The 114,844-nt window shown below is 46.6% G+C and overlaps 2 protein-coding genes across 13 annotated transcripts; both read right to left on the bottom strand.

Annotated features, from left to right (window-relative positions):
* Window positions 1-5,248: 5,248 nt before the first annotated feature.
* LOC105472420 (cell division cycle 6) lies at window positions 5,249-21,336 on the bottom strand. Of its 2 annotated transcripts, none has more exons than XM_071083107.1 (12): window positions 21,022-21,336; window positions 19,497-19,687; window positions 17,781-18,062; window positions 17,453-17,652; window positions 16,106-16,281; window positions 15,681-15,787; window positions 15,234-15,373; window positions 13,987-14,087; window positions 12,663-12,727; window positions 7,128-7,327; window positions 6,551-6,691; window positions 5,249-6,245 (listed from the first exon to the last, which is right to left on the bottom strand). In XM_071083107.1, the coding sequence occupies exons 2-12, from the start codon at window positions 19,672-19,674 to the stop codon at window positions 6,156-6,158; spliced, it is 1,680 nt and encodes a 559-aa protein (XP_070939208.1). In that variant the 5' UTR covers window positions 19,675-19,687; window positions 21,022-21,336; the 3' UTR covers window positions 5,249-6,155. The 2 variants fall into 2 exon arrangements, with proteins under 2 accessions (XP_070939208.1, XP_070939209.1); XM_071083108.1 differs by having other exon boundaries at window positions 21,033-21,336.
* A 3,673-nt stretch (window positions 21,337-25,009) lies between these two features.
* Window positions 25,010-96,161, bottom strand: LOC105472221 (WAS/WASL interacting protein family member 2). Of its 11 annotated transcripts, XM_071083111.1 has the most exons (10): window positions 95,995-96,161; window positions 94,949-95,073; window positions 63,689-63,776; window positions 59,149-59,280; window positions 49,155-49,287; window positions 47,230-47,346; window positions 44,757-45,413; window positions 35,306-35,515; window positions 31,819-31,920; window positions 25,010-30,839 (listed from the first exon to the last, which is right to left on the bottom strand). In XM_071083111.1, exons 4-10 carry the CDS (start codon window positions 59,209-59,211, stop codon window positions 30,799-30,801), a joined length of 1,323 nt encoding a protein of 440 aa, XP_070939212.1. In that variant the 5' UTR covers window positions 59,212-59,280; window positions 63,689-63,776; window positions 94,949-95,073; window positions 95,995-96,161; the 3' UTR covers window positions 25,010-30,798. The 11 variants fall into 11 exon arrangements, with proteins under 11 accessions (XP_070939212.1, XP_070939214.1, XP_070939211.1 ...); XM_071083113.1 differs by lacking the exon at window positions 63,689-63,776 and having other exon boundaries at window positions 95,970-96,161; XM_071083110.1 differs by lacking the exon at window positions 63,689-63,776.
* Window positions 96,162-114,844: the final 18,683 nt, after the last annotated feature.

Genomic DNA, 114,844 nt, shown 5'->3' with positions numbered 1-114,844 from the left:
CACCCCCCACTGTGAACCCACAGCTTCTACAGGCCTAGGCTAGAGGGGGCTGCCCTAGCCCGACCTTGCAGCTGACACTGGGGTGGGGGGCACCGCACCAAAGGCCAAGTTACCAGCTGAAAAGAAAGTCGAAGCAAGAGTCCTTTTTCCCATTGGGAGCAAGAAGAAAGCAGTGTGGGGGTGAGAGGGTGGAGGTGGGGGAATTTAGGGCAAACAGCAGGCAGTGAAGTCAGCTGGATTGAGGCCCAGAAACCCCCACACCCTGGGGCCAAGTCTTACTCTAGCTTTACTTTCAGCTTAAGTCTTGGCGAGGCCCCAAACTAGGGAAGGCCCTGGTTGCCCCTTTCCACCTCCCTACCCCCACACTTATTAAATACACATTTTATCTCTCAGCATCTTCATTATCTTAACTGAAGGAGACAAGCAGTGGATGGCGGCAGCAGAGAGCGTCAGGAGAGGGGGGCGGTGCGGGGAGCAGGCGCACCCTTGTTATAAAGTGCTGATCTAGCTCTTTCAGGCAGTGTGGGAAACAGAGGAGGGATCAAAGGGAGTGAGGCTGATTCAGAACTCAATTAGAGCTTTTTAAAAAACGAAGCTGGCTCTCTCCTTTTGCCAGTCTTCAGCCTTTACCCAAGCCCCTTGCACCCAATTAACTTCCACTGCCAGTGCCTTGGGGTTGAAAATCAAGGGGAGGCCAGAGGGCACACCTTCTCCCCTTACAGAACACACTGCTTCCAAGAGGAAGACCTGCACTGTTTGTAGCTTAAGAGAAGGTATCTTAGAAAGTACCTTATCTTTTCAGGAGGAACCTGAGATCACAACTTTCCCCAAGTTAAAAAGTGGGATATCAGGCAGGGCACAGTGGCTCCCGCCTGTAATCCCAGCACTTTGGGAGGCCAAGACGGGCGGATCACAAGGTCAGGAGATCGAGACCATCCTGGCTAACACGGTGAAACCCCGTCTCTACTAAAAATACAAAAAATTAGCCGGGCGTGGTGGCAGGCACCTGTAGTCCCAGCTACTCGGGAGGCTGAAGCAGGAGAATGGCGTGAACCTGGGAGGCAGAGCTTGCAGTGAGCCGAGATCGCACCAGTGTACTCCAGCCTGGGCGACAGAGCAAGACTTCGTCTCAAAAAAAAAAAAAAAAAAAAAAAAAAGTGGGACATCAAAGATGGGCTTCTCCCTAAACCCTTGCCTAGAGACCCAACTTCTAGCCAATCTAGCCACACTGCGTAACATCCAGACAGGCAGCTCTCTTGCCAGCCTGTAGGTGAGACTCTTCCCCGCACAGCCAAAGCGTCCCACCAGCAACATGGAAGTTGCCTCAAGCAAAATGCCACTACATCAGAGGGAGTGATTGGAATGCATCTGTGAGGCTAATGCTCCAAAACTGTGCCAAGACACATTTTCTAAGACAGAGCACCCTTGTTATGCAGAGGCCTGCTCCACCTTTGTGCAAAAGTACCAACATTTACCTTCACCTTAGAACTGTTCTCAGGCCGGGCGCGGTGGCTCAAGCCTGTAATCCCGGCACTTTGGGAGGCCGAGACGGGTGGATCACGAGGTCAGGAGATCGAGACCATCCTGGCTAACACGGTGAAACCCCGTCTCTACTAAAAAATACAAAAAACTAGCCGGGTGAGGTGGCGGGCGCCTGTAGTCCCAGCTACTCGGGAGGCTGAGGCAGGAGAATGGCGGGAACCCGGGAGGCGGAGCTTGCAGTGAGCCGAGATCGCGCCACTGCACTCCAGCCTGGGCAACAGCGTGAGACTCCGTCTCAAAAAAAAAAAAAAAAAAAAAAAAAAGAACTGTTCTCAACATGGAGGAAAAGGCAGCATCTTATTTGGTTAATTTATCTGTTCAGCAACTATTGAGTACCTACCAGGTATTAGGCACTACGCTAATTGCTAGGGACAGATACAAATGTAAATAAAATTTCAATCTTGGCTCTCTTTTGTTCTCCCTCAGCAGTCAAGGTTAACACCTCTCAAGATATTTAAAAAATATATAACCAGCCAGGCATGGTGGCTCAAGCCTGTAATCCCAGCACTTTGGGAGGCCGAGGCGGGCGGATCACGAGGTCAGGAGATCGAGATCATCCTGGTTAACACAGTGAAGCCCCGTCTCTACTAAAAATACAGAAAAAATTAGCCGGGCATGGTGGTGGGCACCTGTAGTCCCAGCTACTCAGGAGGCTGAGGCAGGAGAATGGCGTGAACCTGGGAGGTGGAGCTTTCAGTGAGCAGAGATCGCGCCACTGCTCCAGCCTGGGTGACAGAGCGAGACTCAGTCTTACCAAAAAAAAAAAAAAAAAAAAAAAAAAAAATATATATATATATATATATATATATATATATAAATAAAACCGAAGTCACAAAGTCACATCTTATTCCCAACTTCTCATTCTTATTGGTGTATCTGCTTTCTGTCTTTTACTTTTAGAGACAGGGTCTCACTCTGTCACCCAGGCTGTAATGCAGTGGTGTGATCACAGCCCATGCCGAGTTGAACTCCTGGGCTCAAAGCATCCTCCCACCTCAGCTTCCCGAGTAGCTAGGACTACAGGTGCATGCCACCATGCCCAGCTAATTTTTTTTTTGGTAGAGAAGGGTAAGGGGGGGGTCTCACTATGTGGCCCAAGCTGGTCTCAAGCTCCTGACTTCAAGTAATCCTCCCGCTGCTGCCTCCTCCCCAAGTGTTGGCATTACAGGCATGAGCCACCACACCTGGCCTGATGTATATTCAAAGGGACACTTAGTAAAGATAGGGAGGAATGCAAACGGGGGGCTCAGAGAGAATAAGGCTCTGCCAACTTTTTGATCCCTGGGTAGATTGGACTTCACACATTATTTTTTGACAGTCTTACTCTGTCACCCAGGCTGGAGTACAGTGGCATGATCTCATCTCACTGCAATCTCCACCTCCCAGGCTCAAGCAATTCTCTTGCCTCAGTCTCCCGAGTAGCTGTGATTATAGGTATGTACCACGGTGCCAGGTGAATTTTTGTACTTCTAGTAAAGACAGGGTTTCGCCATGTTGGCCAGGCTGGTCTTGAACTCCTGACCCTCAAGTGATCCGCCTGCCTTGGCCCCACAAAGTGCTGGGATTACAGGCGTGAGCCACTGCACCCGGCATTTTTTTTTTTTCTGAGACAGTCTCACTCTGTCGCCCAAGCTGGAGTGCAATGGTGCTATCTCGGCTCACTGCAACCTCTGCCTCCCGGGTTGTAGTCATTCTCCTGCCTCAGCCTTCCAGTAGCTGGAATGACAGGAACACGCCACCATGCCTGGCTACTTTATTTTAGTAGAGACAGGGTTTCGCCATGTTGGCCAGATTCGTCTCAAACTCCTGACCTTAGATGATCCACCTGCCTCGGCCTCCCAAAGTACTGGGATTACAGGCGTGAGCCACCACGCCCAGCCTGGACCTCACACATTCTTGCAGAGTTAGCTAGCCACAAGCAAGTCTCCATTGAGCCAGAAATGTCTGTGGCAGCTCTGGGGTTGAAATACACACCAATTTATTTTGTCTATGCTCTTTCCATGGCAATATCCAATACTCTATGGAAGCTTAATCAGCTTCCTTGGGGTGGGGGTGAGAGATAAACCAGGATATAGACAGACACTTCATCACCTTCAAAAGGAAGAATGTAGGTCAGCATCTTTGCCACTGCTCTAAGTGAAGCAGCCTATAATCGTGGCAAAAACTGCTAACCACAAGCCCATCCCATCCCATCCCACTAAAACTCCTACCACCTTCCTGTAGCTCTCAGCTTCAGTGAGAAAAGCCAGCAAGGAAAGGGCTTTCTTCCTCAGCAGTCTGAATTACACTTAAGACTTTACTGACAAACATATATCAGTTTTTGCTCCCACAAGGGCAGCGGAAGCCAAGCAGGGACACTAAGTCTGCTTCACGCATCATTGACAGAACCAACCCTGTTCCAATTGCTAAAGTCTTAAGAGCAGCAATGACCTAGAAATTGACAATGAGGGGAGAAGTAAAGAAAAGGAAACTAACAAATCAGTAGACAGAAAACCCTATTTCCAAAACCAGGGGAAAGAGAAAGGAGATAGAGGGGAAACAAATTTGGCCCCTTCAAATCTACCAATGTGATTTTGGCTGGAAGCCAGGGAGGATACATAGCAGCCCCACTGCGAGTCAAGCCATGTTCCTGACTCAAGCCCTACAGTTAAGACGAAGGCGCCAAGCCTCAAACACAACGAGGTGGGGAGGCTGCTCCTTATTGGGCAGGATCCTATTGTGGACACAGAACAGACAGCAGCTGCCCACAGTGTGGAAACAAACTGTAAAGCAGTCACGTCTCTTAAGGCTGCAGCATCCAATAAAATGTAATTTAAATCAAGCTTCGCATCTGTTCTCAATCCCATTCAGTCTCTGCTCTCCATCAGTCTTTGGACAATCTTTGCAATTATGCCTGTTAACCCTTATACTCCCAGACACTTTCCAACCTTCTAGGTATAGAACTGTGTTTCCATGTTCAAACTGCCTTCAGAGGGAATGAATGCTCTAGTAAAGGAGTGTGAGAACAACATTCAGGCTTATGCCTACAGACTATCTTATGCTACACACACCAGTGGGTAGTGTTCATTTCAGAGGGCTCTCTCTGCTTTCCCTGCCTCTATCCCATACCACCTGTTGTAGTTCAGATCACATTACAAGGATACAGTGGTCAGGATGAATGAAACAGTGGCCAACATATCATTTGTACACATATCAAGTTCCCAAATGGAAGGCCATGTCAGAAAGGTAGAGGCGGCAGCAGGAGAGCTCTGGGAAAAGCAGACTTGGTCACTGGCTCTCAGATCATTCGTATCACACATGGTTTACACTTCAAGCATTTGCTTGAGTTATAAAAGTACAGCAATCTCCCAAACAAATCAAACTAGAACTTCCCCCTTTCCCTCAAAACTACCTCAGCCTCAAGCATCCCCTTTCAAAGCAGTCAATGTTATAATGGTGCCCTCTGGTGTCTCAGTCACAAATTGCCATTTAATGCCACCAAACCAAACCCAGAAGACTCTTGATTAACCAACCATATGGACTAATTTATCTAATAAGACTGGAAAAATGTGTTTAGATGAAAACCCAACCCCAAAGTAAGCATCTTGAAATAAGTGGCTTCATCCAAGGGCAGCGAAGACTGTGGGACAATCTAGGAAGGAATTTTCACATTGACTTCTGAAAGCTTGAGCTCTCTTGAAATCTGATTGCTTAAAAAGACAAAGAATGCAACTCGAAAATAAATATATTCACAATCTGTAGAGTTACAGTCTCCTTATGACCCCAACGCCCTTGGGAGTGCCCAAGAAACTCAACGAGTCTTTAAAATGCCATAATGTCATAGTATCTGCACCATGAACATAGTATACTCCAAAAAGAAAGAAATTCTTTAACCAGTGTCCTACAAATCTCCATGTGGACTTGCTTGCATTTTTCTGGATCATTTTCATTCTTCTTACCCTAACCTCAAAGTTCTTAACAAAATACACTCATGGCTGGGCGTGGTGGCTCATGCCTGTAATCCCAGCACTTTGGAAGGCCAAGGTGGGTGGATCACTTGAGGGTCAGGAGTTCAAGACCAGCCTGGCCAACATGGTAAAACCCTGTCTCTACTAAAAATACAAAAATTAGCTGGGCACAGTGGTGGGCACCTGTAATCCCAGCTATTTGGGAGGCTGAGGCAAGAGAATCGCTTCAACCTGGGAAGCGGATGCTGCAGTGAGCAGAGAACACGCCAATGCACTCTAGCCTGGGCAACAGGGTGAGATGCGGCCTCAAAAACAAAAAACAAACAAAAAAATACCCACTCATGTTTGAGCAAACAAAGAGGTAAATATACACACATTCCACTACACAGATCTGTACACTTGCAAGCACATTGACTAGAGATACACAAGTGGTAGAAGTAGTGAATGTAATTAAAAAGGGTCTACCTGGTCACTTTTATGGGTAAAAATAGTAAGACCCAAAGATATTATTCTGTGCTAATATTAAAGAATCTATAGATTAAAATTCATTGGCTTCAAGTAAAAAAGGTCATATTTGTTTTCAGGCCCGAATGTGTAAAGCACTAAAATGAAGACTGTAGCTCTCTAAATGCCAGCTGAATACTTTCAGGTGGGGTGTAGAAGAATTTAAGGCAATCCAGTAGCTAAGATATTTCCAATTAAAGTTTTATCTTTCAGAGCATGCTCTATTTCCTTCTCTTCAATCTTGAAAAACACCTGTAAAGAAAAGAAAAGGATTTTTTTCACACTGGAGAACTCATAAAAGCAAAGTTGTCAGTACACAAACTTATACCATATTAAACTTTTCTCACAAAAGACAAAAGTCTCTACTACTTTTTTTTTCCAATGGCCTGAAAAAATATTCATATCACACTCCCATCTTTATACACCTTAAACCTTACCTAACAAAAATCGACTTGTTTAACTAATTGTGGTCATCTTGTTTAACAATAAACCTTTACTTTAGCATCACTCTACAAAATAGAACAATTAAAAACACTGTCATAAAAAAGCAGTTGTACCTTTGTCAAACGGGTTTCCTTGTTTCTCTTTAATCCTAAAATGCCCCTGGCTTCCAAGAGCCCTGAAAGTGACAAACACTCTGACTGGTCCACAGCTGCCACCTGCTGTTTGCGACAGACTTTACTGTAGGCTTCATATAACTGGTAGGAAACAAGGGAGAACAAATGCTGCTTAAAAGTCACATTGCTTATAGCCTTTAATCATTTAAGAAACCTGAGTCTAGGTTTGCAAAAACTTATCTGAATACCCTATTTCTTCCTCTTTTCAATAAAATCCTTGAACAGGCTTCTGTAGATATTCCCGAAAACCTATACAGTAATGTAGGAAAGGGGCTTTATGTATTTCATAGAGAGATGCAGAAATGAAGGGGAGTATGGGGAAAAGATTAATGGTAAACTCTCAACCACAACCCAAGGGAAATAGGTGCCTTTTATAGAGTACCAGTATTAATTCTTACTGTTAAAATCCATTTTAAATTCATATCAGCTGAAATATCATAGGCCTTTTGGAAAATACCTGCTCTGCAAAGCAGATTCTGATCTCTACCTCCGCTCTGTCTGCTCCATCCCAACTTACCTTCCCCAGAGTGACCTCTTTGATTTTCAACTGCCTGATCAAGAGCATCAAAGAGCAGACCAAGATCTTCTGCTGAAGAGGGAAGGAATCTTGTGCTCCTTGGCTCAAGGTCATCCTATTACCATCAACTTCTGACATGACTTGGGATATGTGAATAAGACCAACCCTTTTGGGAATCAGAGGCTCAGAAGGTGATTTACCTATAAAGTAAATAAGTCAAGCTTAATTCGTTTTCTAAAATATTGTGTGTGTGTATATGATGAGACGGATGATACTAAGTTTGAGCTAAAGGAAATTCAAGTACGGTCACATGGTGGCAAAGCAGAGGTTCTCTCTAACCAGAGGCCAAAGGATGAGAGATAACGCTATTCTCTTAAAGATGTCAAAATAATGTGGGATGACTTGAAAAGTAGGGTTACCCTTTCTCTGGGCCAAATAGTGAGCTATTTTGTCTTATGGAATGTAATTTAATGTCAGAGGGACAAAACCCACCTCATGAAAGGACCAGAGAACTATTTTCTTTTTTTTTTTTGGCGGGGGGGGGGCGGGGGCGGGGACAGGATCTCTGTCGCTCAGGCTGGAGTGCAGTGGCACTAGCATGGCTCACTGCAGCCTTGGCTTCCTGGGCTCAAGTGATCCTCCCGTCTCAGCCTCCTGTGTAGCTAGGATTACAGGTGCATGCCACCATGCCAGGCTAGTTCCTAGTATCTCAGAGGTACAGAATAACAGAACCTTGAAGCAAATATGGTGACTCTGCTTGGTAATTAAGAAAGGAAAGAAAAAAAAAGGCTGGGTGCAGTGGCTCATGCCTGTAATCCCGGCACTTTGGGAGACCAAGGTGGGCAGATCACCTGAGGTCAGGAGTTTGAGACCAGCCTGCCCAACACAGTGAAACCCCGTCTCTACTAAAAACACAAAAAATTAGCTGGGTGTGGTGGCGGGTGCCTATAATCCCAGCTACTTGAGAGGCTGAGGCAGAAGAATCACTTAAACCCGGGAGGCAGAGGTTGCAGTGAGCCGAGATCGTGCCACTGCACTCCAGCCTGGGCGCGAGAGTGAAACTCCGTCTTGGAAAAAAAAAAAAAAAAAAGGCCGGGCGCGGTGGCTCAAGCCTATAATCCCAGCACTTTGGGAGGCCGAGACGGGTGGATCACGAGGTCAGGAGATCGAGACCATCCTGGCTAACACGGTGAAACCCCGTCTCTACTAAAAAAAATACAAAAAACTAGCTGGGCCTGATGGCGGGCGCCTGTAGTTCCAGCTACTCGGGAGGCTGAGGCAGGAGAATGGCGTAAACCCAGGAGGCGGAGCTTGCAGTGAGCTGAGATCCAGCCACTGCACTCCAGCCTGGGCAACAGAGCCAGACTCCGTCTCAAAAAAAAGGAAAAAAAAAAGTTGGAAAATTCCCTAATATTTTGGATCAAATGAGCGGCTAAATGTGGCGAGTGAAGTCACTGCCATATCAGTCCTTCAGAGGGCTTCCCCAAATGACCTTTGAGGTTTGGTTCACTTGCCCAAGCTGATCAGCAGTAGAGCAACACTTGAGAAAATGTCACTAGATATGCTAGCAGATAGCACCATCTTTTTTTTTTTGGTATTTTTTGTAGAGATGGGGTTTCATCATGTTGCCCTGGCTGGTCTTGAACTCCTTAGCTCAAGCAATCTGCCCTCCTCCACCTCCCAAAGCGCTGAGATTATGGGCGTGAGCCACCATGCCTGGTCAGATATCATCATCTTAATAAAAGCCAGGGGTTGGGAAATTGCCAATAAGCTGCATAAGACTATATCCTTAGCAAACTACTGCAGGAACAGAAAACCACATACCACATGTTCTCACTTCTAAGTGGGAGCTAAATGATGAGAACACATAGACACACAGAGGGGACAACACACACTGGGGCCTATAGGAGGGTGGAGGGAGAGGATCAGGAAAAATAACTAATGGCTTGAGCTCAGGAATTCATGACCAGCCTGGGCAACAAGGTGAAACCCCATCTCTACTAAAAATACAAAAAAACAGCGGGGTGTGGTGGTGTGTGCCTGTGGTCCCAGCTACTCAGGAGGCTGGGGTGGCAGGATGGCTTGAGCCTGGGAGGAGGAGGTTGCAGTGAGCCAAGATCACGCCACTGTACTCCAGCCTGGGTGACAGAGCAAGACCCTGTCTCAAAAAAAAAAAAAAAAAGACTATGGCCTCATCGTTTGGAGATGCATGAATTTCAAGACAGAGAAACGTGCTCTGTAACAACCTTTGCCTGAAGTTACTTCCTGAAATCACTTGCAGTTGTCCCACAACAATTTACTTCTATAATATTATATTACCACAAAGGGATGCTGCAGAGGACTAATGGAGAAACCGGATATCACAGATCAAGTAAAAGAATCTTAAAACTGAAAGGAATTTAGAAGTCTATTTTTACTCCCTACCCAATGGCTGAGTCCTCTCTAAAACAATCTCAACAAGTGGCATCTATCCAGCTTTTGTCTGAATATCTTCAATGCTGGAGAACCCACTATGTTTCAAGGAAGCCCAGTTAGTTCTAGTTATTAGAAATTTTCTTCTTATATTTAGTTGAAGTCATTCTCCCTGTAGCTTTCTGGAGCCATTAAAAGCCAATCTCAACCTGGTATGGTGGCTCATGCCTGTAATTCCAAAGCTGTGGTAGGCTGAGGCAGGAGAATCACTTCATCCCAGGAGTTTGAGACCAGCCCGGGCAACATAAGGAGACTCCTCCACCCATTGACTCTACAAAAATTTTAAAATTAGCAGTAGCTGGAGCTGGGGAGGCTGAGGTGAGAGGGCTGCTTGGGCCTGGGAGGCTGCAGCTGCAGTGAGCCATGATCGCACCAGCCATAATTGCACACTGGACTCCAGCCTGGGAGACAGAGCAAGATCTTGTCTCACACAAAAAGAAAAAAGAAAAAAAAAAAAAAGAAAGAAAAAGAAAAAAGCCAATCCCACACAAACCCGAAGTCAAAAGATAGAACTTACAACCTCTTTACCTCTTTTAATTATGTTTGTGCTAGTGGTGCTCACAGGGGCCAGTGACAAGCCTAAATGTTACTGGTGGGGAAAAAGGAGGAAAAGAGAATAATCTGAAAAGTTGAAATGGAAGAAGAAATCAGTATCTAAGTCTATACATTGGTGTGTGTGTATATATATATATATATTTTTTTTTTTTTTTTTTGGAGACGGAGTCTTGCTCTGTAGCCCGGGCTGGAGTGCAGTGGCCGGATCTCAGCTCACTGCAAGCTCCGCCTCCCGGGTTTACGCCATTCTCCTGCCTCAGCCTCCAGAGTAGCTGGGACTACAGGCGCCCGCCACCTCGCCCGGCTAGTTTTTTGTATTTTTAGTAGAGACGGGGTTTCACCGTGTTAGCCAGGATGGTCTCGATCTCCTGACCTCGTGATCCGCCCGTCTCGGCCTCCCAAAGTGCTGGGATTACAGGCTTGATCCACCGCGCCCGGCCTACATTGGTATATATTGCCTACTATTAGCCTAAGCACTATTTTTGGCCACTTCTGAAATATTTTTATTTCAGCAAATTGATGAAAAAAAGAAAGAATTTCATGCAGAACTATAATGCCAGAAACAATTTTACTAACTCCCAGCCAGTGTAGGAGTGAAAAAGAAACAATCAAATCTTACTATTCTGTTTATAAAGACTAACACTGGATATCAAATACTGTAAGATATGTAGTTCATGGCCATTTTACATTTGCCACAACCGAAACAACAGGGCTGAGGGAATGGAAAATTAGTTTTGTCATTTGTGATAGCGTGTAGCTTACTGTAGCAGTATGATATTTTTACCTCTACCCTCTAGACTTCTTTAAAAGCTTGAGATATCTATCCCAAGTTGAACTTATAATTTTCTTCTTATTATTCTTTTGAGACAGAGTCTCACTTTGTTGCCCAGGCTGGCAGTGCAGTGGCACGATCTCAGCTCACTGCAACCACTGCCTTTCCAGCTCAAGTGATTCTCCTGCCTCACCATCCCAAGTAGCTAGGACTATAGGCACACGCCATGCTTGTCTAATTTTTTTTTTTTAACTTTAAGTTCTGGGATACATGTGCAGAATGTGCAGGTTTGTTACATAGGTATACATGTGCCATGATGGCCTGCTGCACTCATCAACCCCTCATCTAGGTTTTAAGTCCCGCATGCTCTCCCTCCCTTTGGCCCTCACCCCTGACAGGCTCCGGCATGTGATGTTCCCCTCCCTGCATCCATGTGTTCTCATTGTTCAACTCCCACTTATGAGTGAGAACATGTGGTATTTGGTTTTCTGTTCCTGTGTTACTCTGCTGAAGAATGATGGTTTCCAGCTTCATCCATGTCCCTAAAAAGGATATGAACTCATATTTCTAATGGCTGCAAAATTTTTAAAATTTTGTTGTAGAAACAAGGTCTCACTATATTGCCCAGGCTGGTCTCACAATCCTGGGCTCAAGCGATCCTCCCGCCTTGGCCTCCCAAAGTGCTGGGATTACAGGTGTGAACCACCACACCTAGCCTCACAATTCTCTCTTTTTTTTTTTTTTTTTGAGACGGAGTCTCGCTCTGTCGCCCAAGCTGGAGTGCAGTGGCCGGATCTCAGCTCACCGCAAGCTCCGCCTCCCGGGTTTACGCCATTCTCCTGCCTCAGCCTCTCGGGTAGCTGGGACTATAGGCGCCCGCCACCTCACCGGGCTAGTTTTTTGTATTTTTTAAGTAAAGACGGGGTTTCACCGTATTAGCCAGGATGGTCTCGATCTCCTGACCTCATGATCCGCCCGTCTCGGCCTCCCAAAGTGCTGGGATTACAGGCTTAAGCCACCGCGCCGGGCCTCTGGCCTCACAATTCTTTTTTTTTTTTTTTTTTTTTGAGACGGAGTCTCGCGCTGTCACCCAGGCTGGAGTGCAGTGGCCGGATCTCAGCTCACTGCAAGCTCCGCCTCCCGGGTTCACGCCATTCTCCTGCCTCCGCCTCCCGAGTAGCTGGGACTACAGGCGTCCGCCACCTCGGCCGGCTAGTTTTTTGTATTTTTTAGTAGAGACGGGGTTTCACCGTGTTAACCAGGATGGTCTCGATCTCCTGACCTCGTGATCCGCCCGTCTCGGCCTCCCAAAGTGCTGGGATTACAGGCTTGAGCCACCGCGCCCGGCCGGCCTCACAATTCTTTTACCCAATTCTCCCTTATTTATCAGGCTTTGCTTTCACCTATATTGAGACCTAAAGTGAACGCAACATAAGCACCTAGAGAGCTGATCCAACCTCATTGTCTACAAGTTTCATTTTTAGAGCTTGGAAAGAAAACTTACTCTGTCCCAGCCATTTACGCAATACCCTGGGAACTCATTTCCAGTAATGCATGAACTATAGTACTGGCAGGCAAGATTGAAATAAAGTAGATAAAACAGACTAAAAACACAGACACACACAAAAATGGGTGATTTTGGATTTAACTATGTTCATTTCATCTTTTTACCTCTTTCCTCAGAAAAGCTAAGCTTCCAGTTACAAAGGAAGACAAGAAGAAGATAAACTACTTACATTCAGACAGTGGTTTGAGAACAGTCTGGCTTTTGACATCTGACTCTACAATTTCAATAGCTCTCCTATAAAAAAAATTTCTAAAATTAATTTAGTGTGAGCCAAACCAAACACCATACCAAACCACCAGCCTCAAAAGCAGGCACATTAATGACTATTGCAAAGTCTTTAAGCAAAGACTGCAACTATGAACAATGGTCATGTAGGCTAACATGGTTTAGCCTATACATATACTATGTCTAACTTTAAAATTATGATGTTTTGTAATTTTAAAGCCCCCAAACAAAACTGGGTTATTTCTCAGATAAGGGGACTTAATTGCTTTGAAATAATTCATGGACGTCAGATTTGAGAAACTTCAATGGTTTCCTCCTAATAGATGCCAAGTAGGTCATCATACATTAAGCCAATGATAACATCTTGGATGAGGAGAAAATGTCATGGGTAGGAGAGAGGATATGTAGTGTGGGTGACTAACTAAAGGGAGCCAGCACCACCCATACACACCAAACCTAAAAGAGATATCTTCAGTTATAAATACATAGGATATGTGTAGGCTAAACCACCCTAGCCTACATGACTATTGCTCATAGTTGCAGTCTTTACCCAAGTAGTTTGCTGATTAGGGGAAACTTTCAAATTCAGGATCATGCAATCTAGCAATAGGAAGAGCTTACTCTCCCACTGCTCTCTCCAAAGTACTTTGCCCACAGGAAGCCATAAGCCAGACCTGGGTCTTCTGCATGGCAATAGGGGGAGGTTGGACCAGCAGGCCAGCACAGCAAGTATCATTTTAATGGACCCAGCGTCCCTACTGGGAAGGAAGAAATTTCATCAGTCAGCACAGAGGCTTTCCCCAGCAGGAGGGGCAGGGGGATGGGAAGGGAGAAAGAGGTCTGGAGTACAACTATGGGGGACCACCAACTGGAGGGAAGAAGGGGTGCTCACAAAAGGAAAGGAAGGAAAAAAGTCTAAAGGCAAAGATGGTTCAGGTCCATAAATAAACCTGCTTGAGACCAGCTAATGGAAAAGTAAACTGGAGTCTTTTTTAATACAAATGTAATTAACCAATCTATAATCACCACAGGGAGTGCCAGCAACATCTCATTTGTTTCTCCCTCTGTAGGTAATGGACTGATAATGTTTCAGACATTAACACGGTGGAAATCCAGAGCTCCCCACTGAGAAACAAGTCCTCCTTTCTGAGCGTAAAAAAGTAGCAGAACAGAGCCTCTTAAGCCACATTCACTTGAGTTACATGAGACAATTAACAGCATTTCTTTTTCTTTTTTTAATAAAAGGAGGCAACAGTGCCATAACTCACCTGCAAACATCTAGTGCTTTGCGAACATCTCCTGAAACAGCAGAGACTTTGCGGGCACAGAATTGAATTGCAGCATTGTCCAGAACCTGATCTCTAGATACCTTAAGACAAGACATAGAATATGACAGTTTGAACTATAAGATTCTCCCTCGGTAATTTATGTCCCAAGCATAAATATTTTCACATTTAACCCTAAACTTGATTGGCAACTCCTTAGGGTCAAAAAGATGCCTTTTCGGCCGGGCGCGGTGGCTCAAGCCTGTAATCCCAGCACTTTGAGAGGCCGAGACGGGCGGATCACGAGTTCAGGAGATCGAGACCATCCTGGCTAACACGGTGAAACCCCGTCTCTACTAAAATACAAAAAAAAAAAATTAGCCGGGCGAGGTGGCGGGCGCCTGTACTCCCAGCTACTCGGGAGGCTGAGGCAGGAGAATGGTGTGAACCCAGGAGGCGGGGCTTGCAGTGAGCTGAGATCCGGCCATTGCACTCCAGCCTGGGCAACAGAGCTAGACTCCGTCTCAAAAAAAAAAAAAAAAAAAAGATGCCTTTTCTTCTCATAAATAATGGAGATATTTGAGAGTTTTCACACATTTAAGCATTTTGTATGGATGTGGTAGAAGTTCATAAATGGAAAAAAAGCAATCAGAACTGAAATTAGCAAAAATAAAATATCTATTTAGTTACTTTCAACAGAAAAAGTTTTTTCATAGGCCCTATTTTTTAAAAGTCATTAAAGAAAGCACTTGAGGCCGGGTACAGTGGCTCACACCTGTAATCCGAGCACTTTGGAGGCCGAGACAGGCATATCACCTGAGGTTAGGAGTTCGAGACCAGCCTGGCCAACATGGTGAAACCCGAGCTCTACTAAAAATATAACAATTAGCTGGGCGTGGTGGCGGGTGCTGTAACCCCAGTTACTCGGGAGGCTGAGGCAGAAGAATTGCTTGAACCCGGGAGGCAGAGGTTGTAGAGAGCCGAGATCATGCCATTGCATTCCAGCCTGGGCTACAAGAGCAAAACTCCATCTCAAAATTCCTCTAACTCCTGATTTTATTTCAACACTGAGACACCCAGTAAATGAATGAAGCAGAAATTCACATAAAAATGTTCTCACTATGGTCCACAGGAACTTCTTGCTCCATTAATAAAGCAATTAAGGCAAAAATATTTTAAAACTATTGTTAAATTTTCCTAGCACAGGTGATCCAAGAAACACATAATTTGGCAAAATAGTTGGCACTGACCTGAGTAAGTCGATCTTGCAAAATAGCGACTATCTGATTTCTGGTATAAGGTGGGAAGTTCAACAGCTGTGGCTTACAGTTTTCTCTAGCTTGAAGCCTAGGCAGAATTCTATCTGTGAGATCCAGGGTATTAGCAATACCTAAGGAGGAGATCAACAACATTGATCATTGGTCACATTATCCTAAAGGGAAAACTAAATCCTCTGAAAGCTAAATAAATTTCCAGTTATAGAATCTAGCATCTTAATGTTGCTTCACAGCTGTCTCCTACCCCATCCCAATTGATAAGATATATCTATTAGGTAAGATGTACCTAGTCATTTAACTTTCTATTTTGACAAGGCAGAAAGCTGGTTTAAGATAAAATAGTTGATAAATAAGCTGAATATATATTAAAAAAAAAAATACTTTAAAACCACCACGTAACATTAACAATTGAGCACTAACCAATCAGCACCAAGCGAGAATTGCTCAGCCATGGCCATTCAAATAGTGTGTACAATACATCCTGGCCTTTGCTGTCCAGTTGATCCATCTCATCCAATACCAACACACTATAAAAAGAGAAACAGTTAGAATCCATATTCACCTTCCTAACCCTCTAATGTTTGGTATAGGCTGTCTTCAGGTCACTTTCCTAAAGCTCAGACCAGTTTAAAGATCATAATCTATCCTATCTCTAGTTACTGTTACAAGGATACTCCACATCATCTACAAGTAATCCAATTTAAAATTAGGTGTATCTTCCTTCTCTTCTTTCCCTTTAAGCTTATGTAACTATCCTTCAGAGAGCAAATATACAAAATGTACTTTTTATGGGCAACAGACCTTGCAGATTTTCACAGAGCAACATGAAGCAGAACAATACTTACATCATGGGGCCCTTGTCTGCAGTCATATGTTTTTCTAATTTCCTCATCATGTCCTTCCCAGCTGGCTTGGATACCTCTTCCTGACAAATCTCCTGAGCAATAGCTGGGAATACAGCCTGGGCACTCCTCAAAGACATGCAATTCAGCATGATAGTTTTAAAGCCTTTCAGTTCCTTCTGGAAAAAAAATGCAAACATGGTAGTTATTTTGGCCTCAGAAAATAAAGATCTGATAGAGCCTAAAATGTCTTTGAAGAGCTAACAGCGCGTAAGGAAGCTCTACTTTCATTTGGAAAGATTTAAACAATGAAATTACAAATGTCTTGTTTTAAAGAAACCTTCAATCTTCGAAACTTCTACTCTTTCTTTTCTTTTCTTTTGGAGACAGAGTCTCACTCTGTTGCCCAGGCTGAAATGCAATGGCACAATCTCAACTTACTGCAACCTCTGCCTCCCAGGTTCAAGTGATTCTCCTGCCTCAGTCTCCCAAGTAGCTGGGATTACAGGGATACACCACCACACCCAGCTAATTTTTGTATTTTTAGTAGAGATGGGGTTTTGCCCTGTTGGCCAGGCTGGTCTTGAACTCCTGACCTCAGGTGATCCACCCGCATCAGCCTCCCAAAGTGTTGGAATTACAGGCGTGAGCCACCACACCAGGCCTACTCTTTCTTAACTCTTTTTTTTCCTTTTTCTTTTGAAATGGAGTCTTGCTGTGTCACCCAGGCTGGAGTACAGTGGTGCAATCTCAGTTCACTGCAACCTCTGCTTCCCAAGTTCAAGTGATCCTCCTGCCTCAGCCTCCCAAGTAGCTGGGATTATAGGCACCTGCCACCATACCCGGCTAATTTTTTTTTTTCTATTATTGGTAGAGACAGGGTTTCACCATGTTGACCAAGGTGGTCTCGAACTCCTGACCTCTGGTGATCCGCCCACCTCGGCCTCCCAAAGTGCTGGGATTACAGGTGTGAGCCACTGTGCCTAGCCCTCTTTCTTAACTCTTAAAAACTAAGTGCTGGCCAGGCACAGTGGCTTACACCTGTAATCCCAGCACTTTGGAGGCTGAAGCAGGCCGAGTGCTTGAGCTCAGGAGTTCAGGACAAGTCTGGGAAACATGGTGAAACCGTCTCTACAAAAAATTAGCTGGGCGTAGTGGTGAGTGCCAGTAGTCCCAGTTATCCAGGAGGTCGAGGTGGGAGGATCACCTGAGCCCAAGAGGTCATGGCTGCAGTGAGCCGAGATCACACCACTGCACTCCAGCTTGGACAAGAGAGTGAGACCCTGTTTCAAAAACAAAACACCCAAATATCATTTACCAAGAGCATCATAATTCAGACTCTCAATGTACCTTGAGGTCTTGCAGAATCCGGCTTAAGCAGGCAGTTTTTCCAGTTCCAGGAGCACCAGAAAGGTAAAGGCTTCCAGCTTTTTTCCCACAGATGTGTTCCCTCAGGAAATTCCTGATGACATCCATCTCCCTTTCCCTGGCGGGCAGCCGATCTGGGACAGCTGTGTTCAGGACCAGCTTTGCTTGCTGGTAGCAAGTGCCTGTGCCAGACATAAAAGGTCAATTAGACACAACAGAAGGTGACTAAGAAGACCCACTGGGTGGTTCATTTGGAGTCATCAGCCTTGGTTACAATGGCTGCACTAACAGTTGCCATGGAAGAACAAACCTTCTTGCTTGAATAGTCTCACACATGCAGATTCTTTCTCCAATATGCATCTCTGCTCAGAATTTGTTGTGATCTCTTGACTTTTTCTAACTGAAGAAAGTATTTTGTTGTGGTCAACTTTGGCTTGTTCTCTTTTGCTAGGAGACTTAATTGTCAGCTGATTGTCAAATACCAGTCTTCGTCCTTTAAGTGTACGTGAGTGAGGGGGACCATTCTCTTTCTTGCCTTGCTTTGGTGGAGAACAAGGAGGTAAATGGGGAGTGTTGCATAGGTTGTCATCACCTGAAACATAATAAAATCAAAATGTAGTCAGTCATAGCATTGGATAGTAAAAGGATGTGCAAGACCTCTGCCTCTCCCAGAAAGAGGTGAATTTCTACCTTAGAACCACCAACATAAAATGCCTTCTCACTTAGCAGCAAATGTTGGCCACCAGATGGCACCACTGATCTTACTACAGTAGTGCCCTTATCCACCGTTCTAGTTACCCTCAGTCTGAAAATACTAAATGGAAAATTCCAGAAATAAACAATTGACAAGTTTTAAATTGCATGCAGTTTAGTACCATGATGAAATCCCACACCATCCTACCAGAGACATGAATCATCCCTTCAGCCAGCATATCCACACTGTATATGCTATCCACCCACTAGTCACTTAGTAGCTGACTTGGTTATCAGATCAAAAACACAGTATACGTAGGGTTTGGTACTATCCTCAATTGCAGGCATCCACTGGGGGTCTTGGAATGTATCCCCCATAGATAAGTGAGGACTACTGCATTTAGTAGAAACCAAATGGGTTTTACCAGGATGAAATTGTAAGGCTGTTTTGAAACAGGTTTTCTCAATGTTGGCACCACTGACATCTTGAACCAAATGATTCTTCATTGTCAAGGAGCTGTCCTGTGCATTGTAATGTTTAGCAGCATCCCTGGCCTCTACCCACTATGCCAGTAGCAACACCCAGCTGTAACAACCAAACATGTCTCCAGAAACAACCAAATCACCCCTCCATTTAAAAACAAATGTTCCAAAACAAGAAAGAATTACCAACCACTGTTCTAAAGGACGGAAAATATCCAGCATGTCACCTTTTTGTTTTAATTTCACAAATATTGAGGTTAAATTTCATAATACCGTGTAACTACAAGGTAACTTAAAACACTGACAGAACTAAGTTCAGCATTAAGGAATTGAAGATCAGACCTATTAAGTAGTTCAGAAAGTGACCTCAGTAAGTGGCTTAACTCTGGAGTTTGGTAAGCACTTAGCAACCATTCTGAAAATAACTAAAATGAAGAGTAGTCTTAGGGTCAGGAGCGGTAGCTCACGCCTGTAATCCCAGCACTTTGGGAGGCCGAGGCAGGTGGATCACCTGAGATCAGGAGGTCAGAGACCAGATTGGCCAACATAGCGAAACCCTGTCTCTACTAAAAAAAAAAAAATTAGCCAGGCGTGGTGGTGGGCGCCTGTAATCCCAGCTACTTGGGAGGCTGAGGCAGGAGAATCGCTTGAACCTAGGAGGCAGAGGTTGCAGGGAGCTGAGATCGCACCATTGCACTCCAGGATGGGAGATGGAGCAAGACTGTCTCAAAAAAAGAAAAAAAAAAAAGTCTTAACTGAACTTAGAAAGCTCCTTCAAAGGACACACATCTTACTGAGAAAAGAAAGGTCACGAGCTGCTAGTGAAAAAGTGATATAATGGATGGTTTACCCAGACGTTTCCTGGGGCTGAGAGGCAGGGCTTTTACACGAGGAGAACAGGTTACAGCTTGAACATTTGTCGGTTCTGGTTTGGCATCACTTGAGTTTTTAGTTTTGTTCAATGCCCGAGACAGCTTCTTTTTTGGAAAACTGATTGTAGCCTGTGCCTGGGATCGGGTTTGAGGCATGATGGCAGCACAGCTAGATTAAAAAAAAATAACAGGACAACTAGTCAATATGTGAAAGTGAAGAGAATAAATAAATTTATACTGATGATTAACACTTATTTCTTAAGTAAATTATGTTATCACAATATTTTAGCATTCAGTTTTGCTTCACATCCAAATCTATGCAAGAACAACTGACATTTGTTGTCTACCTACTACGTGGAAGCCGCTGTTATAAACACTTTAGGTACCAATTCGTTTAACAACTATCTTAAAGAGGTAGGTACTACTATTAGCCTTTATTTTACACATGAGAAAACTGAGATAAACAGTGGCCCAAAGTCACAGAAAAACAGGTATGTAACCCCAGGCATTCTGGCGCCAGAGCCCAAGTTCTTAACCAACTGAGCGATGCAATAAGAAGTTACCTGAAATAGGCCGGGCGTGGTGGCTCACGCCTGTAATCCCAGCACTTTGGGAGGCCGAGGCGGGCGGATCACCTGAGGTCAGGAGTTCAAGACCAGCCTGGCCAACATGGTGAAACCCCGTCTCTAGTAAAAATACAAAAATTACGGCTGGCCGCGGTGGCTCACGCCTGTAATCCCAGCACTTTGGGAGGCCGAGGCGGGTGGATCACGAGGTCAGGAGATCGAGACCATCCTGGCTAACACGGTGAAATCCCTTCTCTACTAAAAATGCAAAAAATTAGCCGGGCGTGGTGGCGGGCGCCTGTAGTCCCAGCTACTCGGGAGGCTGAGGCAGGAGAATGGCGTGAACCCAGGAGGCGGAGCTTGCAGTGAGCCGAGATCGTGCCACTGCACTCCAGCCTGGGCGACAGAGCGAGACTCCGTCTCAAAAAAAAAAATTAGCCGGGCGTGGTGGCGGGCGCCTCTAGTATCAGCTAGCTATTCGAGAGGCTGAGGCAGGAGTATCGCTTGAACCCGGGAGGCGGAGGTTGCAGTCAGTGAGCGGAGATCGCGCCACTGCATTCCAGCCTGGGCGACGAGAGCGAGACCCCGTCTCAAAAAAACAAAACAAAACAAAACAAAACAAAAAAACAGTTACATGAATTGATTTATATAGAACTTCTAATTCCCTCTCTCCAGGAACGCGGGGTGTCTTTATCACCAGTTCAGCCCAGCATCCGCCACATTTAGTCTCTTCTCTCCCAAGTCCTCACACTACAGTTCAGTCTTCCCTCAGTTCTCTCCGCCTCTGCACTCAGTCCTCATTCTAGGCAGCTCTCAACGCACCCCAGAATATTTCCTTCCTACAACTTTCAGCTCCTTCATACCACGCACAACTGCTATAACTACCCTGACGGCACCTGCCCTGACCTCAGACCGCCAGCGAGCTCAGCTCTTTTACCTTCACTTTACCTCGGGCCTCGCCGGAACCCGCAGCCTTCACGCAACTCCGCTGCCTCACAAACCCCAGGCCTCCTCGAGCAATCCTCTCCTTCCCACCTCCTCAGTGCAGGATCCTTCTCACGTCTCTCACACGCAGGCTCAGGGACTCACCACCACAAGCCCCTGAACAAACTGCACACCGGCAGCAGCAAAATACAGCCTCGCTCGCGCCAAATTCGAATGGCCACAGTGTTCCCACCTCCCGCCAAAGCCCGGCCTCGCTTCTGATTGGCTGTAGTCACAGGCGCCGTTCGCCTTGTGCACCGCCTCTTTTTTTGCTTCCAATCCAGTAGAAGAGTTACAGCCAATGAGAGAGCCCCAAGTCTTAGCGTCACTGTGAGGCCATGACCACTGAACGGGTGGGAGGGACTCTACATCCGGGGCCTCGGTGGAAAGACGCGCGATCGCTGCAGGGCGATTCTGGGCAAGACGGGCCGGCCCCGCCGCAAAGCACGGTGGGAGGCGTAGTCTTTGCTGCCGCGCGACTCTACTTCCGCGCTCTTCCTTCGACTGGATGTGTCAAGATGTGGTTCCCCTTCTCACTGCCGAACGCACCCATTTGCATCATCCTGATGGGCTAGATTTTCAGAACTGCTACATGATACCTACCGTTTTGGGTTCTGTGCACCAGGTATGATGCTAGGCACTTTACTTAATTCTCTAATGCTCAACCTCGCAAGGTACAAAGCAAACCTGTATACAAGGTTAGAGGTCACAGCATCTTGGTGACAGCGAAAAGCCTAGGATCCAGATCTACTGATGGCTGAACTAGTGATTTTTTTGGTAAAGTTCTACACACCTATATAAAGAAAAACTATGCTTCATCATAGTATCTCTTGATTCGTGCTTCAAAGATGAGAAACAGCCAAATCTTTGCTTTTATTTCGTTCAACGTAAGAATATTATGTTCTGTGCACATTCTTACCATTAATCCACACATCGTGGGGAGAGAATCATGACCCCTTAATTTTAAAATCTTTTATGGCGAAACACCAGGGTTTCAGGGCCAGGGAAGACAGCTATATAGAAGAGGCAAACTGAGTTTTTAATGAAAAATATAAATTAGCGCAGTAATTTGGAGGCCAGCTTCCAAAGCCAATAACTCATCTAAGCCTCAGGCTCCTTTCGAGGCCAGAACCCAATTCTAGGTGATGGTAAACATTTATCTTTTACCCCTCAGTAACAAATAAAATAGAGCCATAAAGCCTAGAAAGAGGAAAGCAACAATATTACGATCATCAGTTAATTGGTACCTAGTTCATGAAGAGAGGCAATATTGAGTGCTTAAGTGTATGCCAGGGACTGTGCTCAGTATTTTACCTACATCAGCTTAATAATCTTCACAAGCACCCCCACGAAGCTGGTGTTATTTCATTTTACAAATGAGGGAACTACAGTAGAGGGGAGTTGAGAAAACTTGCCCAAGGTCACACAACTAGTAAGTGGAAAAGCTAGAATTTTAACTCTGAACTCTGACAGAACATCAAACTCTTGACCACGTTATCATAGGGGGATGATTAGACAGATTCAGATTCTAAACAGGAAGAGATGGTGGAGTACATTTTGTGAAGGCTTTTTAGCAGCTGAAAACTCCAAAAGTGAAGAGAATGGGCTGTCAGGAATGGAGAAAGTTACCACACAATGGAAGCTTTTTTTCTTCTTCTTCTGAGACAGAATCTCATTCTGTCACTCATGCTGGAGTGCTCCACCTCCTGGGTTCAAGCCATTCTCCTGCCTCACCCTCCTGAGTAGCCAGGACTATAGGCACGAGCCACCACGCCTGGCTAATTTTTGTATTTTTAGTAGAGGGGGTTTCACTATGGTAGCCAGGTTGATCTCAAACTCCTGACCTCGTGATCCACCCACCTCAGCCTCCTACAGTGCTGGGATTACAGGCGTGAGCCACCGCTCCTGGCCACAATGGAAGATTTTAAAAGGACTAGATGGTATTTCTGATGTCTTAGTAGGACAACAGAACTCAGGAAGCAACCTTCACTGTTCATATTTTTATAACATGGGCATCTAAGAATTGCCCTTAATAACCTGAAATGGTAACGTGTGCCCAGCCAGCTTTAAGGGGTGGTTATGGTAAACAACCTACCTCGGTTACAAGGAGAAAGCAGAGGCAGCTATGAGTACTTAGCATGCATATTGGAGCCTATGAAAACACCAGGAAACAGCTGGGTGCAGTGGCTCACGCCTGTAATCCCCACACTTTGGGAGGCCGAGGCGGGTGGATCATGAGGTCAGGAGATCAAGACCATCCTAACACAGTGAAACCCGTCTCTACTAAAATACAAAATTTTGCCGGGTGTGGTGGTGGCGGGCGCCTGTAGTTCCAGCTACCTGGGAGGCTGTGGCAGGAGAATGGTGTGAACTCGGAAGGTGGAGCTTGCAGTGAGCGCAGATCAGGTCACGCCACTGCACTCCAGCCTGGGGGAGAGAGCAAGACTCTGCCTCAAGAAAAAAAAAAAAAAAGGAAAAGAAAGAAAACACCAGGAAACATAGCAGTGGTCCAAGAAAAGCCTACAGGCGTAAATGACCACCGTGGAAGCAGGCAAATAATCACAGAATGTCAGGACTGAAAAGTTATCTACTTGAAGCTTTTCCTTTGCACTAATAATGATCCTCCAGCAACGTGATGGGTACACATCATATTGTTTCTTGCTTCTTGTTTCTTGTGTTTGTTTTTGCTGTTTCCTGTGTCTGGAATGTCACTCACCTTCCATCTTCCCTGGCTAACTCTCATAAAGCCTTTTAATACCCTGCATAGGCTTCTCCTGGTAGTTATCCTGAAGTCTACTATGAGTTCCTTGGAGTCAAAGACCATGTCTTAGCCTTGCATAGTGGCATGCATCTGTAATTCCAGCTACTCAGGAGGCTGAGGTGGGAGGATCCCTTGAGCCTAGTTTGAGGACAGCCTGAGCAACATAGCGAGACCCCATCTCCAAACTGGAAAAAACAAAAAAAAATACTTTTTTTTTTTGACATGGAGTCTCACTCTGTCACCCAGGCTGGAGTGCAGTGGCCGCAATCTCAGCTCACTGCAACCTCTGCCACCCCCCCCCCCCACCGGGGTTCAAGCAACCCTCCTGCCTCAGCCTCCTGAGTAGCTGGGATTACAGGCGCCCATATTTTTAGTAGAGACAGGGTTTCACCATATTGGTCAGGCTGGTCTCGAACTCCTGACCTCAGGTGATCCACCTGCCTCAGCCTCCCAAAGTGCTAGAATTACAGGTATGAGCCACCATGCCCGGCAAAAAGACTTTTCATCTTCATAGACGCCTGGTACACAGTAAAGTGTACAATAAGTGCTTGCTGAAGGAATGGAAAGGACATTCTTGCCAAGTGGACATCTACCCTTTGCATAAACACTTGTGGCTGGAGAGCATATACTCCTTTAAGTCTCACACCCTTACGCCTAGGAGTGGAGAATGAATTCAATTATGTGTGAAAACGATCCAGACTGGGCTCCAGTGATGTCAGAGGCAAAGCATATCCCCAGTTATCCTCTGGGGCAGTCAGAATCCTGAGGTTAACATATTTCTAGTTCTAGTTCATTTTCCACAGTTCCTTTACCTCTCTTTGCAGAGTACTAGGAAGTTGGAGACAGGCAGCTTCCTTCCAGTGGGTCACTCAGTTCATGGTTAGATTGGGTTGGGAAATACTTAAGAGGCACATTCATGGCAAGCAGCTCTGCCTCAGTAATGGAGGGAGGAAACTAGTGTCCTTATCACCTGCTAACTCATACACAGTATCATGGATAAGGAATCAAATCACACTGGAAGAACCTGTCTGGTATCCTTTTGTGTGTGTGTGTAGACATACACACACACGTACTAGCAATACTATCACAATAAGACAGAATGAATTATAGGGTTAGGAAGTCGAAGGTCATTTAGGCAAACTCCATTCGCAGGCTATTTCAAATCGGAGGAACAATTCAATCAATAAACAAGTAGTTTATTAACCATATTAATAACAATGATGGGTCAAATAATCAGGGATTCAGCCCATCTGGGAAGTACAGATGAAAATGAAAGGAGTCCTTTTTTTCTCTCCTCCCTCCCTCATCCTCATAGGTTTTTATATCTAAATTATGTGAGAGTGATTCATACACACACCCATTATGAATCAGGAAGAGAAATAACTTCAAGACCTTTGCTAGTGATCAAAGTGCAAGTTAAGCTCATTAAGCCTTAGTGGTTATGATGTCAGCTGACCACAGTAAGGAGAGAGTGTCTGGTTGAATTTTTACACCTAAAGGCAAAGTTCAAGAAAACCAGCTAAGATTCAGCTTAAAAAGCAGTGAGGAAAAACAGCCAACACCCATATAAAAACAGATACACACATTCTGTATGCTTTGTCCCCACCCTTCTTTCCTTTAGCCTCAATTTGAGAATCTGCTGTGTAACACAGGTAGAAAGAATTGTAAGAGATTCAAGGAAAAGGTCACAAGGCCAGGAAGCCTCTTAGGTTCCCTGAAATCATGCGCAAAGGGGAGTTAGGTAGAAATATAAAACAAGGACTGGTTGGGTGTGGTGTCTCATGCCTGTAATCCCAGCACTTTGAGAAGCCGAAATGGGACGATCACTTGAGCCCAGGAATTTGAGACCAGATTGAGCAACATAGGGAGACCTCATCTTTACAATAAAATTTTCAAAATTAGCCAGGCAGTTACACACCTGTGGTCCCAGCTACACAGGAGGCTTAGGTGGGAGGATCACTTGAGCTTGGGAGTTGGAGGCTGCAGTGAGCTATGATCACACCACTGCACTCCAGAGCAAGATCCTGTCTCAAAAAAATAATAAAAAATAATAAAAAATAATAAAATAAAGTCTATCAGAATCTCCCAGGAAGGGTAACTAGAACTCTAGAACTGTAATTTTTTTTTTTTTTTTGAGTGCAGTGGCATGATCTCAGCTCAGTGCAACCTCCGCCTCCTGGGTTCAAGCGATTCTCCTGCCTCGGCTTCTCGAGTAGCTGGGACTACAGGCATGCGCTACGACACCGGCTAATTTCTGTATTTGCAGTAGAGATGGGGTTTCACCATGTTGGCCAAGCTGGTCTCGAACTCCTGGCCTTAAGTGATCCACCCACCTTGGCCTCCCGAAGTGCTGGGATTACAGGCGCTGGACCATCACGCCCGGCCAACTAGAACTGTAATTTTCAAAATACAGCTGGAGGGGAGGAGAGAAGACCCTCAGGAAGCTGTAGATGAGTCTGCCCAAGTCAGCAGATCTACCTTTTCAAAAGACCTGGAATCAAACCACTACATTTACCCAAATTATGAGGCAAAGGTTTTCTCCCCTCTCTGTGCCACCACTTGAGGCGGTATTCCACACAAGAGTACACATTTTTCACTTTTTGTTTTTAAGCAAGGTTTAATTACACTGCACGGCATCCAGAAGAAAGAAATGTACCAAAGAATCCAACCTGAGACCAGATTATACATTTTAGAGGGGGGAAACAAATCAATGCTATTTGGGAGAGGGAGCACTGTAATCAGAATATAACTCCAAAATAAATCATACAATAAATTATTTTCCAAAAGAAATTGATCCACATACAGACAGATGCGCGCACACACACACACACACGCACACGTCATTCTAGTCATTTATTCAGTGTTGACTGTGACTTCCATGCAGGGCACCATGAGAAAGGACAAAGATTAGACATGAGAAAAGAAGGCTAGGCCCCCTCTTGCCACCAGTGGAATGAGATTTAAGACAACTAGGGAAGGAACCCACTAAGTTGCCAGAAACAAGAGTAGAAAGAAACAGCAGTTATCAAGGAAGATTTTAATTGCTTCAAAGAGGGAGAGGAAGAAAGCACAGAAATCTAACACAAGTAAAGGCACAATGAATGTGGAGTTGAATGGAACCAAACCCTCCCTTCAGTTAATCTTTTTTTTTTTTTCATGTGGTTTTGATGGTGGTTGTAGTTTTGTTTTGTTTTGAAGAGTTGTAATGGCCCTCCTCTCTCCCCTCCCATTCCCAAAATTAGGATAGCTTAACAGAAAGCCACCTTGACCACATGGCCAGGGACTGAGATTCAATGGGGAAAAAAAAGACCGTAGCTGGAATGTGAAGAATGTGAAGAATGTGAAGAATTTGATTTGCAGTTGATTGCAGGATGGGTTTCCAGAAGGATAGACAGCTCAGTGTAGTGCCATCATAGGGCCTCAGATGCCCACACTCCACCCCCAGAGCTTCGTAAAAGGGAAGGACCCTGGAGTCGCCCTTCTCTCCCACCCCCATAAGCACTCAGCCTACAGATTATTTCAAGTGATCAGGAGAATTAAAACACACCCCAACCCTGAGTTGCTCTGTAGCAAGTCTATTTAAACTTTTTTTCTCACCTCTCCCTGGAGGTAAATCTGGGTTTCAAGTTGGGAAGCCATGGGGTGAGGCAGTTCCCCAGTGCAATGGCCGGTGACGAGTATCCTTGCCGCTGCCAGTTAGCAGGGCTGGGATGAGCTCCTGGAGACAGCAGCCTCACATCCATCAGCTAGGGTAGCCCTAGGTTCTCACTCTGTTGGCCTAGGCTGTGAAAATGATGGGGCTCTGCAGCTGGAGCAAATCCCCATGACAGAGAAAATCACACCTGGAATATCAAAGTGCTTTGGTCCAGGTTCAGTGACCAGAGAAGGGGAAGAGGGACATCTAGCTCATTTAAAAGCCTGGAGGCCACCGCCCTGCTTCCCACACAGGGCAGTAAGAAACAACGATAAAGTTTTTCCCATTAGGGAAGAACATCACAAAACCAAACCCATACAAGGGCTTTTAACACAGCTTCCTGGTGCTTAGCTGGGAAATGTCTCTTCCTTCTGCGGGGGGACAAGGGAGTTAATGGGACTGGGCAACAGCCTCAACATGAGACCACCCAATCTTCCATGGAAGAGACGACATTCCCACAAGCAGATAAAAAGAGCAGTTTAAAAGGTGAGGAGTTTTAGTGCTCTTGTAGCCAGCCCACCTTAAACCCCATATTAGAAGCTTTTTACAACATAGAAAATAGACCGATAACTATGCAGATCACATTCCCATCTTCAATAGTAAATATACATAGTAATAAATCTATTATTAACAGCGGGACCAAATAATGTATAAGGCAAAGACATTGAAACAGGTGTTGTATCATCAACATGCTCTGAAAAAAACCCATCTGACTAGATCTAGACCCAGGCCTTTTTGCATGAGGCGGAGACAACAAGTACACAATCAATATCCATGTGACACAGTCCAAGTGCTGAGGAATTTGAGGGGCAGCGGGCCATGGGGAGGAAGGTATCAGCCCCAGTGAAAAACGGGGGTTTGGCTTTACTCGTGATATTTTGATGCTCTGTGTGAGTAAAGGAGGGAAAAAAAAAAAAAGACACTTTGATAACGTACAAAAGGCATCGACTCCCATTTCAAAAATAAATGGGAAGACTTCACAGTCAAAGTTTAGTCACTTGTCAGTATCTGCCCTGGAACTCTGCTGCAGTATGAATTCTTATACTCTCTCCTTTTCCCTCCACTAGCATCCCCTCTCTCAGTTCTGTTTTTTTGTTTGTTTTTTGAGACGGAGTTTCACTCTGTCACCCAGGCTGGAGCGCAGTGGCACCATCTCTACTCACTGCAACCTCCGCCTCCTGGGTTCAAGCGATTCTCATGCCTCAGCCTCCCCAGTAGCTGGGACTACAGGCACGTGCCATCATGCCCAGCTAATTTTTGTATTTTTAGTAGAAACGGGGTTTCACCATGTTGGACAGGCTGGTCTCGAACTTCTGACCTCAGGTGATCCACCCGCCTTGGCCTCCCAGATTGCTGAGATTACAGGCGTAAGCCACCAGGTCCGGCAGTTCTGTTTACTTCAGGATGCTAGGGATACTTCTGGGAGATAACTGCTAACAGATTAGAAAGAGGAATGATATATAAAAAATTATTGGGAAAAGTTTGGTGACAGACCTAATCATGGTCTGTCCCAGAGTTAATGTGGTCTAGGGGATGGCAAAGGACAGCAGACCCCATACACATTACCCCTGCTGAGCCCTCCCTCACCTAGCACTGGGGAGACTTGGGTTTCACCTGGCACCATGCACAGATCTCTAGCCTGTAATCCAATCAACTGGAAAGGTCCCTAAGACAGTTTAAGCCTGTGATGTGTGTGATTAAATTTTTAAGCTAATTTTCCCCATCCATTTCAAAGAGTAGCCATGGTCTCCTTGCTCTCATGCCACGCTCTGAACAGCCTCTACACGTAGCAACAGTTGTAGAAAACCAAAGCATCTGGTGTGTCGAGCCCAGAAGCCCCATCCTGCTGTTGGAAAAAAAGAAGTCCTCATCCAATCAGCCAACGACAGTTCCTACCTAGACTGGGGACCTCCATTTTTCTCTGTGCTCTTTAGGATCTGGAAGACAAAGAAACAACCTATGGCTGGCTGCCAAGGAAGATCTACTGAACTGAGGCAAAACTCAACAAAGTCTTTGTGCTTCCTGGCATAGAGGAGTATCTGAATATCCTCATAAGCCTCTGCTCACTTCTTCACCCTTCTGTACTCTGCTGTGTTAAATCGTGCAGTCCTGGGAAGGCAAGGGTGGTAGAGAAAGGAACAGGAAGAGTCTGCTCAGTCAGGTGGGCTGTGAACTTCAGTACATGCAGGACTTAAAAGTCCTTTGCAGCGCCACAAAGCCAGTCCCTTCCATGAGGGGCTTCAACCTGCCCTTCTTTGTTATCCTGGAGCACCTTCCAGGGGCTGAAGGACAGAAAGAGCCACTGACAACTTCGGGGCCAGTCAGAAAAGACTGAGGCAGACTCAAGATTGAGGTTAAGGCCTAGGCCCATGCCCTATCTTCCTCTCTCCCACCAGAGGTTTTTGGGGTTTGTGAATCAGGAATGAATGATGCCCTCCACAAAAAGTGACATTTCCTTCGAGGGCATGGGTGGTAAGGGGGAGGAAAAACATCCCTCAGCCTAGCACCGTGAAGCAGTGGGGTGAGGGGTCCCAGAGGGTTCAAATGGCTCCTGGTCCCTTTGCTGCAGAGAACTGACTAGTTCTAAAATGGTCCTCAGTTTATTTCACCCTCTCTTTTTATTAAATGTTAAGTTCAACTGATTAGTATTTAGTGTTTATATCCAATTTATCCCTGGGGTGGTGGGGGCAGGCAGCAGGTAAGAACAAAAACAAAATACCCCTAAAATAAAGCAGACCCAATTCCTTGCCCTTTCTCCAAATATGACCTTTAAAACAGATCACCTCTTGGCAAACTCCTTTCTTGCTTCACTAAAAATGCTCCCCTCCCACCCATAAGTCCTGGTCATGTCAGCCTCCTAAATGATGAAATATAATATACCTGCCAAGCTTCCCCTACCGTGGACAGGAGAAGGAAGGAGTACCATTCCCCACCCTGCCCCAACAGTGAGTTAATTCATCACAACAAGGCACCTTTCCCCAAGAGGAAGGCAGGAGACACGGAAACTTGTTCCTCATGTGGCTTAGCAGGGCTTGCTGGAGGAAGGATGGATGCAGGGTTTGAGATCCTACTGTCAATATAAAGAGTCTGATCACCAAATCCAGAGACGAGATGCATAGATGGAGGTGAGCTGGGAGGACACTTGGAGTCTAGGGGTTGGTTGCATTGGAGAAACATGTTAGGAGCTCTCATGCGGGTTTCAGGGGAATGGAAGGGACCATCTGAGAAGAAGAGAAGGTCCATCCTTTTCCTGAGGAACAGGACCAAGCCAGGCTTCACCTGAGAATGGGTGGCAGAGGTGGGGCTCCACGGGCAGCTGAAAAAAAACAAAACAAAAACCACACACATACAGGTCACCCACCAGAATCGGAACAACCCACACATTTCTAAAATGAAAGACAGGTTCTTTAAGCTAATCTTTAAAATCTGGGGACTAAGTTTTATTGTTGTTTTGCTTAAGAAAATGAAGATGAGAGGCCAGGTACAGTGGCTCATGCCTGTAATACCAGCACTTTGGGAGGCCAAGGCAGGTGGATCACCTGAGGTCAGGAGTTTGAGACCAGCCTGGCCAACAAGGCAAAACCCAGTCTCTACTAAAATTACAAAAATAATCCAGGCATGGTGGCACATGCCTATAATCCTAGCTACTTGGGAGGCTTAGGTAGGAGAATCACTTGAACCTGGGAGGCAGAGGTTGGGTTGAGTCAAGAACTGTACTCCAGCCTGGGCGATGAGAGGGAGACTCCATCTCAAAAAAAAAAAGTCAATGAAGATGACAAGAAGCAATTTTTTTTTTTTTTTTGAGACGGAGTCTCCCTCTGTCGCTCAGGCTAGAGTACAGTAGCGTGATCTTGGCTCACTGCAACCTCCACCTCCTGGGTTTAAACAGTTTTCCTGCCTTGGCCTCCCGAGTAGCTGAGACTACAGGCACCTGCCACCACACCTGGCTAATTTTTTGTATTTTTAGTAGAGATGGGGTTTCACTGTGTTAGCCAGGATGGTCTTGATCTCCTGACCTCATGATCCGCCTGCCTCAGCCTCCCAAAGTGCTGGGATTACAGGGGTGAGCCACCGCGCCCAGACTAATTTTGTATTTTTAGTAGAGACAGGATTTCACTATGTTGGTCAGGTTGGTCTCGAATTCCTGATCTTGTGATCCGTCCACCTCGGCCTCCCAAAGTGCTGGGATTATAGGTGTGAGCCACTGCGTCCAGAGAGAAGCAAATTGTAACTTAAGAAAACACACAAATTCTACATTTTATGCAATTATGGAAAAACTTTTTTATTATTCTCACCTCGGTTTGTTTTGCTGGGATATATCCTCTGAAAGTGTTTATATTCTTCTGGAGCAGGAAAGTCTTCTACTGGATGGAAGGAATACTTTGACTCAAAATCATCTGCAAAAAGAACAGAATATTAATTCCTATCATCCTTGCTTGTGCTCCCAAGGCCTCTGACCACCTCCCCACTTACTAATCTCTCAGGCACTCTGAGGTACCGTGAAGACCTACTGCGCCACCAAACTAACGACCCTGAGAACAGCAGCAGCATCACCCCACGCGCCTTGCATGCACAGAGCATGTATTCGAAACCTCTCTAAGTAGTGCATCTTTGAGCTCATTTTTTTTATATATATATATATTTTTAACACTCTCACTCTGTCACCCAGACTGGAGTGCAGTGGTGCCCACCACCTCGCCCGGCTAGTTTTTTGTATTTTTAGTAGAGACGGGGTTTCGCCATATTGCCCAGGCTAGTCTCGAACTCCTGAGCTCAATCTGCCCACCTGACCTCCCAAAGTGCTGGGATTACAGGTGTGAGCCACCGTGCCTAGCCTGAGCCGATTCTTTAAACCTTTCCATCAAGTCAGACACAGAACAGGACAGGAGCCCAGTTGTTTGCATGGTAGCAGGAAGAAATATAATTCTTTCTGAATAAGCAGAAAGAAATTTTTTTTTTGAGATGGAGTCTCACTCTGTTGCCCAGGCTGAGGTGCGGTGGCGTGATCTTGGCTCACTGCAACCTCCGCCTCCCAGGTTCAAGCAATTCTCCTGCTCAGCATCCCTGGGATTACAGGCGTGCACCACCACACCTGGCTAATTTTTGTAATTTTAGTAGAGACAGGGTTTCACCATATTGGCCAGGCTAGCCTTGAACTCCTGACCCCAGGTGATCCACCTTCCTCGGCCTCCCAAAGTGCTGGGATTACAGGTGTGAGCCACCAGGCCCAGCCGATTCTGTGTTTTAATAACATCTTAGGGACTGTCGCCATGGCAAAACAACTGATCTAAATCCAGAAATCAGTAGAAATTAATTTAAAATGGGAATATTTGTCTATGGCTAGTGAGAGATATGAGCAGATAATTCCCTTTCAGCCCATGTTACCTTCACTTACATAGTTGGGACAGCCAACATGGCTTCTACTCCTATTTTCTATGGCCCCTCGATAAGAAGGCTCAAATTTTCTGTAAGTGTGGCTTGATCACATCCCAAAGGTTTCTACAATAAGGATATATCTTTAAAAGCAAAAACCCTGGCATGCCTAATAGGAATAGAACAGAACATGGAGGACAGGGGGTAAAGACAGCAACCATTAAAGAATCTAGAAGCTGGGCATGGTGGCTCATGCCTGTAATCCCAGCACTTTGGGAGGCCGAGGTGGGCAGGTAGCTTGAGCCCAGGAGTTCGAGACCAGTCTGGGCAACATGGCAAAACCTCATCCCTACAAAAAAAATACAAAATTAGCCAAGCATGGTGATGCACGCCTCTGGTCCCAGCCACTTGGAAGGCTGAGAGATGGGAGGATTGCTTGAGCTTGGGAGGTCGAGGCTGCGGTGAGCCGTGATTGTGCTACTGCACTCCAGCCTGGATGACAAAGCAAGACGCTATCTCAAAGAAAAAGAAAAAAAAAAAAAAGAATCTAGAGTGTTAGGCCTGCAAGGGACCTTACAGAGATTTTTTCCAGGGGTCCTCAACAGAGGGGTCTAACAATAGCCTCTGGACAACCTTTACTTAGGGTTACATCCCAGAACCAAGGAATTGGAATCTCTTAGGTACAGCCCCCCAACATTTATAATCTTGGAAAAGTTAATCTGATACACTTCTCATCTAGTCAACCTAATTTTACAAAATAAGGGAAGTGAGGCCCCAAGGAGTTATGTGACTTCCTCAAAATAACACTGCTAGTTAGTGGCTTTGGATTAATGTGTATGTTTTGGGTTTCGTGTTTTTTTTTTTTTTTTTTTTAAGACAGAGTCTTGCTCTGTCACCAGGTTGGAGTGCAGTGGCACGATCTTGGCTCACTGCAACCTCCACCTCCTGGGTTCAAGCGATTCTCCTACCTCAGCCTTCTGAGTAGCTGGGATTACGGGGGCATGCCACGCTAATTTTTTATATTTTTAGTAGAGATGGGGTTTCACTATGTTGGCCAGGCTGGTCTCAAACTCCTGACCTCAGGTGATCTGCCTGCCTCGGCCTCCCAATGTGCTGGGATTACAGGTATGAGCCACCACACCCAGCTGATTTTTTTTTTTTTTTTTTTTTGAGACAGAGTCTCGCTCTGTTGTCCAGGCTGGGGTGCAGTGGTGCGATCATGGCTTGCTGCAGCCTCAACCTCCCTGGACTTAGGCAATCCTCCTGAGTAGCTCGGACCACAGGCATGTGCCACCACACCCAGCTAATTTTTGTATTTTTCAGAGAGATGAAGTTTCACCATGTTGCCCAGGCTGGTCTTGAGTTCCTGGGCTCAAAGCAATCCTCCCACCTTGGCCTCCCAAAGTGCTGGGATTACAGGCATGAGCCACCGCACCCAATCCTTTTTTCTTTTTTTTTTTTTTTTGGAGACAGAGTCTCGCTCTGCCGCTGGGGCTGGAGTGCAGTGGCCGGATCTCAGCTCACTGCAAGCTCGGCCTCCCGGGTTTACGCCATTCTCCTGCCTCAGCCTCCCGAGTAGCTGGGACTACAGGCGCCCACCACCTCGCCCGGCTAGTTTTTTGTATTTTTAGTAGAGACGGGGTTTCACTGTGTTAGCCAGGATGGTCTCGATCTCTTGACCTTGTGATCCGCCCGTCTCAGCCTCCCAAAGTGCTGGGATTATAGGCTTGAGCCACCGCGCCCGGCCAATCCTTTTTTCTTTAATATTTTTTGTTATTCTTTCTTCTTGTTTCTTTCCAGGCAATGTGACATGGGACTTTTCCCCCCCCCCCCCCCAAGAATTCCAAGGAGGGGCCGTGAGGCTGGGTGTGACGGCTCACATGTGTAATCCCAGCACTTTGGGAGGCGGAGGTTGGAGGACTGCTTGAGCCCAGGAGTTTGACAGCAGCCTGGGCAACAGAGTGAGACCCGGTCTCTATAAAAAATAATTTAAAAAAGTAATTCCAAGAACAATCAAATGTTTTGTTTTTGAAGAGCTAGAAAGGAACACTCCTTCCTAGGAGAATATGTAAGTCCTGTCTGAATAATCCTAAAGAAGATACAGAGTCTCTGACCTAAAAGCGAGCTACAGAAACTGATCTTTGGAGTGGCTTTAGAGTTAAGCTAGCATAATACTTGCTGATCTTACTTCAATCTATTCCAAAGCATCCATGCTTAGAATTCACATCAAGATAAGGAAGTCAATGAACACAGCCCGTAAGTCTGAGGATAAAGTCAGGAGGAGAACTATTGTGAACAAAGGATCCCATGTGGCCATTCCCGCTCTACAGTGGCCATCTGGCAGCCATGGCAGTGGAGTGGGTGAAGTCACCGCAGGAACCATGAGACTACAGATAGCTAGCTACTCACCCAAGAAAGACCGGACAGTGGTGATAGAATCTCTGTGGCCATTCCTCAGGGGTGGCGGAGGAGGAGGGGGTGGCCCAGCTGGCGTCCTTGAGGGTGGAGGTGGGGGCTTTCCTCGGCTCGGGGGTTCTGACCCATGCATTCGGTATGGTGGTGGGGGAGGGGGAGCATCCCGGGCACCATTTCGGATCACGGGTGGTGGGGGTGGAGGAGCTGCAATTAAAATCCAAAGTAGTTAGGTTTGGATGTGGAGATGGCAAGCGGTAGAATGACTTGAAACACATGAGCTAAAAGAATAACACGTCCTGGCCAGGCGCGGTGGCTCAAGCCTGTAATCCCAGCACTTTGGGAGGCCGAGACGGGCGGATCACGAGGTCAGGAGATCGAGACCATCCTGGCTAACCCGGTGAAACCCCGTCTCTACTAAAAAATACAAAAAACTAGCCGGGCGAGGTGGCGGGCGCCTGTAGTCCCAGCTACTCGGGAGGCTGAGGCAGGAGAATGGCGTAAACCCGGGAGGTGGGGCTTGCGGTGAGCTGAGATCTGGCCACTGTACTCCAGCCTGGGCGACACAGCGAGACTCCGTCTCAAAAAAAAAAAAAAAAAAAGAATAACACGTCCCACAGACGCTCACAGTGCCTGGTCCCCCTTTGTCCTTATTACTTGAATAGTATCACCATTCTTCCAGATACCAATATTCAGAATAAATGTATGACCTTTTTACATTTCGTACCAGTCAGTCAAGAACTCTATCTGTTCTTGATTTTTTTTATGCTTTTCCATGCCTTCCTCCACAATTCTAATTCAAGTCTTCCTTATATTTAGCCTGTTCCACTGCAAAAGCCTTCCGAATGTTCTCCTTGCTTCGTCTATTACCCCTCCAAATTTATTTTGCATAACACCAACTCACTAATCTCCCTAAAAACTTGATCCAATTTTTTCAAAGCCTTTGCACTGCCTAAATCATAAAGTCTGAAACCGTGGCTGGCTATGATGGCTCACGTCTATAATCCTAGCACTCTGGGAGGCCAAGGTGGGAGGAATTGCCTGAGCTCAGCAGTTCGAGACCAGCCTGGGCAACATGATGAAACCCCATCTCTACTAAAAATACAAAAAATTAGCCCAGTGCGGTGGCATGTGCCTGTAGTCCCAGCTTCTCAGGAGGCTGAGGCACAAGAATCACTTGAACCTGGGAGGTGGAGGCTGCAGTGAGCCCAGATTGTGCCACTGCACTCCAGCCTGGGCAACAGAGCGAGACTCCATCTCAAATACATAAGTAAATAAATAAATAAAGTCTCAAAGCCTTTGCTTACATAGTAACCTACCGTGCCTATCAGCCTGAGTTTGGCTTCTCCTCTTCCGTTCTTATTGCTAGGCTAGGTCAGGAGCCCTCTTCTGCACTTCCACTGCAGCTTGTGCGTACCTACCACTTGAATAGACTGTTATAATTATTTCTTCTGTGTACTCTTCCCCCAGTATACTGTGTACCCCTTGATGTCAGAGCAGTTCCTCCTTCTGGGTTCTCAAGTACAGCACACAGCAGGTGTTCAATCAATGTCTGCTGAATAAACTGAATTACATGCTTTGCTCTTGTGACTCCCCTCACAATATTCTGATATCCCCCCTTCCCTTACTACCAAATCCTCCCTATCCTTCAAGGTTCAATCCAAGTCCCATCTTCTCAAGGCTTTCCCAAAGCAATCCATTTTCTTCTGAGTCCCTCCACCTCTGCTCTCCCACAGCATATACAGGCTATGTCACTTACTCTAATATCAATGAGCGACTTTCAAAATATATACAGCAGATTCATTGTGGGAAGTTACAAATGTCCAGTAACAGTCTCATTGCTCAAACATTGCAAACACCTCTTTTGGAACTACCTCCAAAGCAAGTTTATCAGAGCTATAAACACTATTATATGATGGTCACATTTCATTTCTGAGGTCGTCCCACCACCAATGAAAATATCCATACCTATGCCGGGCATGGTGGCTCACACCTGTAATCCCAGCACTTTGGGAGGTCGAGGCGGGAGGATCACCTGAGGTTGGGAGTTCAAGACCAGCCTAATCAACATGGAGAAACCCAGTCTCTACTAAAAATACAAAAATTAGCCGGGAGTGGTGGCGCATGCCTGTAATCCCAGCTACTCGGGAGGCTGAGGCAGGAGAACTGCTTGAACCTAGGAGGCGGAGGTTGCAGTGAGCCGAGATTGTGCCAGTGCACTCCAGCCTGGGCAACAAGAGCAAAACTCTGCCTCAAAAAAAAAAAAAAGAAAATATTCATACCTGTGTCTGAATCTGCTTTTTGGTCATTTCCAAAAATCAAATTCACTCTTTTTTTTTTTTTTTTTTTTTTTTGAGACAAGAGTCTCGCTCTGTCGCCCAGGCTGGAGTGCAGTGGCGCGATCTCGGCTCACTGCAAGCTCCGCCTCCCGGGTTCACGCCATTCTCCTGCCTCAGCCTCCCGAGTAGCTGGGACTACAGGCGCCCACAACCGCGCCCGGCTAATTTTTTTTTGTATTTTTAGTAGAGACGGGGTTTCACCGTGGTCTCGATCTCCTGACCTTGTGATCCGCCCGCCTCGGCCTCCCAAAGTGCTGGGATTACAGGCGTGAGCCACCGCGCCGAAAATTTGCCACCAAGTAGAAGGTAACGTCAAAAGCATGTGTGAAGACATGGCAATATGACTGGAATACAATAGATTCTAATGTGTTTAAGTTGTCTTACTCCTGTGCTCTGTATTAACTAACAATAATAGCAGCTACCATTTATTGGGTATCTATTATGTTCCAGGCATTTTAGGTGTATTAAATCTTTAAAAAGTCTTATAGCCACACCTGCAAAGAATGTAGTATTATCCCCATTTCACAAATGAGAAAACTGGGACTCTCATTTGTCATTTTATTTGATCTGATTAAGGTCGCAGATCAAATAAAAACAGGCAAGGCACATGTCTGCTCTTTCTACTCTCCCACACTGCTTTTCATAACTCCCAGTATTCTGCATAGTATCTTTCCAACCAGATTTACAATTCAGTGGTTTGGAAGTGCATCTTTTGGTATCTGGGCCATGTTCAATTTTTTTTTTTTTTTTTTAAAGAGACAGGGTCTCACTGTGTCACCCAGGTTAAAGTGCAGTGGTGGAATCACAGCTCACTGCAGCTTCAAACTCCTGGGCTCAAGTAATGCTCCAGCCTCAGCAAAGGGCTGGGATTATAGGCATGTGCCACAGCACGTGGCCTGATAAATAGTTGTTAACTAAATAGTACATGAAGAGACTACTCAGCTTAACAGACAAAACTGTTTTTAGTAATAAAACGGTATCTTGGCCGGGCACAGTAGCTCACATTTGTAATCCCAGCACTCTGGGAGGCTGAGGCAGGCAGAACGCTTGATGCCAGGAGTTCGAGATCAGCCCGGGCAACATGATGAAACCCCACCTCTAATTTTAAAAAAAGGTACAAAAATTAGCCAAGCGTGGTGGCGCATGCCTGCAATCCCAGATATTCTGGAGCCTGAGGTGGGAGGAGCTTGAACCTGGGAGGTGGAGGTTGCAAGAAGCCAACATCGCACCACTGCACTCCAGCCTGGTGACAGAGCAAGACTGTCTTGAAGAAAAAAGTGTCCTATTATTCCTCCTGCTTACTGTCAGAATTTCTGTAGTGACTATAGCTAAGCATGTAACACGGTAATGGAACGAACACACACACACACACACACACACACACACACACACGCTGGCACAATAAGCCCAATAAATGTTTTTGCTTCCCATAAGACACACTCAGAATGTCAACTCTTCCTCACTGTTTCCAAGCTTTGTTCAAGTAGAAACGGGACACTAGATGCAATAATTAAAGAGAAATCTTATACCTCCCAGCAGATCTCTGAGCCTTTTTTCTTTTTTTTGAGACAGAGTCTCGCTCTGTTGCCCAGCCTGGAGTGTGGTGGCATGATCTTGGCTCACTGCAAGCTCCGCCTCCCGAGTTCATGCCATTCTCCTGCCTCAGCCTCCCGAGTAGCTGGGACTACAGGTACCGCCACCACGCCTGGCTAATTTTTTTGTATTTTTAGTAGAGACGGGGTTTCACCAGTTATCCAGGATGGTCTCGATCTCCTGACCTCACGATCTGCCCGCCTCGGCCTCCCAAAGTGCTGGGATTATAGGCATGAGCCACCGCGCCTGGCCTGAGCCTTGTTTTCATTCCAAACCTACTCAAACCAAAGCTCTTTAAGAGAAGCTTCTTTAAGCCCCGAAAAATATTCCTGAAAACCCAGATTCCTCAAGGCCCTGAGAATTTGTATCTACTCCTGGGCCAGGGCAGCAAGGTAGACAGGGTTAGCCAGGTTCACAAGGACACTGGCACCAGCTAGACACCAGGCAGGTGACACTGATGAGATGACCTGGAATGGCAAAATAGAGCAGGATAAGAGTGATCTGTTTGGCTCCTCCAGCTCCCTCCCTCATCCCAGCCAGGTTCTGCTATCTCCAATAAGCTTCTGGGTTCTTTGTCAGATCCAGTTGTTTTTTTGTTTGTTTGTTTGTTTTTGAGATGGAGTCTCACTCTGTCCCCCAGGCTGGAGTGCAGTGGCACGATCTTGGCTCACTGCAAGCTCCGCCTCCTGGGTTCACGCCATTCTCCTACCTCAGCCTCCCGAGTAGCTGGGACTACAGGCACCCGTTGCCATGCCCGGCTAATTTTTTGTATTTTTAGTAGAGACGGGGTTTCACCGTGTTCGCCAGGATGGTCTCGATCTCCTGACCTTGTGATCCGCCCGTCTCAGCCTCCCAAAGTGCTGGGATTACAGGCTTGAACCACCGCGCCTGGCCCCAGATCCAGTTTTAAGACTGTTTCAAGTGACAGAGCCAGAACTCCAGTCCCTAAAAAAACAATTTGCAAAAGAAGTCGTGGGATGGGAGACAGCCTTTTGTAATCCAAGATTAACCCTAATTTTGAGAAAAGTATGATGGTTTCAATTTTTTTTTTAATTCCCTTAAAAATGGACAGTGTTTTACTCTGCAAAGAAAAAATTCTTGAAACAAACTCTATAAACCAATAATACTAGTTTTTGTGTTTTTAGGATTTTTTTTTGAGACAGGGTCTTGCTCTGCTGCCTAGGCTGGAGTGCAGTGGTGTGATCTCAGCTCTCTGCAGCCTCTGCCTCCTGGGTTCAAGTGATCCTCCCATCCTAGCCTCCCAAGTAGCTGGGACCACAGGCACACGCTGCCACACCTGGCTAGGTTTTTAAAATTTATTTTTATTTATTATTATTTTTTGAGACAGAGTCTCGCTCAGCCACCCATGCTGGAGTGTAGTGGTGCGATCTCAGTTCACTGCAACCACAATCTCCCAGGTTCAAGCGATTCTCCTATCTCAGCCTCTCGAGTAGCTGGGATTACAGGCACCCGCCATCATGCCCGGCTAATTTTTGTATTTTAGTAGACAGACGAGGTTTCACCATGTTGGCCAGGCTGGTCTTGAACTCCCGACCTCAGGTGATCTGCCTGTCTCAGCCTCCCAAAATGCTAAGATTATAGGCGTGAGCCACTGCACCCGGCCTACTTTTTTTATTTTTTGTAGAAATGGGGTTTCACCATGTTGCCCAGGCTGGTCTTGAACTCCAGTCTCAAGCGATCCTCCTGCCTCAGCCTCCCAAAGCACTAGGATTACAGGTGTGAGCCTCTGTGCCTTACCCCCACTGTACTTTTCAAATGTACATTTTACAGATGAGAAAAGAGAGAATCAGCGATCTGTCCAATGTCACACAACAAATTGAGGCAATACTCAAATGATCTCTGACGAAAATACCTCAATTTTTTTCCAGTTTATCACTCTTAAGAACTGCTGCTCTAGCCAGGTACAATTGCTCACATCTGTAATCTCAGGGCTTCGGGAGGCCAAGGTGGGGAGATGGCTTGAGCCCAAGAGTTTGAGTCCAGCCTGGGCAACACAGACCTCATCTTAAAAAAAAAAAAAAATTAATGAGCCAGACATGGTGGCAACAACCCTGTAGCCCTAGCTATCACAGAGAAGGAATGGAAAAGTGGGAAGCAAGAAAGCCTGCAGACATTTAACAGTACTCAGTTCAACCCACGGAAATTGCATTTTTCTCTTCTTCTATTCCTGGATGAGGTCAGAAAGATATGAGCTTTGCTCAGACAAAGAGTCCTTTGTAAAATCCCTAATAAGAGTCTTTTGTAAAATCCCTAAGTTAAAAAAAAAAGTCAAACCTGAACTTTACAGAATCAAGGTCCACCTTAGGACTACCTCCTTATGGCTAAAGCTAGGGAGATATGGGATCAGAAATGCAGCAGGCCACTGTTTGGCTGCCCTATGTTAGATGGCCAGCTGCCAGAGTACAAATCTGTGTGTACCAAATAAAGCAGCTGCACACAGGTTAATAGGCTTTTAATGCCTTGTTACTTAATGATATAACCTTCACCATTTTTTTTTTTTCCTTTGAGGCAAGGTCTTACTGTGTTGCCCAGGCTGAAGTGCAGTGGCACTATCACGGCTCACTGCAACCTCCACCTCCCAGGCTCAAGTGGTCTTCCAACCTCAGCCTCTCGAGTAGCTGGGACTACAGGCATGCACCACCATGCCAGGCTAATTTTTTAAAATTATTTTTTGTAGAGACAGGGTTTTGCTATGTTGCCCAGGCTGGTCTCGAACTCCTGGGCTTAAGTGAACTGCCGGCCTCAACCTCCCCAATCCCAAGTGCTGGGATTACAGGCACGAGCCATCATGCCCAGATTCCATGACATAACTCCTTAATCAATGATCTATACCTACAGAAACTGACTTTAAAATAAAAGCTAAGGGCTGGGCGCAGTGGCTCACTTGAGGTCAGGAGTTTGAGACCAGCCTGGCCAACATGGTGAAAACCCGTCTCTACTAAAAATACAAAAATTAGCCAGGTATGGTGGCACTTGCCTGTAATTCCAGCTACTTGGGAGGCTGAAACATAACAATCACTTGAACCTAGGAGGCGGAGGTTGCAGTGAGCAGAGATCGTACCACTGCACTCCAGCCTGGATGACAGAGCAAGACTCTGTCTCAAAACACAAACAAATAAATAAATAAAGGATAAGCTGTTTGGGGAGGGTATATCTCAAAGTCTAATGATACAAGGATATGGGAGCCAAAATTCCCAGGTCCAATAAGGCCCCAGAGAGCTGTCATGGTCTCCCCTCACTCTAAAATTTCAATTATGCTAATTATAAGGAGATTACACAACCTCTTCTTTTTCCAGGGTTCCTGAATTTCCTCCTTACCCAGCTTAGGCTTCATTATTGCAATCACTCCCTCACATACACCCTTTCCTTCCTGCCTCACTCTCCCTTAGAGTCGCACATGCCTAAAACATGCTAACACTGGTTAAACAGAGCTCTACTCTTATTTTGTACCTGCAAATCACAGTTGAACACACATGAGACTAATTAATCTCACATGAAATGTATGGCCCATAATCTCAAGTGGGCCCTTCGCGTGGTTGCCTATCTGAGCACATTTCCCTAATCCACCCATACTCCCATGCTCCAGATGACCATTTCATGCCACTTCTCTCTCCTCAACTCGCCTTCTCCTTCCCTCGCCTCAATCACAGCTGATGCTCTTGCTTTCCATTTCACTGAGAAAACAGAAGCAAATTAGAATAAACTTTCCACTTGCTTCTACCACTACACCCACCTACCCACTTGCTTCTAAGCCTATATGCTCTGCCTCCCCTCTTGTTACTACGGAAGAACCACATTTCTATCTAAGGCCAACCTTTTATCTGTGGATCACATTCTCTCTCCTCTGGCCTCCTAAGGTCATTATTCAGGCAATCTGTTCCCTCTCCTCTGATTCAATTTTTTCCCTCTCTCCTAAGTTTCATGCTACTCATTCCATCAGCATACAAATAGGTCTCCCATCTTGGGATGGGAAAAAACCAACTCTCAACCCCACATCTTCCTCCAACATTCACTTCACTTCTCTTCACCCCTCTCTCCTGGACTTTACAGCAAACTCTTTAAGATATTTCTATATTGCTATCTCCAATTTCTCTCCTCCTATTCCTGCATTCTTGAACCCACTCCAATTAAGCTTTCACTTTTGCCCTCCACCACTCCACTGAAACTACTCCAAAGGGTCCCATGACCAATGCCAGTTCTTGGCCTTTAACTTACCCGACCCATCTGCAGCACTGGGCACAGCTGACCACTTACTCTACCTTGGAGTTTCTCCATCACATTCTTGGTTTTTCTCCTTCCATCCTCACTAGAAGCTTTTCTGTTTCCTCCACTGGGTATTCTTTATCTCTCTTGCCTCTAATGTAGGAGGGCGAGGGCTTAGCCCTCATCTTTTTTTTTTTTTTTTGAAACAGAGCGTCACTCTGTCACCCAGGCTGGAGTGCAGTGGCGTGATCTTGGCTCACTGCACTCTGCCTCCTGAGTTCAAGCAATTCTCCTGCCTCAGCCTCCTAGGACTCTTCTTATCTATACTCACTCCTTAGGTGACTTCATCTAGCATGTGGTTTTCAATACCATTCAAATGTGTGTCTCTCTAGTCGAGACCTCTCCCCTCAACTTTGGAGTCTGATAGCCAAGTACCAATTCATTATCTCTTCTTGAGTACCTAATAGGCATCTCACACTTGTCTCAAACCAAACACCTATCTTCCCACAAATTCGCAGTACTCCTAACCATCTGGCCATTTACTGCAACAGCCCAGTAACTGGTCTCTTTTTGTCACCTTTGTCCTACTGCAGTCTGTTATCAACATAGGAGCTAGTGATCTTTTTAAAAGGTGAGTCAAATCATACTACTTCTCTGTTTAAAACTCTCCAGCGGCTTCCCATCTCACAAAGTTAAATTCAAGGTCTTTGCAAAGTCCTGCAGTGTTCTCCCCTGCAGCTCCAGCTTTCCAACCTCTAAGTCCTACCACTCTTCCCTCCCTCAGTCTTTCTAGTCTTGCCACAAAGGCCCTCTTGCTATCCCCAAAATGTTTCAAGAATACTTCTACCTTATGTCCTCTACATTTGTTGTTCCCACTGCCTGCAACAGCTGTTCTCCTAGATAACTACTAAGCTTACTCGTCACTTTCTTCAGGTCTTTGTCAAATTTTCACCTTATCAGTAAGGACTGTCTTGACTCTCTCCCTACTGCTCCAATTTATCATCATCCGACCTCCGCCCCAGTACATCTTATTCCTCTCCTCTGCTTTGTAATTCTCTAAAGCATACTACATACTATGTATTTATATATTTTACTAGTTTGACTGTCCAAAACAAGAACTTTTTGTCTTTTCTATTTATTGCTATTTCCCTACCAACAGATCTGACGCATAAAAAGGTACTCAATAAACCCATTGAATGAATAAATGAATTACTGTCTTCAAGCAGTGCTCTGGGGAAAAGATAAAATCAATTCACAGCACGATAGGGAAAAAGGTGCTTCCAAGCACTTACCTGCTCCCCGACTGGGAGGGTCTCGGGCTGGGGGAGGTGGCCTATTACTCAGTAAAGAGGAGGAGGCTGAGGTGGGCGGAGGAGGTGCTAGGCCTCTGACAGGCCCTGGTGTCTTCCTATGCAAAGAATTGTGTCTCTGTGGCAGCTCAGGGGCTGACTCATTAGTGGGGCTAGAGGGTCCATTGGGGACCCCAGGAGGCTGGCGGTAAGGCGGAGGAGGAGGAGCCAGAGACTGGCCACTTGGTCCCGTTCTGATATTCACAGGGGAAGGAGGTGGTTTGACTGGGGGTGGAGCAGGAGGTCCCTCTCGACCAGGGTGAAGCCTCTGTCCAGGCGTCGGCGGCAAGGGTTTCTCTCTGTTGTAGGCGGGGGCTTTGTTGCTGTGCATAGGCAGAGGTGTGGGGGGTGCGTTGGCACGCCGCCCTGGGGGTGGCGGGGGAGGGGCAGAGGAGCTGTGCTTCATGCCCGTACTGCTGGTGGTATTAGGCCGAGAGAGGTCCGGTAAAGAGGGTCTCTGCATCCGGGGCAGTTCTGGGAGTGAGGCCCGGCTGCTGTCTGTATCATCCTGAGGACGCCCGCTGGCTGCAGATACTGGAGGCCTTGGGGCAGCAGCTCGAGAACTGGGGACTTGCAGGGCCGGCTTACCAGCTAGGTTCTCTACAAATACACAAACACGGGGTCAACAGAGCTAGACAGATACTGGTCAGTATCTCTACTTGACTCAGCTCCTTAGTGCAACCTGCATGGTAGCAGGGAAAGGACTTGCATAGTTCTGGGTTTTTGCTTTTTTTTGTGTGTGACAAAGTTTTGCTGTTGTTGCCCAGGCTGGAGTGCAATGGCACGATCTCAGCTCACCGCAACCTCTGCCTCATGGGTTCAAGTGATTCTCCTGCCTCAGACCCCTGAGTAGCTGGGATTACAGGCGCGCACCACCACACCCGGCTAATTTTTGTATTTTTAGTAGAGATGGGGTTTCCCCATGTTGGCCAGGCTGGTCTCAAAATCCTAATCTCAGGTGATCCACCCACCTCGGCCTCCCAAAGTGCTGGGATTACAGGCGTGAGCCACCACGTCCGGCCTAGTTCTAGGTTTTAATATGGTTTCAGGCTCAGGATACATTGTTATTTATTTTTAAATTTTACTTTATTTTTGACAAGTAATGATTTTATGTATTTATGGGATACAATGCCTTGTTATATGTATACATTGTGGAATGATTAAATCAAACTAACATATCCATCACCTATTTTTCTTTTTATGGTGAAAACACTTAAAATCTACTCTACAACAGGCGCAGTGGCTCATGCCTGTAATCCCAGCACTTTGGGAGGCCAAGGCAGATGGATCACTTGAGGTCAGAAGTTTGAGACCAGCCTGGCCAACATGGCGAAACCCCATCTCTACTAAAACTACAAAAATTAGCCAGGTGTGGTGGCCTGTGCCTGTAATCCCACCTACTTGGGAGGCTGAGGCAGGAGAATGGCTTGAACCCAGGAGGGGGAAGTTGCAGTGAGCCAAGATGGCGCCACTGCACTCCAGGCTGGGCCAGAGCAAGACTCCATCTCAGGAGGAAAAAAAAGAAAAGAATAAATAAAACTCTTTTAGCAATTTTCAAATATACATCAAGTATAATCAGGGGTCGTCTGATTATACCCCTGGGGCCACGCACCTGTACAGGTCAGTGACCTGTTAGGAACGGGGCACACAGAAGGTGAGAGAGCAAGCATTACCGCCTGAGCTCCGCCTCCTGTCAGAAGAGCAGCAGCATTAGATTCTCATAGGAGGGCGAACTCCACTGTGAACCGCCCATGTGAGGGATCTAGGTTGCATGCCCCTTATGAGAATCTAACTAACGCCTGATGATCTAAGGTGGAACAGTTTCATCCCGAAACCATCCCCGACCACCATCCATGGAAAAATTGTCTTCCATGAAACCAGTTCCTGGTGCCTAAAAGACTGGGGACTGCTGCAATAGATCACTAAAACTTATCCCTCCTGTCTAACTGAAACTTTGTACCCTTTGACCAACATCTCCCCTTTCTCCATCCCAACACCTACTGCCCCCAGCCTCTAGTAACCAACGTTTCACTCTCTACTTCTATGAATGAGTTCAACTGTTTCAGATCCCACATATAAATGAGATCATGCAGTATTTGTGTTTTTGTACCTGGCTTATTTCACTTAGTATAATTTCCTCCAAGTTCATCCGTATTATCAGAAATGACAGAAGTTTCCTTCTTTTCTAAGGCTAAATAGTATTCTAGTGTATATATACCACATTTTCTTTATCTAAATTGCATCCGCTTTCATTTAATCCCTCAGCTTTTGCTGTATTCTACTGTATAACTCCTCCCCTGCTCCCAAGTCTTTCTGCCCCCGACCTTTACCACACTCCTCAACTTGAGATGGCCCACTTGGGACATCAGAAATTAACACACCAGGGAAATATCCTGCGAAAGTACTCATCAGATACCTGAACCGTCCTTGGCTCCCACAGGTCGAAGCTTCGGCACTCCTCCTTGGAACAGACCTCCCTTGGGCTGCAGGGCAGCTCCTCCAGAGCCATAGCCACCACTGCTTCCTTTGGGCTCTGGAAAGCATACCAGTAGGGTTTTCGTTTCACATGCTCTCAGCTGATGACCAAGTCAATCATGAGGGGAAACCCCTCCTCTGTCTGGGCTATCGCTTGCAAACAAACCAGTCTTGTTTTTGCCCTTCTATTTAAAAAAGCAGGCCTGGTACAGTGGCTCATGTCATTAATCCCAGCATTTTGGGAGGCCAAGATGGGAGGATCACTTAAGTTCAGGAGTTTGAGAGCAGCCTGGGCAACATAGTAGGACCCTGTCTCTACAAAAAATTTCAAAAATTACCCAGGCATGGTGATGCATGCCTATATACTTGGGAGGCTGAGATGGGAGGATTGATTGAGCCTGGGAGGTCGAGGTGGCAGTGAACCATGATCGTACCACTGCACTCCAGCCTGAGCGACAGACAGAGCAAGACCCTGTTTCAGAAAAAAAAAAGAGAGAGAGAGAGAAAAGAAAAGAAGGGAAAGCTACGCGTCTCTGCTCCACAGCTTTGTGTAGGGATGAAACTCTTTGTTGTGATGAAAGAGAAAGAACAAGTGAGGCTGGGCGCAGTGGCTCACACCTGTAATGCCAGTACTGTGGGAGGCCGAGGTGGGCGGATCACGAGGTCAGGAGATAGAGACTACGGTGAAACCCCGTCTCTACTAGAAATACAAAAAATTAGTCGGGCGTGGTGGCAGGTGCCTGTAGTCCCAGCTACTTGGGAGGCTGAGGCAGGAGAATGGTGTGAACCCGGGAGGTGGAGCTTGCAGTGAGCTGAGATTGTGCCACTGCACTCCAGCCTGGGTGACAGAGTGAGACTCCGTCTCAAAAGAAAAAAAAAAAAAGAACAAGTGGCTGATCTTCCTTTATTTAGGGCAAAGGGATAAGGGGGTTAAATAAATGTTTGGGGGGCCAGGCGCAGTGGCTCATGCCTGTAATCCCAGCACTTTGGGAGGCCGAGCAGGTGGACCACCTGAGGTCAGGAGTTCAAGACCAGCCTGGTCAACACGGTGAGACCCCCCGTCTCTACTAAAAATACAAAAAATTAGACAGGCGTGGTGGCACGCACCTGTAATCCCAGCTACTTGGGAGGCTGAGGCACGAGAATCATCTGAACCCAGGAGGCAGACGTTGCAGTGAGCTGAGGCCACGCCACTGCACTCCAGCCTGGGCAACAAGAGCAAAACTCAGGCTAAAAAAAAAAAAAAAAGTGCAACATAGTTATCTGGACTCTCCTCTCCACATCTCAGATGATAGATAGAAGGTTAAGGGATCAGGGACCAATATGTGAGCACTCTCCAGAGGCCTACAGGAACGGACACTTGTAGCAATCATAAAATCAACCTTGGTTTCAGTCAAGAGGTTTATAGGAATGTGGCAGTATCCTCAAAGGACAGTCAAGGATGTGCCCTGATGAGTATTAGTTACAATAAGAGATAGCAGCCTTCTTTTTTTTTTTTCTTTTCCTTTTTGAGAGACAGAGTCTTGCTCTGTTGCCCAGGCTGGAGTGCAGTGGCGCAGTGACGTGATCACAGCTCACTGCAGCCTCGAACTTCTAAGCTCATGCAATCTTTCCACCTTGACCTCCCAAAGTATTTGGCTTACAGGCATGAGCCACCACGCCCAGTGAGATGGTAACCTTAAACCTGAGATGCTCTCCAAGAGTCAAGAAGAAACTTCTAAGGTTCAGAAGAATGAGAAGAGAGCCAAAGCACATCCCAGGACAAAACTCTCCCACTCAAGCCCCAATAAAAATAACAACACAGCCAAGTCTTCAAGTCACTCCTGGGATCCTGCCGGTTCACTAGGAAATGAAGCTCAGACTCACTCTCGAGGATGGGAGCACTCCGATCATTAATGTTGGTCACCTTCTTCAGCTTGGTCCCTTTGCAAATGTCCTGTAAGAGGGCGCCTCGACCCCGCTGCTCATCTCTACTCAGCTTGGGCTGCTCTGTGTTTGCCTGGAGGATAAGAGAAATGTAAGTTCACCCTAAATAGTTCCCTTTATCGGCCAGGTGCAGTGGCTCACACCTGTAATCCCAACACTTTGGGAGGCCAAGGCAGGTGGATCACTTGAGGTCAGGAGTTCGAGACCATCCTGGCCAACATGGTGAAACCCCGTCTCTACTAAAAATACAAAAAATTAGCCAGGCATGGTGGCACATGCTGTAATCCCAGCTACTCGGGAGGCTGAGACAGGAGAATCACTTGAACTCGGGAGTTGGAGGTTGCAGTGAGCCGAGATCACACCACTGCACTCCAGCCTGGGCAACAGGGCGAGAATGCGTCTGCAAGAAAAAAAAAAAAGTTCCCTTTATCACAAGCTTGGGATAAATGACTTAAAGCAAACGGATTCCTTGAAATATCTGTCTAACGTCATTAGATATATATACCAAAGAGCAATATCAATGTGCATCATCCTTTTCAGTTTTTTCCCTCCTGTTCTATCTTCTGTGAAGGAGCTCCATTTCCTTCTTATTCAGAAGCTTCTGATGGGAGGCCTGCAGTAATACTTAGTTATCTTTGTGCTAGTCTGCATGTGAGACACTATGTATGTATGTTAATGTGTATCATCACCATCAAGGCAAAATTTAGTCCCTACTATGACTTAGGCACTGTGGTAAGCACAATATTTGCCTTAGCTGATTTAAATCTCGAAACCTTCCCATGAGAAAGGTATTATTATCATTGTCACCATTTGGAAAGGGTGGGCCAGACGCTGAATAGCTCTATCTAAGGTCATGCAACTAATAAACGATAAAACAAGAGTCCAAATTCCAACAGTGACACTAAAAACTCATATCCTATCTCAACTAACATACCCTACTGTCTCCCTATTACTTCAATTTAACCTCTAAATAAAGTTATAAAGTAAACTATATTATTCTCATTCCAAAGATGAGGAAATAAAGGTAATGTCACATCATTAATAAACAAACAGCCAAGATTTGAATGCTCTGATTGTCTCGAAGCCCCAGGCGTTTTCTATTCTCTGATTGCTTTTTTTGTTTTTGCTTTTTTTTATTTTTGAGACAGGGTCTTATTCTGTCATCCAGGCTGGAGTGCAGTGGCACGATCACTGCTCACTGCAGCCTCAATTTCCCAGGCCCAAGTGATCCTCTCACTTCAGCCTCCCAAGTAGCTGGAACTACAGGTACATGCCACCACATTTGGCTAATTTTTGTAACCTTTCAACAACATGGTTCTTTTCAGGTTCTTCATCTTCCACTTACCTCTTAAACCTCATTTCCCAGAGTTCTATCCTCAGCCTCTATTCAAATGCTCCTGGGCACACCCACCCCGTCCCAGGGCTTGATTGCCACCATAACTCCCCAAACTTCAAATATGTGTATCTCGTCCTCATGCCTCTGACCTGAACTTCATACACTGCAGTATAAAAAATGATGCATGCGGCTGGGCGCAGTGGCTCACGCCTGTAATCCCAGTACTTTGGGAGGCCGAGGCGGGCGGATTGTGAGGTTGAGAGATCGAGACCATCCTGGCCAACATGGTGAAACCCCATCTCTACTAAAAATATAAAAAACTTAGCCGGGTGCGGTGGCACGTGCCTGTAATCCCAGCTACTCAGGAGGCTGACGCAGGAGAATCACTTGAACCTGGGAGGCAGAGACTGAAGTAAGCCGAGATCACGCCACTGAACTCCAGCCTGGTGACAGAGTGAGACATCGCTTCAAGATTTAAAAAAAAAAAAAAAAAAAAAAAAAAGTCATGCATGCGGCCGGGCGCGGTGGCTCATGCCTGTAATTCCAACACTTTGGGAGGCCGAGGCAGGTGGATCACCTGAGGTTGGGAGTTCAGGACCAGCCTGACCAACATGGAGAAACCCCGTCTTTATTAAAAATACAAAAATTAGCCTGGCATGGTGGCACAAGGCCTGTAATCCCAGTTACTTGGAAGGCTGAGCCAGGAGAATTGCCTGAACCCAGGAGGCATAGGCTGCGGTGAGCCGAGATCCCAACATTGTACTCCAGCCTAGGCAACAAGAGCAAAGCTCCATCTCAAAAAATAAAAATAAAAATAAAGATGCAAGTTAAAACATAGTAACTACCAACTGGTAAAGGTTAAAATCAGAAGGCCAGGCATGGTGGCTCACGCCTACAATCCCAGCACTTTGGGAGGCCAAGGCGGTGGATCAAGAGGTCAGGAGACCGAGACCATCCTGGCCAACATGCTGAAACCCCATCTCTACTAAAAATACAAAAATTAGCCAGGCGTGGTGGCATGCGCCTGCAGTCCCAGCTACTCAGGAGGTTGAGGTAGGAGATTTGCTTGAACCTGGGAGGCGGAGGTTGCAGTAAGCTGAGATCGCACCACTGCACTCCAGCCTGGGTGACAGAGAGACTCCGCCTCAAAAAAAAAAAAAAATTTTTTTTTTTACTAAAGAGACTGTAAAAACTTACTGAAGGCACGGTTCATGAAGGCAGGAACCACACCGCTCACTGCTGCAGAGTGCCTGGCACAGAGAGGAAGCTCAAAAAATGCGCAGGATGGGCTGGGCGTGGTGGCTCACACCTGTAATCCCAGCACTTTTGGAGACCGAGGTGGGTGGATTATGAGGTCAGGAGTTCGAGACCAGCCTGGCCAACATGGCGAAACCCCGTCTATACTAAAAATACAAAAATCAGCCTGGTGGCCGGGCACGGTGGCTCATGTCTGTAATCCCAGCACTTTGGGAGGCCGAGGCGGGTGGATCATGAGGTCAGGAGTTCGAGACCATCCTGGCTAACATGGTGAAACCCCGTCTCTACTAAAAATTACAAAAAATTAGCCGGGCGTGGTGGCATGCGCCTGTAGTCCCAGCTACTTGGGAAGCTGAGGCAGGAGAATGGCGTGAACCCGGGAGGCAGAGCGGAGCTTGCAGTGAGCCGAGATTGTGCCACTGCACTCCAGCCAGGGCGACAGGGCGAGATTCCGTCTCAAAAAAAAAAAAAAAAAAAAAAAAATCAGCCTGGCATGGTGGTGCATGCCTGTAATCTCAGCTACTTGGGAGGCTGAGGCAGAAGAATCGTTTGAACCTGGGAGGCAGAGGTTGCAGTGAGGCGAGATCACACCACTATACTCTAGCCTGGCTGACAGAGCAAGACTCTGTTTCAAAAAATAAATAAGTAAATAAAATTAAAAAATGAAAAATAAATACACAGGACGAATAAGTATGGTAGTCGTAAGGATTCAGGGAAAAGGGAATTTTTATACTACCTAGGGTAAGATAAATTGGTATAATCTTTCTAGAAAGCAATTTAACAATATGTATGAAAAGCCTTAAAAATGTCCAGGCCAGGTGCAGTGGCTCATGCCTGTAATCCCAGCACTTTAGGAGGCCGAGGCAGGCAGATCACCTGAGGTCAGGAGTTTGAGACCAGCCTGGCCAACATAATGTAACCCTGTCTCTGCTAAAAATATAAAATTAGCCAAGCATAGTGGCACATGCCTGTAGTTCCAGCTACTTGGGAGGCTAAGGCAGGAGACTCGCTTAAACCCGGGAGGCAGAGGTTGCACTGAGCTGAGATCGTGCCATCGCACTCTAGGCGACAAGAGCGAAACTCCATCTCAAAAAAAAAAAAAAGGCTTGAACATGTGTGGCACAAGAATTCTACTTCTAGGAATTCATTTTAAGAAAACAACTGGGGCCGGGCGCGGTGGCTCAAGCCTGTAATCCCAGCACTTTGGGAGGCCGAGACGGGCGGACCACGAGGTCAGGAGATCAAGACCATCCTGGCTAACACGGTGAAACCCCGTCTCTACTAAAAAATACAAAAAACTAGCCGGGCGAGGTGGCAGGCGCCTGTAGTCCCAGCTACTCAGGAGGCTGAGGCAGGAGAATGGCGTGAACCCGGGAGGCAGAGCTTGCAGTGAGCGGAGATCCGGCCACTGCACTCCAGCCTGGGCAACAGAGCGAGACTCCGTCTCTAAAAAAAAAAAAAAAAAAAAAAGAAAACAACTGGACAGGCCGGGCATGGTGGCTCAAGCCTGTAATCCCAGCACTTTGGGAGGCCGAGACGGGCGGATCGCAAGGTCGGGAGATTGAGACCATCCTGGCTAACACAGTGAAATCCCGTCTCTACTAAAAAATACAACAAAAAACTAGCCGGGCGAGGTGGCAGGCGCCTGTAGTCCCAGCTACTCGGGAGGCTGAGACAGGAGAATGGCGTAAACTCGGGAGGCGGAGCTTGCAGTGAGCTGAGATCCGGCCATTGCACTCCAGCCTGGGCGACAGAGCGAGACTCCATCACAAAAAAAAAAAAAAAAAACAACTGGACAAGTGCACAAAGATGCTAATAATAGCAATAAACTATTTCTAATGGCATAAAACTGAAAATAATCTAAAAGCTAAATCAGAAGGAACAATGATAATATAAGCATACAATGGAATGCCAATTAAGCTCTCAAATATTTAAAAGTAAGTATCTTTTTATAGCAATAATGTTTGACACAATCTTTTTTTTTTTTTTTTGGAGACAGACTCTCCCTCTCTTGCTCAGGCCAGAGTGCAGTGGTGTGATCTCGGCTCACTGCAAGCTCTGCCTCCCAGATTCGAGAGATTCTAGTGCCTCAGCCTCCCAAGTAGCTGCGACAACAGGCGTATGCCACCACACATGGCTACTTTTTTTTTTTTGTTTTTAGAAGAGATGGGGTTTCGTCATGTTGGCCAGGCTGGTCTCAAACTCCTGACCTCAGGTGATCCACCTGCCTTGGCCTCTCAAAGTGTGGCCACTGCACCTGGCCTCATCAAGTAAAACATTTTGAAAAACAATACATATGACCTGGTGTGGTGGCTCACACTTATAATCCCAATACTCTGGGAAACTGAGGTAGGTGGATCATCTGAGGTCATGAGTTCAAGACCAGCCTGGCCACCTTGGTGAAACCCCGTCTGTACTAAAAATACAAAAGTTGGCCGGGCGCGGTGGCTCAAGCCTGTAATCCCAGCACTTTGGGAGGCCGAGACGGGCGGATCACGAGGTCAGGAGATCGAGACCATCCTGGCTAACCCGGTGAAACCCCGTCTCTACTAAAAAATACAAAAAACTAGCCGGGCGAGGTGGCGGGCGCCTGTAGTCCCAGCTACTGGGGAGGCTGAGACAGGAGAATGGCGTAAACCTGGGAGGCGGAGCTTGCAGTGAGCTAGTGAGCTGAGATCCGGCCACTGCACTCCAGCCTGGGCGACAGAGCGAGACTCTGTCTCAAAAAAAAAAAAAAAATACAAAAGTTAGCTAGACATAGTGGTGAACACCTGAAGTCCCAGCCACTCGTGTGGCTGAGGCATGAGAATCACTTAAACCCGGGAGGCGGAGGCTGCAGTGGGCTAAGATCATGCCACTGTACTCTAGCCTGGGTGACAGTGAGATCCTGTCTCACAAAAAAAAAAAAAAAAAGAAAAAAGATTTCACTTTCTGAATATCTTTTTTTATTTTGAGACACAGTCTCACTCTGACTGGCAAATTTTTGTATTTTTAGTAGAGACAGGGTTTCACTATGTTGGCCAGGCTGGTCTCAAACTCCTGACCTTGTGATCCATCCGCCTCGGTCTCCCAAAGTGCTGGGATTACAGGCGTGAGCCACCACACCTGGCCTCTAAATAACATTTTTTTTTTTTAGATGGAGTCTCGCTCTGTTGCCCAGGCTGGAGTGTAGTGGTGCAATCTCGGCTCACTGCAAGCTCCGCCTCCTGGGTTTACGCCATTCTCCTGATTCAGCCTCCGAGTGGCTGGGACTACAGGTGCCCACCACCATGCCCAGCTAATTTTTTCTATTTTTAGTAGAGACGGGGTTTCACCATCTTAGCCAGGATGGTCTCGATCTCCTGACCTCGTGATCCGCTTGCCTCGGCCTCCCAAAGTGCTAGGATTATAGGCATGAGCCACCGTGTCCGGCCTCCCTCTAAATATCTCGACTCCACTATCCATGCTGATAGCTTTAGTTTAGACCTAAATTTTCTTTTTCTTTTTCTTTTTTTTTGGGGGGGGGATGGAGTCTTGCTCTGTCGCCCAGGCAGGAGTGTAATAGTGCTATCCACTCACTGCAACCTCCACCTCCTGGGTTCAAGTGATTCTCCCAACTCAGCCTCCCTGGTAGCTGGGATTATAGGCACCCACCATCGTGCCTGGCTAACTTTTTTTGTATTTTTATAGAGATGGGCTGTCATTATGTTGGCCAGGCTGGTCCTGAACTCCTGACCTCAGGTGATTCGCCCGCCTCAGCCTGCCATAGTGCTGGGATTACAGGCATGTGCCACTGTGCCCAGCCTTAGACCTAAATTTTCAATGGCAACAGGCCTCTGTCTCCAGGCTCGACCCCAACCCCAGTCCCCCAAACTGTATTGGAAAGGTGCAAAAACAGGTTACTCTTGCTGCTGAAAATATTTCAACAACTCCTCATGATGGTCAGAAGAAAAATCTAAACCCTCAGCGTACATCTCCAGCTGCATCTGCTACCACATCCCCTCAAGCAATAATCTAAACCTCTATATGCTTTCTTACAAATCAGCACGAGGCCGGCACAGTGGCCCACACCTGTAATCCCAGCACTTTGGGAGGCCCAGGCAAGAGGATCACTTGAAACCAGGAGTTCAAGACCAGTCTAGGCAACAAAGTGAGACTCTGCCTTTACAAAAAAAAAAAAAAATTTTTTTTTTTTTTGAGACAGAGGTTCAAGTGCTGGGATTACAGGCATGAGCCACTGCACCCAGCCTAAAAAAATTTTTTTTTAAATTAGCTACGTGCAGTGTCATGCACATGTAGTCCCTTCTACTTAGGAGGCTGAGGCAAGCGGATCACTGAGCCCAGGAATTAGAGGCTGCAGTGAGTTATGATCAGAACCACTGCACTCCAGCAACACAGTGAGACCCTGTCTCATTCATTAATTAATTAACACCAAATCAGTATCTTTCCACATGCTGCTTCCTCAGCTTCAAGTGCCCTCCCTCCCTCCTTTCTTTCTGGCTAAGCTCTACTCATGGTTTAAGACTCAGCTCAAGTATCACCACCTACCTAAAAGCCTTCATTGACTGCCTCCTCTTTCTACCCTGACTATAACCATACAAGCTCTGCTTTATTTTTTTGAGACAGAGTCTCACTCTGTCACCCAGGCTGGAGTGCAGCGGCGTGATCTCAGCTCACTGCAACCTCTGACTCCCTAGTTCAAGCGATTCTCCTGCCTCAGCCTCTCAAGTAGCTGGGATTACAGGCAAATGCCACCACGCACAGCTAATTTTTGTATTTTTAGTAGAGATGGGGTTTCACCACGTTGGCCAGGATGGTCTCGATCTCCTGACCTTGTGATCTGCACGTCTTGGCCTCCCAAAGTGCTGGGTGCAATCTCTGCCTCTAGGGTTCAAGTGATTCACCTGCCTCAGCCTTCCAAGCAGCTGGGATTACTGGCTCCCAACCACCACACTCAGCTAATTTTTGTATTTTCAGTAGAGATGGGAGTAGAGATGGGGTTTCGCCGTGTTGGCCAGGCTGGTCTCAAACTTCTGACATCAACTGATCCACCCGCCTCGGCCTCCCAGAGTGCTGGGATTACAGGTGTGAGCCACCACGCCCAGCCAAGCTCTGCTTTTATCTACTTCATTTATTGGGCTTCCACACAAAACTTCATCTAAAAGGCGGTTCATACATATTCTTAAAACAAAATGTCTAAAAACTACAGGTTATGAAAACAAACAGAAGTGGGTAAACCTGAACTCTAGTTCTAGTTCTGAAACAAATTAGATAGGCAAGTCACTTTTCCTCTTCAGGGTACAATTTCTCAACTGTTAAACACTTAACATACACACATAAACACACATACACACCTATGCATGCACGCATACACACACCCGTGGCCTACTCTTCTCTGAAGTTACTTTTACTTCCAAATTTTACAAAAATAGAATGCATACAGGTTCCTTTGGTTCCTTTTTTTTGAGACGGAGTCTCGCTCTGTCGCCCACGCTGGAAAGCAGTGGCATGATATCCGCTCACTGCAAGCTCTGCCTCCCAGGTTCACGCCGTTCTCCTGCCTGAGCCTTCCAAGTAGCTGGGACTACAGGAGCCTGCCACAACGCCCGGCTAATTTTTTGTATTTTTTAGTAGAGACTGGGTTTCACCGTGTTAGCCAGGACAGTCTCAATCTCCTGACCTCGTGATCCGCCCGCCTCGGCCTCCCAAAGTGCTGGGATTACAGGCATGAACCACTGCGCCCAGCACCCCCACGCCTTTTTTTTTTGAGACGAAGTCTCGCTCTGTCACCCAGGCCAGAATGTGGCGTGATCTCAGCTCACTGCAACCTCCACCTCCTGGGTTCAAGCAATTCTCCTGCTTCAGCCTCCTGAGTGGCTGGGATTACATGCGCCTGCCACCATACCTGGCTAATTTTTGTATTTTTAGCAGAAACATGACTTCACCATGTTGGCCAGGCTGGTTGCGAACTCCTGACCTCAAGCAATTCGCCTATCTCAGCCTCCCAAAGTGTTGGGATTACAGGTGTGAGCCACCGTGCCTGGCCTCAGGTTCCCTCTTTCTCATGTGAAACCAGGTATCACAATCCAGGTATGGTTAAAGTAGCTTCCTGTTTGGTTCAAAAACCACACTGCTTTTTTTCCTATTATTGAATCTTCCGGTCTTCGAACCAACACATTTCAAAACTCCTTTCCTTCTTGATAAGGTGTTGGACTTGATGGACTTGGCTTTAAAATGAACTGATTTTGAATAGAAAAGATGATGAAGTGGTATCAAGAGACAACCACTAAGAATCCTCAGGCCGAGTGCGGGGGCTCACGCCTGCAAACCCAGCACTTTCGGAGGCCAAGGCGGGAGGATCACGAGGTCATGAGTTCAAGACCAGCCTGGCCAACATGGTAAAATCCCATCTCTACTAAAAATACAAAAATTAGCCGGGTGTGGTGGTGCATGCCTGTAATCCCAGCTACTTAGGAGGTGAGGCAGGAGAATCTCTTGAACCCAGGAGGTGGAGGTTGCAGTGAGCCGAGACCGCGCCACTGTACTCCAGCCTAGGCAACAGAGCGAGACTGTCTCAAAAAAAAAAAAAAAAAAAAAGGCCGGGCGCGGTGGCTCAGGCCTGTAATCCCAGCACTTTGGGAGGCCGAGACGGGCGGATCACGAGGTCAGGAGATCGAGACCATCCTGGCTAACAAGGTGAAACCCCGTCTCTACTAAAAAATACAAAAAAATTAGCCGGGCGAGGTGGCGGGTGCCTGTAGTCCCAGCTACTCGGGAGGCTGAGACAGGAGAATGGCCTGAACCCAGGAGGCAGAGCTTGCAGTGAGCTGAGATCCGGCCACTGCACTCCAGCCTGGGCGACAGAGAAAGACTCCATCTCAAAAAAAAAAAAAAAAAAAGATTCCTCACCACTTTTTTCTCAAAAATGCCAAAGGAACAACAAACTAACTTTTATACAGCAAATAGTTTTAGGGGAAAACACTAGCTCCTACTCCAATGCCACCTGTCCAAATCTCCATTTAGAGTGAACCAGGACAAGGAAAGCAGACATGCCATTATGGTCCTAAGAGGACATCTCAGGAATCAGAACCAGCTGAAGAAGATGGACTTGTTTATTCTCCACCTTCCTATACCACATGTCATTGATTATACACTATGTCTTGTACAAGGAAGCCCTATGTATCCTTTAATGCTAGGAATAACAATCTGGAACGTTAAAAACAGAATGAAAGAATAGGAATGCTACGGGTAGGAAAATCTAGAAATTTTAACCAAAGGGGTTAAAAAATAATAGTAACATGTGAGGACCATCAACCTATTTACTCAAAGGTTTTGAGATAGCCTGATGGAAGGACTACCTACCTGATGAAACGTGGGAGGTGGAGGAGGGCCAGGTGGGGGTGGCGGGGGAGGAGGAATTGGCATTCTTGCCCTGCTCCCAGTTGGCACTGTTCTCTCTCCGTCTTTATTTGTAGCTTTAGGTCATTCATATACCTGCAAATGAAACAAATTAATAACAGCAGCTTTACCATTAGATACAAGTGCCCAGGAGAACAAGAGAACTGGGCATGACAACTGAAAGAGACTGCACACCTCATCTTCTAGTTCCACTGTGATACAGTCCAGAGCCTGGCAAATCTGTTTAAATCAATTGTTTTAATTTGCAATTTCCTAATGACTTATGATGCTGAACATCTTTTCATATGCTTTTCATATGCTTACTTGTCATCTGTTTTTCTTCTCTGGTAAGGTGTCCAGGACTTCTGTCCTTTTTTTTTTTTTTTTTAAAGAGACTGGGTTTCTCTCCATTGCCCAGGCTGAAGCACAGTGGCACAATCACAGCTCACTACAGCCTAGAACTCCTGAGCTCCAGCAATCCTCCCACCTCAGCCTCTCGAGTAGCTGGGACTACAGGCACACGCCATTACGCCCACCTAATTAAAAAAAAATTTTCGGACCGGGCATGGTGGCTTACGCCTGTAATCCCAGCACTTTGGGAGGCTGAGGCGGGTGGATCACGAAGTCAGGAGATCAAGACCATCCTGGCTAACACAGTGAAACCTTGTCTCTACTAAAAATACAAAAAATTAGCTGGGCAAGGTGGCAGGCGCCTGTAGTCCCAGCTACTTGGGAGGCTGAGGCAGGAGAATGGCGTAAACCCAGGAGGCAGAGCTTGCAGTGAGCTGAGATCCGGCCACTGCACTCCAGCCTGGGCAACAGAGCGAGACTCCGTCTCAAAAAATAAATAAATAAACAAATAAATTTAGGGCCGGGCGCGGTGGCTCAAGCTTGTAATCCCAGCACTTTGGGAGGCCGAGACAGGCAGATCACGAGGTCAGGAGATCGAGACCATCCTGGCTAACACGGTGAAACCCCGTCTCTACTAAAAAATACAAAAAATTAGCCAGGCGAGGTGGCGGGCGCCTGTAGTCCCAGCTACTCGGGAGGCTGAGGCAGGAGAATGGTGTAAACCCAGAGGTGGAGTTTGCAGTGAGCTGAGATCCGGCCACTGCACTCCCACTACCGCCTGGGCAACAGAGCGAGACTCCGTCTCAAAAAAAAAAAAAAAGAATAAATAAATAAATAAATTTAGGCCGGGCACGGTGGGTCACACCTGTAATCCCAGCACTTTGGGAGGCCAAGGCGGGCAGATGACCTGAGATTGGGAGTTCAAGACCAGCCTGACCAACATGGAGAAACCCTGTCTCTACTAAAAATGTAAAATTAACTGGGTGTGGTGGCGCATGCCTGTAATCCCAGCTACTGCGGAGGCTGAGGCAGGAGAATCACCTGAACCTGGGAGGCAGAGGTTGTTGGGGTGAGCTGAGATTGCGCCACTGCACTCCAGCCCGGGCAACAACAGCGAAACTCTGTCTCAAAAAAAAAAAAAATCAGAGATGGGTGCTCACTATATTGCCCAGGCTTGTCTCCAACTCCTGGCCTCAAGCAATCATCTCACTTCAGCCTCCCAGCTGGGATTACAGGTGTGAGGAACCATGCCTGGCTGGGTTGTTTTTACTTTTTTATTGTTGTATTTATTGTTGTATTTTTAATTGGGTTGTTTTTACTTTTTTATTGTTGAGTTTTAAAAGCTCTTTGTATATTCTGTATAACAGTCCTTTAACAGATATATCTTCTGCAAGTAGTATTTTCTCCCAGTCTGCGGTTTATCTTCTCATTTTCTTGATTTTTATAACCTCTTAAAAACGTAAAAATCAGGCCAGGCGCGGTGCCTCACGCCTGTAATCCCAGCACTTTGGGAGGCCGAGGTGGGCAGGTGAATCACCTGAGGTCAGGAGTTCGAGACCAGCCTGACCAATATGGTGAAACCCTGTGTCTACTAAAAATACAAAAATTAGCCAGGCATGACGACGTGTGCCGGTAGTCCCAGCTACTCAGGAGGCTGAGACAGAACTGCTTGAACCCAGGAGGCGGAGGTGCAGTGAGCCAAGATCGTGCTACTGCCCTCCAGCCTAGGCAACAGGGTGAAACTCCATCTCAAAAAAAAAAAGGAAAAATCATTCTTAGTTTATGGGCCACAAAAAAACAGGCTGTAGACCAGAGTTAACTTATGGGCCACAGTTTACCAACAACTGGTATAGTCACATCCCTGGAATCTGATAGCCATTTATCAGGTCACCAAACACTTTAACACTCAAAAACTATATAGTTGTCCCTCTATTATAGTCTGTGAGTAATCCTCATTTTACAGATCAGACTAAAACCAGAACTCAAGAACAATACCCCCACAAAGCCATTTTAAGGAAATCCCATTTTTTTACCCCCTCCCCCCAAAAAATGGAAGCCAAAATAAGACGGTCACCATGAGTACAACTTACAGATGACAAGAAAGGTTCAAGAGGGTAACCAACCTCACCAATCAATCCATGGAAGAACTGCTTCTAAGCAAGGTGACCAATAAGATTAGGAGGCCAGGCGTGGTGGCTCATGCCTATAATCCCAACACTTTGGGAGGCCGAGACAGGAAGACGGCTTGAGCCCAGGAGTTCAAGACCAGTCTGGGCAACATGGTGAAATCCCATCTCTACTAAAAATACAAAAATTAGCCCGGCATGGTTGTGCACGCCTGTAATCCCAGTTACCTGGAAGGCTCAGGCAGGAGAATTGCTTGAACCCGGGAGGCGGAGGTTGCAGTGAGCCGAGAACGCACCACTGCACTCCAGCCTGGGTAACAGAGTGACACTTTGTCTCAAAAAAAAAAAAAAAAAAAAAAAATCAAACCAGCATGGCAGCTCACTGGGAAGGCCTGGTTCTGAACTCCTTACACGGGTGACTAAAACCTCTCCGTCAATAATGGAGTAATTTAATACTTCTCTCAATGCTCTGGGAATGATTAAAGGAAAGGGAAATTTTTCCGAAAGTTCTATAAAACCAAAAACTACTGCAGGAGAGTAGAATTTGATCAGAAACGAGACTGTAAAAGTCTTCAAAGTCCCAACTCCTGCCAGTGTGATGCCACTATAGGCTGGCTGCCCAATAGAGCTATTTGCTCTAACCACAAAGAACTGGACAGCACTCAGGCTAGGTGGTTCCCATGGGGAACGGTGTCTGCACTCACTTCAAGAAATAAGCCGATAAATTCCCTCCAAGGGAAATACCTTCTCATTTCTGCTTTCAAAACTAAGAGCAGTCTTGCCTTGCCAGTCGTTTAACATATGAGGCTTTAAAAATTGATCAAAACAGTAAATCATAAGCAGAACATTTATCACCAGGTGAGGGAAAGGAATTTAAAAGAAAGAAAACACAAGAAGTAGAAAAACAAACAAACAAACAAAAACCTTTCTTTTCTTTGAATCCCCTGGGTTTACTGTGACCATTCCACTCCAAAGTGCCCACAGCATTATCAAAGAAAGCTAGTAGGAAACAAGCGGGAAAACAGGCTGGGCGCGGTGGCTCACACCTGTAATCCCAGCACTTTGGGAGGCCAAGGTGGGCAGATCACAAGGTCAGGAGATCGAGACCATCCTGGCTAACATGGCAAAACCCCATCTCTACTAAAAATACAAAAAATTAGCTAGGCATGGTAGCAGATGCCTATAGTCCCAGCTACTGGGGAGGCTGAGGCAGGAAAATGGCATGAACCTGGGAGGCGGAGCTTGCAGTGAGCCGAGATTGGGCCACTGTACTATAGCCTGGGCAACAGAGCAAGACTCCATCTCAAAACAAAAAACAAACAAACAAAAAACAGGGAAAATAACAGTTGATTCAGAAACAAACATTTTCAACTAATTCCAGTCACCAGAGGTCCTGCCTTTTTGAGGGGGTTTCTATTTTCTTTCTTTTTTTTTTTTTTTTTTTTGTTGCCCAGGCTGGAGTACTACAGCGGCATCATCTCAGCTCACTGCAACCTCTTCCTCCCAGGTTCAAGCGATTCTCCTGCCTCAGCCTCCCAAATAGCTGGCACTATAGGCGCATGCCACCACACCTGGCTAATTTTTGTATTTTTAGTAGAGACGGGGTTTCACCAAGTTAGCCAGGCTGGTCTCAAACTCCTGACCTCAAGTGATCCTCTTACCTCGGCCTCCAAAAGTGCTCGGATTACAGGCATCGGCCACTGTATCCGGCCTGGGTTTCTAGTTCTATCAGCCATTGGCCATTGTGATAATTGAAAGGATCCCCTAGAATGACCCAAAAAAGATTCAGACAAGTCCTTTACTCTTTCCATGTCCATAGGTGATCCAATCTACATGCTACAAGGTGAATAATGACCTAAAGAAAACAGCCTTATGCCTGTCAGTGTGCTCCACTTATTTAAGCAAAGCAGGAATTCTCTAGCATGGCAATTTTTTTTTAAGCAATATATTATACAGTTAAAGATGCCTTCCTAAAATAGACTCAATTCAAACTCTAACTGAAAAATAGATTCATCAGTGGCGCTTGCCTATAATTCCAGCTATTCAAGGGGCCAAGGAGGGAGGATCACTTCAGCCTCTGAGTTTCAGTCCAGCCTGGGCAACATAGGAGGACCCCTTTAAAAAATTAAATGCATTAAAAAAGTCAAAGAAACATCATCTTTATCAAGTGACTGACTTTAGTGTTGACTACCAACAGTGGCTCTCAAGCTTTCTTCTGGCTCCACAGGGACTGTATGCATGACACACTCCTATCAATGCCATTTATTACATAATGATGCATTATCCTTCCCATTTTATGGGTGAGGACACTGAAGTCCCAGGAGTGGGAGTGCCTATATGTACATGAGAAAAACTGACTCATCAAAGGGCAACTGCCCAAGATCACTCAGGAGTAAAGTGCAGAGTTAGGCCTCATATCCAGGTCTCCTGACTTCTTCCTTTTCACTAATCACTATGGAGAAAACAAAAAACTCCCCTAGAAATTAGTGTGGTTTAGCAATTTTCTATTTTTCCCCAAATGAAATTTAACTCATTCCAGATTTCTTAGTGACAGAATACAAACAGGCTACGCACGGTGGCTCATGCCTGTAATCCCAGCACTTTGGGAGGCTGAGGCGGGCAGATCATGAGATCAGGAGACTGAGACCATCCTGGCTAACACGGTGAAACTCTGTCTCTACTAAAAAATACAAAAAATTAGCTGGATGTGGTGGGCGCCTATAGTCCCAGCTACTCGGGAAGCTGAGGCAGGAGAATGGCGTGAACCCGGGAGGCGGAGCTTGCAGTGAGCCGAGATCGCGCCACTGCACTCCAGCCTGGGTGACAGAGCGAGACTCTGTCTCAAAAAAAAAAAAAAAAAGAATCTAATAGCTTTTTTTTTGAGTCAGGGTCTCATTCTGTCTCCCAGGCTAAAGAGCACTGGCACCATCATAGCTCACTGTAACCTCAAACTCCTGGGCTCCAGTGATCCTCCTGCCTCAGCCTCCCGAGAAGTTAGGACTACAAGTGAACACCACCACATGCAGCTAAGGATCTAACAGCCTTGAGGTTAAACCTGAGATTAAATTTAGAAAAGAACAAGAAGGTTCTCTACAGAATTTTAAGTATTTCCTTTCTGATCTATTAAATTAGAACTACAAACCTCACCATCTGTGTTCTTCAGAGACCTTGATTTTCAGAAACATCTTGAGGCTGCCTCAAGTTCAGCAACACAGTAATTCTCATTCTTTTCTTAAGCCCTTCCATCTTAAAAACCATGATAAAGGCCAGGCGCGGTGGCTCACACCTGTAACAATCCCAGCACTTTGGGAGGCCGAGGCGGGTGGATCACGAGGTCAGGAGATCAAGACCATCCTGGCTAACATGGTGAAACCCCGTCCCTACTAAAAAAAAAAAAATTCCAAAAAATTAGCCAGGCATGGTGGCGGGTGCCTGTAGTCCCAGCTACTTGGGAGGCTGAGGCAGGAGAATGGCATGAACCCGGGAGGCGGAGCTTGCAGTGAGCCGAGACTGCGCCACTACACTCCAGCCTGGGCAACAGAGCCAGACTCTGTCTCGGAAAAAAAAAAAAAAAACAGATAAAACAAGATTTTCACAACCTCAGGAGTCAATATCTTAAAAATAAACACCAGAGAATATTATTTAAAATCTTCCTGATGTCCAGCTGGGCGGGGTGGCTCAGGCCTATAATCCCAGCACTTTGGGGGGGGCTGAGGCGGGCAGATCACAAGGTCAGGAGATCGAGACCAGCCTGGCCAACATGGTGAAACCCTGCCTCTACTAAAAATACAAAAAATTAGCCAGGCGTGGTGGCAGGTGCCTGTAGTCCCAGCTACGCTAGAGGCTGAGGCAGGAGAATCTCTTGACCCAGTAGGCAGAGGTTGCAGTTAGCTGAGATCACGCCACTGTGCTCTAGCCCAGGCGACAGTGCGAGACTCCATCTCAAAAAATAAAAATAAAAAAAAATCTTCCTGATGTCAAATTCATCATAGAATTCAGAAATAAGTCTTGATAAAACTCAAGTAATGCACTTTTAAAAATTGCTTCCTGGCAGGGTGCAGTGGCTCACACCTGTAACCCCAGCACTTTGGGAGGCCGAGGCAGGCGGATCACCTGAGGTCAGGAGTTTGAGACCAGCCTGACAAACATGGAGAAACCCTGTCTCTACTAAAAATACAAAATTAGCCGGGCCTGGTGGCGCATGCCTGTAATCCCAGCTACTCAGGAGGCTGAGGCAGGAGAACTGCTTGAACCCAGGACGCAGGCAGAGGTTGCAGTGAGCCAAGACTGCGCCACTGCACTCCAGCCTGGGCAACAAGAGCGAAGATCCATCTCAAAAAAAAAAAAAAAAAAGCTTCCTTCTATTCGTCTTTAAAATGACAAAGCCTATTTTTCTCTTCAATTTCCTAATGTTTCACTCCAAATATTCGTACATTTGAAAAACAGGAGACTTCCTTAGTACAAAAACACCAACTACTACCTTTTACATGTGATAAATGAAGAATCCAGTTTAGTTGTTGCTTTTCTCGTACACTTAAAATTATCTAAGAGGTATCCTAGTTACCACTACAATCTGGGGCCTTTATTCAAATGGCATTCTGCTGCTCTAAAACTCAGGTTTCAATTGCAAGTTATTTTAAAAAGACACGAAAATCAACAAAAATTCTAAATCTTAATGCTATCTTCTATTTTCATGCCTCAGGTAACAGTACTTTCCTTTGATGTCAGTTTTGACTACAAAGTAAATTACAGTTTTTGTATCAAAGCACTGAACAAAATCCCACAAGAGGAAAAAACTGACCTTAAAAAAACAGGCCACCTCCCTCACTCAGCAAAATCTTAAGGTCCCAGTTCTTCCTTACAAGAATCAGTCATATGAATAGGAATCTGAGACATCAACAAGAAAATCATCTTTTTTTCTTAAATGTATGTTTAATTATTTAATATCCTAATAAACCATTTATCAACACAAAGAAACAGAGATAGGTAAAACAAATTTCAGGATCCTCTCTGAAAAAACCACAATAGCTTTGTCTACTCTATCTCCCAGATAATCTAAGGAGAAGACAGTTGTGTCTTCAAAAGAAAAAGATTCCAGACACTCCTCCCTAATGGAATTCTTCTCATCCCATAGTTCAAATCAAATGAAATCTCTCTAACAGTATCAGAGATGAAACATAAATGTTTGGTAGAAAGAGAGTCAGGCAGGGCATTATGGCTCAAGCCTGCTATCCTAACACTTTGAGAGGCTGAGGCAGGAGGATCGCCTGTGCTTAAGAGACCAGCCTGGGTAACAAAGTGAGAACTTGTCTCTATTTAATAAGAAGTATCTTTTAGGCTAGGCGCAATGGCTCACGCCTATAATCCCAGCACTTTGGGAGGCAGACGGATCTCTTGAGGTCGGGAGTTTGAGACCAGACTGGCCAACACGGTGGAACCCCCATCTCTACTAAAATTACAAAAAAAAATTAGCCAGGCATGGTGGCAGGTGCTTGTAATCCCAGCTACTCGGGAGGCTGAAGTGCCAGAATCACTTGAACCCGGGAGGCGGAAGTTGCAGTGAGCCGAGATTGCGCCACAGCACTCCAGCCTGGGCAACAGAGAGAGACTCCACCTCAAAAAAAAAAAAAAAAAAAAGGCCGGGCACGGTGGCTCAGGCCTGTAATCCCAGCACTTTGGGAGGCTGAGACGGGTGGATCACAAGGTCAAGAGATCGAGACCATCCTGGCTAACATGGTGAAACCCCGTCTCTACTAAAAAATACAAAAACTAGCCAGGCGAGGTGGCGGGCGCCTGTAGTCCCAGCTACTCGGGAGGCTGAGGCAGGAGAATGGCATCAACCCAGGAGGCAGAGCTTGCAGTGAGCTGAGATCCGGCCACTGCACTCCAGCCTGGGCGACAGAGCGAGACTCCGTCTCAAAAAAAAAAAAAGAATTTTTAAATTTTTATTTAAAAACTGATGTCGGCCGGGCGCGGTGGCTCAAGCCTGTAATCCCAGCACTTTGGGAGGCCGAGACGGGCGGATCACGAGGTCAGGAGATCGAGACCATCCTGGTTAACATGGTGAAACCCCGTCTCTACTAAAAAAAAAAATACAAAAAACTAGCTGGGCAAGGTGGCGGGCGCCTGTAGTCCCAGCTACTCGGGAGGCTGAGGCAGGAGAATGGCGTGAACCCGGGAGGCGGAGCTTGCAGTGAGCTGAGATCCGGCCACTGCACTCCAGCCTGGGTGACAGCGCGAGACTCCGTCTCAAAAAAAAAAAAAAATAAAAATAAATAAATAAATAAATAAAAACTGATGTATCGGCCGGGCGCGGTGGCTCAAGCCTATAATCCCAGCACTTTGGGAGGCCGAGACGGGTGGATCATGAGGTCAGGAGATCGAGACTATCTTGGCTAACACGGTGAAACCCCGTCTCTACTAAAAAATACAAAAAACTAGCCGGGCGAGGTGGCGGGCGCCTGTAGTCCCAGCTACTCGGGAGGCTGAGGCAGGAGAATGGCGTAAACCCGGGAGGCGGAGCTTGCAGTGAGCCGAGATCCGGCCACTGCGCCCCAGCCTGGGCGACAGAGCAAGACTCTGTCTCAAAAAAAAAAAAAAAAAAAAAACTGATGTATCAGCTGTTCATAACCTTTCAATACAACAACCCACCCCAAGAACATTCACAACGAACAAGAAGTTCAAAATTAACAAGGCCACTTTGTATATTTTTCAACCAGGTTTTAGACAAAAACAGAATAGCAAGAAACCAAAGACAATTGCAACAAATGAAAATAAGTAAAAATTGAATGGGTAGGTTTTGTTAAAATTGGATTTTAAATTCGACAGCAATTTCACCCATTCTGATAAGTACTTAACAATTACTAACTCAACCCTACGGTGGCCCATTAATATCAATTTAAATATCCTGAGGCTGGGCGCAGTGGCTCATGCCTGTAATCCCAGCACTTTGGGAGGCCAAGCGGGGTGGACTGCTTGAGATTAAGAGTTTGAGACCAGCCTGACCAAGTTGGTGAACCCCATCTCTACTAAAAATACAAAACTTAGCTGGGCATGGTGGCAAACGCTTGTAATTCCAGCTACTTGGGAGGCTGAGGCACAAGAATCACCTGAACCCAGGAGGCGGAAGTTGCAGTTAGCTGAGATTGCACCACTGCACTCCAGCCTGGGTGAAGGAGTAAGACTCTGTCTCAAAAAAAGTAAAAACAAGGCTAGAGGCGGTGGCTCTTGCCTGTAATCCCAGCACTTTGGGAGGTCGAGGCAGGCGGATCACTTGAGGTCAGAAGTTCAAGACTAGCCTGGCCAACATGGTGAAACCCCATCTCTACTAAAAATACAAAAATTAGCCAGGTTTAGTGGCACACGCCTGTAACCCTAGCTACCTTGGGAGGCTGAAGCAGGAGAATCGCTTGAATCCGGGAGCCAGAGGTTGCAGTGAGCCGAGATTGTGCCACTGCACTCCAGCCTGAGCGACATAGCAAGATCCTGTCTCAAAACAAACAAACAAACAAAAAACCTTGAAATAAGAATTAAAATTTGGAGGAACATTTCATACACCTATGTCCATTTTAACAAATGAGTTGGGGGTTTTTTTGTTTTTTTGTTTTGTTTTGAGACGGAGTCTTGCACTGTCGCCCAGGTTGCAGTGCAATGGCGCGATCTCGGCTCACCACAACCTGCACCTCTCAGGTTCACACGATTCTCCTGCCTCAGCCTTCTGAGTAGCTGGGATTACAGGCACCCACCACCACACCCGGCTAATTTCTTGTATTTTTAGTAGAGACGGGGTTGCACTATGTTGGCCAGACCAGACTGGAACTACTGATGTCGTGATCCGTCCACCTCAGCCTCCCAAAGTGCCGGGATTACAGGCCTGAGCCGCCACACCCGGCCAACAAATGAGATGTTAAGCACAGACAGTACCATATCTTTCTAGGGTTCTCTCTCATTATTCTACAGCATACCATAGCTGCTCAGGAGTCACTTGCTGAATTGAACAAAAGTAAATATAAGAGTAGCACAGGTCTAGCCGGGGCACAGTGGCTCACACCTATAATCCCAGCACTTTGGGAGGCTGAGGCGGGTGGATCATTTGAGGTCAGGAGTTTGAGACCAACCTGGACAACATGGTAAAACCCCATCTCTACTAAAAATACAAAAATTGGTTGGGTGTGGTGGCGGGCACCTGTTATCCCAGCTACTGGGGGGCTGAGGCAGGAAAGTCGTTGAACCCAGGAGGTGGAGGTTGCAGTGAGCCAAGACCATGCCATTGCACTCCAGACTGGGCAACAAGAACAAAACTCAGTCTCAAAAAAAAAAAAAAAAAAAAGGGAGGCCGAGACGGGAGGATCACGAGGTCAGGAGATCGAGACCATCCTGACTAACACGGTGAAACCCCATCTCTACTAAAAAATACAAAAAACTAGCCGGGCGTGGTGGCGGGCACCTGTAGTCCCAGCTACTCGGGAGGCTGAGGCAGGAGAATGGCGTCAACCCGGGAGGCGGAGCTTGCAGTGAGCTGAGATCCGGCCACTGCACTCCAGCCTGAACGGCAGAGCAAGACTCCGTCTCAAAAAAAAAAAAAAAAAAAAAAAAAAGAGCAACACAGGCAGGGCACGGTGACTCACGCCTATAATCCCAGCACTTTGGGAGGCCGAGGCAGACAGATCACTTAAGGTCTGGAGCTTGAGACCAGCCTGGCCAACATGGTGAAACCCCCATCTCTACTAAAATACAAAAATTAGCTGAGTGTGGTGGTGCGCGCCTGTAATACCAGCTACTTGGGAGTCTGGGGCAGGAGAATTGCTTGAATCCAGGAGGAAGATGTTGCAGTGAGCCGAGATCATGCCACTGTACTCCAGCCTGGGCGACAGTGAGACTTAAAAAAAAAAAAAAAAAAAGAGTAGCACTGTCTAAAAGAGCAATCAAATGTGGGTGGAGGAAAATGCAGCAAAGGATGGATCAACATGCCAGAAACAGAAAAGAGACAGAAGAATGGAGATATCTATGAAAAGAGGAAAGGAAGAACACAAGGCTATACACGTTGTTCAATGCTCCAAAAATTTTTAATATGCTGAATGCACTCATGCATCCATCATCCAATTAAGTATCCACCACTTAATCCACTTAATAAATATTGAAGCACCCACTGAGTGCCAAAGTATTTTTCTAGAACAATGGCTGTCAACCAGGAGGGATTTTGTTCCCCAGAGTCATTGACAATGTCTAGAGACATATTTGTCACAACTAGGGTAGGGAGTGCTCCTGGCATCTAGTGGATAGAAAACGTGGATGCTGCTAAACATCCTCCAACGCATAAGACAGCCACCTACAATAAAGAATTATCTGGTCAGGACAGGTGTGGTGGCTCACACCTGTAATCCCAACACTTTGGGAGGCCGAGGTGGACGGATCACTTGAGGTCAGTAGTTCGAGACCAACCTGGCCAACATCGTGAAACCCCGTCTCTACTAAAAATACAAAAATTAGACGAGCATGGTGGCGGGCGCCTGTAATCTCAGCTACTCAGGAGGCTGAGGCAGGAGAATCACTTGAACCCAGGAGGTGCAGGTTACAGTAAGCCGAGATCATGCCACTGCACTCCAGCCTGGGCGACAGAATGGGCCTCTACCTCAAAAAAAAAAAAAAAAAAAAAAACGAATTATCTGGTCTACAATGTCAACAGTGCTGAGGTTGCTAAGCCCTGTACTAGAAGATAAGCAAGACAAACGTCTACTATCCTGGAGCTTACACCTAGTGTAAGAGACAGGGTAGAAATAAAATCTCAGTATCACAGTTACTGAGAAAAGGAGTAAAAAAAAAACAGAGAATCATAAAGGTAAGAGTATAGGAATAGACTGGAATGTTCTTTTGTTTTATTTATTTATTTTTTAGAGACAGGTTGTCCAGACTATGTTGCCTAAGCTGGTCTTGAACATCTGGGCTTAAGCAATCCTCCAGCCTCAGTCTCCCCAGTAGCTGGGACTACAGGTGCCCAGGTTAGAGTCTTCCTTTAGATAGGGTTGCAGGCTTCGGGATCCAGGAGAATTTAACCACAACAACAACAAAATAGTAATAATAATGATAAAATAATAGAGTCACAAGGAAAGGGCCACTGGGGGAGAGTATCTGGCTCTCCCAGGAAGTCTCTCCATGAGCAGAGCATGCCATGTAAACATCTGGGAAAGAGCATGTCAAAAACAAATAACAGCAAGCAAAACAATCCTGACATGGGAATGTGGTTGGTGTGTTAGAGAACTAGTAAAAAGGCCAGGATAGCTAGAACAGAGTGAGAAGAGATGAAACCTGAGGCTTTATATATAGGCCATCCTCCAAATCCAAAAGTGGTCTCCCTCTCTGTCCAATATGCCAACACTGTAATACCAAAGAAACCTGAACGAACCAATGGCTTCACACTCAAACCAGAAGTTCGATCGGTTATCTCATTAATCCCACAGACTACACTTGATCTCCAGGCTTAATCTCATCCAGAGACTCAGTACTAACGGAAAGCCTTCCAGGGTTAAAAGTCACCTGCTGGTAACCTGCCCACCTGTTCACCTGTCCTTCAGCTTTGCTCCTGAAAAGCAATCCAGCCTGGGAGGTAGGAGCTCATTATTACAATGGCATAATGGCATCCAGTCCCCAGGCCAAAGAACCCCAAAATGAGAAAAGAGCCAGGAGCTGCCTAAGAGTATTCACATGCCACTCCAGGAGCCACCGACGGCAGGAGCCAAACAGGTTCCTATAATTACACAGGGAATAATGTCAAGAGGAATGAAGAACTTGCCTCCATGTGTTCGAGGACAGACTACAGCAGAGGGTTTCCACTAAAGCGTTTCTGGTTTCTCTAAAGTACAAGGAAACAGACTAGAATAATATTCATGTCACACATATTTTACCACTACCACTCCAAAAACAGGCTTTTTCTATAGCTCACAGCCCTCTCCTCTCAATGGAGAAAGTGCTACCACTTCTTGAAATTCAATTCAGTCAAACCTCTGGTGAAACAGATTTCTATCACATGTAGAGATGGAATTAATTAAAATTCCAAGGTTACTTAAGGGAAAAAATTTTTTTCAACTACAGAAATTTTCATCACAGAAATTCAACTATGCAGCAAATCTGACTGATCCAACAAGTAATAAAAAAAATCACATAACCATCATGAATATTAAAACTGAAAAATCAGGCCGGGCACAATGGCTCATGCCTGTAATCCCAGCACTTTGGAAGGCCGAGGTGGGTGGATCATCTGAGGTCAGGAGTTTGAGACCAGCCTGGCCAACAAGGAGAAATCCCGACTCTACTGAAAAAATACAAAATTAGCCGGGTGTGGTGGCGCATGCCTGTAATTCCAGGTACTCAGGAGGCTGAGGCAGAAGAACTGCTTGAACCCGGGAAGTGGAGGTTGCAGTGAGCCGAGATGGCACCATCGCACTGCAGCCTGGGCAACAAACAGAGCAAGACTCCGTAAAAAAAAAAAAAAAAAAAAAAAAAAAAAAAAAAAAAAACCTGAAAAATCCTAGGACTTCTACAACAAATGAAACCTTGATGTTTTACTCCCCCCGAAAGAGAAAATGAAGAAGAAAGATTTAACTACTGAATGATGAAATTCTTTCAAACATATTTTCTTTAACAAAAACATAATGCATCCCCAAAACGCAGCTTTCCCCACTAATGTGACTCTTTCCTCTTCCCCCAGAATTTTTTTAAAGTCAGTCAAATTTAGCAGTGGGCGTTTGTATACCAACTGCAGTGACACTAATGTTAATAAGCTCTGATAACCCACTGCCATCAGACGAGTCCCAGATTATTTTTTTAAAGCCCTAAAAATGTAAATTTGGAAGTCTACCTTCATATACTACCTTATGTGGTAAATAATAGATACTACGGGTTATTCCCAGATACAGGGCAGCCCAGGAGCTGAATTCTGTCATCTAAAATGATAACAAATCAATGAGAAGTCTACTCCTATGTTCAATTAAATAACCAGAGCTGCAAAGAAAGCTTCATTTAAAAAGATGACTAGCGCCGGGCGCGGTGGCTCACGCCTGTAATCCCAGCACTTTGGGAGGCCGAGGCGGGCGGATCACAAGGTCAGGAGATCGAGACCACGGTGAAACCCCGTCTCTACTAAAAATACAAAAAATTAGCCGGGCGCGGTTGTGGGCGCCTGTAGTCCCAGCTACTCGGGAGGCTGAGGCAGGAGAATGGCGTGAACCCGGGAGGCGGAGCTTGCAGTGAGCCGAGATCGCGCCACTGCACTCCAGCCTGGGCGACAGAGCGAGACTCTGTCTCAAAAAAAAAATAAAATAAAATAAAAATAAAAATAAAAAAATAAAAAGATGACTAGCAATAAGTAATGCAAAAGCAATGTAAATTAAATATCTGAAAATCATTCGAAACAGATATCAGGGAATGACCTCACGCCCAACCCCTCAAGGCAAAGAGAAAATCTCATTATCCTGAAAGCACTGAAGTACAGCACTGGGAGATATGGGGACATATACAGAAAACAGTCAATTGCAGTAAATCAGGAATAGATCAAAGTCATGCCTTATAATACAGCCAGTGATCAACAACCAATGAGACAATAACACTTATGATGTAGCTTTGTTTTTGTGACTCTGTTCATCAAAACTGTTTCTTGGCAAGGCACAGTGGCTCACGCCTGTAATCCCAGCACTTTGGAAGGCCGAGGCAGGTGGATTACCTAAGGTCAGGAGTTCGAGACCGGCCTGGCCAACATGGTGAAACCCCATCTCTATTAAAAATACAAAAAAATTAGCCAGGGGTAGTGGCAGGCGCCTGTAATCCCAGCTACTCGGGATGCTCAAGCTAGAGAATCACTTGAGCTCAGGAGACGGAAGTTGCAGCGAGCTGAGATGGTGCCACTGCACTCCAGCTTGGGCAACAGAGTGAGACTCTGTCTCAAAAAACAAACTGGCCGGGCGCGGTGGCTCACGCGTGTAATCCCAGCACTTCAGGAGGCCGAGGCAGGCAGATCATGAAGTCAGGAGATCGAGACTATCCTGGCTAACATGGTGAAACCCCATCTCTACTAAAAAATACAAAAAATGAGCCGGGCATGGTGGTGGGTGCCTGTAGTCCCAGCTACTCGGGAGGCTGAGGCGGGAGAATGGTGTGAACCCGGGAGGCAGAGCTTGCAGTGAGCCAAGATTGCACCACTGCACTCCAGCCTGGGGGACAGAGCGAGAATCGTCTCAAACAAACAAACAACAATAAAAAAAAAAACTGTTTCTTGTTTTTTTTTTTCTTTCTTTCTTCCTTGAAAAAGGGTCTCACCCTACAGCCCAGATTGCAGTGCAAGTTGCACAATCCCAGCTCACTGCAGCCTTAACCTCCCAGGCTCAAGCAATCTTCCCACCGCAGCCTCCTGAGTAGCTGGGACTACCACATCTGGCTAATTGTTTTATTTTTATTTTTTTGCAGAGACAGGATCTCACTATGTTGCTCAGGCTGATCTCAAACTCCTGACCTTAAACAATCCTCCTGCCTTAGCCTTCCAAAAAACTGTTTCAATGGAAGTTGTAAAAATGTATTAGAGCTATTTCTATAGAGCTGCTCATCTTTGAATGCGAATCAACTCTACGTCAGAGCCAACACGGCCTCCTCAGCTGTATTTTAGGTAATAACAGCCACAAGATTTCCAAGAACTGAGACTAGGGTACCACAGTTTGCCTCTGCAACATTACTAGGACAAGTACTATTTGGCTTGGCTTTTAACCTCTAAGCAATTCACAACAACCAAGGAGCAGCTGCAAACACATTTCCAGATGCTTTACAGACTGGCAGGAAATGATACAACCCTTTTTCCTTTCTAGGCCTAGGAATCTATAATACAAAAGGGAGAATTGTGTCCTTTTGATTGTAAAGTTAAAAACAAACTTCACAGTGCTTCAACATCTCCAAAAATGATGCTGCATAAACCCAAGGCAGATGATTAGGCCATCTGTTTTCAAAGCCTGAGTCAATTTTCCATTTCACCAAAAACACTGATTCCTGGACTTAGTGAATTGATGCAGAGTGGTTCAATGTTCCTAACTAGTATTTCCTCCCCTATACATCCCAGGAACCAGTGGGTTTAGAGACTCTGACTAAAAAACATGAAGTCACACAAGGCCAAAGTTATTACAATCAGCCAGCATTTAATATTAAGAGGGGAGTTAATCAGATGAAAGACACACATGCTAATTTGGAAATCCAGACCAAAGCTAGACAGGCTAAAACAAAGTCTGAATACAAAAGCAGTATTAGGGGAAGGCTAAGGAGTTTGCCATGGAGATGTAAGATGGCATTAATGGTTTAAAAAGAATCCTTCTAAAGCAGGATTTCCAAACTTGCCTGAAGATAAGATACATTTAGGGCATTTGTTGAAAAACAAACACACTTTAAAAAAAAGATCCCTGGGTGCTGATCTAAACCAACTATAATCAGAAGTTTTCCAGGAGAATGATCTGGTAATCTGTATATCCAAAAAGCACTTTAAGTGATTCTTGGTGTTAGAGAAGTCTAGAAAACACTATTCTAAAGGAGTATTAGTAATGAACTATAAAGACATTATGGTGTCTGAATGGATACTGGCAAGGAAAAGCTGATGAATATGTTGAACAACATGTTAAACATAATAGATTGCATGCATTAATCAATGTTCCATCATAAAACACCATTAAAATTACAGCAAAGGGATTTTTTTTTTATAAAGACATAAACAAAACAACAAGCAAAAAAACTAGGAAAGGAGACAGCAGAGAGAGAGATGTCAACAAAGTTTTGCAAGGTAAAAAGCAAATGCACTAGTGATAAATAACTTCACAAAAGTAAAAAAAATAAACATTGCAGTGTCTCAGAAATTAGAGACACCTGGTACCTCGGGAAGAGGGGGTGATAGTGTAGAAGGGGCTAAACAGGAGGACTGGTTGAAAGTCTGGGCCTGGCGCTGTGGCTCATGCCTGTAATCCCAGAAGTCTGGGAAGCCGAGGCAGGCAGATTACTTGAGCTCAAGAGTTCAAGACCAGCCTGGCCAACCTGGCAAAACCCCATCTCTACTAAACATACAAAAAAATTAGCCGGGTGTGGTGGCTCATGCCTGTAGTTCCCAGCTACTTGGGAGGCTGAGGCAGGAGAATCACCTGAACCTGGGAGGTGGAGGTTGCAGTGAGCTGAGATCACACCACTGCGATCTCAGCCTGGGCGACAAAGACTCCATCTCAAAAAAAAAAAAAAAAAAACAACCCAGAAAGTCTGTATAACAAATGGATTCCCGGCCGGGCGCGGTGGCTCAAGCCTGTAATCCCAGCACTTTGGGAGGCCGAGACGGGCGGATCACGAGGTCAGGAGATCGAGACCATCCTGGCTAACACGGTGAAACCCCATCTCTACTAAAAAAAATACAAAAAAAACTAGCCGGGTGAGGTGGCGGGCGCCTGTGGTCCCAGCTACTCGGGAGGCTGAGGCAGGAGAATGGCGTAAACCCGGGAGGCAGAGCTTGCAGTGAGCTGAGATCCGGCCACTGCACTCCAGCCAGACTCAGTCTCAAAAAAAAAAAAAAAAAAAAAATGGATTCCTTCATCCTTCCCCATGCTGCCAAGCAAATTAGAAAAGTTGAACCAGGCTGGGCGCGGGCGCTCACGCCTGTAATCCCAGCACTTTGGGAGGCCGAGGCAGGTGGCACACCTGACGTCAGAAATTCAAGACCAGCCTGGCCAACATGGTGAAAACCCGTCTCTACTAAAAATACAAAAACTAGCCGGGTGCAGTGGCAGGCCTGTAATCCCAGCTACTTGGGAGGCTGAGGCAGGAGAATCGTTTGAACCCAGGTGGCAGAGGTTGCAGTGGGCCAAGATAGCGCCACTGCACTCCAGCCTAGACGATAGAGACTCCATCTCAAAAAAAAAAAAGAAAGAAAGAAAGAAAGAAAAGCTGACCCAAAGAGTCCAAAGGAATTAAGTCACAGCTAACGGCTGTGACTGAAATAAGGGTGTCAAGTGGAAAGCCTAATAAGTCAACAGTGAGACCTCTCCTCCGTCTCTAGCTCTTTTCTCTCACTTGGCTCCAAAAACATTGGCAGCCAGACTTATACTCAAACACCTGCCACAGGTTTATACTCTCTAGGCAGGGGACTGGAGGAGTCCTTTTACCAGCCTGCCAGGCTGCCTGTAATCCCAATACCCTATAGCAGTGTCCACCACTTGATGAACTTCTTAGTGTCTCATTTTTAAAAAGAAGCCAGACACAGTGACATGAGCCTGTAGTCTCAGCTACCTGGAGGTATAACTTGAGCCCAGGAGTTTGAGTCCAGCCTGGGCCCCACAGCAAAACCCCATCTCTTAAAAAATAAATGGCCGGGCACGGTGGCTCGTGTCTGTAATCCCAGCACTTTGAGAGGCCGAGGCGGGCAGATCACGAGGTAAGGAGTTTGAGACCAGCCTGGCCAAGGTGGTGAAACCCCATCTCTACTAACCCCATCTCTACAAAAATTAGCCAGGTGTGATGGCACGCGCCTGTAATCCCAGCTACTTGGGAGGCTGAGGCAGGAGAATCGCTTGAACCCAGGAGGCGGCGGTTTGCAGTGAGCCGAGATCATGCCACTGCACTCCAGCCTGGGCAACAGAGTGAGATTCTGTCTCAAAAAATAAATAGTAAATAAATAAATAAGGCCAGGTGCGGTGGCTCACACCTATAATCCCAGCACTTTGGGAGGCCAAGGCAGGCAGATCACTTGAGGTCAGGAGTTCAAGACCAGCCTGGCCAACATGGTGAAACTGTCTCTACAAAACTACAAAAATTAGCCGGGCATGATGGCTGGTGCCTGTAATCCCAGCTACTTGAGAGGCTGAGGCAGGAGAATTGCTTGAACCAGGAAGGCAGATGAGCCAAGATCATGCCATTGTACTTCAGCCTGGGCAACAGAGCCAGACTCCATCTCAAATAAATAAATAATAAAAATTGAATAAGCAGCTAAGAATTTCAGACAACTGAAGAAGATCTCTAACACGAAAGAATCAAAGCAAATAAAACAGAATTTCTGACAATGTCCAAAAATACACGTAAAATTCAGATAATAAAAAGAGCCCTTGGAGCTGGCGGTGGTGGCTCACACCTGTAATTCCAGGACATTGGGAGGCCAAGGTAGGTGGATCACAAGATCAAGAGTTTTTTTTTATTTTTTTTTCTTTTGAGACAGAGTCTCCCTCTGTTGCCAGGCTGGAGTGCAGTGGCACCACCTTGGCTCACTGCAACCTCCACCTCCCGGATTCAAGCAATTCTGCCTCAGCCTCCCGAGTAGCTGGGATTACAGGTGCACGTCATCACACCTGGCTTTTTTTTTTTTTTTTTAAACAGAGACAGGGTTAGGAGTTTGAGACCAGTCTGACCAACAGGTGAAACCCCATCTTTACTAAAAATACAAAAATTAGCCGGGCGTGGTGGTGCACGCCTGTAATCCCAGCTACTCAGGAGGCTGAGGCAGCAGAATCATTTGAACCCAGGAGGCGGAGCTTGCAGTGAGCCAAGATCACGCCACTGCACTCCAGCCTGGGCGACAGAGTGAGACTTCATCTAAAAAAAAAAACAAAACAAAAAAAAAAACAAAAAAAAAAATGCCCTTGGAACTTAAACAAACTGATAACAGGAATTTAAAAGATAATAGAGAGTTGGAAGAACAGCTAAGGAAATCTCACAAAAATTGAATGAAGGAAAAAAAATGGAAAATTAGGATCAGGCGTGGTAGCTCACACCTGTTATCTGAAGCACTTTGGGAGGGCAAGGCAGGCAGATCATTTGAGGTCAGGAGTTTGAGACCAGCCTGGCCAACATGGTAAGACTGTCTCTACTAAAAATACAAAAATCAGGCGGGTGTTGTGGCACGCGCCTGTAATCCTAGCTACTTAGGAGGCTGAGGCAGGGGAATCCCTTGAACCCAGGAGGCAGAGACCGCGGTGAGCCAAGATCGCACCACTGCACTCCAGCTGGGATGACAAAGTGAGACTCTGCCTCAAAAAAAAAAAAGTTGACTAGGAAAAAAAAATTAAGAATACCAACCTAGGAGTTTCACCATCTGAGTTCCCAGAAAGACAGAGGAGATAAATAATTATCAAAGTGAGAATACATTATCAATACAAGAAATAATATAAAAAAATTTCCCAGGATAGACTGAAATAAGCTTCCAGACTGAAAAGGTCCACTGAATGCTGAGTGTGATGAATTTTTAAATATCCACACCAAGGCACAACATGGTTGCATTTCAGAATGCCAGGGATATAGGCAAGATCCTAAAGTCTTCCAGAGGAAAAATAGATCCCATACAAAGAATCTAGAGTCAAAACAGCATCAAACTTCATAATGCCACTATTAAAAGTTAGAAACATTGGGAGGCTGAGGCAGGTGGATCACGAGATCAGGAATTGAAGACCAGCCTGGCCAAGATGGTAAAACCCCATTTCTACTAAAAATACAAAAATTAGCCGGGCTTGATGGTAGGTGCCTGTAATCTCAGCTACTCGGGAGGCTGAGGCAGGGAACTGCTTGAACCCGGGGAGATGGAGGTTGCAGTCAGCTGAGATGGCGCCACTGCACTTCAGCCTGGGGGACAGAGTGAGACTCTGTCTCAAAAAACAAAAAAAAACAAAGACAGGCTGAGTGGGGTGGCTCATGCCTGTAATCCTAGCACTTTGGGAGGCTAAGCCAGAAGGATCGGTTGAGGCTAGGAGTTCCAGACCAGCCTGGCTAACATGGCAAAACTAAATCTCTACACGTGCCTGCAGTTTCAGCTACTCAGGAGGCTGAAGCAAAAGAATCGCTTGAACCGGGAGGTGGAGGTTACAGTGAGCCAAGACTGCACCACTGCACTCCAGCCTGGGCAACAGAGCAATTCTCTGTCTCAAAAGAAAAAAAGGGTTAGAAGACCACAAAGCAAGGGTTTATAATTTCCAAAGAAACATAATCTCCAGTAGAAAATTTTATATCTAGGCTGGGCATAGTTGGCTCATGCCTGTAATCCCAGCCCTTTGGGAGGCTGAGGTGGGCGGATCACCCTGAGGTCAGGAGTTCGAGACCAGCATGGCCAACATGGTGAATGAAACCCTTTCGTTACTAAAAATACAAAAAATTAGCCAGGCATGGTGACGGATGCCTATAATCCCAGCAACTCGGGGCGGGGCTAAGGCAGGAGAATCTCTTGAATCCAGGAGGCAGAGGTTGCAGTGAGCTGAGATCACATCACTGCACTCCAGCCTGGGTGACAGAGCAAGACTCCATCTAAAAAAAAAAAAAAAAATTAAATCCAGTCAAACTGCCAAGCATGAAGGCAGAAAGGAGAAAATTCAGATATGCAAGGCCTCAAAAAAGTCCCTCTCTCCAGAGGCCAGGCGCAGTGGCTCATGCCTGTAATCCCAGCACTTTGGGAGGCCAAGGCAGGTGGATCACCTGAGATCGGGAATTCGAGACCAAAATGGAAGAAACCCGGTCTCTATAAAAATACAAAATTAGCCTGGCATGGTAAGGCATGCCTGTAATCCCAGCTACTTCGGAGGCTGAGGTAGGAGAATCGCTTGAACTCAGGAGGTGGATGCTGCAGTGAGCTGAGATCGTGCCATTGCACTCCAGCCTGGGCAACAAAAGCGAAACTCCATCTCAAAAAAAAGTCTCTCTCTCCAAAGACTCATTTCATAAAGCCTCTGGAAGAGGTGCTCCACTAATGTGCTTCAATGATGAGAAAAGATTTTTACCTGTCAGAGTTTAGGGATGAATTAGTGACTTTCCGTAAAATAAGCAGAAAACAAAAAAGCAAGGAAGGAAAAGAATGACAATTACTATATCTAGGGAAAAACTACACAAGGAAGCAAAGGTAACGAATGATACAGTCATGATACTGGGCGCTAAATTTTTTTTCCTCTGTAACTTTCACTTCTACTTCCTTCTGGATTTATCTGGCGTTGGGGAGAAGTTGGAGGCCTGGGAACTACATTTATCAGAATCCTCCATCAATGCCATTGTGGTTTAAATTCTACCAACACTTAAGATTTGCACAATGGAAGAAGGGTAGATGCCATTATTGCTTCTCCAGTAGCAATGAGAGCGTGTGTGGCCTCAGACAGATGGAAGACATGTGGTTTGCAGCCATTTCTAATTTTCTGCAAACTGCCTGTTTTGGTGCTTAATGCAGCTAAGATTATTAACGGAAGCAATTTCTTAAAATTCCTGCAACGAGGTTTCCCTGACCTATGCTCTTCCAGCCCTCCACTGGTCTTGTAAACATCTAAAATATCCTCTTTGAAATACCAAAAATGGTTTTTCTTTTTTTTTTTGAAGAAAGAGTCTCGCTCTGTCACCCAGGCTGGAGTGCAGTGGTGTGATCATGGCTTACTGCATGCAGCCTTGACCTACCCAGTTCAAGTGCTCCTACCTCTTAAGCCTCCCAAATAGCTGGAACTACAGGCGTGTGCCACCATACCCAGATAATTTTGCTTTTTGCTGATGTTATTGTTGTTGTTGTTGTTGTCGTTGGAGACGGAGTCTCACTCTGTCACCAGGCTGGAGTGCAGTGGTGTGATCTCGGCTCACTGCAACCTCCACCTCCCAGGTTCAAGCAATTCTTCTGCCTCAGCCTCCCCAGTAGCTGGGACTACAGGCATGTGCCACCACACCCAGCTACTTTTTGTATTTTTAGTAGAGAAGGGGTTTCACCATGTTGGCCAGAATGGTCTCAATCTCCTGACCTTGTGATCAGGAGGCCAAGGCCTGAGGTTGGGAGTTTGAGACCAGCCTGGCCAACATAGTGAAACCCTGTCTCTACTAAAAATACAAAATTCGGCCGGGCACTGTGGTTCGCACCTGTAATCCGAACACTTTGGGAACCGAGGCGGGCGGATCACTTGAGTTTGGGAGTTCCAGACCAACCTGACCAACATGGTGAAACCCTGTCTCTACTAAAAATGCAAAATTAGTCAGGCATGGTGTCGCACGCCTGTAATTCCAGCTATTCAGGAGGCTGAGGCAGGAGAATCGCTTGAACCTGGGAGGCGGAGGTTGCAGTGACCTGAATCACGCCATTGCACTCCAGCCTGGGCAACAAGAGCGAAACTCTACTTCAAATTAAAAAAAAAAAAGAGAGAGAAATGAATCTTAAAATCAATTACCGGCTGGGCACGGTGCCTCATACCTGTAATCCCATTACTTTGGGAGGCCGAGGTGGGTGGATCACCTGAGCTCAGGAATTTGAGACCAGCCTGGGCAACATGATGAAATCATCTACAAAAACACAAAAATTAGGCCAGGAATGGTGGCTCATGCCTGTAATCCCAGCACTTCGGGAGGCCAAGGCAGGTGGACTGCTTGAAGTCAGGAGTTCAAGACCAGCCTGGCCAACATGATGAAACCCTGTCCCTACTAAAACTGCAAAAATTAGCTGGGTGTGGTGGCGTGCACCTGTGATTCCAGCTACTCCAGAGGCTGAAGCATGAGAATTGCTTGAACCCAGGAGCCAGAGATTGCAATGAGCTAAGATCATGCCACTGCACTCTAGTCTGGGCAATAGAGCGAGACCCTGTTTCAAAAAAAAAAATTAGCCAGGCGTGGTGGCATGTGCCTGCAATCCCAGCTACTCCGGATGCTGAGGTGGGAAGATTGCTTGAGCCTAGGAGGCAGAGGTTGCAGTGAGCAGAGATCGCACCACTGCACTCGAGCCTAGGTGACAGAGCCAGATCCTGTCTCAAAAAAAAAAAAAAAAAAAGTAAAATCAATTACCTTAACTCTCTTTTTAGGTCTTGTTTTCAATGTAATGCCACTAACTGCTAAAAAATAAAAAATCAAAGAATCTGTTCTAAGAAACTGTTATTTAGACTTAAAATACAATCACAAGGCAGGCTGAAACCTAGTCATTGATGCCTAAAAAAACAGCTCTTCTCAGATTTTAAGCTAGCTGTATCCCATATTACTAGCTCCCAACTTCCAGGAGCCCGCCTTCATCTGCACATTCCATATATAAAAGTAGAAAAGCACAGACAGAGGCCGGGCGCGGTGGCTCAAGCCTGTAATCCCAGCACTTTGGGAAGCCAAGACGGGCGGATCACGAGGTCAGGAGATCAAGACCATCCTGGCTAACACGGTGAAATCCCGTCTCTACTAAAAAATACAAAAAATTAGCCGGGCAAGGTGGCGGGCGCCTATAGTCCCAGCTACTTGGGAGGCTGAGGCAGGAGAATGGCGTAAACCCGGGAGGCAGGACTTGCAGTGAGCTGAGATCCGGCCACTGCACTCCAGCCTGGGCGACAGAGCAAGACTCCGTCTCAAAAAAAAAAAAAAAGAAAGAAAAGAAAAGCACAGACAGAACAGTCAGATAGAAGGAAAATCCAGTGATGACAGTCTCCACTAAGAAAAGGCCTGAAAGAAAACTTAAACAGATGCTCCATAAAATGCTGATCCAGACTTCACATGGAGAGAAGTGTCATGCCTCATTTCAAAGATAATATATTAAGTCCCAACTCACCACAGATAACAAAGCTGTGACTTCCATTGTCAAGGAGTCTCTTCTCTTGCATTCTAATACCCTTAAGCCATCAGAAACACAGATGCTCCTTGCTGAAATGCTAGAAAATTTGCACATTTCCGTCCCTTGATTACTAGTGATATGCTGCTAAGTCAAGAGTCTACTTTAAGTTATAAAAACAGGGCAAGCTAATCCCATTAAACAAGAAAGATTCTAAATCAAACAGGACCATCTGGGTTTTGAGTACTGTGACTTCTGAACAAAAGTCAATGTACTTGCAGGTAAAAAACGCTTTCATATACTCAGAATTATAATGGCCCTTGGGCTACCTTGTGTGCCCAACAAGACTTACATGTCGTGCTAAGACATATGGTCTAGATGATGGGTATGACAGAATACTATATTCATCGGTTCAAAATAAGAACATCTGTTCTCTCTCTAGCACCATGAAGATTATTTTTAAAACAGTCAACATTCCCTAACAATAAATAGGTTTTTTCTTTTCTTTTTTTTTTTTTGGAGACAGACTCTCACTGTCGCCCAGGCTGGAGTGCAGTGGCGCGATCTCGGCTCACTGCAAGCGCCGCCTCCCGGGTTCACGCCATTCTCCTGCCTCAGCCTCCCGAGTAGCTGGGACTACAGGCGCCCGCCATCACGCCCGGCTAATTTTTTGTATTTTTAGTAGAGACGGGGTTTCACCGTGCTAGCCATGATGGTCTCCATCTCCTGACCTCGTGATCCGCCCGCCACAGCTTCCCAAAGTCTTTATTTTTTTAAACACTCCTCCCTGCTCCTCCCCCTAAAAGTAAATTGGTTTTCTGTTTCCTAAATAGTAAGTCTGGTAAACTAATAATCCCATCATCCCCCATAATCTAAGAACTGTTCCCCCATAATCCTAATCTCCAAACAATTTCTAAGATCCTAAAATTTTAAGAGCTAATCCAGCCATCCAAGTTTGATTTGCAGGACCTAAGAGAAATCAAGACTAAAAGAATAGGTTTTATCCAGGAAAGTTCTTGTAAAAACTGTTTCACTGCACAAGCATCAGACTTCTTTATGATACTGATGGTCTCATCATCTAGTAAATTAAAGAACTGAAAGGATGGGCCAGGCGTGGTGACTCACGCCTGTAATCCCAGCACTTTGGGAGGCCAAGGTGGGTGGATCATGAGGTCAGGAGTTTGAGACCAGCCTGACCAACATGGTGAAACCCCGTCTCTACTAAAAATACAAAAATTAGCTGGGCATGGTGGCGGGCACCTGTAATCCCAGCTACTCAGGAGGCTGAGGCAGGAGAATTGCTTGAACCTGGGGGGCGGAGGTTGCAGTGAGCCGAGATCGCACCACTGCATTCCAGCAAGACTCCATCTCGAAAAAAAAAAGAACTGAAAGGGAAAAAAAAAAAAAAAAAAAAGCTCTAGAGGCTGACCTCAAAATTCACTATGCTATTACTCTTTTAGTTGTTTTTTGAAACAGGGTCTCACTCTGTCTCCGAGGCTGGAGTGCAGTGCTACTGCAACATCTCACAGCAACCTCCCTCTCCTGGGACTCAAGTGATCCTCCTACCTCAGGCCAGGAATTCCATACCAGCTTGGGCAACAAAGTGAGACCTCATGTCTACAAAAAATTTTAAAAATTAGCCAGACGTTGTGCACACACCTGTGGTCCCAGCTACACAAGAGGCTGAGGTGGGAGGATTGCTTGAGCCCAGAAAATCAAGGCTACGGCCGGGCGCGGTGGCACAAGCCTGTAATCCCAGCACTTTGGGAGGCCGAGACGGGCGGATCACGAGGTCAGGTATATCGAGACCATCCTGGCTAACACGGTGAAACCCCGTCTCTACTAAAAAATACAAAAATCTAGCCGGGCGAGGTGGCGAGCGCCTGTAGTCCCAGCTACTCGGGAGGCTGAGGCAGGAGAATGGTGTAAACCCGGGAAGCGGAGTTTGCAGTGAGCTGAGATCCGGCCACTGCAGTCCAGCCTGGGTAACAGAGCGAGACTCCGTCTCAAAAAAAAAAAAAGAAAAAAAAAAAAAGACAATCAAGGCTACAATGAACCATGTGTGCACCACTAAATTCCAGCCTGGATGACAGAGTGAGATTCTGTCTCAAAAAAAAAAAACAAAAAAAAGACCGAGAAAATTTGTTCACTGCCCTATCTGCATCCCCTGCATCCCCTACCACAGTACTTGGCACACAGCAGGAACTCAAAAGTTCTTGTTGAATAAATGAATAACAAACATCAAAGAAAATCAGCTTCAGCAATTCTACTTCTAAGAATTAACCCTACAGATACAGTCATACATGCAAAGAGCCAAGTGTATATGCTTCTTCACTGGGGCATAGTTTGCAATAGTAAAAGACTGGAAACACTATCCTATCAGTGTAGGGTAGGTGCCAAGTATCTTTATTGCTGATATGGAGTAACCACCAAAAGAGGTATAAAAACAAGCAAAAGGGCCAGGCGCAGTGGCTCACACCTGTAATCCCAGCATTTTGGGAGGCAGAGGCAGGCGGATCACCCAAGGTCGGGAGTTCGTGACCAGCCTGACCAACATGGAGAAACCCCATCCCTACTAAAACTACAAAATTAGCCAGGCACGGTGGTACATGCCTATAATCCCAGCTATTCAGGAGGCTGAGGGAGGAAAATCGCTTGAAACCTGGAGGCGGAGGTTGCAATGAGCAGAGATCGCGCTACTGCACTCCAGCCTGGGCAACAACAGTGAAACTCTATCTCAAAAACAATTTAAAAAAAGCAAAACAAAAAAAAAAAAGCAAAAGACATAGATAATATTAACAGTGTGCTACTTTTTTTTTTTTTTTGAGACGGAGTCTCGCTCTGTCGCCCAGGCTGGAGTGCAGTGGCCGGATCTCAGCTCACTGCAAGCTCCGCCTCCCGGGTTTACGCCATTCTCCTGCCTCAGCCTCCCAAGTAGCTGGGACTACAGGCGCCCGCCACCTCGCCCGGCTAGTTTTTTGTATTTTTTAGTAGAGACGGGGTTTCACCGTGTTAGCAGGATGGTCTCGATCTCCTGACCTCGTGATCCGCCCGTCTCGGCCTCCCAAAGTGCTGGGATTACAGGCTTGAGCCACCGTGCCCGGCCTATTTTTTAAAAATGCAAGAAATATATATATTTGCTTTATATGTACCTGGTATCTCTGGAACAAATTTGTTTTTGTTACTTGCTTTGTTTTGAGACAAGGTCTCGCTCTGTCACCCAGGCTGGAGTGCAGTGGCACAATTTCAGCTCACCGTTCTGCCTCCCAGGTTCGAGCGATTCTTGTGCCTTAGCCTCCCGAGTAACTGGGATTACAGGCGCACACCACCATGCCCCGCTAATTTTTATATTCTTAGCAGAGACATGGTTTCACCATGTTGGTCAGGCTGGTCTCAAACTCCTGACCTCAGGTGATCCGCCCGCCTTGATCTCCCAAAATGCTGGGATCACAGGCGTGAGCCACCGCACCCGGCCTTGAACAGATCTTAAGAAAATAATAATATGAGTTGCCTCTAGGAAGATGAACTGAATTGACAGGAAGACAAACGTAGATGTTTCCAAGGGCATTCACTATATACTTTCTTTTTCTTATCAGGTGACTTGATACATACTCCTTAGTGGATTCTGACTTCCATGGCCGCCATCCTCCTTGTATACATTTTTGTCTTTTAAATTTTGTATTATTTATTTAAAATACAAAATTTGTGGCCAGGCGCGGTGGCTCACGCCTGTAATCCCAGCACTTTGGGAGGGTGCGGCAGGCAATCACGAGGTCAGGAGTTTGAGACCAGCCTGGCCAACATGGTGAAACCCCATCTTACTAAAAATACAAAAATTAGTCGGGCATGGTGGCGTACGCCAGTAATCCCAGCTACTCAGGAGGGTGAGGCAGGAGAATTGCTTGAGTCTGGGAGGCGGAGCATGCAGTGAGCCCAGATCGTGCCACTGTACTCCAGCATGGCTGACAGAGAGAGACTCTGTCTGAAAAAAAAAATTAATAGGCTGAGCGTGGTAGTTTACACCTGTAATCCCAGCACTTTGGGAGGCCAAAGTGGGCAGATCACTAGGTAAGGGGTTCAAGACCAGCCTGGCCAACATGGTGAAACCCCGTCTCTACTAAAAAATACAAAAATTAGCTGGGCGTGGTGGCGTGTGCCTGTAATCTCAGCTACTCGAAAGGCTGAGGCAGCAGAATCGCTTGAACCCAGGAGGCAGAGGCTGCAATGAGATGCGATTGTGCCACTGCACTCCAGCCTGGGCGACACAGCGAGACTCAGTCTCAAAAATAATAATAATAATAACAATAATAAATTTAAAAAATGAAAAAAATAAAATTTGCTAAAAACAGTTCTGTCTTTCTTTTTTTTTTTTTGAGACGGAGTCTCGCTCTGTCACCCAAGCTGGAGTGCAGTGGCCGGATCTCAGCTCACTGCAAGCTCCGCCTCCCGGGTTCACGCCATTCTCCTGCCTCAGCCTCCCGAGTAGCTGGGACTACAGACGCCCGCCACCTCGCCTGGCTAGTTTTTTGTATTTTTCAGTAGAGACGGGGTTTCACCGTGTTAGCCAGGATGGTCTCGATCTCCTGACATCGTGATCCGCCCGTCTCGGCCTCCCAAAGTGCTGGGATTACAGGCTTGAGCCACCGCGCCCGGCCTGTCCTTATTTCTAAGACAGGGAAAGAAACAGTTTAAATGTCTCACACCTGGATCTTAAATGATAAACATCCTCCCTACTGGCTGATCACTGGGAGGGCAGAAATGGAAGATGGAAAACTCACTTATCCACAAATCTCAGACATTGCATCCCATACTAGCATACTACCTTAGAAGAAAATTCCAAAGGCTGGGTACAGTGGCTCACGCCTGTAATCCCAGCACTTTGGGGGGCTGAGGTGGGCGGATCACGAGGTCAAGAGTTCGAGACCATTCTGGCCAACATAGTGAAACCCCATCTCCACTAAAAATACAAAAAAAAAATTTAGCCAGGCATGGTGGCAGGCGCCTGTTGTCCCAGCTACTCGGGAGGCTGAGGCAGGAGAATCCCATGAACCCAGGAGGCGGAGGTTGCAGTGAGCTGGGATCGTGCCACTGCACTCCAGCCTGGGCAACAGCATGAGACTCCATCTCAAAAAAAAAAAAAAAAAGAAAATTCTTTTTTTTTTTTTTAACCAACTATCCCAATCTGAATACATATGGAGAATGTTTTCACAGAGGGATTATTGGAAGGAAAAAAAAAAAAAGGATTATTCGATTCAGCATTTCCAGAAGCATAGAAAGTAGGTCAGTGAATTTGTACTTTAGAAATATCATAATTACTTGCTAAAAACAAATTATTTCCACTGAGGGGCCTCAAAATCCAAATGGCACTAAATTTGAACCCATGAAACTTAAGAAACTAAAATTTTTTTGAAAATCAATTATAATGGCTGAGCCCAGTGGCTCACACCTATAATCCCAGCACTCTGGGAGGCCGAGGAGGCCGGTGAATTGCTTGAGTCCAGAAGTTCAAGACCAGGCTGGGCAACATGGCAAAACCCCATCTCTATAAAAAATAAAAATTAGTGAGGCATGGTGGCGTGCGCCTGTAGTCCCAGCTACACAGGAGGCTGAAGTGGGAAGAACACCTGAGCCTGAGTCTGGGGAGGTCGAGGCTACGGATCGTACCGCTGCACTCCAGCCTGGGCAACAGAGAGAGATCCTGTCTCAAAATAAAAACGGAATGATCTTCACAATCCATCCCAAAACATATTGGAGGTAACCCTACCTTTAGCTAACTATTCCCTGAAAAACAAGAGCGTATTTACTAAGTAGAACACATTATTGGACAGCTATTCCAAATTGCTCTAACTTTGCCAAGCCTAAATGGCAAGAAGAAACCAATTCCTGGCTCTCCTATTTGATAACTTACATACTTCTGCAGGCTCTTAAGCCAAACTAAGCCAACATCTTAAGAGAGTTAAGACTGAGGCCAGGCGCGGTGGCTCAAGCCTGTAATCCCAGCACTTTGGGAGGCCGAGACGGGCGGATCACTAGGTCAGGAGATCGAGACCATCCTGGCTAACACGGTGAAACCCCGTCTCTACTAAAAAATACAAAAAACTAGCCAGGCGAGGTGGCGGGCGCCTGTAGTCCCAGCTACTCAGGAGGCTGAGACAGGAGAATGGCCCGAACCCGGGAGGCGGAGCTTGCAGTGAGCTGAGATCCGGCCACTGCACTCCAGCCTGGGCGACAGAGCGAGACTCCGTCTCAAAAAAAAAAAAAAGAGAGTTAAGACTGACATAGTACATTAGCAAACACATCACCTTCTTTTCCTATTAACATTGTTGTTCCCCATAAGGGTCTATTCAGCACTTTTTTTAGTAGCCCTCCATAGATAATATGAAGAAATGCTCATAAATTTAGCCTGTAGTTCCTCAGGCTCAATGGTTTGAAAATGAGACAAGAGCCGGGCGCAGTGGCTCAAGCCTGTAATCCCAGCACTTTGGGAGGCCGAGATGGGCGGATCACGAGGTCAGGAGATCGAGACCATCCTGGCTAACATGGTGAAACCCCGTCTCTACTGAAAAATACAAAAAACTAGCCGGGCGAGGTGGCGGGCGTCTGTAGTCCCAGCTACTTGGGAGGCTGAGGCAGGAGAATGGCGTAAACCCGGGAGGCGGAGCTTGCAGTGAGCTGAGATCCGGCCACTGCACTCAAGCCCGGGCTACAGAGCAAGACTCCGTCTCAAAAAAAAAAAAAAAGAAAATGAGACAAGAAAAAAAATAGTTGGAAATACTGTCTTCTCTTCCACCATGCCCACGAAGCTAGGCAAAGGCAATGATTCCGCATTTAATCACTAGATGAATAAGAAACAGGCTTGAATTTAGAAGAAAGATAAAGGACTGCAAGAACATTCAGTAAAGAGTACTGCCTCTATTTCTTTGCAGAGCAGCTCTCAGGATCTGCCAATGAACCTCATTTTGACATGGAACGCCCCATCCACTCTAATCCAGGGCATATCCCTCAAGACACAGTCAGTCAACCGGAACTCTGCCAACTTTTGCTTGGGAGTTGTGTGAAGAACAGTAGCAACAAGAGCCTACTTTGAGAAGGAGATCAACAATCACACTCAAGAAGAAAAGAAGTTATTTGGCAAAGGGATGCATGTTGCCAAAATGTTAGTCACAGCTTTAAGGGCCCAGTTTGTGTCTCTACAACTATTCTTTGCTTTGACACAGTCCATTCTCTGACCCAGGAAACAGCTCAGCTTCTGTCACCCTCCCCATCTGAAGCAGTGAAGAATCCTTTCAATTTGGCAGTATCAAACTGTGACACAGACAAGATGTCCACCAGAGACTGAAAGGGTTGAAAAAATATGTAATTTGTCATTTTCCACACAGGACTGGCTCAAGCAGAGCAATGGAAAACTGTGACAGGATAGGAAAAATGGGAACTCATTACGTTACTGTAATCCCAGTTACTCGGGAGGCTGAGGCAGGAGGACTGCTTGAACCCAGGAGGCAGAGGTTGCGGTGAGTCGAGATTGTGCCACTGCACTCCAGCCTGGGCAACAAGAGAAAAAGTGTCCCAAAAAAAAAAAACAAAAAACAAAAAAGGTACACTGTAGGTTGAAATAGCATAATATTAAGCAGGTTTTTACACTGAAGCTGCCTAAACCAAGAGCCATGAATTCTGCTGTTATTTCAGAGCAGGAAAACAGACTAAAGCATACCAGGTCACTCTCCCAATCAGAGAGCCCAAGTAAAGAAAAGAACATTTAATAATTTTCTCTTCAACAGAACAAGACTTCTGTCTCTGGCCTTTTTTTTTTTTTTTCTAAAAACACCTAGTGAGTCTAGAGTCTCTTCCCTTCGTAAAAGCCATCAGTAAAATCTGAAAACTCCAATGTTCACACCTCCCCTGCATTTCACCTTGGTGCTATCACATAACTTATCAGTACCAGCTAGGGTAAACACTACTCTAGTATCAAGTGTAAGGTGGAATTAGTAAATGACCAGCCTGGCCAACGTGGCAAAACCCCGTCTCTACTAAAAATACAAAAATTAGCCAGGCCCAGTGGTGCATGCCTGTAATCCCACCTACTTGGGAGGCTGAGCCAGGAGAATTGCTTGAACCCAGGAGACGAAGGCTGCAGTGAGCCAAGATTGTGCCACTGCACTCCAGCCTGGGCAATATAGCGAGACTCTGTCTCAAAATAAATAAATAAAAACACTGCATTCTACTAGTCTCCATCAATTGACTTCATTCATCTCCACCTTCCCCAACTCTTAACTTCCCTATCTTCATCTTGATGGCAACCAACACAATGTAACACAATATGAAATTTTTACTTTTAAAAGTTGACACTAGTAAGAATTTAAAAACTGAACATGCAGCCAGGTGTGGTGGCTCATGCCTGTAATCCCAATGCTTTGGGAGGCCGAGGCGGGTGGATCACCTGAAGTCAGGAGTTCAAGACCAGCCTGACCAAGGTAGTAAAACCCCATCTCTACTAAAATACAAAAAATTAGCCAGGCATGGTGGTGCACGCCTACAGTCCCAGTTACTTGGGGGACTGAGGCAGGGGAATCACTTGAATCCGGGAGGCGGAGGTTGCAGTGAGCCAAGATTGTGCCATTCCACTCCAGCCTGGGCAACAGGACTGAAACTCTGTCTCAAAAAAAAAAAAAAAAAACACTGAACATGCATCAAATCAAAACCAGTTCTTCCCTGGCTGGCATGCAGACACACAGACACACAGACACACAGACAGACACACACACACACACACACACACACACACACACACACACAGCAGCAGCAAGGCTGAGAGGAAGAAACTCATGTTTCCTTTTTTTGTCTTTGTTGTTGTTGTTGAGGTGGAGTTTTGTTCTTGTTGCCCAGGCTGGAGTGCGGTGGCACGATCTCAGCTCACTGTAAACTCCACCTCCCCAGGTTCAAGCAATTCCCTGCCTCAGCCTCCCAGGTAGCTGAGATTACAGGGGCCCACCACCATGCTCAGCTAATTTTTGTATTTTAGTACAGACCGGGTTTCACCATGTTGGTCAGGCTGGTCTCGAACTCCTGACCTCAGGTGATCCACCGCCTTGGCCTCCCAAAGTGCTGGGATTATCAGCATGAGCCAGCATGCCCGGTCTTGTTTTTCTTTAAGAGACAGGTCGGCCAGGTACAGTGGCACACGCCTGTTATCCCAGTACTTTGGGAGGCTGAGGTGGGCGGATCACAAAGTCAGGAGTTCGAGACAGCCTGGCCAATATGGTGAAACCCTGTCTCTACTAAAAATATAAAAATTAGCTGGGCGTTGTGGCACATGCCTGTAATCCCAGATACTCAGGTGGTTGAGGCAGAAGATTCGCTTGAACCTGGGAGGCGGAGGTTGCAGTGAGCTGAAATCACGCCACTGCACTCCAGCCTGGGCAAGAGAGCGAGACTCTATCTTAAAAACAAAATAAGAGACAGAGAGAGACGGGGTCTTGCTATGTTGCCCAGAGTGGTCTTGAACTCTTAGGCTCAAGCAATCCTCCTGCCTCAGCCTCCCAAGCAGCTGGGATTACAGACAGGTGTACCATTGTGTGTCTTCTAAATATCAATATCGCAGTCTCGTTTTCAGACATCACTTCTATGCAACCACTTTAAAGATCCCATGTGTTAACACAAACTTTTAGAGGCAGGGACAGATGAGACCTATATTTCAAAGGGGAAAAAAATGAGAGTTTAATAATTTGCCTTGAAGTTATTTACTAAATCCATAGGTAGGCTAAAACTGTCCTTACTCCCTGAAGTTCTCTTCTGATTTGTAAAAGGAGAACAGAATAGCCAAAAACATTCAGTAAGACAGTCAAAAACCAAAACCGTAAGGCAAAAATAACAGCATGAAAAAGGATGGGGACCCTGGGAGAGCCCAAAGCAATAACAAATTATTCAAGTCCTTTAAAAAATATGAATTCTGGGCCGGGCGCGGTGGCTCAAGCCTGTAATCCCAGCACTTTGGGAGGCCGAGACGGGCGGATCACAAGGTCAGGAGATCGAGACCATCCTGGCTAACACGGTGAAACCCCGTCTCTACTAAAAAATACAAAAACCTAGCCGGGCGAGGTGGCAGGCGTCTGTAGTCCCAGCTACTCGGGAGGCTGAGGCAGGAGAATGGCGTGAACCCGGGAGGTGGAGCTTGCAGTGAGCTGAGATCCGGCCACTGCACTCCAGTCTGGGCGACAAAGCGAGACTGTCTCAACAAAAAAAAAAAAAAAAAAAAAAATGAATTCTGGCTGAGCGTGGTGGCTCATGCCTGTAATCCCAGCACTTTGGGAGGCCGAGGTGGGCGGATCACGAGGTCAGGAGATAGAGCCAAGCCTGGCTAACACGGTGAAACCCCGTCCCTACCAAAAATACAAAAAGAAAAATTAGCTGGGTGTGGTGGTAGGCGCCTGTAGTCCCAGCTACTCGGGAGGCTGAGGTAGAAGAATGGCTGTGAACCCAGGAGGCAGAGCTTGTAGTGAGCTGAGATTGCACCACTGCACTCCAGCCTGGGCAACTGAGCAAGACTCTGTCTCAAAAAAAAAAAAAAAAAACGAATTCTGGGCCAGGCACAGTGGCTCATACCTGTAATCCCAGCACTTTGGGAGGCCAAGGCAGGAGGATCACTTGAGCCCAGGAATTCTAGACCAGTCTGGACAACAGAGCAAGACTCTGTCTCCAACAACAACAATAAAACACACACACACACATATATATACACACACACACACACACATATGTTAGGCAGGAGTAGTGGCCACACCTGTGGTCCCAGCTATTGGAGAGACTGAGGTGGGAGGATCACTTTGAGCCCGGGAGGTCAAGGTTTCAAGAAGCCATGATCATGCCACTGCACTCCAGCCTGGACGACAGAGTGAGACCACGTCTCTTAAAAGAAAAAAAAAAAAAAAAAATTCCATCACATACCAGTTCCTTGCCCCAATGTTATCTTTAAGAACTTTCCTTCCTGATCAAAAACTCGACCATACACACTCATGCTGAACACTTTAAGATTTCCATCTTGGCCGGGCGCAGTGGCTCACACCTGTAATGCCAGCACTCTGGGAGGCCAAGGTGGGAAGATCGCTTGAGCCCAGGAGTTCAAGACGACCAGTCTGAGCAACATAGCCAGACCCCACCTTTAAAAAAAAAAAAAAAAATTCCATCTTCCCTCACTTCACAGCACTTCAACATGAACCCTCAACTCCAGACGTTCCAATGCGTTTCTCAACATTCTCAATCCGACCTTTAACTCGATTCTGATTCCTTTTCAACGAATGTTCTCAAGATTCCCTCTGGTGTAAGCAGTTTCCCGAGCCATCTTCCCAAACGCTAGCTTCCACTTAACTCAATCCCCAAAATGTCACACTGGACTCCTCACTCACAGCATCCTGCTAATCAGCTGTTCCCAACAGGTCTTCCGTTCCCGTCTCCCTCTTTGCGCACGATTACCTCGTTCCTCACCCTGAGCTGCCGCCTTACCTCACCCAATCCTTCAGGAGCCCTTATTACCTGTCTCTCAAAAACCTTCCTCCCCATTTTCCCAGTCCGCGCTAGCCCCATACCAATACCCGACCACTCCTCCCCAGATTCCCCACGCCCTCTCTCCTCCAGGTTCTTCCGATTCAGTCCCCAGGCCCCCCGCCCCTCAGGCCCCGCCCCCAAGACCCCTCTCTCCCTCCGGCCCCTCCTCTAATGCCCCCTCTCTTCTCAAGCCCCGCCCCCAGTCCCCCTCCCCCCGGCTTTCCTCCCACTCAGGTCCGCAGGTCATTTCAGCGACTGACCCAGCCGCCCCGGCCTCTTTCCGACCTGGCCACAGCTGCTCTGGGAGCGAATCCTCCGCCGCCTACGCTCCGGCTTCGTCCTGCCCTGCTCGCCCCCCGGCAAGCTCTCTTTCTCGCCGCCGCCGCCGCCCCTTTTGCCAACCCGGAAATGGATCTGCTCCCACCGTCCCCAGCGTCCGCGAACAAAATGGAGGCGGGGGAAAAAGGAGGAGGGAGCAGGGAGCGAAGAGACGCGGGACGCATGCGCCCCTGGGAAGCCCGCCCCCTGCCTGCCCACGTAAAGGCGGAAGCGGTTGAGTGGCCGCCATCTTGGGAAGGTCACAAGAATGCCGCTTACCAGTTAAAACCTGGGTTTGCAACTTTAGCTGCAATTGGAATCACCTGGCAGATTTAAATAACTATGATGCCTGGTTCCCACTCCTGGAAATTCTAATTTAATTCTGGGGTGCAGCCTAGGCATCAGGAAATTGTGGCAGGTGATTGTAACGTGTTGCCAAGGTGGAGAACACTGAGCTAAACAGTCATTGTTGAATATACTCCTTTCGTCTTTAATCCGCCCCCCACACACACACTTTCCCCGCTAAATATCCTTCCTTAATCTCGAATTAACGAAGAACCCGCCTCAGCCAACCTTGCAAAGGCCAAGTAGTCAAGCTCCAGTTGTCATAGCAACAGAGGCAGGCCTCTGCTCACAAGTCATCATTTACGTCATCTTACCCACCTGACCCGAACACCAGTCTCTTCTTTCTCGGGCTGGGGTTTCCTCCAGCTTCCAGGGCTGTAGGATGGTGCTGTGGACTCCTCCAGCTGCTTGGGCTAGAGAGAGAAATCTTGTGCCCTCCTTGATGGAGCTGCTGTTAACCCCTGACAGGTGACTAAAGATCTCTCCCTAGTCCACCCAGAAAAGCGCTTTCCATTATGGCTTCAAAATACTGTTTGGTTTAATTCCATTCCTAGCACAGAATCCGAAGTAAGGGGACAAGTTTGAGACTTAGTCCACATTACTTACAAGCTGTGTGCCATAGGGCCTCAGCTACCCTATCTGTAAAATGGGTCTAATAGTGCCTGTCCCATCTGTCTCATAGAGTTGTTGGAAGGCCGAAATCAGGTAATGAATGGGGAAACGTGATAGAGCATAAATTGTTACTATTTTTGTTTTTCTTCTATTCTGCCATGAGTAGTACTAAGCACCACCCACTAGTCAAGTAAATGTCACATTGAGTACCTGCTAAACACCAGGAGATGGCTACAGAGGTGACTAAGAGCCTTTGCCCTCAGGGAACTCTCTACGTTGGTGGGCAGACTGGCATAAACAGCTAGCTGAGATACAAGTCAGCATGTGATTAGTGCTGTGGACTTCAGACAAGGGAGCAATTAATTCCTGCTAAAGAATGGAAGGAGGTTTCGTAAATAGTTTGGACCTGGGCCTTGAAGGATGAATGGAATTTTATTATTAATCAGAGAAGGCAGGGAACATTGCAGGCATAGGGATCAGGGACACAAGGTAAAGATTTTCAGCTGTCTACATCCTGCATGGCCATAGGTGGGGCAATGGAGCCAGGGAGATGATGCGTCTAAACACTTTGCCAGAGCCTCCCAGCTCTTCAACCTAGTCCCCTGCCTGTCCCCTCCTCACTCACTGCAATGTACCCCATTCGGCAGTTCCCACCTCAGGGACTTTGTACAAGCTATCCTCTGCCTCTTCCTCATTTTTCAAGCCTTACTGCAAATGCTTCTTCCTCAGGGCATTCACTGCCCACTGTAAACCCTCATGCTCTGTAACACTTACACTGTATGATAAGGGCAGCCACTGGGATAAATATAGGGACATCTCACCCAGACTTGGGGAGATAGTGATATAGGCTTCAGGAAAAAAGTAACTAACTGGCCCAAGTGCAGTGGCTCACGCCTGTAATCCCAGCACTTTAGGAGGCTGAGCGGGGCGGGGGCGGGGATCACTTGAGCCCAGAAGTTCAAGACCAGCCTGGGAAACATGGTGAAACCTTGTTACTACAAAAATTACCCGGATATGGCTGGGCGTGGTGGCTCATGCCTGTAATCCCAGGACTTTGGGAGGCCAAGGCGGGCAGATCATGTGAGGTCGGGAGTTCGAGACTAGCCTGACCAACATGGTGAAACCCCGTCTCTACTAAAAATACAAAATTAGCCAGGTGTGTTGGTGCATGCCTGTAATCCCAGGTACTTAGGAGGCTGAGGCAGGAGAATCACTTGAACCCAGGAGGTGGAGGTTGCGGAGCCAAGATCATGCCATTGCAGTCCAGCCCGAGCAACAAGAGTGAGACTCTGTCTCAAAAAAAAAAAAAAAAAAAAAAAAAAATTAGCTGGGCCCGGTGGCGTGAGCCTGTAGTTCCAGTTACTTGGGAGGCTGCTGTGGCAGGATCACTTAAGCCTGGGAGATGAAGGCTGGGCTGAGCCATGATTGTGCCAATACAGTCCAGGCTGAGCAACAGAGTGAAACCCTGTCTCAAGAAAGAAAACAAAAAGTAACTAAGTGAGGCCATACCCAAATTCTAAGTGAGACTTGAGGGACAGGTAGGAATTGACCAGGGAAGAAGTGAGGGAAAAGCATTGTAGGGAGAAGTTGTGCAAAGCAAGAATAATCATGGCACATTCCAATAACGCACATTTTTTTTTTTTTTAAGAGACAGGGTCTTGGCCGGGCGCGGTGGCTCACGCCTGTAATCCCAGCACTTTGGAAGGCCGAGGCAGGCGGATCACAAGGTCAGGAGATCGAGACCATGGTGAAACCCCGTCTCTACTAAAAATAGAAAAAAATTAGCCGGGCGCAGTGGCGGGCACCTGTAGTCCCAGCTACTCGGGAGGCTGAGGCCGGAGAATGGCATGAACCCGGGAGGCGGAGCTTGCAGTGAGCCGAGATTGCGCCACTGCACTCCAGCCTGGGTGACAGAGCGAGACTCCGTCTCAAAAAAAAAAAAAAAAAAAAGAGACAGGGTCTTTTAGAGACAGGCTGCAGTGCAGTGGCACAGTAATGGCTCACTACAGTCTTTTTCTTTTTTCTTTTTTTTGAGAATGAGTCTCACTCTGTTGCTCAGGCTGGAGTGCAGTGGTGCGATCTCAGCTCATTGCAACCTCCAGCTCCTGGGTTCACGCCATTCTCCTGCCTCAGCCTCCCGAGTAGCTGGGACTACAGGCACTTGCCACCACGCCTGTCTAATTTTTGGTTTTCGTCGTTGTTGTTGTTGTTGTTGTTGTTGTTTTGAGACAGAGTTTCACTCTTATTGCCCAGGCTGGAGTGCAATGGCGCAATCTCAGCTCACCTCCCAGGTTCAAGCAATTCTCCTGCCTCAGCCTCCCAAGTGGCTGGGATTACAGGTGCTTGCCAACATGCCCAGCTAATTTTTTGTATTTTTAGTAGAGATGGGGTTTCACCATGTTGGCCAGGCTGGTCTCAAACTCCAGACCTCAGGTGATCCACCTGCCTCGGCCTTCCAAAGTGCTGGGATTACAGGCGTGAGCCACTGCCCCCAGCCCTAATTTTTGTATTCTTAATGGAGATGGGGTTTCACCAACTTGGCCAGGCTGGTCTCAAACTCCTCATCTCAGATGATCCACCCACCTTGGCCTCCCAAAGTGCTGGAATTATAGGCATGAGCCACTGCGCCCGGCCTGTAGTCTTGAACTTCTGGGCTTAAGTAATCCTTCTGCCTCAGCCTCCTATTTACGACTGCAGGCACTGGTGGCCACGCGCAGCTAATTTTTAAATTTTTTTTTCTCTTTTTTTTTTTGAGACAGAGTCTTGCTCTGTCACCCAGGCTGGAGTGCAGTGGCACAATATCAGCTCACTGCAAGCTCTGCTTCCCAGGTTCACACCATTCTCCTGCCTCAGCCTCCTGAGTAACTGGGCCTAGAAACGCCCATCACCATACCCGGCTAATTTTTTGTATTTTTAGTAGAGATGGGGTTTCACCGTGTTAGCCAGGATGGTCTTGATCTCCTGACCTCATGATCCACCTGCCTCGGTCTCCCAAAGTGCTGGAATTACAGGCGTGAGCCACTGCACCTAGCCAATTTTTTTCTTTTCAAAGACACAGCATCTCCCTTTGTCACCCAGGTGGTCTGGAACTCCTGGCCTCAAGTGAGCCTCCTACTTGGGCCTCCCAAAGTGTTAGAATTACAGACGTGTGCTACCTCACCTGGCCCATAAAGCATGTTGATAAGGTTAGAGTTAGAACTTCTGGGGGAGGCAAGAAATTAGGTTATAGAAGTCATCATAGGTTAGGTTTGACATTTAGTAACACTTACCATGTGCCAGGCACTGTCAAAACCTCACATAACTCATTTAATCCTCACAGTAACTTTCTGAGGCAGGTATTTGGAAGCCCATTTGACAGATGAAGAAACAGACACAGCAAGGTTAACCATCTTGCTCAAAGTCACATACCTGTAAGTAGCAAAAGTAGAAGTATCTCCAGGGTCTGTGTTTTTTGTTTGTTTGTTTGTTTGAGACAGAGTCTTGCTCTGTTGCCCAGGCTGAATTGCAATGGCACAATCTCGGCTCACTGCAACCTCCGCCTCCCGGGTTCAAGCAATTCTTCTGCCTCAGCCTCCCGAGTAGCTGGGATTGCAGGCACACGCCAGCACACCCGGCTAATTTTTGTATTTTTAGTAGAAATGGGGTTTCATCGTATTTGCCAGGCTGGTCTTGAATTCCTGACTTCAAGCAATCCACCTGCCTCGGCCTCCTAAAGTGCTGGGATTACAGGTGTGAGACACCGCACTGGTCCTTTTGTTTTTTATTTTTTATTTTTTTGAGACGGAGTTTCACTCTTGTTGCCCAGACTGGAGTGCAATGGCATGATCTCGGCTCACCACAACCTCTGCCTCCTGGGTTCAAACCATTCTCCTGCCTCAGCCTCCCAAGTAGCTGGGATTACAGGCATGCGCCACCATGCCCAGCTAATTTTGTATTTTTAGTAGAGATTTCTCCATGTTGGTCAGGCTGGTCTTGAACTCCCGACCTCGGGTGATCCGCCAGCCTCGGCCTCCCAAAGTGCTGGAATTTTAGAGGCATGTGCCACTGCGCCCGGCCCTTTTTTTTTTTTTTTTTGAGACACATCTTGCTCTGTCACCCAGGCTAGAGAGCAGTGGCATGATCTCAGTTCACTGCAAGCTCTGCCTCCTGGGTTCAAGCAATTCTCCTGCCCCAGCCTCCTGAGTACCTGGAATTACAGGGGTGCTCCACCACACCTGGCTAATTTTTGTATTTTTTAGTAAAGACGGGGTTTCACCATGTTGGCCAGCCTGGTCTGGAACTCCTGACCTTATGATCCACCCGCCTCGGACTCCCAAAGTGCTGGGATTACAGGCGTGAGCCACCGCGCCCCGCTGAGCTAAGCCTGTGTTCTTTTTCTCTTTTTTTCTTTTTTTTGAGACGGATTCTCACTCTATCACCGAGGCTTGAGAGCAATGGCGTGACCTCGGCTCACTGCAACCTCCACCTCCTGGGTTCACGCAATTCTCCTGCCTCAGCCTTCTGAGTAGCTGGGACTACAGGCGTGCACCACCACACTTGGCTAATTTTTGCATTTTTTTAGAAACAGTTTCACTATGTTAGCCAGGCTGGTCTCGAACTCCTGATCTCGTGATCTACCTGCCTCAGCCTCCCCAAAGGGCTGGGATTACAGGCATGAGTCACCACGCCTGGCTGAGTCTGTGTTCTTAATGTCCTTGCCAGTGACTGCACCCTAACAGATCCAATGTCACTTTCTTTTTTTTCTTTTCTGAGACAGTCTTGCTCCGTCACCCAGGCTGGAATACAGTGGCACGATCATAGGTAGCTGCAACTTGGAGCTCCTAGGTTCAAGCAATCCTCCTGCCACAGCTTCCCAAACAGCTGTGACTACAGGCCCACACCACCACGCCCAGCTAATTTTTTTTGTTTGTTTTTAGTAGAGATGAGGTCTCACTGTGTTACCCAGGCTGGTCTGGAATGCCTAGGTTCAAGTGATCCTCCTGCCTTAGCCTCCTAGAGTGCTGGGATTACATGTGCAAGCCACCACACCCAGCCCCAATGTTCCTTTCTTATAACAAACATTTTGCAACACTAATATCCCAGAGTGAAATTAACAGATAGTATAGCCTGCCTGGACACATGATTTCAAAAAACAAATCAATATGATGTCTTGATTATAAAAAAGACAACTAGGCCGGACATGGTGGCTCACACTTGTAATCCTGGCACTTTGGGAGGCGGAGGCAGGTGGATTACCTGAGGTTAGGAGTTTGAGACCAGCCTGGCCAACATGGTAAAATCTCATCTCTACTAAAAATACAAAGAATTAGCCAGGCGTGGTGGTGGGCACCTTTAATCCCAGCTACCCTGGAGGCAGAGGCAGGAGAATCGCTTGAACCCGGGAAGCAGAGGTTGCAGTGAGCTAAGAGTGTGCGAGTGTGCCATTGCACTCCAGCCTGGGCAACAAGATTGAAACTCCGTCTCAAAAAAAAAAAAAAAAAGACAAATAGAAGGATGGCGATTCAATATGCAAATACCCAGGCACCATTACACTGGAAGATAAAGTAGTCAGATACTTGCATCCATACCTAGAATCACTAAGAATGTGGTAGAGATAAATGCAGACTTACCTAAGGGTGTTGTATAGAACAGCATCGCCATTAGTGTTACTATTTTCCAAAATAGTAAACAACTTTTTTTTTTTTTTTTTTTTTTTTTTTTTTTGAGACGGAGTCTTGCTCTGTCGCCCAGGCTGGAGTGCAGTGGCCGGATCTCAGCTCACTGCAAGCTCCGCCCCCCAGGTTCACGCCATTCTCCTGCCTCAGCCTCCCGAGTAGCTGGGACTACAGGCACCCGCCACCTCGCCCGGCTAGTTTTTTTGTATTTTTTAGTAGAGACGGGGTTTCACCGTGTTAGCCAGGATGGTCTCGATCTCCTGACCTCGTGATCCGCCCGTCTCGGCCTCCCAAAGTGCTGGGATTACAGGCGTGAGCCACCGCGCCCGGCCAACAACTTTTGATAAAGTTCTGAACAATATAAAACAATTTACATAGTTGCATTCTTGGAAAAAACCAAGTCACACTAAATACATGCAAAGGTATTTCATGTTTATGCCTTCCTCTGCCAGGCCAAGTACCTGGAAGACTCTGTCTCCCCAAAAAACAACTAAAAATCCCAGATAACAATTATTATTATTTTATTTTTTATTTTTTTTTTAGGCAGAGTTTCGCTCTCTCACCCAGGCTAGAGTGTGGTGGCAGAATCTCGGCTCACTGCAACCTCCGCCTCCTGGGTTCAAGCGATTCTGTTGCCTCAGCCTCCCGAGTAGCTGGGACTACAGGCATGCACCACCACGCCCGGCTAATTTTTTGTATTTTTAGTAGAGATAGGGTTTCACCATGTTAGCTAGGATGGTCTCGATCTCCTGACCTCGTGATCTGCCTGCCTTGGCCTCCCAAAGTGCTAGGATTACAAGCATGAGCCACCGCCCACGGCCTAATTTTTTTTCTTTTTTCTTTCTTTTTTTTTTTTTTTTTTTGAGACGGAGTCTTGCTCTGTCACCCAGGCTGGAGTGCAGTGGCCGGATCTCAGCTCACTGCAAGCTCCGCCTCCCGGGTTTACGCCGTTCTCCTGCCTCAGCCTCCCGAGTAGCTGGGACTACAGGCGCCCGCCACCTCGCCCGGCTAGTTTTTTTGTATTTTTTAGTAGAGACGGGGTTTCACCGTGTTAGCCGGGATCGTCTCTCGATCTCCTGGCCTCGTGATCCGCCCGTCTCGGCCTCCCAAAGTGCTGGGATTACAGGCTTGAGCCACCGCGCCCGGCCCTTTTTTTTTTTTTTTTGAAATGGAGTCTGGTTCTGTCGCCCAGGCAGGAGTGCAATGGCGCCACCTTGGCTCACCACAACCTCCACCTCCCGGGTTCAAGCAATTCTGCCTCCGCCTCCCGAGTAGCTGGGATTACAGGCATACGCCACCATGCCCGGCTAATTTTGTGTTTTTTTACTAGAGATGTTTTTCCATGTTGGTCAGGCTGGTCTCCAACTCCCGATCTCAGGTGATCTGCCTGCCTCAGCCTCCCAAAGTGTTGAGATTACAGGCATGAGCCACCATATCCAGCCTAATTTTTTAAAAATTGTAAATGCTTTGATGAGCTGCTGAAAAAGTAAGGAATTTTCAGGGCAAAATAAAATAAGTTAAGGCAGGGGATGCAGCCAGAGGTCAGTGGAACACTGAAACAAGCTTTTACTCCGAGGGCACTTGACTAACCTGGTGAACCTGAACTTTTGTCATTGTCTCATGGGAAAGGGAAACACCCCAAAACCTCTTCAGAGGAGAATTTTAAATTTATTTTTTATTTTATTTTATTTTATTTTGAGACGGAGTCTCACTCTGTTGCCGGGCTAGAGTACAGTGGCGCAGTCTCGGCTCACTGCAACCTCCTCCTCCTGGGGTTCAAGCGATTCTCCTGCTTCAGCCTCCCAAGCTGTTGGGACTATAGGCGCATGCCACCACGCCCAGCTAATTTTTCGTATTTTTTGTAGAGACGGGGTTTCACCATGTTGACCAGGATGGTCTCTATCTCTAGACCTGGTGATCCGCCGGCCTCGGCCTCCCAAAGTGCTGGAATTACAGGCGTGAACCACCACACCCAGTCTTCAGAGGGGAATTTAATAGGAGATTCCCCCTCCATAAAGATGGGGCCCACTCACGCCTATAACTCCAGCACTTTGGGAGGCTGAGGCGGGTGGATCACTTGTGAGCAGGAGTTCCAGACCAGCCTGGCCAATGTGGTAAAACCCCGTCTCTACTAAAAATACGAAAATTAGCTGGACATGATGGCAGGTGTCTGTAATTCCAGGTACTCCGGAGGTTGGGGCAGAAGAATGGCTTGAACCCGGGAGGCAGAGGTTGCAGTGAGCCAAGATTGTGCCACTGCACTCTAGCCTGGGCAAAAGAGTGAGACTCCATCTCAAAAAATATATACTTTAAAAAGATACAGGGCTGGGCACAGTGGCTCACATCTGTAATCCCAGCACTTTGGGAGGCCGAGGCGTGCGGATCACAAGGTCAGGAGATCGAGACCATACTGGCTAACATGGTGAAACCCCGTCTCTACTAAAAATACAGTAAAATTAACCGGGCATGGTGGCGGGCGCCTGTAGTCCCAGCTACTCGGGAGGCTGAGGCAGCAGAATGGCGTGAACTGGGAGGCAGAACTTGCAGTGAGCCAAGATTGCACCACTGCACTCCAGCCTGGGTGATAGAGCCAGACTCTGTCTCAAAAAACAAAAATAAAAAATACAAAAATTAGCCAGACGTGGTGGCGGGCACCTATAATTCAAGCTACTCAGCAGGCCGAGGCAGGAGAATCACTTGAACCCGGGAGGCAGAGCTTGCAGTGAGCTAAGATTGTGCCACTGCACTCCAGCCTGGGTGACAGAGCAAGACTCTTGAAAAAAAAAAAAAAAAAAAGGGTTTTGTGGAAACCAAGGATAATTCTTGGTTAGGTGTCCCTTGTATTATAGCACTCCAGTATCCCTGACCACTGACCATCAAATGCCAATAGCACGTTCTTACCATTGTCATAGATGGACAATCGCATTTCCAAAATGCTGCCATGAAGAGCTACTGCCCCACGCTGTACTGTCAAGCTGACAGGGGTCAATTTGTGAAGGACTTAACTACGTACTGGGAAAAGTTAGATTTTATCTCAAGGGAAACCATTGAAAGGCTTAAGCAGAGAAGACCAGGATCCTCTTGGTAGTCTAGAAAGCTACCTCTGACTGCAGCCTGGAGGATGGATCAGATGGGGCCAGGCTGGAGGCAGGAACGCCAGTTGGGAGGCTGCTGGGAAAGGCCAACTGAGAGATGACAGTTGGCTACACTGAGTGGCAGCTGGACACCGGCTTGCCACAAAACCTCTGAAAGCAGGGCTGCCTGTCTGCCTGCAGAGCCTAAGGCCTCTTCGTTCTCCCCACTCTTGAATAGGGTGAGACTTTGGGCAAATTATCCAATCCCTACCAGCCTCAGGTTCCTCTTCTGCAAAATAAGCAGATAAGCCCAAATGGAATGCATCCCAAGTGTTTACACACATGGAAACCACTCACCAATCTTAGCCATGATTACTATTAGAGTATCAGCAACAGAGATGGAGAGGAGTAAGTCTAGAGTTACTTAAGAAAAGGAATGCGGGGCCGGGCGCGGTGGCTCACGCCTGTAATCCCAGCACTTTGGGAGGCCGAGGCGGGCGGATCACAAGGTCAGGAGATCCAGACCACGGTGAAACCCCGTCTCTACTAAAAATACAAAAAATTGGCCGGGCGCGGTGGCTCAAGCCTGTAATCCCAGCACTTTGGGAGGCCGAGACGGGCGGATCACGAGGTCAAGAGATCGAGAACATCCTGGCCAACACGGTGAAACCCCGTCTCTACTAAAAATACAAAAAAAACTAGCCGGGCGAGGTGGCGGGCGCCTGTAGTCCCAGCTACTCGGGAGGCTGAGGCAGGAGAATGGCGTAAACCCGGGGGGCGGAGCTTGCAGTGAGCTGAGATCCGGCCACTGCACTCCAGCCTGGGCGACAGAGCGAGACTCCGTCTCAAAAAAAAAAATAAAATAAAATAAAAATAAAAAATTAGCCGGGCGCGGTTGTGGGCGCCTGTAGTCCCAGCTACTCGGGAGGCTGAGGCAGGAGAATGGCGTGAACCCAGGAGGTGGAGCTTGCAGTGAGCCGAGATCGCGCCACTGCACTCCAGCCTGGGCGACAGAGCGAGACTCCGTCTCAAAAAAAAAAAAAAAAAAAAAAAAAAAGAAAAGGAATGCGGGACCAAAGAGTGGGAGGATCCAAATATGATTGCTAAGCTTCTGACTTGAACTCCTGTGTGGAGGTGATGTTAACACTTAGCTGGAAACAGTTGTAGAGCAGGAGGAGGGGCTGGGGCACTGGAGGAGCCTGAAGAGCAGAGTGGAATGACCAAGAAGAGAGATTCCTTAGATCACTGGATATTTGGGTCTGAAACTTAGGAGAGTAATCCTAGGAATTTGGGACTCATAAACCGTGGTAGCTAATTTTCAAAGATGGTTCCCAGTGAACCAGGAGTCCTGGTATTTATTGAATGTGGGGCTGGCTTGTGACTGCTCTTAACCAGTGGAATGCAGCAGAAGTGAGGCTGTACCAGGTGGAGGACTAAATTTTAAAAAGACTTGACAGCTTCTACTTTTTTGTTTTGGGACTCGTCTCTCATGTGAGAAATCGTGTACTCTGCTGCAGAAACCACCTGGAGGGAGAGGCCTGGACATGGAGAGAAAGGCCCAGCCATCCTTGTGGTCCCTTTGTTCCCACCAGGGCTCAGGACATGTGAGCTAGTATCCTAGCTAGCTCCAGTGACTTTTTTTGTTTGTTTGTTTGTTTTTGAGACTGAGTCTCGCTTTGTCAGGCTGGAGTGCAGTGGCGCGATCTCGGCTCACTGCAACCTCCATCTCCTGGGTTCAAGTGATTCTCTTGCCTCAGCCTCCCGAGTAGCTGGGATTACAGGCACCCGCCACCATGCCCAGCTAATTTTTGTATGTTTAGTAGAGATAGGGTTTTGCCTCTCTGGCCAGGCTGGTCTCAAACTCCTGACCTCACGTGATCCGCCCGCCTCAGCCTCCCAAAGTGCTGGGATAACAGGTATGAGCCACCGCGCCCGGCCCTCCAGTGGCCTTCTGACTGAAGCAAGAGAGACCTCTAGTGAGACCAGAAGAATTTTCCAGCTAAACTCCCATCAGCCCGGAGGATCATGAGAAGTTATAAAATGGTGGTTGTTTTTAGGCTGGATGCAGTGGCTCACACCTGTAATCCTAGCACTTTGGGATGCCGAGGCAGGTGGATCACCTGAGGTTAAGAGTTCAAGACCAGCCTGGGCAACATACTGAAACCCTGTCTCTACTAAAAATACAAAAATTAGCTGGGCATGGTGGCACTTGCCTGTAATCCCAACTATTTGGGAGGCTGAGGCACAAGAATCGCTTAAACCCAGGAGGTGGAGGTTGCAGTGAGCCAAGATCATGCCACCGCACTCCAGCCTGGGCGACAGAGAAAGACTCTGTCTCAAAAAATAAATAAATAAAATAAAACAAAGTTGTTGTTTTTAAGCTACTAAGTTTGGAATTTTTGTTATGCAGCCATAGATAACCAAATACAAATATAACGATGAAATCTAAGCCCAGGATTATGGAGGTAAGAAAAAAGGGCTCCAGAGAGAGCCGGGGCACTCCACATACAAGGACCAGGCTGAGGGAGAGGCCAGCAAGGAAGACTGAGAAAGAGAAGACAGGGAAATCCTGAGAATGTAGCATCCTGGAAGCAGCAATAAGTGTTCCAGAAGGAAGAATGATCAGAAATATCAAATGCCGGCAATAGGAAGATAAGTGTTCTTGGATTTGGCAACATGGGAGTCATTGATACTCTTGGCCCAGGCGGCTTCAGTGAGTGATGACAGAGAAAGGCAGATGCACTGGGTTGAGAATCAAAGAGAAACTCAGAACAGCAAAACTGAACAAACCACACTCTACATGCTGACCTGGATGAGCCTCACAGGCACAGTGTTGTGCGTGGGGAGTTGCTGAACCACATCCAGTATAATATTTATACAAAATATAAAAACATTCAATTGGCCAAGCGTAGTGGCTCACACCCGTAATTCCAGCACTTTGGGAGGCCGACCGAGGCAGGCAGATTGCTTGAGGCCAAGCGTTTGAGACCAGCCTGGGCAACATGACAAAAACCCTGTCTCTACTAAAAATCCAAAAAAATTAGCTGTGCTTGGTGCTGCACGCCTGTGGTCCCAGCTACTCAGTAGGCTGAGGTGAGAGGATCACTTGAGTCCAAGAGGTAGAGGCTGCAGTGAGCTGAGATCGTGACACTGCACTCCAGCCTGGGTGACATAGCAAGACCCTGTCTCAAAAAAAAAAAAAAAAAAGAAAAAGAAAAAGAAAGGAAGGAAGGAAGAAGGGAAGGGGAGGGGAGGGGAAGGAAGAGGAGGGGAGGGGAGGGCAGGGGAAGGAAGAGGAGGGGAGGGGAGGGGAGTGAAGGGGAGGGGGCTGGGCACAGTGGCTCACCCCTGTAATCCCAGCACTTTGGGAGGGTGAGGCAGGCAGATTGCTTGAGCCCAGGAGTTCCAGATCAGCCTGGGAAACATGGCCAAACTCTGTTTCTATAAAAAATACAAAAAATAGACCGGGTGTAGTGGGTCCTGCCTGTAATCCCAGCACTTTGGGCGGCCGAGGTGGGCGGATCATGAGGTCAGGAGTTCGAGACCAGCCTGACCAACAAGGTGAAACCCTGTCTCTACTAAAAATACAAAATTAGCTGGGCATGGTGGCACATGTCTGTAATCCCAGCTACTCGGGAGGCTGAGGCAGGAGAATTGCTTGAACCCAGGAGACAGAGGTTGTGGTGAGCCGAGATCGCGCCATTGCATTCCAGCCTGGGCAACAAGAGCAAAACTCCATCTCAGACAAAAATAAAAATAAAAATATATAAAAAGGTTGGGCATGGTAGCTCATGTCTATAATCCCAGCACTTTGGGAGGCTAAGGTGGGCGGATCACCTGAGGTTAGGAGTTCAAGACCAACCTGCCCAACATGGTGAAACCCCGTCTCTACTAAAAACACAAAAAATTAGCCAGGCGTTGTGGCGGGCTTCTGTAATCCCAGCTATTCAGGAGGCTGAGGCAGCATAATCGCTTCAACCCAGGAAGTGGAGGTGGCAGTGAGCCGAGATCGTGCCACTGCACTCCAGCCTGGGTGACAAGAGTAAGACTCTATCTCAAAAAAAAAAAAAAAGAAAAGAAAGAAAGAAAGAAGAAGAGAGAACACAGAGAGACACACACAGAGGAGAATGCCTTGTAATGATGGAGGCAGAGATTGGTGTGATGAGTCTATAAGCCAAGCAAATAAAATTCACATAACATAAAACTCACCATTGTAACCACTTTAAAGTATCCGAGTGAGTATATAGTATATTTACAATGTTGTACAGCCATCACCACTATCTAATTCCAAAACATTTTCATCACCCTAAAAGAAACTCCATACCCATTAATAGCCTCTCCCCATTCTGCTCTTGCCCCAGCCTCTGGCAACCACTATCTACTTTCTGTCTCTATGGATTTGTCTATGCTGGACATTTCACATAAATGGAATCATACAATATGAGGCCTTTTGTGTCTGGTTTCTTAGCACAGTTTTTCCAAGGTTCATCCATGTTGTAGTATATATCAGTACTTCATTCCTTGCTATGGTTTGACTCTGTGTCCCCCCGCCAAATCTCATGTCAAATTGTAATTTCCAGTGTTAGGAGGGACCTGGCAGGAGGTGACTGGATCACGGGAGCAGATTTCCCCCTTGCTGATTCTGTGATAATAAATGAGTTCCCATGAGATCTGGTTGTTTAAAAGTGTGTGGCACTGGCCAGGCACATGGCTCACGCCTGTAATCCCAGCATTTGGGAGACCAAAGCGGGTGGATTGCCTGAGGTCAGGGGTTCAAGACCAACCTGGCCAACATAGTGAAACCTTTTCTCTACCAAAAATACAAAAATTAGCCAGGTGTGGTGGCACATGACTATAATCCCAGCTACTCAGGAGGCTGGGGCAGGAGAATCGCTTGAACTCAGAAGGCAGAGATTGCAGTGAGCTGAGATCACATCATTGTACTCCAGCCTCGGCAACAGAGTGAGTCTCAAAATAAATAAATAAATAAATACATACATACATAAATAAAAGTGTGTGGCACCTCCCGTTTTGCTCTCTCTCTCCTGCCCATGTGAAGATTACTTGCTTCCCCTTTGCCTTTCTGCCATAATTATAAGTTTCCTGAGGCCTCCCCAGCCATGCCTCATGTATGTCCTGTGGACCTGCGAGTCAATTAAACCTTGCCCCGCTTTTCTTTCTTGAGATGGAGTCTCGCTATGTTGTCCAGGCTGCAGTGCAATGGTGCCATCTCAGCTCACTGCAACCTCTGCCTCCTGGGTTCAAGTGATTCTCCTGCCTCAGCCTCCAAAGTAGGTAGGACTACAGGCACGTGCCACCACACCCAGTGAATTTTTTGTATTTTTAGTAGAGACAGGGTTTCACCATGTTGGACGGGATGATCTCGATTGCCTGACCTTGTGATCTGCTAGCCTTGGCATCCCAAAGTGTAGTGATTACAGGTGTGAGCCACCATGCCCAGCCTAAACCTCTTTTCTTTTCTTTTCTTTTCTTTTCTTTTTTTTGAGACAGAGTCTCGCTCTCTCGCCCAGGCTGGAGTGCAGTGGCACGATCTTGGCTCACTGCAAGCTCCACCTCCTGGGTTCACGCTATTCTCCTGCCTCAGCCTCCCGAGTAGCTGGGACTATAGGCACCCACCACCATGCCCAGCTAATTTTTTTGTATTTTTAGTAGAGATGGGGTTTCACCATGTTAGCCAGGATGGTCTCGATCTTCTGAACTTGTGATCCACCTACCTCGACCTCCCAAAGTGCTGGGACTACAGGCGTGAGCCACCGCGCCCAGCCTAAACCTCTTTTCTTTATAAATTACCCAATCTCAGGTAGTTTTGTTTGTTTGTTTGTTTTTGATTTGTTGTTTTTTGTTTTTTTTTTTTTTTTGAGATGGAGTTTTGCTCTTGTTGCCCAGGCTGGAGTTCAGTGGCACTATCTAGCTCACTGCAACCTCCACCTCCTGGGTTCAAGCGATTCTCCTCCCTCAGCCTCCCAAGTAGCTGGGATTAGAGGCACCTGCCACCATGCCCAGCTAATGTTTTTGTATTTTTAATACAGATGGGGTTTCACCATGTTAGTCAGGCTGGTCTTGAACTCCTGACCTCAGGTGATCCACCTACCTCGGCCTCCCAAAGTGCTGGGATTACAGGTGTGAGCCACCGCACCCGGCCTTAGGTAGTTTTTTATAGGAGTGTGAGAATGGACAAATACATTATTTTTCATGATGGAATAGTATGAATATTCTTATGAATATACCACATTTTAGTTTATCTAGTTTGGGCTTCTACAAATAATGTTGCTATGAACAGTCTTGTACAGGGGGTTTCTTTGGGGGGTAATGAAAATGTTCTAAAATTGGCCAGGCGCAGTGGCTCATGCCTGTAATCCCAGCACTTTGGGAGGCCAAGGCGAGTGGATCACGAGGTCAGCAGTTCGAGACCAGCCTGGCAAACATGGCGAAACCCCATCTCTACTAAAAATACAAAAATTAGCCAGGCATGGTGGTGGGCGCTTGTAATCCCAGCTACTCGGGAGGCTGAGGCAGGAGAATTGCTTGAACCTGGGAGGCAGAGGTTGCAGTGAGCTGAGATCGCACCATTGCACTCCAGTCTGGGAGACAGAGCAAGGCTCCATCTCAAACAAAAAACTGTGGTGATGGTTGCACAGCTTGGTGAATATACTAAAAACCATTGATTTGTACACTTTAGGTGAATTACATAGTATGTGAACTACATCTCAATAAAACTGTTATCCCCAAAATTTCAACACACTATTTGGAGATGTATACAAATGTAGTACAAGTTTACAGGAATGTTATACTGTTGATGAAAGAAAAATCGAGCTTTTGGCTGGAAACAGTGACTCAAGCCTGTAACCCCAGCACTTGAGACGCTGAGATGGGAAGATTCCTTGAGCCCAGGAGTTTGAGACCAGCCTGGGCAACATGGCGAAATCCTATCTCTACAAACAATTAAAAAATTAGCCAAGTATGGTGGTGCATGCCTGCGGTCCCAGGTACTTGAGAGGCTGAGGTGGGAGGATCACTGGAGTCCAGGAGGTCAAGGTTGCAGTTAGCTGTGATTGCACCACTGCACTCTAGCCTGAGCGACACAGTAAGATCCTGCCAAAAAAAAAAAAGAAGAAGGAAGGAAGGAAGGAAGGAAGGAAGGAAGGAAGGAAGGAAGGAAGGAAGGAAGGAAGGAAAGAAGGAAAGGGAAGGAAGGAAAGAAAGGGAAGGAAGGAAGGAAGGAAGGAAGGAAGGAAGGAAGGAAGGAAGGAAGGAAGAAAGGAGAAACCAAGCATTTAAAGAATAAAAATTAGTTTTATGCAGAGTTTCACTGAGGATTGCGATCTGGGAGGAGACTTTCTGTTTTCTTTTTTCTTTCTTCTTTCTTTTTTCTTTACTTTTTTTTTTTTTTTTTTTTTTTAGACAGAGTCTCACTCTGTTGCCCAGGCTAGAATGCAATGGCACGACCTTGGCTCACTGCAACCTCCGCCTCCCAGGTTCAAGAGATTTTCCTGCCTCAGACTCCCGAGTAGCTGGGATTACAGGCCTCCATCACCACGCCCAGCTATTTTTGTTTTTGTTTTTTTTTTGAGACAGAGTCTCGTTCTGCTGCCAGGCTCCGCGATCTCAGCTCATTGCAACCTCTGACTCCCTGGTTCAAGCAATTCTCCTGCCTCAGCCTCACGAGTTGCTGGGATTATAGGCATGCGCCACCATGCCCAGCTAATTTTTGTATTTTTAGTAGAGACGGAGTTTCACCATGTTGGCCAATATGGTCTCCATCTCTTGACTTTGTGACCCGCCCGCCTCAGGCCTCCCAAGTGCTGGGATTACAGGTGTGAATCACTGCGCCCGGCCATTTGTGTGTGTGTGTGTGTGTGTGTGTGTGTGTGTGTGGTTTTTGTTTTGTTTTGTTTTTTTTGAGACAGAGTCTTGCTCTGTCGCCCAGGCTGGAGTGCAGTGGCGCGATCTCGGCTCACTGCAACCTCCGCCTCCCGGGCTCACGCCATTCTCCTGCCTCAGCCTCCCGAGCAGCTGGGACTACAGGCGCCCGCTATCACGCCTGGCTAATTTTTTTTGTATTTTTAACAGAGATGAGGTTTCACCATGTTGGCCAGGCTGGTCTCAAACTCCTGATCTCAGGTGATCCACCTGCTTCAGCCTCCAAAGTGTTGGGATTACAGGCATGAGCCACTGCGCCCAACCTGGGAGGAGACTTTCAGAGAGTTTCAGTAAACACTCGCTCCAGAACAGTGAAGACACAGGTGGTCGGGGTTGTGTATGTGCTCAGAAGTTACATTAGAGCAAAATCTCATCAAAGTTTGGGTGCGAAGATACATCTGGTTATAGATCACAGAGGTATAATCATTAATTCGTCACATTGTTTTACGTACAGGAAGAAGCAAAGGCCAGGATCACTGAACTTATCTTTTCGGAAATTGCAGTGACTTTGGCAAGAGACACAGGAAGCTGTGCCCTATCCTGCTTATCATTTTCAGGGCATTCTTCTGGGCTGGGGACTGTGCTTACACTGAGTCAGGGGCTTTGTGAAATTCTGCTGCCAAGGGAATTGGTGAAATTCTGCTGGCAAGCTGAATTAACACAAGTGGCTACTTACGTTTGCTACTTTGTGTCACGATACCATACTCAGAAGGGTAGTTCTGGAAAGAAAGACAGAGGATGCGGCCGGGCGCGGTGGCTCACGCCTGTAATCCCAGCACTTTGGGAGGCCGAGGCGGGCGGATCACAAGGTCAGGAGATGGAGACCACGGTGAAACCCCGTCTCTACTAAAAATACAAAAAATTAGCCGGGCGCGGTTGTGGGCGCCTGTAGTCCCAGCTACTCGGGAGGCTGAGGCAGGAGAATGGCGTGAACCCGGGAGGCGGAGCTTGCAGTGAGCCGAGATCGCGCCACTGCACTCCAGCCTGGGCGACAGAGCGAGACTCCGTCTCAAAAAAAAAAAAAAAAAAAAGACAGAGGATGCGACTGGGGACAGGTACCAGGTTCAGCTGGAGGGTAGGGTTTCATTTCTTTTTCCTTTTTTTTTTTTTTCGGTTTTTGAGACAAAGTCTCTCTCTGTCGCCCAGGCTGGAGTGTGGTGGCGCGATCTCGGCTCACTGCAAGCTCCACCT

Source organism: Macaca nemestrina, chromosome 17 (genome assembly GCF_043159975.1).
Source record: "Macaca nemestrina isolate mMacNem1 chromosome 17, mMacNem.hap1, whole genome shotgun sequence".
In the NCBI taxonomy this organism is placed as follows: domain Eukaryota; kingdom Metazoa; phylum Chordata; class Mammalia; order Primates; family Cercopithecidae; genus Macaca; species Macaca nemestrina.
The sequence above is the reverse complement of the archived record's forward strand: the minus strand, read 5'-3'. Positions and strand labels throughout refer to the sequence as shown.

Coding starts and splice junctions, on each gene's coding strand:
- LOC105472420 (XM_071083107.1), bottom strand. CDS start 19,674: ATGCCTCAAACCCGATCCCAGGCACAGGCTACAATCAGTTTTCCAAAA. Junction 15,374..15,680: donor TTCTCGCTTGGTGCTGATTG/GTTAGTGCTCAA, acceptor TCTCCTCCTTAG/GTATTGCTAATACCCTGGAT. Junction 6,692..7,127: donor AAGAGGTCACTCTGGGGAAG/GTAAGTTGGGAT, acceptor GTTTCCTACCAG/TTATATGAAGCCTACAGTAA.
- LOC105472221 (XM_071083113.1), bottom strand. CDS start 59,211: ATGCCAATTCCTCCTCCCCCGCCACCCCCACCTGGCCCTCCTCCACCT. Junction 47,347..49,154: donor GAGTGCTCCCATCCTCGAGA/GTGAGTCTGAGC, acceptor TATGCTTTCCAG/AGCCCAAAGGAAGCAGTGGT. Junction 45,414..47,229: donor GGGAGCCAAGGACGGTTCAG/GTATCTGATGAG, acceptor GTGTATTTGTAG/AGAACCTAGCTGGTAAGCCG.